Source organism: Budorcas taxicolor, chromosome 21 (assembly GCF_023091745.1).
Source record: "Budorcas taxicolor isolate Tak-1 chromosome 21, Takin1.1, whole genome shotgun sequence".
NCBI classification, from domain to species: domain Eukaryota; kingdom Metazoa; phylum Chordata; class Mammalia; order Artiodactyla; family Bovidae; genus Budorcas; species Budorcas taxicolor.
In genome coordinates, this window is record NC_068930.1 from 4,629,572 (window position 1) to 4,773,750 (window position 144,179).

The following is a 144,179-nucleotide window of genomic DNA, read 5'->3' on the forward strand; positions in this document are numbered from 1 at the left end:
AAGTTCTCCTGGTTGAAAATTTGCATTTGTAAAAACATACAGCTTTCCCAGTCTTTGTAAACTGTTTTGTTGCCAGAGCAGTCTGCCACTGACTAGCTGGGCATGCTCTGAATCTAGGAATCAGCTGAGATAAAAGCTTAAGATCTTCTTGGAGCATGCATCTTGCTTACATACTTTCGCAATTCTCTTGTTTTAATTTCTCAAGAGTTTCACCTCAGCTTCTCCCTGTGATTTTAAATGGTCTATTGTGTGTCTCCACAAATAATATCTTGCTCTGGAGGTCTGCACATCAGTAGTATCATTGCAAATTTCACCATCAGTGACCGCCACTTTTCCCAATCTGAGATCTGTTGGGTGAGACAAAGCCCAGTCCTTCAAGTAGCCCCCAGGCAGGTTAGAAGGTTGCAAATAAGGTCTGTTCTGCTACCTCTAGTTTAAAGGAGGGAATTAAGAACTGAGTTTTCACCTTATCCAAAGCAAGAACATACCAAACCAGGAGTTGGTGGGGCACCTTGGAGTAAAACACCAGTAAAACCTTCTATAATACCATTTTGAATGTGTTTTTATCCTTGACTGAGCATTTGCTTGGTTGCTATAGACTTCTGTATGCCTTCCAAGGTTCCTGCAAGCTTATTTTAGCCAGTTTTCTGGTTCTTCTCTTATGTCTCTATGGGAGAACAACAGTTCTGAGCTTCCTGGTTCACCATTTTGCTATTGATACTTATTTTATGACCCAGAATATGGTCTACCTTGGTGAATATTCTATTCGCTTGAAATTATGTGCATTCTGCTGCTATTGTGCAGAGTGTTCTAGAAATGTCAGGTAAGTCAAGGTGATTAATAGTAGTGGTAAAGTCGTCTATAACTTTGCTTTCTGTCCGTTTATTCTATCAATAATAGAAAGATATGTATTAAAATATCTACTTTAATTGTGGATTTATCTATTTTTACTTGCATTTCTAACAACTTTTATTTGAAGTATTTTGAAGGCCTGTTATATCCTCTTCTTAAACTGATTTCTTTCTGATTATGAAGTAAAACTTTATTATCCCTGGTAATATATTTATTTGAGTCTTTTTTAAAATTCCAATCTGATATTTTCTACCTTTTCATTGCAGTTTTTATATGCTTTATATTTAATATGATTATTTTTATGGCTAATATTGTCTATCATCTTATTTGATTTGCGTTTGTCTTATCAGTGTTTTTTTTTCTTTCCCCCTTTTCTGCCTTCTTTTGGATTGAGTATTGTATTCATTTCCTAGGGCTACTGTACAAAGTACTACACATCAGGTTACTTAAAGTAATAGAATCTTTTGGTCTCAGTTTTGAAGTCTAGTCATCCAAAATCAAGGTGTCAGCAAGGTCATGTTCTTTATAAAATCTGTAGGAGAGAATCCTTGCATCTTCTCAGTTCAGTTCAGTTCAGTCACTCAGTCGTGTCCGACTCTTTATAACCCCATGAATCGCAGCACGCCAGGTCTCCCTGTCCATCACCAACTCCTGGAGTTCACTCAGACTCACGTCCATCGAGTCAGTGATGCCATCCAGCCATCTCATCCTCTGTCGTCCCCTTCTCCTCCTGCCCCCATCCCTCCCAGCATCAAAGTCTTTTCCAATGAGTCAACGCATGAGGTGGCCCAAGTACTGGAGTTTCAGCTTTAGCATCATTCCTTCCAAAGAAATCCCAGGGCTGATCTCCTTCAGAATGGACTGGTTGGATCTCCTTGCAGTCCAAGGGACTCTCAAGAGTCTTCTCCAACACCACAGTTCAAAAGCATCAATTCTTCGGTGCTCAGCTTTCTTCACAGTCCAACTCTCACATCCATACATGACCACTGGAAAAACCATAGCCTTGACTAGATGGACCTTAGTCAGCAAAGTAATGTCTCTGCTTTTGAATATGCTATCTAGGTTGGTCATAACTTTTCTTCCAAGGAGTAAGCGTCTTTTAATTTCATGGCTGCAGTCATCATCTGCAGTGATTTTGGAGCCCAAAAAAATAAAGTCTGATGCTGTTTCCACTGTTTCCCCATCTATTTCCCATGAAGCGATGGGACCAGATGCCATGATCTTCGTTTTCTGAATGCTGAGCTTTAAGCCAACTTTTTCACTCTCCACTTTCACTTTTATCAATGGGCTTTTTAGTGTCTCTTCACTTTCTGCCACAAGGGTGGTGTCATCTGCATATCTGAGGTTATTGATATTTCTCTCAGCAATCTTGATTCCAGCTTGTTTTTCTTCCAGCCCAGCGTTTCTCATGATGTACGCTGCATAGAAGTTAAATAAGCAGGGTGACAATATATAGCCTTGATGTACTCCATTTCCTATTTGGAACCAGTCTGTTGTTCCATGTCCAGTTCTAACTGTTGCTTCCTGACCTGCATACAGATTTCTCAAGAGGAAGGTCAGGTGGTCTGGTATTCCCATCTCTTTCAGAATTTTCCATAGTTTATTGTGATCCTCACAGTCAAAGGCTTTGGCATAGTCAATAAAGCAGAAATAGATGTTTTTCTGGAACTCTCTTGCTTTTTTGATGATCCAGCGGATGTTGGCAATTTGATCTCTGGTTCCTCTGCCTTGTCTAAAACCAGCTTGAACACCTGGTAGTTCACAGTTCACGTACTGCGGAAGCCTGCCTGGAGAGTTTTGAGCATTCCTTTACTAGCGTGCTGATATTTTTCAGCAATCCTTGGCTTTTAGATTCATTTCACCAATCTCTGCCTCTACCATCACATGGTCATCTTCACCCTGTGTGTCCTGTTCTTTTCCTCAAATAAGGACATCTGTAATATTGAATGAGGTCTCATCCTAATAATCTGAGCTTCAGTTGATTACATCTGAAAGATCTTATTTCCAAATATGGTCACATTCACAGATATCAGGGGTTAGGATTTCAACATATCCTTTTGGGGACACTATTCACCCATAAGAAGTATTTTATATGACTCTCTCTCCTTTGTTGGCTTATTGATTACAACTATGCTTTATTAATTTACTGGTTGCTTTAGGATTTATTGTATACCTCTTTATTACAGTCTGCCTTCAAAAGCCTTATAATACTTTATACTGCTTATAAAACATTTATAATTAAAGGCAGTAGTGTATCAGGTACAGATGGGTTCTCAGCTTCAACAGTTGTTTACAGCTGGCACCTATTCCAGTTGGTTGGTGCTGCATTGTTAAATATTTGAAGATTATCCCTGGATGTGCTCTGTTGACTGTAAAATAAGCACTTCTAACTCACAGGGACTCGGGCTAGGGGAGACAACCTTGAAGGAGAAGGAAAAGACAGTCAATAAATGAATAACTGGGTAAATTTAGTCCCTTCACCAGTTGCAATAAACAATCCAACTACCCAAACCACTGTATGGCTGTTCTGCTATTTAAGATCAGTGACGTGAAAGAGGGACAATCCTGTACAGTGTGCCATGGGTCATCATTCTCACAAAGCCATGTCCTCCTACAGAGGCGTGAAGTACAATTTTCTCATGTCATTTAAGATGCTGTTAGCTGAAGACTTCTGGAATGATTTGATGAAACAGCTCAGCCATGCGACTTACAATCTGAGTGTTTTCCCTCCGTGCAACTATCCATGGGTCAGCAACATCTCAAGGCTGCATGTGCATGGTGGTAGGGAGGCTGATGACAGGACCTGGAATCAACAGCACCTGGAAAAACATTCTTCCTTGTTCAGGTAGCCTTTTGCATCTTAAAACTCACATAAGAGAAGCATGCTTTTTTCCTCAAGCCATAGCAAACATTCTGTCATATCTCATAGGCCCTTAGTGGTTTTGGCCAGGCCACAACCCAAGCCAGTCACTGTGCAAGGCAGGTGGCATTATCTCAACTGGCTTAGATGTATCCATCTCCACCTGTTGCTGGGCCTGCCCTCCAAACTGAATGATAGCCATTCAGCTGGAGAAGGATGGCCTGGATATTTGGGGGGGAAACCTGAATTCATGAAAACTCCTTTAGATTTATGTAGTATTTTCTCATTTAGAAACCACTTTTACAGAATTTAATTTTACTAGTAAAAATAACACTTTTACCCTAAATGTTAGGAAAAGATAAGGTCCGGGTAGGTGAGGAGTTATCAAAGCTATGTGCTTTTACACAGCAGAGTTTAGCAAAACAGTAAGTCTTTTAAGGGATACAAACACAGAGGAAGTCTAAGATTTTGAGACAGTTTGGTGTGCTGAAGGAAGGCTCAGCATTATTTCAGGAATACAATGTCTACATAAAAGAGGTTATCGTCTGCTGCTCTTGAGGAGAGTTGAAGAAGACTGGGAAGCAGGAGGAAGAAGGACAGGAGAAGAGGCAGAGAACAGATGATTTACACACTATTTGGGCAACAGTCAATGGACCCTAAGGGGAGGAAGATTATAGCTGTTACCAAAAACAGACATAACAAGTAACATTCTGAGTTGCAAAGTGGCTGGGTCACTAACACACTACATTCTTGGTTGAACAAATGCAGCAGTTTATTTGAAGGTGTTTGTATAAATGGAGCTGCAGTTTGAGGAATATCAGAGCCGTGGTTAGGAATTTGGGACTTCTGCAGGCTGCGCACCTGCTAGCAGGCTGTGTAACCCACCCTGCTGTGACCTGTCTGTGGCTCTCTAGAGAGGTCTACAGTTAGGGCCATATTTCTTGAGCTCACAATCCAGAGACAGTCTGTCAACAACTAATGTACTCTCAGCAAAGGTGTCCTCATTTATTATCTTCTCTTTTTCCCCTTTCTAACCCCTTCTCCCAAATGCCACCCTTTTAAAAAAACTTTTGGGAAGTCTCATTTTTGAACAAAATTCTTATATAACACAGTTAAAGAAAGGGCCCAACTTTAAACCAGTTGACCAACTCCATCCTAGAGAGGTTCATACAGTAAAACTGTAAAAAGCATAAATGCTCTCCTACTAGATTATACTCCTAAATCTCATAGCTCTGTTATTAATCTTATTAAATACTTCCCCATTACCATCTACCAGGGAGATAGAAGGAACCAGATTTAAGAAATCCCCAAACACCTATAAATGATTGAAAAGTAATCACACGGACCTTTCATCACTACCCTAGCTAATTCAGCTTTTATTACTGAGAGATCAGGGGGATGACCTTCAAGCCTCTTTCCCCCTGGATTGGGGACAGTTTCCAGGTGGCAGCTGGGTCTGTGGTAAACAGGCCAGTGAATAAGCCTCCCAGGACCTCAGTCTTTGATGATCCATAGAGTTCCTAACAACAAACACTGGAGCCTGGAATAGAACCTTCTTGTCATAGTGCCCACACACATCACTAAGCACCCTCACAGGTCTGCTGACGGAACACAAGCTGCCAGGTCTCTGGTGGGCAGAGAAATGTCAGATCCCCAGATCCACCTGGGCAGCTCCTGGAAAAGCCACCAACAGAGTGACCGTAAGAGCTTACTGGGCAACACCAAAAATAAGGGAAACAGGTGCTATTCCATATTTGGAGAGAACATAAAGCTTATGGAAACAGAGAAGTCCTACTCAATTCTGTCCTTCAACTGGAAAGAAGAGAATTTGCTGAAAAAGAAACTAAGTTTTCTAGACTCCATTAAGAAATATGAAGCTAATGCCTGGCTAATGGAGCAGAAAGCCTTTTATAAACGATGCCACTCAAAGCTCCGAAAGTCAGAACTGGCGCATGCTCGGTTGCTAGGCAACAAGGACTTGGTCAACCGGCTTACCTCCAAGAATATGTTGTCCAACTACACCACCACCTTTGTGGATGAGAGCGAGGCTGCTGTGAAGGCGATAATCCAGAACAGAAGAGAAGGGGAGAAGAACAAAATGCCCTTCAGACTTAGCCTAGACAGGGACAGACTCTACCCAACCACAGCTTCCAGGGCAACCTTAAAGGCAGACTCCAAGGATGAAAGTGAGAGGGCAACTGTAAACATAAGAGGGTCTCTCTCCAGAGGGGAGGGGAAACCAGCTCTGGTTTTATCTTTAGAGTCTTTGGATAATCCAGAGCAGGTAGAAAAACAGAGAAAGCTCCCTGTTGACAGCAGGCCATCAGTAGGGGGAGAAGGGATCGTAAGAGATGTCCCTAGTCGGCCATCGAGCACTGGGCAGAGTCATCTCCAGGATCCAACCATCGGCAGGAAATCAAAAGGCAAGTTTCTTAAATACATAATCTATGGAGACAGGAGTGGAGAGCACCCCAAGAAGAAAAGATCACGGCCCAGGAAGAACCCACCTGTCCCGGACGGTGTGCAAATGGACCAGGCACTGCCGACCCAGGTTCAAGTCAACCTAAGGCAGGAGTTTCTCACGAGTGAAAGAGCCAAGTATCTGGAGGCCAGAATCCAAAGTCTACCACAGCCCACATATTTTCAAGGTCACTCTTCTAACAGACTCTGGGCTAAAGGAACTGAAGGAGTAGTGCATGCTCCAGGAATCAGAACAGAGGGTGCAGGAAGAGGGCTGAAAATCATTCCCGACGAGATCAGAAAACAAACTGGAAGCATCACCAAGAACAAAAAGCTTTTTTCCTAAGGCACCCTTCCCCTTTCTACCCCTCTGCCATTCAGCAACTTCTACTTAATATTTACGAAGAAAACTCTTACCCCTGACCTCAAGACTGCTCCGGAACTCACGGAGAAAATGTTTCTCCTCTTATATAAAACTGGGACAACCAAAGCAGGATCTAACAGTAAGAATGTGGACTTGGGTGACGCCTGGTCCTGCAGCCCTTCACGCGGAGACACCGAGACGCGCGCAGAGGAAGGGCAAGGGGGCTGCGTCCAGGAGCAGTATCTAGGGGGCACATGCTGCTGGGAAACTTTCTGCGAGTAATACTCTTACTGTAAAAAAAAAAAAAGAAAAAAAAGAGTGAAAGACAATGATTTGCGGAAAGTTAGCAAATCTGTTTCTTCGGTAGCTTGGGGAGGGAAAGGGAATAGGAACCTTGGTCTGACTTTTGACCTTCTTCAATAAAATCAAACCAGTGTAAACTAGTCGACTTGAAAACTAGGAGAGATCTCTCTCTCACTCTTCCTTGGCGCCCCATTCCCCAGCAGGCAGGCCCTACTGGGAGACTCCCTACATTTAGTGAACCAAAAAATGTTGAAACAAGAAAGAGGACTGAAGGTGTGATAAGAACACCAAGTGGGAGACACGAGGTTCTGTTTTCTAGCTTCATGAATTCATATGAATGCAATGATCAGAGTAATCTTGGGCAAAATGCTTCACAGCTTGAGACCTTAGTTTCCTCATCTATAAAATGAGGGTTGGAGAAGATGATCTTTCAGGTCATATTTACACCTATACCTCTACAATAAAATTCTTCTAACTTGTCACAAAAGCAGATGTTGGATGGCTGCCCTTGAGTAAAATAAAACATCTTCAGTCTTTTGTCCTTCCAGTGGTCAGTCCAGTGGTTGGTTAACATTTCAAACTTCTCTGAGGTAATATAAGGAAGTTAAAGTCTTCATTATCAGTTAGATGGTCATGAGGCAAATGTATAGAGAAGGGGCACTTTTACATTTAAATGAATAATGGTAAATATTTTTAAAACATTTTTTCTCTGTATTTCATAGTTCATATTCTTTAAATATTTTCTCTGTATTTCATAAGTAGTTAAATCCCATTATGACAGCAACCTAAGTAAGTGGAATTCATGTTGTACAGCATGTGGCTAAATAATTGCAGGCTTAATGTCTCTGAAATCAGATCTGCAGTCAGAGGGATCACTGCAGTGATCTGCACTGTCCCAAATGATTGCAACCACTTCATGTGGATTCAATATGAATTTTACTAATTTCCTCTATTGGTTACTGGCATAGAAATACTGAAAGCACATAGATGGTTGTGGTGATGAGAAAAAAAAAAAGCCACCCTTATATGAATTATGAGATTATAAGTGTAATTTTAGAGTGGGGGCGGGGATGAGGTCCTACAGTGGAGAGAGAGGTTCTCTTAAAACTAAAGGTGCTTAGGAAAACGTGATTGTTTACTCACCACTTCTTAGGGATACATGGCAAACTGGTTTCCCTCAACTGTTTTCCAAAACTAGTTCCATTCATAAGAGCAGCATAAGGTGGTACTGTTGCTGAACAGTGGGAAGGTGTGAGGAGTATATGAATGTCAGAAAAGCTCTTCACATGCAGGAACAACTGTTATACTACTTTTACTGGTAGCTTCTGTGGAGATTTGGAAGTCCAATTGATAAATCAGGCTCTTTGGTTTTATAAGCATAATTTCATTCATACATTCATTTGAAAAACATGTTCTGAACACCAGGGTGAGTAAAACAGATATATTTCTACTCTCATGGAATAGAATTTAAGGAATGAGTTAGGCAATAGTGAAGTAAGCAAAACAATACCCTGTGAAAAGCGTTTTGGAAGTATGATTATTTTGGAGACTACAGTTTAAATTCGAAAAACACTTCAATCTTGTTAAAAATACATATTTAAGGCAATTGGTATTTTCTTTGGGTTTGGGTACAAGAGGCAAGCACATAGGGACAATTCTGAAATGCATTTTTAGGTCATGGGCTAACTCCCACTTGACAGTCCCAAGAATCCACTTGTAGTTATGATGAGCTGGGATTCTCCTGCTCAGTCTCGGCTGGAAGCATCTGAGGTTATTTCCTGCCCTTGGTGATTACTTCCAGGGCAAGGCTGCCTTCTCAGTTGCCTCAGGAAGCAGATCTGATCGCACTTACTGTGAACTTCTTGATTCACTGGTAAGGGGACCAAACCCAGCAGTGCTAGGCAGATTTGCAAGTTAATATATATCACATCTCAATAGTTTTGAAATACTTTCACTCAGCTGATATATCTTCCTGAGATGACAGTAAATAAACACACACACAATGTGGGCCTTTAAAAACTGTGGTAAGAATTAAGGTGGGGGAGGGTGTCAGCAAGGTGCAAAGGATAGCAGGGAAGAGGATGGGAAGGAGTTTCTGAGACACCCTGGCTTGTTGTGCAGCTTAATGAACTTTGTTCACATTCCGCTCTTGGTACTAGGGGCACAGCCATGAGTAAGACAAAGTTCCTGCCCTCATCAGGCTTGGTTTCTAGTGAAGCACAGATAAAAATGAGCAAATTAGGGAATTGCTTTTCATTTTTCTTTACTTCATGCTGAAATGCTACTGTCCATGTTTTTTCTTCCTCCCTTTATTACCTTTCCCTGGTGACTACCTCCATCTATGCTGAAAAACCATACATTTAAATCTTCTTTGTAGGCTTTTCTTTAAATTTGTATTTTTTTAACTGCCTCTGTACAATTCCACTTGTATATTTCTTGAACACTTCAACTGAAACATGCCCAAAATCTGTTTCCCTGTAGATCCCACACCACCACACCACCAACCCAGTCATGCAAATCAGAAATGTGGGTTGACTCCTCTCTCTCCCTGGAATCAGTCACCCAGTCCCAGTCCCAAACATGTCTTAGAACGTCCCCTCCCTTCTATCCTCAGGCTTATATATCTGAGGATATAACTAGAATTATGGCAGTCATCTCCTAACTGGGCTTCCCTGGTGGCTCAGACAGTAAAGAAGCCACCTCCAGTGTTCTTGCCTGGAGAATCTCATGGACAGAGCCTGGTGGGCTACAGTTCATGGTGTCACGAGTCAGATATGACTGAATGACTTGGCAAAATCTCCTAAGTACAAAGATTGCATGACACTTATGTTTCTCCAATTCCATGTTATAAGATGCCAAAAAAATGTAAAATGAATTATCTTTGTATTTCAATATGTGCAAAACAAAGTTCAAAGTTCCTGGTACGGTCTACAAGGCCTTTCATGCTCTGACCTGCCTTCCATTCCAATCCAATCTTGATCCCTTTGAATCTGACACTCAGGCATACTGAACACCGTCTTGTCTGCCTGTCAACTAATCTTTCACCTCCTATTTGGACAATTTTTGGATCTGAATTCTCTGTCCAAATTGTATTTTTATGTACTTCTATAACCCTTAGTGGTTTCTACGTATATCTGGTCCACTAGATTCAGCCTCCCCATAAAAAGACTCCTTGATTGAACAAAGTGGCTGCGAAACCAACCTGAAACCTCCAGCAAACCTGCAGCATGATTAGCATTCAGTTGGTATGTTCAGTTCAGTTTAGTCGCTCAGTCGTGTCCGACTCTTTGTGACCCCATGGACCACAGCACGCCAGGCCTCCCTGTCCATCACCAACTCCTGGAGTTTACCCAAACTCTTGTCCATCGTGTTGGTGATGCCCTCCAACCATCTCATCCTCTGTCGTCCCCTTCTCCTCCTGCCCTCAATCTTTTGCAGCATCAGGGTCTTTTCCAAACAGTCAGTTCTTCGCATCATGTGGCCAAAGTATTGGAGTTTCAGCCTCAACATCAGTCCTTCCAATGAACACTCAGGACTGCTTAGCATTCAGTTTTCAATTGGTATTGAATTAGCATTCAATTTGTATTGAATTCTATTTACCTGGTAAATGTTAGTAAACAGAAAATCTTCACACTTCAGTTGGAATAGGACTAGAAGCAGGTTTGAGATCTCCCTTGGAGATCTTTCCATAGCACCATCCAAAGAGTACCTAAGTCCTTCCTATTGATCTACTAATTTAGTAATGAGATTTACTAAATAATAAGGCACGTGTGACAGGAAGGAAGCGAGTAAGGGTGATGGTGAAGCTGAACACAACTTTTTCTTTTTGCTGGTCTGCTCTGGCTCTGGATTTGTTTTTCCAGGAATGAAACCTCAGGTATGTAGTTTTTCTGGTCACTTTCAGATAATAAGCAAAGCATCTATTTTCTGGGTATTAGTGAAACATCAAAAATGCCACTCTCTCTCCTAACTGAAAATGCAACTCTTGCTCAGAGCTGCTTCTGGGTGGGAGGCCTGAAGATAGGCTCTTCGTCACGTTACCTTCTTTCTCACGCAAAAGCTGTTTCTGGCCCTTTTGGAAGGGAGGAAATCTAAAGAAAAATATCCTGCCTCATCCAGCTGGTGCAACTGTCATAAGATATTGAGCCTTCAGAGAAGTGGGAGTTAATGGCTTTCTTTCACGAAGTAAACTCTTCAGGGAACCCCAGATGAGAGCCTCTGGCTTGGCTGGTCCCTTCCAGTTTCTCCTCTTCTCACAGCTTCCGTCTGAGGGTATTCAGATATCAGGTGTCTGGCTCCAGAACAGGAAGCCCACTTGTGCAGGGTCAGATGGCCCATGACCTATCTCTTACAGTGACCACATGTGGCCTACGGGAAATATACATTTCAGCCTCATCACTGGTAGATGCGCCCTTTATTCAGCAATATTCTAAACAGAATTCTAGCAAACCAAACTCAGTAGCATATTAAAAGGTTTGTGTACCATGAACCTGTAGAACCACCCCAGGAACAGAGGGTTGGTAGAGCATACCAAAATCCATCGATACAGCCCTACTAATAGAATAAAGGACAAAAACTCACAACCATCTTAATAGAAGCAGATTAAGATTCTACATTGCAGGTGGATTCTTTACCAGCTGAGTCACCAGGGAAGCCCAAGAATACTGGAGTGGGTAGCCTATCCCTTCTTCAGGGGATCTTCCTGACCTAGGAATTGGACCAGGGTCTCCTGCATTGAAGACGGATTCTTTACCAACTGAGCCCCAATAGAAGCAGAAGCATCTGACAAAATCCAATATCCTTTCCTGATAAAAACACTCAGACTAGGAATAGAAGGAAATTTTCCTCAACCTGAAGCATCTATGAAGAACTTACTGTTAGCATGACACTCAATGGTGAAAAATTAAATGCCTTCCTTATAAATCAGTACTAAGATAAAAATGTATGTTCTTGCCGCTTCTATTCAATATTGTGCTAGAGGTGCACTCAGGAAAGAAAAAAAGTATCCAGAACAAAAGGGAAAAAGTAAAACTTTCTATTTGCAGATGTGTGATCTTGTATATAGAAAATACAAAAGAATCAAAAGTAAAACACATTTAGTTAGGAAAAGCCACATAAGATCAATATAAAAAAACTTTTCATTGCATTTTTTTTCCATTGCATTTCTATATGCTAGCAATGAATGATCCAAAAATGAAATTAAGAAAACAACTATGTTTATAATAGCATCAAAAAAAGAATAAAATACTTGGGAAAATATTTAACCGAAGAAATCAAGACTTGTACACTGAAATCTAAAATAACAATAAAAAAATTAAAGTCCTGAATAAATCCAGACATCCACGTTCATCACTTGGAAAACTCTATATTGTCAAATTAGTGATATTCTCCAAATTGATTTATAGATTCAACACAATGCCTGTCAAAATTCTAGATGCCTATTTTGAAGAAAATGATAAGCTGACTCTAATATTCACATAGAACTGCAAGGGACCCTCAATAGCCAAAATGACCTTGAAAAAGAACAAAGCTGGAAGACTCAACATCCCTAATTCAAAAGTTGTATTTCAAAGGACACCATCTATAAAGTGAAAATACTATCCAAAGAATGGAATAAACTATTTGCAAATGACTTATCTGGTAACAGATTTGTATCAGAATAAGGAACTGAATAATAAGGACAAATAACTCAATCAAAATATAGGGAAAGTTTCTGGATAAATGTCTCTAAAGATGGCCAAATGGCCAAAAGCACATGAAAAGATATTCAACATCATTAGTCATTAGGAAAATGCAAATCAAAACCATGAGATACTACTTCACTCCCAATAGGAAGGCTAGACTCAAAATGTTGGCCAGGATGTGGAGAAATTAGAATTCACAAGATGCTTGCAAGAAAGTGCAACCACTTCAGAAAACAGTTGGCAGGTCCTTGAAAAGCCTGGGCATATGACCCAGGAATTCACTATGTACATTACCAAAAGAAATGAAAGCTTATGTGCACATAAAAACTTGTACACAGTGTTCATGGTAGTAGTATTTATAATAGAAAGTGAAAACAATACAACCATCTATCAAATGAATAAAAATATGGTAATTGATATACTGAAATATTATTCATAAAATGAAGTATTGATACATGCTACAACACAGATGCACCTTGTATGTGATTCTATTTATATGGATTGTCCAAAATAGGGAAATCTACAGACGAGTAAGGAGATTAGTGGTTAGGTATTGGAAGGTGGGGAAAGATAATCACTTCTAATGGATACAAGCGTTTTTCTTTTTTTGCAGTTGTGAAGATGCCCTGGAATTATATAATGTGACACACAATTTTGTGGCTATTCTAAAAGCCACTAATTGTACACTTTAAAGGAGTGAATTTCGTTACATGAATTATCCTAATTAAAAAAAAAATCAAAGAAAGCATCCCTCCGGCATTTTTAGATAGATGAGGGTCAAATTCTGCAAAAGAAATCATTACAAACATCTTCAACCTCTCAATGAATTCCTTCTGTCTTGCAACAGGTAGCACCTGTGTCTCAACTTCACTGAGTCTTGATAACCATCAGTGACATACACAGGCTTGGATATGCTAATCCAAGCCAAAGGATGGGCAGGGCCAGACAGAACTGAGACCATCACCCAACTCTGAAGGCTGTGCCCTCAGTCACCGTGCACTGCTCACTGACACATGCCCATTGCATTTTCTGTGGTTTTCTGAAGACTGAAAGATAGCCAGAATAATCACTCCTGTCCTATGGTCCTGTTCAGCTCAATCTAAGAATCCCAACTTAAGGGTTGATTTGTAGCAGTAATTACAAGGTTCTGGCAAACCAGGCATTCATCATGGTGAGTGCTTCATTCACTACAGAAAACACAGCATTCAGGAAAATCCCATGGACGGAGGAGCCTAGTAGGCGGCAGTCCATAGGGTCGCTAAGAGTCAGACACGACTAAGCGACTTCACTTTCACTTTTCACTTTCATGCACTGGAGAAGGAAATGGCAACCTACTCCAGTGTTCCTGCCTGGAGAATCCCAGGGACAGGGGAGCCTGGCGGGCTGCTGTCTCTGGGGTCGCACAGAGTCGGACACGACTGAAGTGACTTTTAGCAGCAGCTCCTTGACACGTGAGGGTTTGGCATCAGCAGGATGACTTAAGACACCTGCTCCCATCTCCAGGAGAGGAGTGTAGCCAGAGGCTGACCACGCAGAGGTTACAGATTGCCAGAGCACATCCCAAAAAGGACTGGGGAAGTCACACAGAAATCTTGCTTCCAAGGACTTGGTCCGTTTCATCCTTTCCCTTTTAGTAATTTTCTTTTCACAGGCTGAAATGACAGAACCAGTTACTCACTTCCTCCAGGAACAAGTTCTTTAGCCACTAAATACTCAAATATTTTAAAATAAAACGTTTTGGGGGTAGGATAAGGAGATAGGAGTACAGAGGCTATCTTTGGTGAAAACAGATGCTTCATTGAATGGCAAGCTGTCATTTTCAATCATTCAGGTGGTGACTGAGGTACTGGAAAAACTAGTGCTCGTCCTTTCAACAGTTATTATGCAACTACTATATGGGACAGGAACAAAGATAAACAATCTTCCCCATGAACCTGCCCACAAAAATGGTTATGGGAAAAAACCAAAAATCCCAGTGACTCCTCATTGCTCAATGTGCATGTACTACCATGAAGTTGCTATTAGGTTACAGAGACATTTTGAAGGTTGATGAATTCATGGGTGAGTGGCTTTTTTAAAGTTTTGGCCTTTTAGGTTACTTGAGAAATATGAAATGATGAAGCACAGCATGATGATGTGGGTCAGGATGCAGGGAAAGATGCCTGTAACTGATGGTAGAATTGGAAAAGTAGGTGGGACTGAGCCTACGGAGGGCTGCGGATACCATGCTTGCAGATTTCCCCAAAGGGGAACAAGTTTTGAAGCAAAGGATATTTAAATTAACAAAACTGTGTTCTAGAAGAATGAGAAAGATTGGCAAATACTGCCAAGGTGAGTTAGGGGATCAGAGGCCGAAAGGAAGTTATGACAGAGAGGGAAAAACAATTGATACAAGCTGTGACAATTGAAAGGTGAGGGATTCTGAAGACTGGGTCGAAAGGGATGTTTTTAAGGAACAAACAATAAATGATAGGTAGAGACAAAAGCTCCATTTTGAAGTATATTGATTTTAAGATACCAGAAAGATATTCTGGGGGTAGAGTCTGAGCAGAAGACACAGATTTGGAGAACCACCTTTTTGAGTGGTTGAGGTTTACCAGACAGAACTGGGCAAGTACAGGTCAGAATTTCAGAATTACAGTAGTATCCACCCTACTGAAAAAGGAACAGGGTAGCAGCTGAACCAAGTTCAGGGTGCTGCCAAGGTTAGAATTCTCACTGGCAACAGAGAAGGCTCTAAGAATCTTCCAGGAGAGCTATTTTAGTGGCATAGCAAAAGTTTTAAGCAGCATTTCTCATGGGCACATCTGCACCAAAATCATCCTGCAATTGGTTAACAAATGCCAACTACTGGATACGAACAGTAAAGAAGTAGAAGACTGAGACTCTGCACTTCTCTAGACTCCCCCAGGAAATTCTCCACACACTAACACTGTGGGTAAAAGAAAACAGAAAGTAGAAGTTGCATTTTGAATCCTCTATTGGCTCAGGGAAGAGGCAGGAGTTTAAGAGAAGGTCCTTAGAGGCTGGCGGAAGGTCAAAAAAAGATACTTGAGGTCAACCGGTTAAGGGGATCATGACTACAGATGGAGTAGCCTTAGGAACACTGGCGTTTCCCCGGTGGCTCAGAGGTTAAAGCGTCTGCCTGGAATGCGGGAGACCAGGGTTCGATCCCTGGGTCGGGAAGATCCCCTGGAGAAGGAAATGGCAACCCACTCCAGTACTCTTGCCTGGAGAATCCCATGGAGGGAGGAGCCTGGTAGGCTACTAGTCCATGGGGTCGCAGAGTCGGACACGACTGAGCGACTTCACTTTCACTTAGGAAGACTACCCTTCCTGAGTCTGCATGAGTCTTGAGAAAAGCCCTTGAAAGAGCCTGAAATCCCAGCGGAGTCACGCTCTTACAGTGAGCGATGGTGCCAGGTCACACTAACCCTTCCTCTCTAATACGATGGACGTGTGCCGACAGGGGAATGAACACCATCAGCAAGGTTCGTTTGAAGCTTGATTTCACGTATCTCCCTCCTTAGTTAGTATGTATCCCAAAGTAAAGCTACAGAAATTGTCGTTGGATTTTATCACACAATTAAGCAGAGCCCAGTAAAGTTGTATAGGGTAGGAAATCCAATTCATTGGCCAAAGCTACCAGGCTCCATAAAAGTTTGGTCACAGTCCCTGTCGTTACTGTATGCTTGAGATATTCTGTAACAATGATATGTAGGAGAAACTGTGTATTTCAACTGGAAGACCAATTAGTTTTCAGTTTTTTATTTCCTCCAGAGTTTCCTGGTCATCTGGCAGAAAAGAGTACTTTATAACACGACGTCTGGGATAGAGGGAGTAACCACTACAGCCAAAATTTCTATTTGTTCCCTCTAAAGGTACTGTTCAGGGAACATTTTGTAGACAGTAGGGGAAAGGAGGCAATGAGAAAAGAAGTGGTAAAATGCCCAGGACAAACAGATACTGAGCAAGTGAGAGCAAGTAGTCTGGACAACCAATGAACTTTTCTCTTAGAATATTTTCAAGGGTAGGTTTATTTTTAACTGTTTGTTAGAAGTCTATTTGATATGAATTCTATACCTGATGATCTGTACTCAATGACCATTCAAAAACTTCACACAGATGTGATTACAATTGGATAACTTCAATACTGTAGTGATAATAAAACTTGAGAACTGAAGAACACAAATTTCTTCACGAATTTATTATACAAAAAGACCCCAGAGTATTTGATTTCTCGTATTCTCACTTTCATTATACACAAGAAGCACAGGAATGAGAGGCCTTTTAAGGTGACTGTAGTAGCATGAGGGTCCCTTGAATCAAGGTAGTGTACATATTTTTAACAGTGTTCTCAAGGCTGGCCCAGAAAAACCCCATGTTACCTTATCACAATATGGAAAGTAATGTTTTCTTTTCCCACTAAATTATGGTGAAAAATGTCACTGTTTTATTTAGCATTATGGTACATAACAGTTAAGTCTCAATTACTAAAAGAACTAAAATAATTCTGAAAGACATCCTCTTTCCCCTTCCAATGATTGAAAGCTGTATTTTTCCTGCCAATTTCAAACAAATCATCAAACTAATCTGTCATGGTCAGTTAAAACAATCGAGGTACAAGCTCAGCACGTGAGCTGTAACTTGTAGTAAAATGATATATCAATATGTCTCTCCTCAGTTAAAAATACATAATCCTTTTATTTTATATCGCAGTAAAAGAAATAAACATCACAGACACAGAAGACTAGAAAGGGGAAACTACTTACTTCTGAAGGTCTAGTAATTTAAATCTACCTGTACTTTTCCACAGTACGTGAAAGTAGTATTTAACACTTTTTGAAATAAACTTTAATCTTTGGGGACAGACGATGTAAATAGGACTTAAAAGACAGTTCCATTCATTTCCAAGTCTCTGCTTACTGTATGATTAAGTAAAACAAGGCACAATAGCCATTCTTTCCACTATGTTCCAACACTGATCATGTGCCTTGATAAAATGGCTGACTGGATAAGATGATGGCGACAAGAAGGGAAGACTTTGGATTGTCTAAAATGTGGTTAATAAGCAAAGAATAAAAAATTTAAGTGCACTTTCACATGCTTTACGCTTATAATAAACAACAAACTTATCTTTCTTGCAAAGGGTTTGACTATCATTTCTTTTGGCCAAATGCACTTTTCCCCAATAAACTTAAAACAACAACAACAACAAATCCCTGTCCTTCCATATACTAAGAAGGAGGATTAGCTACTGAAACAGTTCATTGCAAGACACGTGAAGACAACATACTGTGGCATGAGTTGTTTTTAATTTGTTGTGCTGTTACTAAAGTAAAGTTCTGAGGGCTGCAGTTAAACATTCCAAGTTCTCCCTTCCATCTTTATTGATTTTAAGATTTTTGCACAGAAGACTCTTTGGGGACTAGAACAGCAGCAATTGCATCACACTGTTTTCAAGACTTCCAAGTTTCAAAAGCAAATTGTTTAAAAAAAAAAAAAATACAGCTCCTGATTTGAGTTAGATACAGGGACCAAAAAAAATAGCACATACTTGAAGGTTACATGGTCTACAAATGGTGGCAATATTTTCCTTGGGAGGGTAGTTTGTTGGTATATATTTTTAAATATGCAAAAAGGCTCAACCTCAAGCAGTAATAAACACAAGCAAAAGTGATTTAACCCTTAAAATAAATATTCAGAAAAACCTCTCTGTACATACAAGTGAAAGAATAAGTAACACTTTCACGCAAAAAAAATAATAATAATAATAAAGGATTTGTTCATATAAGTAGCTGAAATCTGCTGTTCCAGCCCATATATCCCCAATAAAGAAGGGAGGCACAGACATAGGTGACTACTGTGGTTCACTATAACAGCCTTTTTGTACTGGGACACTATCACCACCAATTTTATCCCTCTTGTTATATTTATTAAAATTTTAAATTTCTTTTTCTTTTCTTTTTCTTTCCATTTTTTGTTTTTTTTACAGCATGCCAAATCCTTTGGCATAAGTGATGGCCTTCAACAATCTCTCTTTAAGTTTTTCTTTGCTTGAATATTCCGGAAGTAAAAGGACATTAAAGCAAGTATGAGATGTAGGTAACCTATATAGAGAGAAAGGGGAAAAATAGGAAAATAAGTCATGGGAAATACGCTCAGTACTAAATGATCCTACTTTAGATGGTATATACATTGAGATGGTTTGCAAAGCACACTACACATTAATGCAAGTCATAAACTTTGATTTTGCCATACAGCTAACAAACAGCAGTTTGTCTTTACCTCATAAATTACTCAGTGCTAATAATGATGATGGTTGACGATAACATATTCCATCCACAAAGTTATTACCACATACCAGATACTGTTTTAATAGGTTCTTAATCCAGAGAGCTCATTTAACTAAACTTTCTCACAGTAAACCTACAGATGGTCAGTTTCCCCACTGTAGAGTTGAAATCACTAAGTAGTAACATTAAGTGGAGACAATATTCAAATCTCAGTTCTAAAATTTCAGTCTGGGCTCTTTAGTGCTTACTTGAAATATTCCTGGATGACTATGTAATTGATTTGATAATAAATAAATTTACATTAATATCAAATCATGTAGAACACTAAAAGAAATGTTTCTATACATTTAAATTATTAAATATACTACTGCGCATATATGGCCACTACACACCAAATGTTAACTCACACAATAGAGGAAACGCGACTAATGTAAGGACACTGAAACTGGTGGTACTAGCATAATCTAGGGCTGAACAATCTTGTGAACTTCAACTTGACTATTCTAAATACATGACATAATATGGCTTTCAATTAAAAAATTCTCAACCGAAAACTTTCTAAGAATCATACCAATTTATAAAATTTCAAATCAAGTGAACTCTGTAATTTTTAACCTGCCCAGTGTGTAAAGATTTTCTTGAACATTAGCAGCAAAGCACTGGCTAAACTAACATTTTATGTGACTTGGAAATTTCTATTAAAAACTGCAAATGTGCTCAGAAGCTTCTGGATAGATCACACATGTGTAATAATATGGAAGCCAAGGTTTTCAGTATATAGTCACAATTTAATAATTACCTTTCTGTGTCTGGACCATTTTTGGCTATTATCATCTTCAATTTTCCTAGTCCGCCCACAGGTGCCCTGTCTGTGCCTGTTGTAAACTGCAAGAAGAGTCTTTTCTGCTCATCTGTAAATGAATGAACAATTTCCCAGAACTCCCTAATGAGAAAAGATAAAAATACCGATTTTAGTTTGGCATTCATTATTGCTAGCACTAATTTAAATCTGTGATTTTCATTAAAACCATAATAGGAGATAACTTGGAGGTCAGTATCAAGAGCCTGAAGGTTCTTTTCTGGGGATCTAGGACTTCCACTCATGCAAATTTAAGAAAACTATTTTCAAAAATATAAAAGCTTTTGTTCATTGCTACATTATCTGCAACAGTAAAAACTGGCAACAACAGAAGGAAACAATTACATCAACTGTAAATATAGTCAGTAACAAACAAAAGGCAAAACCAAAGTCCTGTGAACTGAAGATGACAGCTATGTCCCTGTCTACTCATGCCTTATGTAATAACTTCAAGGGGAGGTCAAGGCACAGAGTAGGGACAAAAGAAAACACAAATACCCTCATACCTAAAATACTAACACAGAAGGACAGTGTTTATATAAACGAGGATACTTTTATCAATAGTATGTGTGCTGTGGAAGGGGAGTTGGGAGTTATTCTGATATATGTATCATATGCAATTATACTGAGAATAATTTAATCCCTGGCATTCCTAAAACCTATGTGATAGAAGTCACATTATGATGCTTGTTAAATTTACTCTAAAAACAAAATGCAAGTTCATTAAAAGCAATCTTGAAAAAGAACAACTGAAATCTATACTTTCAATAATAAAGTATCCATAAATTTAACATATAGTTTCAGGTGTACATACGCATATATCCATCTTTTCTCAGATTCTTTTCTCATGATACTATGAAATACTGAGTGGAGTTCCCTGTGTCATATGGTAGGTCCCTGTTGATTCTCTTTAATATATAGTTTGTGTATGTTAATCCCAAACTCCTAAATTATCCCTTCCCCACCTTTCCTCCTTGGTAACCATTAAGTTTGTTTCAGTTGGTATGTTTCTGTTTTGTAAATAAGTTCATTTGTATCATTTTATTTTTTAGATTCCATATATAAATGATATATGATGTATCTTTCTCTGATTTACTTCACTTGGTGTGATCATCTCCAGGTCCATCCATGTTGCTGCTAATGACATTATTTCATCCTTTCTACGGCTGAGTAATATTCTTTTGTATTGTATCTTCTTTATCCATTTCCTCTCTCAATGGACATAAAGGTTGCTTCTATTTCTTGGCTATTGTAAATAGTGCTGCAAAGAACACTGTGGTGCACACATCCTTTTGAATTATGGTTCTCTCTGGATATATGCCCAGGAGTGTGATTGCTGGATCATATGGTAGCTCTACTTTTAGTTTTTTAAGGAACCTCCATGCTGTCCTCCAAAGGGGCTATAACTGTTTACATTCCTATTAATAGTGTAGGAGGGTTCCTTTTTCTCCACATACTCTCCTAGCATTTATCTTCTGTAGATTTTTTGATGACTGCCATTCTAATCTGTATGATGTGATACCTTATTGTAGTTCCGATTTGCACTTCTCTAATTAGTGATGTTGACCATTTGTCATGTGATTTTTGCCCATCTGTATGTCTTCTTCGGAAAAATGTCTATTCAGGTTCTGTCCATTTTCTGATTAGACTGTTTGCTTTTTTGATATTGAGCTGCATGAGCTGTGTGGATATTCTGGAGATTAAACCTTTATTAGTCTTCTCTATTTGCAAATATTGTCTCCCATTATGTGGGTTGTATTTTTGTTTTGCTTATGGTTTCCTTTGCTGAGGAAAGGGGTTTTTTTAGGTTTAATTAGGTCTCATTTGCTCCTTTTTGGCTTTATTTTCATTATCTCAAAAAGATACTGCTGAAAGTTATGTCAAAGAGTGTTCTGCTTATGGTTTCCTCTCAGATTTTTATAGTACATAGCTTAAGTCTTTAATCCACTTTGAGTTTATTTTTGTGTATAGTTAGAGAATATTTTAACTTCATTCTTTTACATGTAGCCGTCCCATTCTCCCAGTACCACTTATTGAAGAGATCGTCTTTTCTGCATTACACTCCTGCCCCCTGACACAGATTAACCGACCGCAGGTGTCTGTCTCTGGGCTTTCTGCTTCATTGACCTGTATTTCTGTTTCTGTCCCAATACCAACTGTTTTGATTACTAAAGCTTTAGAGTATAGTCTGAGATCAGGAAGCCTGATTCCTTCAGCTGCAGTTTTGTTTCTCAGGACTGCTTTGGCTATTCAGGGTCTCTGTGTTTCCATACAAAGTTAAAAATTTTTGTTCTAGTTCTGTGAAAAATGCCACTAGTAATCTGATAGGTAGGACTGCATTGAATCTGTAGATTACCTTGGGTAGTATAGTTATTTTGACAACACTGAATCTTTCAGTCTAAGAGTGTAATATTCCTACCTGTTTGTGTCATCTTCAATTTCTTTCATCAGGATCTTACAGTTTTTAGAGTACAGGTGCCTCCTTAGATAGGTTTAGTACTAGGCATGTTACTCTTTCTGATGCAACAGTAAAAGCGATTATTTCATTAATCTGTCTTTCTTGTCTTTGTTTATATATAAAAATGCAGATTTTTGTATATTAATTTTGTATCCCGCAACTCTACCAAATTCACTGATGAACTCTAGTAGATTTTGGAGGAATGCATTTTAATATTTTTTAATATTTATTTGAAAGTGCTTTCCAGAATCTGACAGAAAATGTCACACTTCCTACACACAGTTACAATTCTAGTTTTTGATACCCTAGTATTCCAGTATACAATTTCTCTTACCAAAATGTTGGTATTTCTGTTGGTGCAATGCCATTATTTCTAACATAGATTAGCAGCTTTATTAGAATCCTTGGCTCTCTTCAAAGTCTTGCCATTTCTCTTCCCTGACATTCTAATATCCTCCCCATCCTTTAGTTCTTAAGAACCTCCCACCCATCTAGAGAAAACAAAAAATACAACAGGAAACTGAACATGGATCATACAAGCACATCTTTCCGTCAGGAAGGGAACAAACCATACCACAGTTTTAGGCTATTCCTTTTTGGGTGGCTGGCAAGGAAACGCAACTACGCAGTAAGCCAGAGCCCTCTGTCAGGGCAAAAAAATCTCCTCACTCCTCAGGAGTGTTCTAAAGCCTAAATGAATCAGCCACATCTGAAGAGGCAGACCAACAGGTGCCCTTAAATAGAGGAGGCAGATCCTAAAGGCAGTAGCAGACCAGCAGTGGTCGTTGAGACAAATTCAGCTGTTCCTTTGGTTCTTTCTAAAAAATTAGAACTTAAAACATTAGGGTTACTATCAGTTTTTATAATGAAAATACTGAGCAAAATTCTCTTCCTATTAAGTGTCATGTTCTACATTAAAACTGTTTATATACACCTGAGCCCACACTAGCAGAGTCCAGGAAGAGCTATGTGGAAAAGTGGGGTATGCACAACAACATGGGCTGAGGGTCACCCCAAAAGGGCAGGTAAGAGCACTGGCAACAGGACAGCCTCTTGGACCAAAAATGGCAATCTCACAAAGACTTCATGCCTGACAGGGGCAGGAGGCACCCTGGGAGACTGAAGTATCCCTTGAAATTAGCCTCTGGCTGTAAAGGGATGAAAGCAGCTGACAAAAAAATGGCCCGAGTTAAATATTCTGCTAAATATTGCCAAGTTCTCCACAGAAATTGTGACATTTTCTATGTCACAATGCCATTTCTCAACTAACATGCAAACAGCTGAACTGAAGAACACACTGGGTTGGGAAAATTGTAGGAAATGAGATATGCATGTATATTACTGGTGGGAGTGCAAAATGTCACAATTTCTGTGGAGAATTTGGCAATACTTGGCAAGATTACATACATATCTACCATTTAGTTCAACAATCCCACTTTTAGCAGCAATTCCCAATTTGATGATGTTTGCTGTTATGTATGGAATACTCCGTTAGTGAAATCATCCACTGTGACTTCTAACAGCAAAGAGCTGGAAGTAACTACTGTGTCTATCTACACAACACGACAGTATTGACCCATACATTTTTTACTACTAAAGTAAAAGATGTAAATAGGACCCAGGGTCTCCTAATAAAACAGCCAAAATATCCAGCATACAATCCAAAACCACTTGTCAAGCCAAGAACTATGAAAATTACATGAAAGAAATAAAATCAACCAATGTCTAAATAACATACTGCAACTGACAAGGATTTTAATGAGATCATCATAAAAATTATTCTATAAGCAATTATAAGTTCTAGTGTTTCAAAACTGAAACATCAGAAACTAAGTCTTAGCAAAATGTTTAAGTTACAATTTAAAAAAGAGCCAAATGCAAACTACAGAACTGAAAAACACAGTAAGAGAAAACTACTAGATGGATTCAATAGTAGAGTCAAGATGACCGAGGATCAAAACCTGAGCAAGTGAGAAAACAGACTGAAAGGACTAAGAGCCTTAGGTGCACACGGGACAGTGACAAATGACTGAACACTGGTGTCAGCAGAGGTGGAGAAAGAAAGGAAAAAGAGAGTGTGACTGAGAAAGCATTTCAAGAAATAATGTCAAAGAACACTCCAAGAGAAAGCATTTCAAGAAATAATGACAAAGAACACTCCAAGAAAGACAGAAGCACACAGATTTAAGAAGGTAAGAACCTTCAAACAGTATATACAAAACTGTTCAGAAATAAAGTGAAAATCACCCTGACGAAGGAAAACTAAAAGAATCAGTCATTCGCAGATCTGCCTGTGCATGCTAACGAAAGGGAGTGATAAAAGATGGGTTCTGAGGCAGACGGAGCAGGAAAGGCAGAAACGAAGGGAGAGGCAGCAGACTGTGACTCTCCTCGTGACTTTTGTGAGTCAGACTTGATGGCTGGCACAAGAATCACAACATCACTAACACTCAGGACAACTGTATCTAAATGTGGGGAAAGTAAGAGACTCAAATGGAGACAAGGTTTCCATACCTCACTGGAAGAAACGTTGATACAAATACAAACAGCAACCATGAAGAACACCATACTAAGCAACACACACAAAGCAGAACACCAAAATCAAGAAGAAATTCTTAAAAACGTTCAAGTAACTAAGTAACTCACAGAAGGCAAAAAGACAACAAGGAACCATGAGGAACAAAGAAACAGAAAACAAATAAAATAGCAAACTTGAGTCCTACCATATCAATAATTACCCTCAATACAAATGGTCTAAATACAACAATTAAAGGCAAAGACTGACAGAGTGAAAAAACATGACTCAGCTATTTGTAGGAAACTCATTTCAAATTCAGAACATCGATAGGTTGAAAGAAAAAAGGAAAAGATATATCATGCGAACAAAGAGCAAAGCAAAACAAATCAAGAATGGTTACATCATATCATATTCAGAGCAAAGAAAACTACAAGACATAGAGACCTTATATAATGGTGGAGGGATAGGGAAGGGGAGCCAAATTAGGAGTATGGGATTAACTACAAACAACTACATGTAAACTAGATAAGCAACAAGGATTTACTGTACTGCACAAGGAATTACACCCAATCTTATAATAACATATAATGAAATATAATCTGCAAAAAAACAACATGCTGTATACCTGAAACTAACACAGTACTGCAAATCAACTATAATTCAATTAAAAACATTTAAAAAACATTCACATATGATGTTAAGATATCAAGTAGGAATTATGTTATTCTAAAAGAATAACATAACACCTTAACTTAAAAAGCAATTTCTCCATAAAGAGCAGCACAAGATACCTTCAGCTATTCTCAGAGAAACATTAAGACACCACAAAGTCATAACTATCTGTGATCAATACTATCACTAACAGAGATAGTGCTGTGATAATACTCACAAGTGAGGCAACCCTTTGTTGTTGTTATCCATGCTATTTCAACTCTTTTATGGGTCACCTTTGAACTTCAAGTAAATAGCAGAACAGTAATGGCGAAAAGTAAATAACCACCACTGCCACTAGGAATGACCAAAGGTATGCCCAACAGAGGAAACATCAACAACCTCACACAAACCAAAGTGAAGAATAAAACCAAGGAAAATAATAGAACATAAAATATTCATTTCTCGATACAAGTGATACTCATTACAGACTTCCTATGCTTGATTCTTAGAGTGATAACCTTCAGAGACAACCTCCAGGAATGCTTCCCCACCGCACTCTACCAGTGACAGCCAAAGGGGCATTTGTCTCTTTTCACCCCATCTCAGCAGGAGAGGAAGAAGCCTGTGTCTCTCAGGACTGGACGGGAGCAAAGGGAAGCAGACGGTACATAACAAGGGCAACTCCTTGAGAACAGTTAAGACTACGTACCTCTCCTTGCTGTGAGCATTTGGAGCCAAGGTCTTCAAAGTAAAATAAAATTCTAGTATGTACCTTGCTATGTAATAAGGATTAAATCAAAGAATATACCATTTCACACAAAAGGTGCCTCATATAGGGTAGGTAGGTAACATTCCCCAGAGTTCAAAAGAAAGCAGAAATATTCAGAAGAGGTAGTTCTATTTTCATCATCATCTAACTGGCACTAAGCACACTGTAACCAGAATTACTAGGAATATTAGATACTTTATACCCCCCGTGCAGAAGAAAACATGCCACTTACATAAAACATTATTCAGGAAATAAATCACAAGATTAACAATAGGAACTGGTGCTTATATTACAAATATACTTTAAATTTTATACATTGAGAATTTGTGAGTTTACTTATTTGGGAAATAAAACCTAGAGGCAAAAGTCTAAAGCATAAAGCCTACACCCCTTTGGTGAATTTTAATTCTTCCTTTTAAGAATTAAGAACCTCACCTAATCACAACAGAGTCCCTGGTATAGCCACCGTCATATTCTGTAGTTTCTTCTAGTGCTTGGAAATCTAGATTCTGCAAATTCAAGAAAACACGTCTTAACATCTACACCACACCATTACAAACAAAAGATCAACAGAAGATTTTTCTGGAAACCCTTGCTTTCTTACCCGGCTTCCACATATAAGCAATTCAATTTCCTCTGGTCTGAATAAGTACTTTAAAGGAGATTCATTGGTCACCATATGAAAACCTCTCCGAAACGCCTTGAACTGTTTTTCTACTGATTTATTGAGAATGTAGTCAGAATACAGATTGACAAATTCCTGCAGAAAACATTAACCACAAGAAGGCCTTACGATGCGTAATACAACAAAATACAAGCTACTGGACTGCAGGATATTTTTATTTTCCCAAAGAAAACACAATCAAGAACATTTTAAAAAATACTTTACGCACACAAAGGAAAATACCTTTAGCGATTTCACAGCTCTCTATGATAGACAAAGTGTTAGTTACTCAGTCATGTTCAACTCTGTGATCCCATGGGCTGTATCTGGCCAGGCTCCTCTGTCCATGGGATTCTCCAGCAGGAATACTGAAGTGGGTCACCATTCCCTTCTCCAGGGGATCTTCCTGACCCAGAAACTGAACCTAGGTCTCCCGCAATGCAGGCAGACTCTTTACACTCTGAGCCGCCAAAGAGGCCACATACATGTAAGTTTCAACTTCGATATTAAACAAAACTGAATATAAAAGCTGGGCCTTGATACAATTTTAAAGTTCTCTCAATTAGGTTATGCAAACGCAAAAACATTTAAACCATTGATACATCAATTTATAAAAGCTGGCGTTTTTAACAGAGTGCAAGGTACTGAAAATGAGCAAATAAGGAAGCCTTTCATGTTTCCTGTCCTAGAATTTTTGGGAAGCTGCCTACCATTACGTTTCAACAAAAATATCAGTGTTCCACTTGGTAAGCAAGCTACTGTACCAAATAAAAAAAGGAAGATAAACTCTGAATCCCAGCTTAATTAATATATTTTGTCAACAACTGTATAAGTATAAACATTGTTTGTAAAGATTTTATATATATAATTCCTGTTTCCAGATGCATACTTTTCTAGTCAACAGAAAACACAAAACTGATTTCTTTAAAATATTTATTCTTTAGTACTTTTCAGATGTTTATTTAAGGCACGTGTATTTGTGTGTGCATTCGAAGCAATTAATGACCATTTGGTTATAAGGACCTTCCTTGTTTCCTACCCCTCTACAGCTTAGTATGAGAGACAGCCTTCTTCCTGCTTTACCCACAGCCACCCACATCCGTGCACTATCGCCCACTCGGGGCCTCTCTCTCTAGGAGGAGTTCAGTGCCCAACCACATGCTCTCATACCAGCCTTTAGTCAAGGTTTAAACAACTGTGGCTATTTCATTTAATGAAAAAGAACTTAGTTACTTGATTTCTTTGTAGAGCTGACATTAGAAACTTCCTTAAAAACTACAAGGGTATGTGCTTTCCCTAGAGGAGGGTATGGCAACCCACTCCAGTATTCTTGCTTGGAGAATCCCATGGACAGAGGAGCCTGGTGGGCTGCAGTCCATAGGGTCTCACAGAGTGGGACACAACTGAAGCAGTGCACGCACAAACGCATACATATATGCTTTAAAATTCTGTTATTAAAGAGACAAAGACAAGGATGACATAAAAACGTTTATTACCTTTCTGTTTTCATTGGTAATTGGAATTTTATCACCATTTTCCTTTAGATCATACATCATCGGATTACCAAAAAGATCTGTCTGAGATATCTGGAAAGTGATCATCATATCATCTTCCACATTCCCTTCATACTCCAGTAAGTCTTTTAAACTCTGATACAGAACCTACCAATCAGAAAAGGAAAAATTAAGGTTACCACAGAACTATAAAATACAACAATCTGCATCACTCTTCTTGGGAAAAGATTCAAAAAACAAACTAACAGTAAGAATTAAAGCACAAACAGTACCCCTCTTCTAGTAGTTTCTATGCAGACATAAAGAAAGACAGTCAGTCAGTGGTTAACGCCTCCCTCTGCTGAGAAATCCCACACCAGCTACTTAGCTATGGGTCTCACACTGTGCTCTACCGAGACCCTTAGAGGCATCTCAAGGGTAAGGGGGGCTAGCTGCAGCCACCAGAGCCCCTGACTAAGGGCAGCTCTGACTCAACCCAGCAATCTCATGATTCCATTAAAAAAAAAAAATTAGAAACACTTCTCTACAGAATCAACCTTGTAAAGCTGACTTGCTTGTAACAAGTTCTCCTTCAAGTTTTTAAGTGTTTATGGCATTTCAGATAGATAATAAAACAAGTTTATCTTACTAGGTATAAATATTAACAAAGATTTCAAACCGAAGCTTTAAAAAATTTATATAAATTAAATTCTGTATTTGCTTTTAAATAAAATCTAAAAGAATAAAAAATAACAAGACTTACAGGATGAGAGTCTCCCAAGTCAAGAAAAGTTCCTTTTTTCCCCATTAGCTTCCTGTAGACAACCATGGGAAAATGTACATCCAGTATACAGTTATTGTAAATAGCCAAACCCAGTACTATGCCAATCAGAGTGAACTGACCCTCAGTTTCAAAAGAGGATGGATTAAACCAAAACAACTTTGTAGATTCATCATATGTGAACATACCTGTAAGAAATGATTTTTTTAAATGCATTACTTTCATATTTTATTAGACAGATGAACAAATAATTATACATATAAAATACAAAAATAAATATAAAATAATTACACATGTAAACTTGTTGGCATTAGGGCTTTTTTCTGTTATATCAGGACTTACGAAAACAAAGTTCCAGTACATATGAATGCTACAAATTGTATAGCATATATTTAAAGTAATAAGCCATTCTGTTGGCATTTTCTAAGTTAGGAAAACTGTTCATTAAATTCAAGTTCTCTAATCTTCTATTAACACAAATCAGAAGTTAACTTGCATTCATATTTTTACCACTGAATGGTTGAAAAATGAAAAAGAAAAAAAGAATCATATTTTGAAAATGTTTCACTTATTAAAACATATTTAATCCACATGTATTGCTTTACAAAACAATTTTGAATTTCATTAAGAAAAAGTCTTTTTCCTCCAAATTGCATAATGGTTCCATGAAGTTTTTCAAGCACCTTTTAAACAAAGATACCAAGTACTTAAACTCAGGCAAACTTAATAAACTTAAGATTACGTCCAAAACCAAAGCCATTTAATATACACATTAACTGTGAGGCAAAAAGTAGAACAAAACTAATTTGTAGTCTTCTTTTAATTTCACATGGTCTTCACTATTTATATCACTCATTTTAAAATAGTAATCTAAATAGCCATTACCATGGTAGACTTATCTCTTTCCTTGTAAAGAAATATCTAAGATAAATGTAAAATGATACTTTAATTGACTTAACAACTTCATTTTACTATAAAATGTTTCAGTTGCTACTGTGAAACTAAATGAAAATATTTCGAGAATTAGATCTAGGAAAGAGAGGGAAGTTCCAATAGAATAAACTTTAAAAATCAACATTTTTTAAAGAAATCAACCAGTTTTTAAGTTTTTTAAACAGTTTTAAAAATGTTTCATAATTTTCACATTTAGTTGAATTTAAACATAAAGGGAAATTTAAAGGGTCCCCTTGATCCTAAGAACATGAATTTAAGACATTTTTCTAATGCAACTTAATGTTCACAAAATAAAATTTTATAAATTACCTAATTTATACTTGAATCTCAGTTTATATCCAACTTTTTTTTACAGGCTGAAATTACAAATCTAGTGAAGTGCTAAAAACTTCATTTAATTATAAATATGGTATTAACTGGATCAGAACAGTTAAGAAAAGCTCCATAAATGGTGGCTCTTCTAAAATATTCCTTTTTGGTTATTTCTATTGTCATCATTTTAACTGATTTACTATCAAGCAGAACTGTTTAATGTATGTTTTTTCTTAAAAGTATTTCTGCATATAAATATACTTTATAACTAATGTTTAACATTTTTAGATACATAAAGACCTAGAGCTAAAGTTCACCAAAGATAGAAAATTAATTTAAAAGCTTCATATCTCAAAAACACCATGGTTTTTAATGAAGCTTATAAATTAATTTTCTATCTCAAAAACAGCACAGATTTACACATCTAAGTTTACTTTGAGCAAATTATATATAAATGACATAGTCTTCAGATTATTAAAAAACATTAGCTAAAATACTAAGTCTTACCTTAACTATTTTTATGTCATGAAGTCAAAATGTCTACTTCCATTTATAAGCAGACTAACAACAAATATAGAAAAGTCAATTCAGTGTACACACTGAGAATCAACAGGAAATGATGTGCATTATTCTATGCCACGTTCTTCACAACTATGATGGTACCTTTAGAGGACTTCTTTTCCTCTAATTGTCATGCATTCGATTTTAAAAGTAAGCAACCCCAGTAACCAAGGTTTATACTGTAGAAATTAAATCAGATCAGAATTATCCAAATTATTTTGTCTATCAGTGAAACCCAAATTCATTTTCAGACTGACATACTATAGATCAATCTCTCCCAAATCATGTTCAATGAAAACTCTTCTGGAAAGCAAAAGCTACTAGATGTGGGATGGAAAAAGGGTTCTGGAGTTCCGTGTGGGAAAATATTATAATATTAAACCCAAGAAATGCTGTAGGAAATAAACCAAATTAATCTATCAATCAGTACACCCAAATTTTGAGCACGATACACTTGTGAGACATTCTCAAGTCTTCAGACCATTATTCTATAAAACTCTTGTCTCAGAAATGCTATGGGTGATGAGTATTTTAGACTGCAAAAGAGCAAAACATTTCTTCAACTGTTCTAATGTATCATTCTAAAATGTCTTCAATTTCTTTAAGAGATAATTTCCTATATTAAAATATGTTACTAAGTAATCTAAATAAGAACTTGAATGAATGAGTGATGCAGGATCAATCCCAAAAGCCCACAAATTCAGTCATTATCTGTGATTCTAGTTACTTCATACCAAAGTCTTCTGTTGCTCTTCGTAACTGAGAATATTTGTAAACCTAGTAAATAAATTCTTAATTCAAAAAGATATGACACCATGATCACATCACTAAAATATTTACCAATATCTGGATTGAAGATTTCCTCCACAACCAGCTGAAAAAATTCTTTGGAAACACCTCCCTCATCAACTCCTTGTTCTCCTTCAAATTCCACATACAACTGTTTCTTCAAGTCTGCAGGATTTTCCATAGCGATCATCTCTAGCTAGTGAGTGGAAAAAGTGGAAAGAAGATGAAAGCCAGTATCAGGATGAAAACAAAATAAACTGTAGGGGCAGGAGCAAATACAAGATAATGCTTTTGATATATTTTAAATGGAAACAGGAAGCAAACTGGTAAAAAGCCAGTAAGGCAAAGATTTAGTCTCATAGATAATGGAAAAATAGCATACAAAAGAAACTGGCATAGAATTCTAAAAGGGTTACTTTTTAACTAGTGATCTGATATGAAATTAGAATTAGATTTCCTGTTAATTATGTATATAACAAACCTGGGTTGTAAGATTAGGAAATGGGGAAAGAAGTCAAGATAGCAAAAATGCCTCAAATTATTTCAGGAGAAACAAAGGCGCGTAGAAGTTGACTTCAAAACTGTTGACTTTTAATTCTTTATTAGAATAGAAACTCAAGAATTAAGTCTATCTATTAAATCATAAATAAAATAATCTCAATCAAGAAAAATACATCTAGGGAAGCAGTTTATGGTCTCTTAATAATACTTTAGTATAAACTACCATTTTAATGGATTAGAAACATTTTATATTCACTTTTTTGAAAGCAGATGAGGCATATTTTTGCTGATATCCTTACTCTTAACTTCTTACTAACAGTTATCAAATCCTAGTTTCAACATTTCTTCAACTATAAATCTTTACCAAATGCCTTTTGTATCTATCAAATAATAGTGATTGCTCTCAGTTATTATGAAGTTAATCATAAAATCAACACCATATTCTAATGTGAAACATTTACACTGCAATTTGTCTTATGTATCTGTAATTTACTAACAGCATGCCTGACTCATCATCCATCTTATTTGCCAAAGTGATTTTAAATTTGTCAAAACAGAATAAGGGTATTCAGATTTTTGCAACTATTACAACAAGATTCTTTAAAATGGTTTTGAGCAATGCAAACATCATCAGAGTAAGTATACTACAGTCAGTCCTAAAGTAATTAGTTTAGATAACATCACTATTTGGGACATTCTAATGTGTCTATAAAAAATAAAATCTCATAAATTCAAGATTCAGGTCAGCTGCCCTAGGTCAATGTTTTTCAAGCTGCCTACTGCAATTCATTAGTGGGTAGCTCAATCCATTCAATGCAAACCAAATAAGTGAAAAAAATCAGAATGCATTACACAGTACTGGCATCTACTGTTCTGTGAAACTTCTGTTTCAATTATACATACAGGCAAATATGCACAGGAGTGAAATGTATCTTAGGGGTTGCAATCAAAAACATCTGAACAAAGGCCAAAATGATCTCCTGGAAATCTTCAACTGCAGGATTCTAATTTCTGTGAACTCAGAATCTTTAAGGAATGTCTATCCTGTACAACAGTGGTTTATAACACTTGCAAAATCATTTTTATGCCAAGTTGCATTAAGATAATTTTTGAGACAGTGTTGCTGTGGAAAGATTAAGTTACATACTCTGTATTAGTCCCAACTGTCACTTAATGTTAAGTTTTAACCTTTAAACTTTCACAAAGAACTCAGCCAAGCCTGTTTCCTCATCTGCAAAGAAAAAAAATAACAGGCTAGTACTATTCCTACTGCAAAGCTGTGAAGGCTTAATAAGAAACAATGCATGAGAAAGAGTTCTAGAGTGGGTGATATTTTTAAGATAATGTACATGTTGTTAACTTTTAAAACAATTTTACTCTTTTAACAAAAGATTCTCAACTTCATTTTATAGCCGTAGTCTCAAATTTTGAAAATAACTTCGGGGAAAAAAATAGCTCCAGTTGGAAATCTGTTTCAAGTTACTGGCTATAAAGAATTCCAAGGACTAAGTTAGAATTATCATTTTAGCTTAAATGTGGATTACCCACCAGGCCAATATTCCATACTGCCATGAAATCCACTGCTCATCTCCACCTGCCTACGTTATAGAAATCTCTATCAACGTTTATGTACACCTTTAATACAAAGACAAACGGGCTTCTATCAATTATAAGGTATTTCAACGTGGAAAAATATAATTACCTGTTATTTAATTATGTGTCCTCTGTCTCTTCCTCACTAGCATTTGTGACTGAGAGGTAACTCCATAATCAATGTGACTGATACTTGAGGTCCCTATTTTCCAGTCTTAGCTCTACCCAAGACACTTCATATAGACAAGTGAAGCAATAAACTTCACTCTTAATAACATATTACACGTCTCTCCATTTCCACCAATCATCACTCTCCATCCCCCACCCTGAATGCCAAAAGAATTTAATGCAATATGTTGTATTATTATGGTAATTTTAAAGTAAGGTCACTTTATCTGTTTCAGTTTTATTTGTAAAAATAAGCATACAAATATACTAATATGTAAGTAAATGTATATGAAACACTTGTATGAATTCCCTGTAAAATTAGTACTTGTATTTTATTAGTTCTCAGATTTTTTTTCAGGCTTGGCTGAAAACTTAACAACTCAGCCATTAAAGAACAAAACTATTATGGCTTTAACAACAAAATGACATAGAGCACTTAATATGTCAGCATGCTTTACATGTATCAACTTACTTAATTTTCACAAGAACCTTATCAGGTTGCTAATGTTATTAACCCCATTTTACAGGTGCATAACCTGAAGAAATGAGATTCATAAGCTTGCTCGTTAGTCAGTAAGTGGTAGAACAGAGATTCTAGTTGAGGCAGCAAGCTCTTTACTATGCTCTATTCCTCAATGATTAGCAACAACCTTTTTAAAAATATTGAGTGATTTTCTCTCCCTTATGCACTTCTGTATTTCTCTTTAAGTATATATCACAATAAATATATATTATGAATCGATATATTCAAATGCAAATATTCCTAAAAAGAAGGACTTGAAAAATAGATGGCAACTGAATTTAGTGGTGAAAATTTCCTACTATTATTTAGATTATCAGATATCTAACGTGGTCCTGTAAAATATGGTATCATTTATGACACGAAGTCTATCTTTTACAAAAACTATGTTTGATTGTGGTAACAAACACAAAGCATAAAATTCAGCAATAACTATTTTGACAAAGGTCATTATTAAGGGACTGCATTTATGTTTATTTCTCTTAAAATAAGCACTTCTAGTTCATTATTCAATTGCAAAAGACTTAAGAACTAAATGGCAAAGATAAATTACTTAATGTAGAAGACACATACCATTTAAAATTGAATTTTTTAAATCAAATGCTATCTTGAAGTAGGATATCTGGAAATTGGAAGAATATGTCAATGAATATTCTGAGAAGGAGAATTTATATGCATCCTTCACTTATTTTTATATACAGGTTTTCTTGTTGTCTAGTTACTAAGTTGTGTCCAACTCTTTTGCAACCCCATGAACTGTAGCCCACCTGGCTCCTCTGTCCGTGGGATTTCCCAAGCAAGAATATTAGAGTGGGTAGCCATTTCCTTTTCTAGAAGATCTTCCTGACTCAGGGATCAAACCTGCGTCTCTTGTATTAGATTCTTTACCACATCAAATTATTGACTGGAATAAGATTTTTAGATTATCCAGACACATTTAGTTTTTTCATTTCTCTATAAATTATAGAGATGAAGTTGCTTTATCTTAACTATAAATGTCTGGGTAAGAGCCAAATATATAATCACATCTCCCTGAGACCAGGAATCGTTAGTTCTACTTATAATTCTGCCATTAATTTCTGTAAGTCAGAATCTGAGTCTCATTTTCCTCACATGTAAACTCTAAGGAGTCTGATAAGTTTCACTGCTTTAAACTATTGTTTGGTGCTGAGAATCTACGTAGATCTACTTCATTCTCTTGTTCTACTTAAAGGACATAAACCAAGCATAAAGTTCTTCAACTAGAATCAATCTTAAGAAACTAGAATGGCCACTGCACTAAGCACAATACAGTGAATGTAGAAGATATACTCAAGCATACCAAAGGGCCACAGATTAATCTTACTCCTAAAGAACTACCTAAAAGTAGGTCAGTTGACAAGTAAAGAATCAAGTTTTGTTTCAATGACTAAGGGTTTCTAACAAGGAAAATGCTGGGGACTAGATTAGATAGTACCAGCAAAGTCAAAAGAAAAAAAAAAAAAAAACGGGTGAGTGATTTTTAGAAGAGATTGAGCATGATCTCTTGGCAGTCCAGTCATTTGTCCTCATCAACTTTCATCTTTTTTGGACTCTCCTGTCCAATTCTGTATCTCCTGTTCAGATGTGAGGCGCACAAAGAGGTAAATAACCTCATCACATTAGAAATGTTCTCATTCAGACTGAAAGCTGACTTCTGAGCCTATCTGTCACTGTACTAGGACTTCCCTGGTGGCCCAGTGGTAAAGAATCTGCCTGCAATGCAGGAGACGCTGAGTTCGATCATGGGTTAGGAAGATGCCCTGGAGAAGAAAATGATAACCCACTCCATTCTTGTCTGGGAAATCCCAGGGACTGTGGAGCCTGGCGGGGTACAGTCCATGGGGTCCCAGAAGGGTTAGACAAGACTTGGCAACTAAGCAACATCAACACTGTACTCTTTCCTAAGGAACAAAAAATAGTGAAAGTAAGTTCCAGGGAGAAATATTCCACTAATTTAAGGGTGTAGGGGTAGTTCTTAAAGAATCCTGATATTTGTGGAAAGACAACTGATACATTATCTTTCATTGATTCTTAAAATCTGCTTTTCTGTTTTTACACTTTTATTTATCTGAAATCAGGATATAACATAAAACTGACAGCATCTCAAAACTAAACTGGCATTTCTTTTTAATGGTAATAACAAGTGTGCCCTACAACCAGTGAATGATATGTTAAGTTTGATAAAAATACTGTAAACACTAATAATACTCCTATTGTCATCGAAAACATTCCTCCAAAAACTCCAGTTAGGGAACAATCTGCTACTCTGCTTTGAATTACATAGCACATGAAACCACTGAATACTATTTTTCTTTTAAAATAAAAAGTCTGTAATCAGTAAGTGAAGTTACTAACTCTCCCTTCAAGTTAGTCAGTCTTACAATTAATAAGATTCAACAGAAAACATACTCAAGAGTGCCATATATGTGTAATTTCCAGGACTCATTTATAAACTAATGAGTAGACAGGTTTTAAGGCTTCTTTTAGCTCTTAAAAGACTAAGACTCTATAACCTTAATTATTTAATTACTAATATTGAACCCACCACAAAGTTTCTCATCTCTTCTTCTTTCCCTGGCCGTACTCTGTAGTTCAAAATTAGCAGGTCGTAAGAAAGTGGTTGGGCTTCCAAGGTGGTGCTAGTAGTGGTAAAGTGTCTCCTACCAATGCAGGAGACATAAGAGACACAGGTTCAATTCCTGGGTCAGGAGGATCCCCCGTAGGGCATGGCAGCCCACTCCAGTATTCTAGCCTGGAGAGTCCCATGGACAGAGGAGCTTGGTGGGCTATAGTCCATAGGGTCACAAAGAGTCAGACACAACTGAAGCAACTTAGCATACATGCACACAAGACAGTGGTCAATAGGTTTATTTTGCTTATCAAATTGTGATATAAAAAGATGAGGCTTAAATAAGGCAAAGTAGATCTTTGGGGAACGAGATGTTGGAAATCCATCAGTATTTTCTACAGTGTACCCTGAGAGCGTCACCTTACGCTACTTGTTGTTACATCACCTGCTATGAATGTTCCCTCAACATTTGCAGATTATCAATTTGACTTCCATGATCTATTTTGATGCTTTAAAAAAAAAAATCTTTTCACACTGTTACAAAAGATGGAAAGAAGGGAGGGGGAGTAGTGAAGAGTGGAAGACAATGAGACCAAATCTGTTTAATGTGTGCCCCTAAGCTCCTCAGCAATCATGATTCATCTTTACATCTCTACTGCTTAGCAAAGTGCCTCACATAAAGGGTTTCTGAAGTGGTAATATTCAAGTACAGATGTTACCCAGTGAACACTAATTAGCTTTGATATAATAAGCCAAACATATGGGGGAAAAAAAAATTTGCTAGCATAATTTAAAAGCTCACAGTTAGCTTTACCCTAACACTTGCTCAGAGGAAGTCCTTATAAACCAAAACGGTTATTTGCTCAATATTCTGGAGGTTAATTTTTTAAATAGAATACAATAATTATACAATAAGCATCTAAACTTTTGTAGGTTCTTCATCTTGCTTTACTGGCTTATCGAGGGAATGGGACAGGGGCAGAGGGAGAGAGTAAGGCTCTCAGAAATCTCAGAGGAGAAGGCAATTGGTAAGGGAGAAAATTTTTTGAAACTCTGAATTGAGTCTTACAGAGTTAATTTCATTGCTTTTAAAGGTCAGGTATAGCTTTTGCTGGAAACAGATGAAAGGATCCCAAACTCCAAAAAGACAAAGGTAAAACGTGTAGTTTAAGGATTTGCTCTTCTGTTCTAACAATGCAAATTCACAGAAAGACCTCAACATGCTTTCTATAAAACATCATCACTTCCTTATACAATATCCTATCATTCTGCTAAACTATAGAAAATAAGTTACTAGTTGCCTGAAGATCAGTTATTAAGTGTAGTACATTATTAGTTATTCATGTAGCTCAAAACCACTGAAATAAAACGAAAAGGGCACCAGAAAGCAGCAATGGTAATTACTTCAAGCAACCACTGCCCTTTCTTGTCTCCTGTGAAAAACTGCCTGAGTTTCTTAAATAATGTAGAATCTTCAACACTACAAATATATTTCGTATTAAAAAACACACACACACAAACAGTAACAGAGAAGTACAGAATTCCACACCTTTTAAATTTCCAAGATATCCAACAACTTTCCCCAATGATTTAGTTTTATAAATTCTCAGTTTTAGACAAATCTAATTCTAAAACTAAAGTACATTTTGAAATAAGTATCATTACTTTCTAGTTATCTGTGCCATGGGCTCTTTTCCTTTATAAGTATATAAGACTGACTATATCTTCATTTTAGTTGCCATTAAATTTTAGTTGAAGTTGATGAAATACAACTAGCAATACCAGGTTTACCTAATATTATAAATACAACACCACTCTGTGATCAAGAACCCTCTGACAAAAGTAAATGTTGGTACATGTGATTGGCAACTGGATTCTGTCTTCTAGTCAGGCTTATATTCTTAAATGAGGACAGTAAATTTTTACTTTCTGTGGAGGTAAAGAATGAACAAAAAGCAACATTATCTGAAAGACGGTACATGTATTCTCAGCATTCTCCTAGTTTAATCTCTCTAGACTGGAATGATTATACAGGTACCATTAATTATAAGATTCCTGGAATAGTTGTTTTCCCACAAGTTCCAACCGACTCTAAGGCCCTGCATAGTCCGTATGTATGCTGAAGTGGGAGGAAACCCACAGCCCAGCAGTGCTTTACAGAGACAGAGGGTGACCCAGCGGGACGCTCACTAGCAGAGTGCTCCAGGCTGGGTCACTTCATCTACCTCACAAACTGTACACGATGGAGTTTTTAGACACCACTTCTATTTTATGGTGTGGTATTATCCTACCACTTCTCCCCATTAAGACTTAACATTCACACTTCTTATTGGCTATCTCCCAAGTCCCCTTGTTCTGTGCTCTAAAACATCCACTTCTCTTCTGAATGAAAAAACTTTGGGGGTTAGTTGTCAAATTTAGAAAATTTATTCTTTTCAAAGAGAGAGTTAACCATGATACAAGACAATCAATATTTTGTGGAACATTTATAAACTTGGATGGGGCAACAACATAAGTATAGTACTTACAATAAAAAAGTCAATGCGTTCCTATACTATATAGTATCATATACATTCACCCACCTCCCCAAAAAGTCACTTATAAAATGAATTCACTGAACTGTATTACAGCATGCCCATCATTAGGTACTGGATCTAGAACTAATTTTTAAACAGTAGCCCAACTTACCCGGACAAGTGCGTCATCTATGATATGGTCACGTCTGACTTTGAGTCTCAAATATGGATTCAACTGCTGTCCTTGAACTAAGCTGTAGAGAACAGTAATTCTTCGTTCACTGTACATGCGAATTCTATTGTCATAATATAATCCCAAATTCTTTGTGACAGCATTCAGTATAAAGGGACATGTCATAAAAGAGAACTTGTTCTCGGTTTCTACTTTGAAAAAAGTATAATCTTTATCCATTTCTAGAACATCATTCAGTGGTTCATTAATAAACTCTTCAAAAGGGATAAGTGGTTTTCGACAATCCAGAGTTTTAACAGCAAGTTCAGTTTCCAGTGGGTCCACTCGAGGACCTTTCTTGTTCCTTCTTTCTTCTCCCAATAACTCCTGAAGTGTCAATTCACTGGACTCAGGAAGGGGCTCTTCATCATCTTCTTCATTATGGTTTGTGTCTACCTCCCCTCCTACTACATTTGCATAGTAAACCATTTTCAAGCACTTGGAAGCAGCAACAATAGCATCATCGTCGTTCACTAGATTTCGATTGTTAAAGTCAGTGCTTATGACTTTGTATGTAATAAGCTGCTGAAATGTTTCCATCATTCTCCGAATCTGGTCTGCACTGTATTTAGACCACAGTCTGACCAGTTTTCCTTGGGCTGCAAGGGGTAGCTTACTCATTGCTTTGCAAAACAGAGGCAAAGCCATTTCCAGATATTCAGGACTGTGGAGATTTCTATTCTCCATGACAATAATGAATAAATTCAGATAATTAGGATCTCGGGAGTATACATTGTGATACGTCAAGTCACATTCCACATTAGGTGACAAATACACAAGTGCGTTGAGAAAAGCAGTTTCTATTTTTTCATTAGAGAGCAATCTGGTGTAGACCCTTCTAATAGCCTCAATATCCACAGACACATCATCAGGGCCTAACTTTTGTAAGTTGTTATCTCCTTGTGAGCTATCACTTATCCTTGAGGAAGATGCTTCTGAATCCTCCTCCATAGCTGCTGCAGAACATGCAGCCTTTTCCTTTTCATCTTCATCTTTATCTTCGTCCTTTCCTTGAAGAGATTTCAGTTCTTCCTTGGTATGTTGCTTGACTTTCCGAAAGCTTTGTACCAATGCTTCAGCACTAGAAAAAACTCTTCCAATAACACGAATTAAAGGGGAATAATCCTCTCTCTCTCTACATAATTCAAGAATTTCATACACCATCTCTTCGGTTAGGTAAGTCACATCTAGAAAATCAGGAGAAGAGAGAACATTTATTTTCATAACATACACGCACATTTGCTTTAATAAATTCCAGTGAAAAACAAAATAGCCAAATATTTTACACTAAATACCACTTGTGATTTACAACTATTTTTAAAAAGTGTCTTTGTTTCAACAAACAAAACATGCTTATCTTTTCTCCCCAATGTACTAGTAATAGCAGTACAACCTTACTCATTTTTTCATATTCTATATACATTCTTATACACAGCTTTTAATGAGCTCAAACTCTTTTCACAATGATGGCATATATTAACATGCACCATTAACTGTAAATATGAATCAAGGATATCATGTGCTGATTCATCACATTTCTCACTGTAGACCAGAAACAACAGCTATTTCTGAGAGGTTTCTCATTTCACTACTATTTTCAAAAGACTAGGACTGAGGCAATGTTTTCAGAAAGGTTTCTTCAGAGTCTTCTTTTGGAAACATCCCATGTCCTAAAACCAAACCAGTTCCTTTCTGAGTCTTCCTTTATAGTTTTGTTTTGTTTTTTTTCCCAGGGTGATCATTCTGTGGGTGACGGAGAAGAATTAATATATCACTAACCATACACTCTGAAGTTGACAGATACTGCCATATCCAGCCAAGCAATAGGCTGGAATAAATCTTACACAGGAACAGGAAATAGTTACATAGTAATTAAAAAATAGAGTGGGAAGAAGACAACTTACAAACAGACAAGAGAAACACCGCTGCTGCTGCTGCTGCTGCTAAGTTGCTTCAGCCGTGTCCGACTCTGTGCGACCCCATGGATAGCAAGCAGCCCACCAGGCTCCTCCATCCACAGGATTCTCTAGGCAAGAACACTGGAGTGGGTTGCCATTTCCTTCTCCAAAACATACCACTAGTAGTCACCAAAATTTACTTCCTCTCCTTTCTGGGTACAGAGTTGGACACATTCTCCTTCCTTCCCAGCTTTCTGAGATAAGTGCTACTTTCAAGCCAAGGTTTTTCTCCTTCTGGCTAATGGGATGACACTCCTAAGATGGTTCTGAAAATCGTGTTGAGGATAACAGTTGCCAATAAAGCTCCATCTCTGAATGACTGCGAGAATCAGAACTCTCTGCCAATCCAGGATATTATGATTGGTGGACAAGCTAGAAATAAATTTCCACTGTTTGTAATAAGACAGCATTCTTTCTGGAGTCTACTTAATATTGCAGTCTAGCTGATCCTTACAAGCCACCTTTCATTTCCCCCACCTTGACTTCAGAGTCTTAAAAATACAAGTAATGATTATCTCCCCTAAACTGATGTTACCACTGTTCCTTCAGCTTGTAATATTTAAATCCATAGGAGTTTATTAAGATTTTCTATTATATCCACTCTTCCGTATCAAGAAATAATATCCTAAGGCAAAAATGACAGGAGGTCATGAATGGCCAGACTGAATTCAACTTACTACACATTTTCACAGTTACAATAATGCTAACAAGGTGAAATGCTAATGAAATCACAAAAGAAATAAAAAAGAAGAGAACACTTCAAGGATTTTTTGAGACAAAAATATCTGGAGCAATGGATTGTTACAGACATGAAAAAGTTTGTTGCAGTTTGCTGGAATTCATTTTACTTCCCTCTCATATCTGTCTTTAAACAATGTAGCTTAGGCCTACTTATCAGCTTTCGCTATCAGACTTTTTTGTATCTGCCATTATCCTCTTTCAGAAAAAACAGACAACGCTACGACTCTCGTTATCTTTAATGACAAAATTTAAATCTATATGTATATTCCCTTGAGAGGAACAGAGTCAACATGGAAGGTTATGGAATGCATGAGTACCTAAGAGGAGTGCCACTGCATGAGATACGTTAGAAAAAGAAAACCTCCATGCGTTCCTTCTCTCACACTTTGCTTACTCAAGAAAAAAACACAAGCCCACTCACAAAAATGAATCTTAACACACTATTTTCTAAAACTCCGAGTTCTCATCTTACTCAAATGTTGGTTTATCTTGTGCAACTTAATCTGAGCTTTTATAGTGTTTGACCTTTTCAAAGAAGGTACTGAGTGACTGAAGTGGAAAACAACGTAAAACATTCAAACTCAAAAGTTCCCAATGCTTGGGAACATCATACAGTAAGCAACGTGTTGACTTAACACCTCATAAAACTCCCATGAAGTTCAACTAAGAAAAAAAAAAAACAACTTTAAAATTAAAATTAACTATAATGCACTCATTCCATAATCGATTATCAACTAAGAAAAAAAAATCAGAAAAATCCATCCTATTATCTGAAATAAGCCTATATAATTACAAATTTTCACTACCAAAGCTGAGAAATATACCTCAGTAACAGCACGTTTTCTGTTATGACCTGCATGAATATCAAACAGTGTGTGCTCAGTCATGTCTGACTCTTTGTGATCCCATGGGCTGTAGGCCATCAGCCTCTGTCCATGGAATTTCCCAGGCAAGAAAACTGGAGTGGTTTGCCACTGCCTACTCCAGAAATTCTCCCTGACCCAGGGATTGAACCCACATCTCCTGCACTGGCAGGCAGATTCTTTACTACTGTGCCACTGGGAAAGCCCCAAGGTATAAAAGAAAATGTTTTAATAGTCAACAATTTATTGCATATTATAAGTACTTCAATAAAATAAAACTTAAATAAGAACAAATTATGGGGTACAATAATAAATGTATTTTAAATGAAAGTACAATAAGCAAAAGTGTTTCAATGCCATAGTCAAATAACTACATTAAATAAAAAGGAGTGAGTGAAAATAGCCTTTACAACAGTAAAAAACCAAATTTCACTTTACAAATCAATAGCAAAGAGAAGAATAAATACTCTGGGAAAAGATAATCAAAAAATCTAAGGTTCCATGTATTTGTGTGTGTGTACTCTGATCCTTAATTATTATCAAACATGTCTGGCATTACTCAAAGTACTCAAATGTTTGACAGGTAAGATTAACCAATTACTAAAAGGATATGAAATATTTAATGACCAAACACAATATCTCATTCTAAACTAACAGAAGAAGGTCTATGTTTAATGCTGGCTAATACCCCAAGACTTTTGTGTCTTGAGACATATCAATTTAGTTTGCAGGGCTATATTAACTTACATTTTCTACTGTAATTACCTCTTAACTCCAAAAGAAGGACTAAAATCACTTCATATCTGAAATGTGATCCTCTGAAACTGCTCTCTTCTCTCCAGTTCTCTAATACATCCGGGCAGATACTTTATGTTGGCTAACTCCAAATTCATTCACCAATCTTTATCATGACATGCCATTATGAAAGAAACTGCAAAAACTAAACACTAGTATTCCAATCCTCACTTGCACTTGGGGGACCGATTTATGAAACACGTATGCAGACCTCAGTGGAAGTCTATCAGTAGACTTCTGAGGGTTTGCTTTCCTGATAAATGAAGCAAACATGACTAATTCATATTTTGAGTACAAAAAAAATCATTTATTTTTTATTAGTAGATAAAATAAGCTAACTAGTATCACCATTTCAAATTATGAAAACAAAGATTATAGAGGTATCTGCACATCATGAAACTGTTCTTTAACAAATTTAAAAACCAATGTGCTGTGCTCAGTCGTGTCCAACTCTTTGGGACCCATGGACAGTAGCCCATCAGGCTCCTCTGTCCATGAAACTTTCCAGGCAAGAATACTGGAATAGATTGCCATTTCCTACTCCAGGGGATCTTCTGACCCAGGGATCCAACCCATGTCTCTTAAGTCTTCTGCATTGGCAGGCAGATACTCTACCATTGCACCACCTGGGAACATTTCAAGACCACTTTTCATATTGGCTAGTAAAAATTATCAAACTGTGGAAGAAATAAAAATGACGCACTCCAAATAGTTTTCATAATTTTGAATAAATTATTCAGATATGTTTATTGGAAAGAGAACAAGTGATATATTTTGTCTATTAACTTTAAGAAGATATATTGGTAAAACAATGTTATTGACAAAAATCTTAATATATCCCTTTAATCAAAAGAATGACAGCTTTGTCATCAAATACTTAGAGCATAATTTTAGTGATGTAGATAATTATCGTCATTATGACAAATGGACCCTTGTACTGTCCAACAAATAAAATTTCTTAATATGATTCCTACCTCTACTTTTATATTTGCTTTAGAGTAAAAGACATTTTAAAATGCAAATAATTCGTGAATGAACAGTCCAAATGCTGAACCACCAAAATACGAGATTTTATCACACCACAAATCTAATCTTCGGTCCTTGATATCAGACTGGCAACACAATTCTTCTACGGCCACAATCCTTTAAGAAAAAATCCTTAGGTTTGTTCTATTAAAAACACATAGGCATCTTCTTCTAAACTTCAGTAATCTCTTCCTGGAAAGTGCGAAACTGCTAACTGGAGCGTATTTCCCATTATTTTAATGGGAAAAAAATTACAACAGGTTCTTTAAAGATAATGCAAAAAAACCCTAATTTCTTAATATGCAACCAATCCATGGTAAGTAGCTATTATAAATGACTATCCAGTGAAGACATAGGACACTGTGCTTCCTAATCATCAAATCATAAAGTTGTTAACACTTTGCATGCCGTAAACATGGCTTATGTTATGGACAGCAACGTTCTAGACCCACACACCCTTTTGGTAACACGTCATGCCCTTCAGAACATCTTCAAGTGTTTCTGACATTCTACTAATTCTACATAAAAAGTACCAATATTTTATCCACATAGTGTTTTGCTTAAAATGTTAAGCTGAATCTTTCAGACATAAGTATAAATTAGCTAAAAAGACACTGCATTTTGAGATATAAACATTCTAACATTTGGGTATCCATAAAATGAGGCATTCTACTGAGAAAACAATAATTGAGACATTTTTGTATGATATACCTATATATTTTATGATATATGTATATGTGAATAATACTCTTTAATCTATACCATTTTATACTTAAATTCTCATGCAAAATCAGAGTTTAGGGCAGACTATTCAATATCCAAAACTGAAACTAGAGCCAGCAAATATAATTAGCACTCAAAAGTACTAGTGGCATTGATACATTCAAGATTCCTAGTGGAAACATACGACAGTGAATACAGATGCTACCAGAAAAAGGGGGCGGGAAGAGGAGTGCTGCAGACTGGAAGAACAAACTGTTAAATTATACAGATTTGAGCTTAAATAGTACACGAAGACTGGGACGAACCACTCAGTAAGTACCTCTAATCCAGAAAAAGAACACAGCCAAAAAGAAGATGGGTACACCCATCCTGTATTATAACCCCCAATGGCTTGCTGCATTCAACTGTGACAGCACACCCTACGTTCACAGTAACTGTTGTTCTCGTGATACACGCTTACTGGGAAAATGCACATAATGTGCTGGTGGTTCAGTCGCTCAGTCGTGTCTGACTCTTGCAACCCCAGAGACTATAACCCGCCAGGCTGCTCTGTCCATGGGATTCTCCAGGCAAGAATACTGGAGTGGGTAGCCATTTCCTTCTCCAGGGGATCTTCCCCACCCAGGAATCAAATCCGGGTCTCCTGCATTGCAGGCAGATTCTTTACTGACTGAGCTATGTGGGAAGCCCTACTTTTACATTATACATATTAATAACATTCCCTTATTTATCTAGGGTGTGTGCTAATTCATAGAATTAGAAATATTCACACAATAAAGTTGTATAAAGTTATAAGAATTACTTTATTGTGGAAACAGAGGCTATAACACAACTACATTTCACTAATTAATTTAAACTTGATTCAAATGACGGACGGTACTAAAAATTTTATAGAGATTTAACTTATATACATCTTAAACAAAAAGCTTTCTCTTTAAAACAGAATTACCTCTGGGCAGGGCTGTCATTCATTCAGAAATTCAATTAGCTTGTTTCTAATACTGATTTGCCTTCACTGGGAGAAAGAAAGCTTGGGTGATTAAAAGAAAAAAAAATTTAACAGTTTCGGAATACAGGATTATTTAGACAGCCAAGTAAGGCTTGGGTAGAGTCTACCATTGTTAGGTAATGATTCTTGGCAGTATGAGTGTGCTAAATGCCTGGGAGAAGGTGAGCATGATACTGAAAGAATAGATCAGAAGGAAAACCAGTATTCTTCAGGTAACTGTTACAACATTTGCTGTGTCTTCAGAAATAGAAGCTCCTCTTTCTGCTCCATCTGCTATATAGTGCTCAGGTTCCAAAATAAATTCCAGATACTTAAGCCAGCTAGTCTAAGCTAATTGATTTCATGGCCAGTCTGTGTGATTAACTACTATGTAATACATTTTTCCTAGTGGGAAACATTTAATATTTCTAATCAATCCATTAAGAAAGGAACTTTTGGAAATATAATCTGCTTCTAATTAGAGACCATAAGAATAGTGAAAGAGTTAAATCATTAACTCAATTATTATTTAGGTCTGCCCTTTTCAACATAAAAATCAATTCCACTATAAACATGTCCTAAGCAAATGACAACAGTTAACACCTCACACATTTTGAAAATCTCTAATTTGGTTTTCAGTCAAAAATTCTCAATTAAAAATAGAACAGCTTACCTTTAAAATCATCTCTTGCTCCTTGCCCGTCCTTCTTGTTCATTTTTATGTCAGAGCAGTTGTTAGAGGCACCTTTAGAGTTTTCAAGGTAAGCTGAGCTGGCTCCTTTCTTGGAGGGATGAGGATCACAGAGTTTTGCATTAATCTTATAAAGCTCGAGGGCTTTAATAGCTGCTGCATTGTTATCCATACGACGAAAAGTTGGACAGGAAGCACAAAACTCATTCGTGCAGGCCTCATTTCCACAGCCCTCAGTTAACTGGTGGTAGTAGCGTTCTATTAGATGTTTTGCAGCTGCTCGCTTCCTGTACCAGACATTCAAACAATAAGCACAGTGATTAGTACAGCTCTCAGGTACAAAGCTCAACAGATCATCAGCAAGGCGAAGGCTAGTCAGGCACTGAAGTAATAACTTGCACATTAAGATGAAGTATAGAAAATGGAGATGCACTACTTACACAAAACCTTTATCTGGAGAAATATTTGATAGCTATTTCTTAAGACCTATGAATATCAATGCTTGTCAAAATACTGTTTTCATAGACTGTGCTTTCCTTTGGCTTGGTGAGTGGGGCTTGTTTAATGTGTTTTAATTGTTTAGCACAACAGCTGAAAAGTTTTGTGGGTAAGAGTTTTAGTATGTTATCACTTTAAAATTAACACTAAGAAAATGAAGAGTCTAAAGTACCATTCCAGCTTTCTTTTATATAATCCCCATTTTGTTTCAACATCTGTAAATACTTGATTGATAGGTAACACAGAACTTCTATGTGGAACAAAAAAGACTCCCCCCTTTCACTATATGGAGAATTTAAAAAGATATTTATAAATAAAATATTCCAAGCTTGTTATTATATTGCAAGAAAGTGGCTCAAAACATACTACCCTGAACCCAAAAGGTGTCATTAAACCTTACCATAATACCATTAATACCTCATTAATACCATGTCATGGGAATATCAAATATTTTAAATTCTCTTTAGAGCAAAATCTTATATCCCTCTTACGTTGTGAGCTTAATGTATGTGAATGAATGTTTCATTACTGCTGTTCCAGAAGACCTAGCAAGGTCAGTGAAAGTGAAAGTGTTAGTCCCTTAGTAATGTCTGACTCGTTGCAACTCATCGACTCGTTGCAGGCTGACTCACTGTAGGCTGCAGAACCGACTCATTGGAAAAGACCCCAGTGCTTGGAAAGATTGAAGGCAGGAGAAGGGGACGACAGAGGATGAGATGGTTGGATGGCATCACCAACTTGACAGACGTGAGTTTGAGCAGCTCTGGGAACTGGTGATGGACAGGGAGGCCTGGCATGCTGCAGTCCATGGAGTCACCAAACATTGAACCCAACTGAGCAACTGAACTGAACTAACTGAACTGAGACTGTAGCCCACCAGGCTTCTCTGTCCATGGAATTCTCCAGGCAAGAAAACTGGAATGGGTTGCCATTTCCTTTTCCAGGGGATACTTCCGATCTAGGGATTTAACCTGGGTCTCCTGTATTACAGGCAAACTTTACCATTTGAGCCACCCAGGGAAGCCCAGCAAGAATACTGAAGAAGGGGTTATTCGTCAAGTAAGAAGCTGGACTAGATTTCTATCTTTACAGTTTATTCAAATCTTAAGATCTATATACTTCTACTACTATTGATGTGATAAGATGACCATAACTTTGAGTAGTCTACTGATTAAAAAAACCCATAATTTATAGCTATTCCTTTTGGTTCCAAATACACATGTAGGAATAAAAACATCAAATAATCATAACTAGAAAAAATAATTTACCTAATTTAATTCTTAAGATGTTCTTACAATTATCTCACAAACATGTAGGACTAAATGGCAAACAGTATTAGAGTTTACATCTTGTTAATCGTGAGATACATCTTGTTAATCATGAGAAACGGAACAACTCACAAGAAGACAATTAAGGGACACATTAGTAAGTTCAATTTTGTCTCAAAAGTAGGACTTTGTCTCTAAACTATCAAGGTAAGTGACAAACAATAATAAACACATTCAATTCATTCTGCCGCTCTGTTTTTCAGATGTTCCATGCAAATTTACCACTCACTACATGCAAATAGAGGAAAAAAGAAAAACCCACAAAATGCTCTTAAAAACTGCATGAACATGACTTGAGATATCTTATTATATGCAGTTATAAATAATTCCACTCCTGAAAATTAAAATATATTATTCCAAGTATATCATTGTGCAAAGTATTAAAATGACAACATGTAGAGAGATATAAAGGATCTATAAGATTTATGCCACACATTGCTGCTTCTTCAAAAATGCAATAGCTTTCCCTAGTGAGAAGATAAATATGAATTTTATTTCTGGCGGAAAATTATTAACATGCATCAAAAGTCTTAAAAATGAATTCGAGGATCAACCATATGAACCAAAGATCCCATTTTTGGTGAAATAGGGCAGTTTTGCAAAATACGATGTTTCTACAAAGCCTGGGAAAAAACTGACATGCCATAAAAACAGGAGATTACTAAAAGGAACTGATAACCATTCACACAATGGAACAAATAAAAATTATCATGATCTGAATTTAGCATAGACCATTAGTTGATCTTTTAATTGTAAAAGTCAGTTACAAAGTACTGTCATAATTAGCCTTTTTTATTTCAAAGTGTTAATAGCCATTTCTCTGAATGTGATTGGATGGGTTTTTAAAATTATTCTATCATGTTGCTTGTAAGTTATTTTTTCTGTAACAGTACTTTATTAAAATTAATGAATATGAAAGAGGAAATGTTAGTGGTTTTAAAACTTCATATATGTGATTTGAATGGCTTCCAGGTTTACTAAATTATCAATGTGATTTTTAAAAGATTAGTTTCAAAGTTCAAAATACCAAAAATATTTTAGCTATTTGGGCTTTGTTCTTTAAAAAAAGAAGTCATATACATAACGCTTTTGAATGCAATGCATAAACAAGTGTGAACACCAAAAGCAGAACAAGACTGAGAAATCAGAAAACTGGCTCTAAGTCTCACAGTAACTGCACTATCGGGCCTCAGTTTCCAATCTTTAAGGCTCCTTTCAGTTCTAAATCTGTAACAGGGAGGTGAGCAAAGTACTAGCATTTATGGAGTAGCTGGTAACATACTGGACATACTGCTAGGCACCATAACACAGGTTATCTCATCTGAGTTCCATGACTCTGAGGATTATTGTCAGTCTACAGCCAAAAAGGGACACAGAGTCAAACCATGTATCCAAGGTCACACAAAGGTAACTGCAGAACAACTCGGATAAAAACAGGAGTCCAAGAGGCCTTCCAGCTTCAGAGTCTAAGTCGACTATGCTGTCTTACAGAAGGTGATACATTTCAATTCCAATTCTTACTAAAAAACTTTTATGGAAAAAAATATCCCATAAATAGTATGTAACTGAAAAAAGTAAAATGCATTCTGAAAAACCATAATTTGAATCTCATTTATGGAATATCTGGCATCACACAAGAACACAAGCTTCTTGAGGAACAGGTAGCACTCTATTCAGCAAAGTAAACATATCTATTTTTTGAAGACCTAATAGGCATTTTACAGATACTCTCACTTTGGAAGATGGTAAACCCTGTAAGTTAAAAGCTCACACTCGGGCCAGAATGTCCAAGTTCACATGCTGGCTCTGCCACTTAGTAACTATGTGACCCTGAATACCTTTACTTAAATCTCCTGTGTCTCAGTTTCCTCATCTTAAAAATGACGGTATATAGGATTATTATGGCTGTGAGAGAACTGAATGAGCTACTATACATATAGAAAGTCCTTAGAACACTGCGCAGCACGCAGCGTAAGCTCGCGTTGGCCACCGTCCTTGTCGTAATTGTTGCTACCACCCTAAAAGTCTGCATTATGCTCAGAGGAGTCACAACTAACCACACACCTTGCAAGAGGTCTGAGCCCAGGTCTGACCCCAAACCTTGGGCCTTTAATACCGTTAAGAATAGATTTAAGAGTAGGCCCCTCTATTTGATTCACTTCTACCCCAAGACTTAGAAACAGCAGCTAGACTGATGAGACAAGACTGAACGGCCAAGCCAGAATCTCCATGTTATCAGTGGGATCAACCATACCAAATATTTTTCTTCTTCCCTCACTTCACAGACACCTGGAATTACCTGTGCACAATTCTGTATCCCCATCTAATTAAGAGCATATTAAAAGGTCTAGACATTGGGAAATGTGTATGTTAATAATGACATTTTGGTAAATAACCTGTACAAGATTAATCCCTGTACACTAAGAGTTACCAACTCAAAGATTATGGACCAATCTGTTATCTGTTTTTTTAAAAGCTTTGTAGGCTAAGAATTGTTCTTAAATTTTAAATGGTTGAGAAAGTCAGTTTAGAAAAGTAGTATATCTTGCAACACGTAAAAATTACATGAAATTCAAATTTTAGCATCCACAGTCTTACTTAGAACATAACCATGCTCATTCATTTACATGCTGCCGACTGCTGTTTTCACACTAAAGTAGCATAGTTGAGTAGTTTTCAGAGACTGTACAGTCTAGCCTGCAGAGCCTAAAATAAATACCACCAGGCCGTGACAGAAACAATTTCCCAACTCTTAATTTAGACACTGTGCCCTCCGCCCTCCAGTGATGCTTCCATCCAATCACGTGGCCTCCTCACTCTTTTCAATCAGCAAATCAGTGCAATAAAATGTGTAACTCCCTCAAATGTGAAGAAAGAAGGGAAGGAGGAAAGGAAAGGTAAAGAAGGGACAAGGAGAGACAAAGAGGAGGAAGAAAATGAGAAAACAGGGAAGATATGAAGAAAGGTCTTTTCCCTACTGGTTCCTTCAGTGACATATTATGGGTCATTCAAAACTATCCCAAGATGGGTTCTGGCTTACTTTCCATAATTTCCTTACATCTTACTTTTATTCTACGTGAAAAACAAACCAAGTACTTTATAACATACTGACTTTTTATAAAAGGTACTTTTTCTTATCAAATCCTGTGAAACCATCTAGTGAGAGTGCTCTCAATGATCGTGACTCTTGACATTACTTACACATTTAAAACGAACAGTACTTTCCACTGACTTATTTTATTTCTATGAATCATTAAGACATGGAATAAATCATATGTTCTATGGAATAAATCATATGTGGAGGGCAAGTTACTCTAGAAAACTTGGCAGAAATCTTTTTAAGAATGGTTTCACCTTCAGGGAAAGGGATGTCAGTGACTCTGAAATGTATCGGGATAAAAAAGATGGATTGATGAATAAAAGAAGGGTAGATATGTGACAAAGCAATGTAAATAATAAAAGCAGGATCTAGATGACAAATGAGATGAAAAAATCTAGTAGAGGTGATGGAATTCCAGCTGAGTTACTTCAAATCCTAAAAGATGATGCTGTGAAAGTGCTGCACTCAACATGCCAGCAAATTTGAAAAACTCAGCAGTGGCCACGGGACTGGAAAAGGTCAGTTTCCATTCCAAATTGCAAAGAAAGGCAAAACCAAAGAATGTTCAAACTACCACACAACTGCACTCATCTCACATGCTAGCAAAGCAGTGCTCAAAATGCTCCAAGCAAGGCTTCAACAGTACATGAACCAAGAACTTGCAGATGTTCAAGCTGGATTTAGAAAAGGCAGAGGAACCAGAGATCCAATTGCCAGCATCTGTTGGATCACAGAAAAAGCAACAGAGTTCCAGAAAAACATCTACTTCTGCTTCACTGACTATGCTAAAGCCTTTGACTATGTGGATCACAGCAAACTGTGGAAAATTCTTCAAGAGATGGGAATAGCAGATCACCTTACCTGCCTCCTGAGAAACCTGTATGCACGTCAAGAAGCAACAGTTAGAACCAGACAGGGAACAACAGATTGGTTACAAATAGGCAAAGAAGTACATCAAGACTGTATATTGTTACCATGTTTATTTAACTTGTATGCAGAGTACATCATGCGAAATGCTGAGCTGGATGAAGCACAAGCAGGAAACAAGATTGCAGGAAGAAATATCAATAACCTCAGATAAGCAGATGACACCACCCTTATGCAAGAAAGCAAAGAGGAACTAAAGAGCCTCTTGATGAAAGTGAAAGAGGAGAGTGAAAAAGTTGGCTTAAAGTTCAACATTCCAAACACTAAGATCATGGCATCTGGTCCCATCACTTCATGGCAAATAGATGGGGAAACAGTGGAAACAGTGGCTTTATTTTTCTGGGCTCCAAAATCACTGTAGATGATGACTGCAGCCATGAAATTAAAAGACTCTTGCTCCTTGGAAGGAAAGCTATAACCAACCTAGACAGCATATTAAAAAGCAAAGATATTACTTTGCCAACAAAGGTCCATATGGTCAAAGCTATGGTTTTTCCAGCAGTCATGTATGGATGTGAGAGTTGGACTATAAAGAAACCTGAGCACCAAAGAATTGATGCTTTTGAACTGTGGTGTTGGAGAAAGGACTGCAAGGAGATCCAACCAGTCAATCCTAAAGGAAATCAGTCTTGAATATTCATTGCAAAGACTGATGCTGAAGCTCCAATACTTTGGCCACCTGATGTGAAGAACTGACTCACTGGAAAAGACCCTGATGCTGGGAAAGACTGAAGGCAGGAGGAGAAGGGGACGACACAGGATGAGATGGTTGGATGGCATCACTGACTCAATGGACATGAATTTGAACAACCTCTGGGAAATGGTAAAGGACAGGGACACCTGGCATGCTGCAGTTCATGGGGTTGCAAAGAGTCAGCCATGGTGGAGCAACAAAAAGATGACAGGCACATGGCATCAACTTATCTGCTTGTTTGTAAATTTTTAAAATAAATCATGTGGGGAAAATACTGTTGTCATATTGCAACTTTTTTAGAGAACAGATCAAATAAATGGCAGAGGGAAGGAAAAGGAAAACCATCATCATCAATGACACAAATACCACATTTGCTGACCCAGTTTCTGGAACAGTCCAGTACTTATCAGAAACAAAAAAACTCAAAAAAACCCTGTAATAATAAGAGTTATACTCTGATCACATTAGGTACCACAACTTAATTTGTCTATTAAGGAAACAAATACGAGAAAAGTATGCTAACGTTCCTGTACCAACAGCAAACCACTGAAGTCAGAACCACTGAAACAACTGTCAGCAATATAGCATGGAAGTTGAAAATGATCTTAAACTGAACTTAATAGGAAGCTGGAAAATAAACAATAAATACAAGAACAAAGAAGATGAAATAAACAGCAACTATCAGAGGACGTCCCTGAGTGGTTAAGACTCCACACTCCCAATGCAGGGGGCATGTATTTGATCCCTGGTTGTGGAACTAAGATTCAGCATGCTGCATGGTGTGACCGGAGAAAAAAAAAAAAAAGCAACTGTCAGAAAGTGAAGATGTATCAGTGAACAATGAGCAAACAAGACTGGAATTAAAATTAAAAAGAATGACAGAATTTAAAAGAATCAGAAACTGTGACTGCAATGTAAAAACTACTGGTGGACAAAGTATAGAATAATGGAAGGAGATAAAAAAGGCAAAGATCAAAAGAACATGTGACTGTTAAGTATAAGGACTTTGAAAATAAAGTCAAATGATGATGTGAGGAATCAAGATGTCAGAGATAAAACACAAAGGGCCCAAGACTTGTATCATCAGTCTATAAAGCTAATAACCACTGCTTACTAGCCTCAAAGTAAGCAGAACACCTTTGTTTCTTTTAGGATGTTACCTCTGTAAATGTGCCATCCCCTTTCCCAAAGTTTTACTTAACATAAAAAAATTTTAAGAATTACCAATGTTATCCTAGATATTAGTAGGCCTTATAGAAACAGATCCAATGAAAAAACATCTGTGACACAGCTATGATCAGATTTAAGGTAGTATCTGTTACAATGGACCAAAATGAATTATTAAATTATCTGAATTGTGAACTCATTATTACCATGATCCAAACAATGAACCATTAACTGCAGAATACAATATAGTTTCCACCAAAAGGTTTTTACTTAAATTGGTACATTTTACTTTAGAAATATGTTTAACAATAACTCCTGAGTACTCTTTTACTGAGGTTTATAATCTCACTGCCTAAATAGTTTCTTACACAGTATACACAGAAACTGTAGAAAAAACTTATATAAAATTACTCATCTTAAAAAATTGCAAATAGAACTCCCTTATGACCCAACAATCCCACTGCTGGGCATACACACCGAGGAAACCAGAATTGAAAGAGACACATGTACCCCAATGTTCATCGTAGCACTGTTTATAATAGCCAGGACATGGAAACAACCTAGATGTCCATCAGCAGATGAATGGATAAGAAAGCTGTGGTACATATACACAATGGAGTATTACTCAGCCGTTAAAAAGAATTCATTTGAATCGGTTCTGATGAGATGGATGAAACTGGAGCCGATTATACAGAGTGAAGTAAGCCAGAAAGAAAAACACCAATACAGTATACTAACACATATATATGGAATTTAGAAAGATGGCAATGACGACCCTGTATGCAAGACAGGAAAAAAGACGCAGCTGTGTATAACGGACTTTTGGACTCAGAGGGAGACGGAGAGGGTGGGATGATATGGGAGAATGGCATTCTATCATGTATACTATCATGTAAGAATTGAATCGCTAGTCTATGTCTGACGCAGGATACAGCATGCTTGGGGCTGGTGCATGGGGATGACCCACAGAGATGTTATGGGGAGGGAGGTGGGAGGGGGGTTCATGTTTGGGAACACATGTAAGAATTAAAGATTTTAAAATTAAAAAAATAAAAAACTATTAAAAAAAAAAACCTTTTGGTTTTTTAAACAGCGTGACATTTTAGAGTGAAGTATAATAAACAAACAATAAAATATATCCATCCATCTCCCTCCAATTAAGATCTGAAAGGGAAAGGAATACAAAGCACATGTTGACATTACTGTAGAGCAACTACTAATTCTCTGTGATGATCATGAAATATGGTCTTTGATTTCTGTTTCTGATTCAAAGACAATCAAGACAAAACTTGTCCCATGACTAATTATACACTTGAATGTCTACCATGGATCAGGCAATATGCTGTAATTTCTGTGATAAAGATCTGGCTGGCTGGCTATTTTGCAATTCTAGATAGCTGGATCACCTATAAAATAATCTTTTTGTTAGGGAGCTCAGAAAAACTTGGATTTAAAAACTTAATAGATTTAATATACACTGCTGAGAAAACACCTAGAGTTCTTTCAAAGAACAAGACAGATCTTTTAATTTATACTAAAGATTATTTAATATATATCAAAGTTAGTTTTGTATAGATGATAAATGAACCCATAGGTATATTCCTCCATTAACTGAACTGTACAATGACTAAATTATTTGAGAAAAGATAAAAAACTAACCAGCTAACCAGAACTGAGTCAGCAGGATGGAGAAAAAGGAAGCACCAGACAGATTAGTAGTTTGTCGCTCAGTCGTGTCCGACTTTTTGCCACCCCGTGGGCCCACCAGGCTCCTCCCTCCATGGGATTCTCCAGGCAAGAGTACTGGAGTGGGTTGCCATTTCCTTCTCCAGACAGATTCTTCCACAGAAACTCTGACTTAAATGTGATGCCAAAACTTTTTTGAGAGCTCCAAAACCTGCAGAAAGCTGCAGGTACCCCCAGCAAACTCAAAGACTAAACCAGTCAGAAATGTGTAAGAAAAGTTATTCCATATCAACTGCCTCAACCTCTCCCCAAGTAGCACAGTTCACAATAGTGATGAAAAGCCTAATTTGCAGCATCACCCTTGATAAGGGGAAAAAAAAGAGACAGAGAGAAGAATTACGTCCAACATTCCAGTTTTTCAAGGGGCTGCACAAGGGACTAGTTTCTGTCTAGCCTAACCCAGAGAACTGGACCCAGAATACACTGGATGCCAAGGGAAGACAAAAGGCAGGTCTCTGGCTTGCTGTAGACCCAGAGAACCGTAAGTGAGACAGAAAGACACAAGAGAGGGCAAAAGACTATACACTCTTGAAAAAAACAACCAATAATAAACCCTTTCAATTGGGAAATTACAAGGACAAATCCAGAGAAGATGCACCCCCTGAAAGATTTTAGAGGTACCAAGATTCTCTAGCTACGCTGAATGATGTGATCCTCCCCTCTATGAAGCGAGTCCATGAAGAATGGAAGAGAAAGTGTTTTCCAAATGCAAAATCCACAACAAGAAGATACATAAAAAACAGAATCACAATCCAGTCAAATGAACAAAATAAAGTTCTAGAAAATGACCTTAAACAAATAAGGGTTCTACAAATTAAAATGACAAAAAAAAAAACAACAACAACAAACCAATAAAATTGCCATAAGGAAACAAAGTACAACAGAACATAAATAAACAACTGGATGAAATCATGAGGCATGAACAAAATGAGAACATCAACAAAAAGAAGAGACAAAAAAGGAACCAAACAAAAATTCTAGAGCTGAAGTATACAATAACTGAATTGAAAAATTCACAAGAAGGGATCAATGTCAGATTTGATCAAGCAGAAGTAAAAAAAAAAAAAAAGTCAATGAACTTGATGGGTGAGTCTTTGAAATTCTTGAGTCAGAATGGAAAAAAGCAAAAAAAAAAAAAAAAAAAAAGAAGAAGAAGAAAAGTGAAGAAAGTCAAAGGGACTTCCGGGATGAAATACCATCAAGCTGACCAACATATGCGTTGGGGAATACCAGCTAGAGAAGATAGAATGAAGCAAGCTAAATGAAAAATTAATAGCCAAATGCGTCCCAAATCTGAGGAAGAAAACGGACATCTAATTTTAAGAGGCTCAAAGGACTCCAATTAGGATGAAGAGTCAGGCACAACTGAGCGATTTCACTTTCACGCACTGGAGAAGGAAATGGCAACCCACTCCAGTGTTCTTGCCTAGAGAATCCCAGGGACGGGGGAGCCTGGTGGGTGGCCATCTATGCGGTCGCACAGAGTCGGGCACGACTGAAGCGACTTAGCAGCAGCAGCAAAGAGACACATAGTAAGATGCAAAAGAGAGAATCCTGAAAGCAGCCAAACAGAAACAACTGGTCACATACAAGGAAGCTATCATAAGACTATAAACAGACTTATCAGCAGAAATCTTGCAGGCCAGAAAAGAGTAGGATGACATTCACAGTGCTGGAAATAAGTAACTTCCAACCAAACGCAATATTATTTGGCAAAACTGACTTTAAATGCAAAGGAGATATAAAGACCTCCTAGCATTAAAAAAAAGCTGAGCTAGTTCATCACCATTAAACCTGCCTTACAAGAAATGCAAAAGGATACACAACAAAACAGCATCTGAAAATATAAAGCCTTCTGGTAAAGGTAAATTTATAGACAAACATAGAATCCTGTAATACTGCAATGGTGATGAGTATATCACTTTATATTCAGGTAGAGTTAAAACAGAGCAACATTTAAAAAAAACCAACTCAACTATAAGGACTTCTCTGGCGGTCCAATGGTTAGGAAACCACCTGACAAGACAGAGGACGCAGGTTCAACCCTGGTTAGGAAACTAAGATTCCAGCTGTTGCGAAGCAACTAAGTTCTTGTGCTGCAACTACTAAGCCCACGCATCACAACTAGAGAGTCCATGAACCACAAGAAAAGATCCGATACGATGCAACAAACATTCTGAGTGCTGCAGCTAGCACCTGACACAGTCAAATAAATTAAGTATTTTTTAAAACCTCTGCTATATGTTAATGGATATGAAACACAAAAAGGCGCGATTTATGTCATAACAAAAAGGAGAAACCTGTAAAGTTTTTGTATGCAACTGAAATAATTATTTGTTTAAAATACATCACTAGTATTGTAAGATTTTATGTAATCACCATGGTGAACACAATGGTAAACACCAGCTTCCCCAGTGACTCAGTTATAAAGAAGCTGCCTGTAATAGCAGCCACAGGAAACACAGGTTCAATCCCTGGGTTGGGAAGATCCCCTGGAGAAAGGAATGGCTACCCACTCCAGTATTCTTGCCTGGAGAATTCCATGCAGAGGAGCCTAGCGGGCTACAGTCCACAGGGTCACAAAGAGTCAGACACGACCAAAATGACTTAGCACATAAACACAAAGAAAATACTTATAAAAGATGCACAAAGAAAGGAATCAAAGCATGTCACTATAAGAAAAGAAAAAAAGAACACAAAGGAAGACATCTCACAGGAAAAAAGGGAAAAAAATAATTATAAGATATACAAAAAACAATTAGCAAGATGGCAATAGTAAATCCTTTCCCATCAGCACTTACTTTAAATATTAATGAGTTAAACTCCTAATCAAAAGATACAGAATGGCTAAATGGGATAATGAATTTAAAAAAAAGAAAAACCCAACCATGGGGAAGAGAGTAAATGAGCCAAGACGGCATGTTCAGGCTCTCTTGCCCCAGGTTTTGTAAACAGTGAGCATGCAGCAGCTGAGATCACTGATCACACTATGCATGTGTGCCATGAGGCACTGCTTGGTCACAGGCTACTCTGTGCTGTTGGCACCTGTGAGCTCCACCTAGAAAGCGGCAGCATTACTGCTGCATCATGGCTGTGCCCGTGAGGCCAGCCATGAGGGGAGAGAGTACAGCAGTTCTGCTGCTATGGCTGCTGTGCCAGCCAAATAAGAATAAAGAATAAATGGGTCTGCAATTCCCACGGCTCCTTGAGTTTTCTTCCAGCTTCCCCACTTGTGCCTTGTCTACCATGGGTTCAATGAGCAGTGTGCAGTGAGATACAGTGGGACAACTGGCGTCAAGAGCAGGATCAGCAAGACACTAACTAAATGCTGTATACAAAAGAGTTCCTTTACAGATACAAGGACATACATACACAAGTTGAACGTGAAATAAAGAAAAAAACATACTATGCAAGTGATAACTGAAAGAAGGCAGATAATATATGAGAAAATACAGACCTATAAGTTAAAAATTGTCATTAAGAAACAACAAACATAACATATAATTTTTAAAAAATGATCCATTCACCAGAAAGATACAACTAAAAATATATGTGCAGAGCACTGAAATAAATTAAGGAAACATTGACCGATGGAAGAAAGAAACAGACAGTAACAATTATGGTACAACATTTTAGTACCTCACTTCCCATAGCATATGTATCTACCTGACAAAATCATTTGGGAGACAAAGGACTTGAACACTATAATAGAACAAATGGACCTAACAATCGAATAAAAAACATTGCACAAAACAACAGCAGAACCTACATTTCCTCAACTGCACATGAGACGTTTTCCAGGGAAGAGCACATGCCACGCCACAAAACAATCTTAGCAAAATTTCAGAAGATGGTGATCATACTGTGTCCTTCCCAACTGCAACAGAATGAAATGAAAAAATCACAATTAAAAGGAAAACTTGAAACTAGCCACTATGAAAATTAAAAAACATAGTCTGAACAACCAATGGGTCAAAGAAGAAATCAGAAAAAAAAAAAATTACAGAATTCCTTGAAAGACAACTATGAAATACAGCATACCAAAATGTATGGGATGCAGAGGAAGCATGGGAAGTTCACAGAGGTAAACACCCACATTAAAAACGAGAAAAGACCTCAAATCAAAAACTTAATTTTAGACCTCAAGTAACCAAAAAAACAAACTAATTCAAAGTTAGAAGGAAGGAAACAATAAAGATTACAAAGATATGAAATAGAGCACAGACAAAGAGAAAAACTAACCAATGACAGTTGTTTGGGGGGATTTCAAGAAAATCATCAAATCATTTGTTAAACCAAGAAAAAACTCAAATTTTCAAAATCAGAAATAAAAGAAGATAAATTATAATGATGCCACAAAAATAGAAAACATCATAAGAGACCACTAACAACAAGATACACCAATGAGCTGAATAACCTTAAAAAAATAAGTATATATTTCTACAAAAGTCCAGGACAAGAAAGTTTCACTGGAGAATTCTACCAAAGATTTAAAGAAGAATTAACACCAATCCTTCTCAAACTCGTCCCCAAAAATGGAGAGAAGGATACCCTTCCAAATTTACCTATGAGGCCAGCATAATCCTGATGCCAAAACGAGAGACATGTAAGACAAGAAAAATACACACCAATAACCCTGATGAATATGGATGCAAAAATCAATAAATTACTAGGAAGTAAAATCTGACAACACTTTCAAGTTATACACCACCACCAAGTGGGATTTCTGGAATGTTAAGATGTTTCATCATATGAAAATCAGTCAATGTCATATACCAAACTGCCCAAATGAAGGACAACAATAACATGATCATCTCAACTGATACAGAAAAAGCATTTGACAAACACCCTATCATAACAAAAAGTCAAACTAGACACAAAAGGAATTACCTCAACATAATAAAGGCCATATAAAAAGTCCACAGTCAGTATCATGCCCAATGGTGAAAAACTGACAGCTTTCCCTCTAAGATCACGCACAAGGCAAAGACGCCTATGCTCATCATTTGTTTTCAACACAGGATTCCTGGCAATCCTAGTCAGCGCATTCAGGTAAGTAAAATCAGTGAAAGCATCCAAATAGGAAAGAAGAAACAAAATTATCTCTGCCCAAAGGAAACCATAAAGATCACACACACACACAGACACACAAACTGTTAGAATAAATTAATTTGGTAAAGTTGCAGGATGCAAAAATCAGTTTTGTTTCTATGAACTAACAATGATCAACTTGAAAAGGAAATTAAGAGAATATTCCCCTCCATATCAGCATCAAAAATAAAATTCTTATGGACAGACTTACTGAAGGAGGCAAAAGACTAGTACACTGAAAATGACAATACACTGCTGCAAGAAACTAGAGACACAAATATCCCGTGATCATCAACCGCAACACTGTGAGTGCTGTTCAAAGGTCCATACTACCCAAAGAAATCTAAAAATTCAGTTCAATTCCTATCAAAATCTCAATGATAGTTTCTCAGAAATGGGAAAAAACAATCCTAAAATTCATATGGAAGCTCAAAGTATGCCAAATAGCAAAAATAATCTTGAGAAAGAAAACAATGCCAGAGGCTCCCAATTCCTGATTTCAAAACATCTTTACAAAGCTACAGTAACCACAACAGCATGGTTCTGATATACAGACAAGACATACAAACCAATGGAACATAACAGAGAATCCAGAAATAAACCCTTAAAACTAACAGTCAAATGATCTTCAACAAAGGTACCAAAGGTGTGCAATGTGGAAAGAATAGTCTCTTCAAGTGGTGCTGGGAAAACTGAATATCCCCACACAAAGAATGAAGCTGGACCCTTAGTTTATACCATTTAATATACAAGTTAACTCAAAATGGATTAACCTAAATATACAAGCTGAAACTACAAAACTCCTAAAAGAAAACATAAGGGAATAGTTAAAGGACATGAGATTTGGACAATGAATTCTTTGATATGACACCAAAGGTATAGGCAACAAAAGCAACAATAGCCAAATGGGGCTATATCAAACTTAAAATTGTGTATAAAATTTATGTAACCTTGCTAAGAAATGTAGGTCTTTTGGAATTTACTAACTATGGGCTTTCAGGACACTATTTCCTACTTCCTTTCTCTCTGGCTGTTCTTCAGATACTTCCCTTCCTAATCTAGAAATGCTTCCCTGGTGGTGCAGAGGTTAAAGCGTCTGCCTGCAATGTGGGAGACCTGGGTTCAATCCCTGGGTCGGGAAGATCCCCTGGAGAAGGAAACGGCAACCCACTCCAGTATTCTTGCCTAGAGAATCCCATGGACAGAGGAGCTTGGTGGGCTACAGTCCACGGGTCGCAAAGAGTTGGACACGACTGAGCAACTTCACTTTCACTATGCTCCCCAGGGACAAGCCATTAGACATTTTCTCTTTTCTATTTCTCTTTGGAGACTTTCATCTTTCAAGGTTTTAGCAATACCTGATGACTTCGAAATGTCTTCTTCAGTATATTTCAAACTCTGCCTGAGAAAACAGAACTTCTATTTCAGGTCTTATGGCTATTTTTTATGAGCTCTTTCTTCAGGGAACTGTTTAAAGGGTAGGGGGTGGGGGGGAACCCAGGAGATTTTTAACATCACAGGGACTCAGGAGGTATGGCAATATAAAAAGAGGCAATTTAGCCGAGACGAATTGCAAAGGATGACTGGGGAACAGATGACAAAGAGGGTGGGAAGATTGTTTCCGATAAGAGAGAAATGAGTGAGTGAAGGCAGAAGAGCCTGAGAACATGGTCTTAAGACCACAGGATGCAGTTCAATAGCGTAAAGTTCAAGGAGGGACTCAAGGACTAAGCAAAGGCAGGGAGAGGCCAGATTATGGGAGAATTTTTAAGAGATGGTAAGGAATTCAGATTTTAGCCAGCAGAGGAATAAGCTGACAAAAGTCAGTAACTTTCCTCCCATAAAGATACATATATACTTCATCTGGCAAGAAGTTCCAAAATATTCACACACTTTTCATAAACCACTAGATAAGAATATCTGCAGCAGGAGTCATTAAAGGGCTTTAAGTAAGTCAATGACTAAGTCAAATCTGTCTTTATGATAATTCCATGTTTTAAACTAGGACCAAAACTGGCAAAGTTGGAGGCAGGCAGTCTAGTTGGGTAATGACTACTGTTAGAGACCAGACAGAGAGTGAAGAAGTAGCAGAAAAGAAAAGGGAACCGATGCAAGAAGCATTTAAGAGAGGCATACACAGAGGTGATGAGCAGAAAAGGCTGAATGTCTAGGCTTTCTGGGATGGGTACCGGAGTAGAAGGTGCTGTTACGAGCTGAAATAACAAAAACAATAAAAATTCATTAATATAGTGAGTGGTTTTGCATGTTATGGCCTTTAATCCTCACCAAGTATTCTAGGAGGACTGTAAACTATTCCCACTAACACTTCTTAAAATCTTTTAAGGACATGTACAATATAATAAATAAAACACAAATTTGCACTGATGCTAGAAACTGCTTTGCTGGAGTACTTCAACAAAATAGCAGGGCTGTGCTCACTCTGCCTTCTGAGAAGACTCAGTCAGAGGCATTCATCCCTACCATGAACCAGAAGCATATCTCCTTCTATTTAAAGATTCAGCTTAGTATCATTTCAGGATCATGACTGCTGTTCCCACAGTAACCTGTACCTATTTTCAGTACACTTTATAATAAGTGCCTATTAATTACATGGTAAGCTCCCTGAGACACATGATCTGACCATTTATCTACAATTACGTTCTCAGAACCTAGCAAATTTCAGAACCTCAGTGAGGATTCTTCATTTTCTCTCCTGATACTGGCTAGAAAGCAGTGTCAATTAACTATTTTTTCTAGTACTTAACCATAAAGGGAAGCAGGTATCAGGATATCTCCCAGTTCCTTAGGCATATCAGACGCACACAAAGGTGCACACAAAGGCTCAATCTGGAGAGCAAGAACACGGTGTCAGAACCCAGGAGGGAATCCTGGAAACAGAATAGCCACCTTTATTTTGTATCTTTTACTTCAGAATGTATTTCAAGACATTATTTAATCCAAAAATGTTTTTATACACATATATTTAATTTGGAGTTGTATATAAATATTTTCTTCCACTCCACAGACAAAAGAGCATCTAAGCTACATCTCAACTTCTGATTTCTGGTTCCACAAGCTAGAAAGTAATTACTCCAATCCAGTAACAAACAAAAAGATGAAGAGACAAAAGGACTCCATAACTCTTCTTGGATTCCTAAATGAGGGAAGAACTTAACACCAAGGCAAATATAGGGAGTCATAGTTTACTGAAGCAGAGGTCCACAAGCAGGAACCTGTGACAGGACAGAAAAACCTTAACTGTAACTGACAAATTCCTAGAGGCTCAGCCTTAAGAAAATCTGGAGTTAAAAACTCCGTAGAGGGAGGGGCCAGTCATAGGGGAGCCCCCAGAATTTTTATGAGAATTACCCCAAGGAGCTTGAGCAGGTTCTCAGAGCCAGTACTGACAAAACTCCTCTCATGCTTCTAGCAGGTGGGCACAGAAAGGAACCATTTTGAGATATACCAGTGGAGATCCAACCAGTCCATTCTAAACAAGATCGGTCCTGGGTGTTCTTTGGAAGGAATGATGCTAAAGCTGAAACTCCAGTACTTTGGCCACCTCATGCGAAGACTTAACTCATTGGAAGACTCTGATACTGGGAGGGATTGGGTGCAGGAGGAGAAGGGGACAACGGAGGATGAGATGGCTGGATGGTATCACTGACTCGATGGACAAGAGTTTGAGTGAACTCCGAGAGTTGGTGATAGACAGGGAGGCCTGGCGTGCTGCAATTCATGGGGTCACAAAGAGTCAGACACAGCTGAGCAACTGAACTGAACTGAACTGAAGCGGCCTCTTTTCTTATCAAGGCCTGTCCTCAGGCAAAAATACTTTACCCTGATGGGATATTATCAAATGCTTCCTTTCCGCTTACATCTTACTATCACAATACTGACGGCCTATTACAGCAATTCCTTTTACTTGGGAAATCATGTCCAGCTATCAAGAAAAAATTACAAAGCGTACTAAAAGGCAAAAAACACTATTTGCAACCACAGAGCAAGCGTTAAGAATTAGAAATGGCAGAGATGTTGGAATTATCATACCAGGAATTTAAACCAACTAGTTAATATATAATTTACTAAGCTTTAATGAATAAAGCAGGGCTTCTCTGGTGTCTCAGACAGTAAAGAATCTGCCTGCAATGCAGAATACCCAGCTTCAAGCCCTGAGTGGGGAAGATCCCCTGGAGAAGGAACAGCAATCCACTCCAGTGTTCTTGCCGGGAGAATTTCACAGACAGGAGCCTGGCAGGCTACAATTCACGGGAGTCACAAAGAATCTGACCCAACTGACTGAGTGACTAACACACAAATTGGATTATCACAGGACTGCTGGCTTGGTAATTCACCCTATCAATAGACTAAAAAGGAAAAACCATATGATCTTTTCAATGAATAAGGTAGACACATTTAAATGTAAGCAGAGATGGATATCCTAAGAAATAACCAAAACAAACAAACCTAGAGATCAAAAACACTGTAACAGAATTTTTAAATGTCTTTTGAGGGCTTAATAGTAGACTGGAAACAACTAAGAAAAGAATCTCTGAACTTAGCACAGAATCTTCGAAAACTGAAAAGCAAGGAGAACAAAGACTAACAACTGTGGGACACTATAAAAAGTATAACACACACATAATGGGAATACTAGAAAAAGAAGAAAGGACCATCAGAAATATCTGAAACAATCACTAAGAAATGTCTCTAAATTAGTATCAGACACCAAGCTACAGATCCAGGAAGCTCAAAAAACACCAACCAGGAAAAATTCCCACTCTAAAACCCTACACTTAGGGATATCATTTTCAAACTACAGATAATCAAAGATAAAGAAAAAAAAATCTGAAAGAAGACAGAGGAGGAAAATTCCTTACCTACAAAATATCAAAAATAGGAATTACATCTGACTTCTCCTCAGAAACCATGAGAGTGAAATGAAATATATTAAGTACTAAGGGGGATGGGGGGAATGGAGAAAGAAAAAAATACCAACCTAGAATTCTATACCCTGTGAAATTCCTCTTCAAGAGTGAGGCAGAAATAAAGACTCGGACAAATAAAACTTGAGGGAATTTGTTGTCAGCACACTTGCCTTCCAAGAATGTTAGAAGAAATTCTCTTAAAGAGAAGGAAAATGATACAAACTGGAACCTCAAATTTACATAAATGATGAGTACTGATAAAGAAATATGTGAAAAGTATACAGACTGTGACCTCAAATTTACATAAAGGACAAGCACTGATAAATAAATAAGTGAAAAGTAAAAGAAAACCTTTTATTTTCCTTAATCTTAACTAATCTAAGACAAACAAGTTGTTTAAAATAATATCAACTATGTATCTGGTTTATGAATACTTTTGTATATGTACATATGTGTGTGTGTATCTACTCAGGTATGTGTATATGTTGTTGTTGTTTAGTCACGAAGTTGTATCTGACCCTTTTGCAACCCCATGGACTGAAGTCTGCCAGGATCCTCTGTCCATGGGATTTCCCGGGCAAGAATACTGGAAGGTGTTGCCACTTCCTTCTCTAGGGCATCTTCCTGACTAAGGGATCGAACCTATGTCTTCTGCACTGAAAGGTGGATTCTTCACCACTGATTGTCAGAGTGGATCAAAAAACAAGACCCAATTATACATTATCTGTACTTTATATATAAAGACACATATAAATTAAATCGGAAAAATATATACCATGCTAGTAATATCAAAAGAAAGCAGGAGTAGCTATATTAATTTCAGCCAGAGTAGACTCCAAAGAAAAGTTATCAGGGTCACACCTCCTTGAATATAATGGAAATGAAAACAAAAATAAACAAATGGAACCTAATTAAAAGTTTTGGCACAGCAAAGGAAACCACAAACAAGATGAAAAGACAACCTTCAGAACAGGAGAAAATAACTGCAAATGAAATAACTGACAAAGGATTAATCTCCAAAATATACAAGCAGTTCATGTACCTCAACAGCAGAAGAACAAATAACCCAAATCAAAAAATGCGCAGATCTAAATAGACACTTTTCCAATGAAGGTGAACAGACGGCCAATAAACACATGAAAAAATGCTCAACATCACTCATTAGAGTAATGCACCTCACAGCGGTCAGAATGGCCATCTTCAAACAATCAACGCTGGAGAGGCTGTAGAGAAAAGGGAACCCTCTTGCACAATTAGCAGGAATTTAAACTGATACAGCTACTATGAAGAATAGGATTTCTTAATAAACTAGGACTAAAACTACCATGATTCAGCAATCCCACTACTGCACATATACCCTGAGAAAATCATAATTAAAAAAGATACATGCACGCCAATGTTCATTCCAACAGTATTTATAATAGGTAGCACATGGAAGAAATCGAGATGTCCATCAACAGATGAATGGATAAAGAAGTTGTGGTACACATACAATAGATTACTACTCAAATATAGGAATGAATTTCCGTCAGTTATAGTGAAGTGGATGAACCTAGAACCTGTTATACAGAGTAAAGTCATTAAGAGAAAGTCAAATAGACATTAGGTCATCGAGAGGAAAACAAGTGTGCATTAAAGCATATATATGAAAACCTAGCAGCATGTTGTTAACGAGCCTCTTTGCAGGGCAGGAATGGAGATGCAGATCTGTGGACACAGCAAGGGGGAGAGGGTAGGACAAACTGAGAGAGCGGCACTGAAACATACGTGTTGTCATATGCACAAGGGAGCTAGTGGGAAGCTGCTGCCTAACACAGTGAGCTCAACTCTGAGCTGCTCCACGACAACTCAGCGAGGTGGGGTCGGGTGGGGCTGGGGAGGTTCAAGAGGGAGGGGACTCATACGTACTTAGGGCTGATTCACCTTGTATGGCAGAAACCAATACAACAATGTAAAGCAATCATCTTCCAATTAAAAATAAAACAAAGTAAGTTATCAGGGCTAAAAGGGGGTATTACACAAGGAGAAATGGGTCAGTTTTCCAAGATAATATCACAATCCTTGTGTACGCACCAGACAACAGAGCATCAAATAACTTCAGGCAAAAAGTGACAGAACTGCAAAGAAAGCTAGAGCAATCCACTACTGCAGTCAAAGACTTCAATACCTCTCTATCAGGAATGGGCAGATGGAGCAGGCAGAAAATCATTAAGGGCACAGCTGAACTCAAGAGCACCATCGATCAACTGGATACAACTGACATCTCTTGACTATTTCATCCAACAACAACAGATTACGCATTCTTCTCAAACTCACATGGAACAGACCACATTCTGGGCCAAAAAACACACCATAACACATTTAAAGAACATTAGACTTCCATGCTGGTATTAAATGAGCCAGACAACAAAGAAATCAGTCAAATGACATTAAATCCCATGAAGATAAATACAGCATGGGAGAAGGAATAGGGAAAACAGGACATGACCATTCTTTGAAGAAAGTTGGTCAAGGAAGGTCTCTCTGATAAGAATCATTAGAGAGCTCTAAAGCAAATGAGAAAGGAAGCCATGTGGTTATCAGAGAGAAGGATCATAGGAAACAGGCACACATCTTAAGAACACCAAATCATTAAGGGCAAGAGCATAAAGCAAGTGAAGATAAAACTGGGCAAAAGAAAATACAAAGGTCACAAAAGTGAAAGGAAGCACATACAGCCTTGTAGATCCTTGGACTTTACTCTGAGAAAGAGACCTCTGAAAGGTTTTGAGCATAAGTAACAGGGTTTAATAACTTCAATCTTTGATCCAATAACAATCAGCTATTTCCATTTACATTGTGGTTGGTGTACTACGTGCTGAGTTGCTCAGTGGTGTCCGACTCTTTGTGACTCCATGGACTGTGGCCTGCCAGGCTCCTCCATCCATGGGGATTCTCCAGACAAGAATACTGGAGTGGGTTGTCATGCCCTCCTCCAGGGGATCCTCCCAGCTCAGGTCTCCTGTATTACAGGCAGATTCTTTACTGTCTGAGCCACCAGGGAGGCCCAAGAATACTGGAGTGAGTAGCCAATCCCTTTTCCAGGGGAACTTCCTGACTCAGGAAATCAAACCAGGGTCTCCTGCATTGCAGGTGGATACTTTACCAGGTGAGCTACCAGGGAAGCCCTATGAAGTTCTTACCTATAGATAATAGATAATAATGGCCTGAGGACTAAGACCTTGGTCATGCCAACATTTAGAAAAAAAATAGCATTTCCAAATACTGAACCATAAATCACTTGATACACTTACCCCTGGTTCCCTTTACAGTCTTAATTATATACCTAAAAACATAGCCGAAGTGTTAAGAGTTAAGGTTGCGGAGTAACTACCGAAGACAAGAAGTTACTAGAATTGCTTTGAAATCATTTAGAAAATTAAAGAGTCTAAATTAGTATGTGAAAAAAGACTACTACATGGTATGCAGATTTTAAACAAAATCCAAGTATATTATATAATTGAATAAAAAGATCTGGGTTATTGTGTCAGTTCTATTTTGAGGCTAAACTATAAATTAGCATGCAGCTGTTAAAAACTATGTTTTTCTGTGCTCTAGGAAATGGGTGACAGTAGGAATTTCTAAAAACAAGGATATTCTTTAATTTTATGTAGTTATTTACAATGTACTCTAGGTGTTCCCTAAAGGATATCAAATGCAAATATATCTCAAAGTGGTAAAAAGAATCATGCTTTAATAAATATAAGATGTTGCCATTAATAAAACACACTAGTTAATTCTTGGATAAAAACAAGACTCCTTCATCACCTATTTTGTAAATCAAGACACATAAGCTTAAGGTAGAAGAAATCTTACTGAACTACTGCCTAGTTATGGTTTCTACAGTTGTAGAAATTTGAGAAACTGTGGCAGACATGAAAACTTAGAGCTATAGTCTCACAATTATGGCCAGAAGCTTAGAAATCTTTGGTAGATCTAATTTGTAGTTACTCTACCTTACAATGGGCAACAGCATGACACCTTGCTAAACTCAACCAGAACTTAACACCGGAGTCTCACCTGGAACCTCACGATAAACATCCTACCACACCTCACATTCTTGCCATACTACAAAACACAAGCCTCATCTTTCCTTTTCATTCTTTACTCTTGATGCATCCATCCAACCTCTTCCATCAAGATTGCCAGAAACACATTCACAATATCTTCAATTGCTTTACATGTTTTCTCAATCTCTTAGCTTTCACTGAAACCTAACTTGCCCCCAAATGCACTTCTTATATTTCTTTTAAGTGAGGTTTCCACAGACAACTCAAATCCCTAAATGTACCGTTATCCTTCGTACCGTTATCCTTCTTATTCACTGTATTAAAAATAATGCCCATCCCCCGTTTAAAAAAAAAAAAACACACACAAACATAACTTATACTTAGAAACTTTCTGGTAAATCGCACCCATATACTAAAGCCTCTATTTTGCCCCAGTTATATCACTGGCATTGTGACCTCAATGCCTGTATGCATGATCTATCCCAACCCTTGAGCCCCCAAAATACTTGACTTTCTTAACTTGAGGGTCCCTCATCTCCTCTCAGTTTCACCCAATCACTACCTTAGGCTCTGATCATCATCATCTATGCTTGCAAGAGTTTCACTTAAACTGAAACTATCTTTTTGACCCATCATGCGTTTTGTAACCAACCCAACATCTTCATCTGGCACCACAACCTTTCCAACAGTGGCCATCACGATAACATGTAAATTCAACTACTCCAATGTTAACACTCTACACACATGCCACTCCCATCTGCTCTAATAGCCAATGGTGAAATACCATGCATCTTCTTCTGGCTATTACAGAAAAGTCACCAAACTGCAAGTATGGATAAGTTAATCTTAGCTGGGTACTCTGTTAGCATGAGACTCTCAACATCTGGTCCACTTCACCCATTTTCCCCAAGAACTTTCCAAGTTTTCAGTCTTTTCAAACCCCCTAACCAAACTCCACAAAAACTACTTTAAAATATTTCTTAAAAAGCTACATGGTTAAAAAACTATAGAGATATACCCATGCTCTCATTAGGATGGCTTACAGTGAAGGGAAAAAAAAAACAAGTAATTACAAATGTTGAGAATGTATGGAATTATAACCTTTGTGCATTATGTGGTCAAAATGTTAAAGTGATACAGCCACTCTAGAAAACAGTATGAATGTTCCTTGTGCAAAAAACTAAAAATAGGACTATCGTATGATCCAGCAATCTGGCTTCTGCGCATATACCCAAAGAAATAAAAGCAGGGTCTCGAAGAGGTATTCATACATTGCAGCATTATTCACAGTAGCTAAAACAAAAGCAACCGGTGCCCATCAGCAGATAAATGGATAAATGAAACGTTACATACATACAACAGATTATTCAGTTCCTAGAAGGGAAGAAAATTCTGACATACTATAACATGGATGAACCTTGATATCATGCTATGTATGTAAAATAAGCCAATCACAAAAAGACAAATACTGTGGGCACTCAAGAGTATATGAGGTATTGTTGTCCATACCAAAGAAAGTAGAATGGTGATTGCCAGGGTCTGGGGGGAAGAGTGAACGGGGAGTGATTTTTTTTAACTGACAACAGTTTCAGTTTTGCAAGATGAAAAGAGTTACAGAGATGATGGTGGCAATCACTGCACAACAATATAGGTGTAACTAATTACCACTAAATTGGACATTTTGTAATGTGTATTTTACCACACAAAAAAATTTTAAGTTACATGGACACATATGTTTGAAAAATACATTTTATAATTCCTTCTTGGAGATGCACAATGTATATCATTCTAAAGGATTTTTCACAATTTTAAGGAAAGAAATCTGCTGTTTAAGTCTGTATGTCCCAAGCTTAATCAACAATGAAACCACTTCTTCCAGAAGCACACAGTGGTGTAGCTGACCTAATTTACTAAGAAAATTGACAGTTTAGGTACAATGGCTTTGACTTCCCCATTCCTACCTACCAATACATTTAATATCACATATTCATCCTTACCTCCCTCTTCTAGATTCATAAGGGTCGTTGCTCTTATTCAAGAGAAATTCCTATACCTATATTTTTTCATTCCAACCATTACTACCTTAAAGCCCTGCTTCAATAATCACCATCTCTAGTTATTTTAAACTTATATTCTCACAACTAATCACTGAAGTCTTACGTACTTCACTTTTCTAAATACTTTTCTTTAAACCAGAAAACTTTATCTTTAATTCCTAATATACTACTGCCCTTATTTAGGTTTTCACTGACTAAAACTTGGTCATCCTACCATATGATTTCTCTTCAATCCCGTTTCCTTGCCAGCAAAGTTACTAAAAATATATATATTTAACAAGGTTACCCTACTTAGCAAATTCTTTACTAACTCCCAAATACCTATGAGAGACAGGTCAAGGCGGTTCACATAGCATACAAGCACCTAGTCCTTTTTATCCAGTCTCATCTCCTTTAATTTCCCACCTTTCAGTTAGTCTATAATCTAAAAATCCTCAACTGCCTACTGTTTCCTATGTTTACTATGCGGCTTTGTTAAGTGCTCATGCTTCTGCCTAGAATGTGCTAGCTAACTCCCAGTCTCACTTTAAGACTTAACTTAGCCTTCCCTGATCACCCCTGTTTTCTGCCATGTGGATTAGGTCCCTATTGCATCAAGGTTCCTGAGTACACTGGTACTTCTTTATGTTCATGTTCTATCCTGGGATCCTTCTACCACCATGAATGAAATGATGTGCTTCTATGTCTTTCACACTGAACAGAGTAAAACTTCTAGGGGAGCAAAAATATGTAAGAATCCAGGGGTATGCAATTATCTGTCTAGAAGTAGAAATCAATGTTACCAAGATTTAGAGGTATTTATTTGGTAGGGAAAATGAGACATGTGTATTCCTATCTTCCAATTTACTTTCTAAAGTATTACTCTCTTTAACTGGAAATTGTTTTCAAAAAATGTGATACCATTTAAAGCAATCTAGAGCAACTCAGACACCACAACCTCAACCAAGTTACACTTACATTCGGCTAGCTTCAATGTCGTCAGATTGAGGTTCTCCTGATGATCTGTAAAATGCAATTGAGAAAAGTTAAGCAAAATATTCCATATTTCTAAAAAGGAGCAAACATTTTATTTTGGAAGACAAATTTGAAACCAAGATTTAATGGGTTAACAATTTTAAAAGTTCAACATGAGAAAAAAGTGGTCAGATCAGATTGCCATACAACATATTTATCGTAAAGGCTAGACTAATAAAAACTCAGTTCATTTTTTTAAGGAAAGGAAATTAAACACTATTTAGGTACCAATGTACAAACCAATGTAACAAATCATAATTATTTACAAAGTCAAATATTTATAATAAAAACATACAACTCTGAAACCGTCTATAGCCAAGTATCAGTTATTCACAATATCAAAGGTATTCACTGGTATTCGTGGTCCCAAACTTTAGATAAAGTATCAGCAAACTACTGCCTGGGATGACAAACTAAGGCCTGGGTCAGCCGCCTATTTTTGTGAACTTGCTCTGGCACAGAGGCATGCTCATTTATTTACATACTGTCTATGGCTGCTTTTATACTACAAGAGCAGAGCTGAGAAACAGAGACACGCGGCCCACAAAGCCTAAAATACTTATTACCTGGCCCTTAAAAAAAAAGTCTGCCAATCTCTGCTGTAGATAATACAAACTTAAACCTAACAGCCTCATGAATTTTGAAACACTAAAGTCTGATTTACCATTCTGATCATGATTACTTTATTTCAATGAAAGTAGCTTTCCCTGAAAATACACTGGCAGCGTGTGTACCTGTCAACTGTATTCCAGGGCATTAAAAATCTTGCTGTGGATAACTATGAATGACTTCAGCTATGAACAGTTGCCAGTTTTTTTCTACTTTTTCCAATATACTGCTGCTATTTTAAGTAGAAATATTCAAAATTCTAAGACAGTAAGAAATATTTTATTTTCATTCTGGGGCATGAACCAATTCTGCCTACCATTCCCAACATGTTAAAAAAAATAAATTCCTATTACTCTATTCACTTTTATAACCATCATCAGTCAACATATATTAAGGTGAATCAGCATAATACTGATTTCAACACTTTCAATTCACAATATAGGTAAAATATTTTTTAGAGGTCAAAAGCTAAATTTTCAAACTGATATTACAAGGACTTGATTTGTAAATTTATCACTGACTTGAGGCTTCAAATTCCAAACAACTTTTAACAAAAGAATCTTAAACTCAAGAGCCACCAGAAAAGAAATAATCTGTCTCCCATATTTCTCAGTTTTAAAAAACTCACGTCTTTATCACTTTCAGAATTATTTTTTATTGCAGTGGTCCAAGGGAAAGAATGCAAAAAAAATATAAGAGTCCAGCAGCTCAAATATTTATTTTAGATCTTCTTTGCAGTATATTCACATTTTCAATTATGCACAAAATGATATTAGAACTAAAACCTGGGGCATGCTGGAGGTGGCAGTGACTTGGCAGTGACACAAATGCAAAAATTTCACTCCACCCTCTCCCCCAGGGAGCAAACAAATCACCTTTGTGACACACCTGGTTTCCACCAGCCTTGTGGGTAAGTACCCCAAGATTGCTTCCAAACTTGTATCTCTCAGACAGAAGAGCTAAAAAGTGATGATAACCCCATGTACCAGCTGACTCATTTTTGAAAGTGCGACCGACCCTCCAGCATCAGATGTCATACTGTAAGGAGGCAGAGCAGGCTTGCAAAACAAAAAACAAAACCTGCTGGCTCTAAGGGAAGAGAGGCAGATTAGAAGCTTTTAAACACGCAGGCGGCAAAATTTTCAAAATTAACAGGGAAAGAGAGGGGGGGAAAAACTGAGGACACATTGACAGGGAAATTAAACTACTACTACAAAAAGGTAAGATGCAAGCAAGAGGAAACACAAATCCAAGTCTCAGAAGCACAATTTGTAATTATTGTAAAATTTTGAGATTCTGAAATGGAATAGAGATTAAATACATCAAATGGTATCTACACTCTTAATTTCCAAAGTCTGCTCCCTAAACAAGAGAATATGTAAATATTAGCATCATTTAATATTAACATATACTAATGTAACTACCAGACCACTTTAAAGTCAAACCAAGTAATTTAAACCAATTCAAGAAGAAAAAAATAATATAAATTGAAGATTACCTTAAAACAATCTACCCTAAGACTCTTAAACATAGTGCATTTGTTTTTCACTCAAAACGGAAATTGTTTTTAATCAAGAAAAAGGTTAAGAATAAACACTGAACTAAAAGAAGCACTTTTTTTTTAAATGAGTAATAAGTAATAGTACCTGCCTGTATAAATTTCTAGTCATTCTGCTTATTGTATTCTGTCTGTAATATTCTAAATGATTTACCAAAGAGTATCCTAAAGTTAGGATCCAAACACTCAAAATCATACAGTACTAAGATCTGGGGGGAGAACAGATATATGTCTATGTATGGCTAAGCCCTTTCGATGTTCACCTGAAACTCCCACCACACTGTTAACTGGCTACACCCAAATACAAAATAAGTTTAAAGTTTGGGGGAAAAAAAATTCTAAAACTCCAATAAATAAATAAAATACCTAAGATCTAACAATAGTTTCCAAGCTTTAATTTGGCCCTGAAGAGTCTTTATTCTTTACTGTCAAATGATGGGGAGCAAGGATCTGGTTGTCCAGCTGCTCAGTCGTGTCCAACTCTTTGCAACCCCATGGACTGCATGCAGCACACCAGGCTTCCCTTCCATCATCTTCTGGAGCTTGCTCAAGCTCATATCCATTGAGTCAGCTGTAATTTTACCAAATTGAGGACACAAATCAAATGAAAAAGACCCCAGAAGTACTGACTTAGGTTAACCTAAAGTTTGTCAAAAAACAAATCAGAAGAGAGATTTTTATGAGGTGCAGCTTCTGGGGACTGCAAGCCCCTCCTTTAACTTCCACTGTAACTCTCTGGGACAGAACAGTATACCAGTGTTATTAAAACTCTCACCACGTGAAAAGCATACCTTAAAATGTATATTAAGACTTTTTTCATAGTTTTTTTTAAAATCTTCATAATAAAATCTTTATTTAAAAACTTGGAAATTTTTAGGAATACTTTCCTATTTATTCATACAGATAAGTCTGGGGAAAAGGCAGAAAGTATTTTAGGAAGATTAAATGGAGAAGCAGGTCAACTCGTAGGTTCACTATTCTTAGCAGTCAGTATCCCTGTCAACTATACATTTTCTTCCTTTTTTTTTAACAGCATGTATTTTACAATGGCAGCCTTTTAAAGGCTGTAAAATAACATTCAAAATTACCTTTTACAAGCTGTGGCCATTCGGTGACATCAGGGTGATCACAGCTTTGAGTCACTGATTAAAAACAGGTTGTCACACCAGTCTAGCTGCTAACTTGATCTGAGCGTAGGTTTAATAACTCTAATAAATTAAACAAATCTTTAGTTAGAACACTTTATAAACTCAATTCATTGTTCAAAAAAAAAAATCTTCACAGGTTCAAATTAGGTGCCAATGTAACATTCATCAGAAGAATAATTATAGAAATGCTTTCAAGGACTATTTTCCAGCATTTTTCCCTTAAATTATTTCTTCACTTGAGAAAACAATGACAATAATCTTGTACTTTTATGAAGTGACACAGTTTACAAAAGCACTTTGGTCAACATCTTAAATCTCAAAACAACTCTGGCTCTAACCTATAACGAGTAGGCAGGATAGAAAGAATTTTAAAAAACAGAAAAACAAAGCAGCCTTAGAGTGATTAATTGACTTGCCCAAGATTTTAGTATTAGTGTTGAAGCCAGGCCTAGGACTAAAACCTAGCTATACTGACTTCCTAACCAGAATTAGTATTTTGTGATTTTGTTTAGTTTTGCTCTAGAGTCTCAAGATTTAAATATATGTAAGCAAGCAAAGATTTAAAATATAAATTGAGAATCCACAATTACAATAGTTTAAATGGGACTAATAGTAATAGAGTTTTCCAGGCAGTCAAATGCCTAATGAAATAGTTATACACAAACATACACACACACATACACACATACACATCAAGTCTATTCCTACTTATTCCATAGGATAATCTAACAGTAGCAAAAACTCCTTGGGTATTTCACGAATATTATATTTTCCTTATCAGTCATAAATCCACTAACATTCAATTTCATGTCCTGCAACTAGTTTTTCCTCCAGATGATTTCCCTACCAAACTAAATATCCAGGCCAAATCTGAAAAGCGATCTAAGGAAAGATGAGAAAATTAGGAGACAGAAACAAAAGACCCTTGACATTTATATAATAGGAAGCTATCTGAGAAGACTACGGGATGAAACATCAATGCTTGAACCCATAACTCTGCAGCCTATGAACTTGGGCTTCAAATTCAGATACGGGTAAGAGTTGGCCAAAGAATACATAAGTAACTTTCGTGGACTCCAATACAGACATACTTCATCTTATTGCACTTTACAAATAATGTGCGTCGTCTTTGACAACCTGAAGGTTTGTGGCAGCCTGCCTCTAGCAAGTGTACAGGTGCCATCTTTCCAACAGCATTTGCTCACTTCATGTCTCTGTGTCACATTTTGGTTAATTCTTGCAATATTTCACATTTTTTCCTCATTATTATATTTGCCATGGTGATTTATTATCAGTAACTTTTGATATTACTATAACAACTTGCTGAAGGCTCAGATGATGTTTAGCACTTTTTTTAATCAACAAAATATTTTTAAATTAAGGTATGTACACTATTTTTTAGACATAATGTTATAGCACACTTAATAGACTGTAGTAAGCATCTGTCAATGTAACTTTCACAGGCACCAGAAAGCCAGAAACTTCACTCATTGATTAGCTTTATTTGCCTTACTGCATAGTCTAGAAGTAAACCTGAAATACCTCTGGGGTATGCCAAAATATGTGGGATCTATAATCCCTGGAAGATATCAAATTTCCTAGATTTTCCTGTCATGTTACATGCTTCCTAATAACAACCTAGAAGATTCTTGAGGTCATTTGGAAAAGAGGTAATGCGCCCCCTGAAACAAACAGTATTTCCTCTGGAGTCTTCATAAGACTAATAGTGTATGTGGATTTAAAAGATCCAAGTCTAACTTTCCAACCTGTAAAACATAAAAATGAAAAAGTCAAAATACCTTTTAATTGATTAACTGAGATGAATTAATTCATTACAGAGCTACATGTTCTATGAAAAATATTGAGGCAACTTTTCTCTTCTAGACTTCCTTTTTCATAGTCCAGTGCTCAACAGAGCAAACAGCTCCCAGAGTCAGTCTGGATACAAGGCCTTGTTTGGTCCCTTACTCAATGGAAAATCTTGGGCAAGTTTCTTAACCTCTCCAAGCCCGTTTCCCAATATACTAAGGTAACAGTAGTACCTATTTCAGAAGTGTGTCATGAGGATGAACAAACATGTATTTTGTTCAAAACAGTGTCTGGCACATAGAAAAAACCCAATAAATGGAAGCTATTATTAACTCATAACCTAACAGCCAAACTCGCCCCCTCAATCTTCTTAAACAATTATTTTACCCCTGATAGCACACTAACCTCTTCTAAATTTCTTTCTGAATCCCACTTGGAGCCCTCACACAGTCTACCTGGCAGCATAGTGATTTAGCACCTAGCAGAATAATCCTTTAAAAAATGGCAGTCATCCAAATCTGCTGAATACATCACTATTCTAATCATGACATTAAGATATTCATGCAATTTTGACTTTCAAAAAATAAAACAGAAACATACCATATTTCGCCAAACTTCTGAGGAGCTGGTGAATTCTAAAATCAGGCTCTTACAGATTTTTAACCTAAAACATAAAACACCTCACTCAATTCTTTTTACATAGACAACTGAATAGACAACTTTCAAAGAAAAACAATTGCTCAAAAATTACAGAAGCAAACTCATTTGTAATATCTGTGAATATTCAAAACATATCAAGAGACAAATGCCCCTAAGAGCTGCTGCCAGGATGTATGGACAGGTCGTGAGGCAGGCCCTGTGGCCTGAGTGCTTCCAGCGGGCAGAACCATGATGCCCATTTTCAGCCACAGAGTTTACTGCTCTCCATTTCCTTACTCCTATCTCTCTCCAACACGGCTGAAAATACATGACAACTGTTTAAGTACGTGTCTCGAATTCCTTCAGATACCTACACAGTTAAGCTTTAACTAAATTCTATATGCTGAGCATCTGCTATGTTAGGTACATACAGGAGCATCTGCCCAGCCACCTCCCAGAGCAGCAGCTTGGGAGTGTCCTGTAAGTCTTAGGTGTCAGATTGTTGTATTAGCGAAAATATTTTTTAAGTATGTAAGACAATGTTGTCGGGAGCATAATAGGGCCTCAATGTATGGTAGCAATTATTATTTTTTAAATCAAACATTTAATCTATCAAAACTTCTCTCTTATAAAAAAAAATTTTTTTGAAGCCTTTAAGTTTCAGCATGGATCCAAATAATCACTGTAAATTCTTATCTCATTTGTACACCATCAGAGCACATCTCAGTTGAACAGAACTGAAGTTTTTTTTTTAATACATTTCCTCTTACTACATATGAAGAAACCAAGTTCCCCACCAAGTCAGGAAACCCACTCAGCATCCTAAAGGTTGTTGTCAGAAAATGAATATACTGCATATAATTGGAGAAGGAAATGGCAACCCACTCCAGTGTCCTTGCCTGGAGAATCCCAGGGACAGAGAAGCCTGGTGGGCTACAGTCCATGGGGTCGCACAGAGTCAGATACCACTGAAGTGACTTAGCAGCAGCAGCAGCAGCATATAATTACTGTTTTTAAAATTAATCAAATGTTAAGATCTTAACAGACTGAGTCTCAAAACTCTCTTCTATAATACAATCACCTAAAGAATCTGTAAAAAAAAAATGCAGATACTTACTTGATCTCAACCTCCAGAGACTGTGATTCAGTATATAAAATGGGGATATGGGGATCTGTATTTTAAACACACATTTCATGTGATATGCATACCCCAATTTGAGATACTTTGCCTTAGAGGATTAGGAACACATAATCATCAAAGAAATATACCAAATCTATGAAGATACAGGATAAGTAACAGAAACTGTAAGCACCAAAAATGCTAGTTGCACTCTGTACATTTAACCATTAGCACTCTTACACCATACCTAGTGCCTTTATTTTCTTTATATTCAACAGAGGGCTCAGTATTAATCAAAGAATAAGAAATGAATGTAAAAATAAGAAACGTCAATATGAATCTATATCCACCTGTCCTGCTATCATTTTCATTTATCCTTAAAACAGTCCATCTGCCTATTCTCACTTCTGTCATGTCTTTTATCTCCTCTCCAATAGCCTATTTCCTTCACCTCCATGTAACCCTGGGACAAACTAAATTTCCAGACTACTTTTTCTATCACTTTTTCATTATGTCCACTTAGCAATCCTGTTCTCATTTATGCCATGTTTACAGTGTCTTGAATTTATGGGAAAGCTACTTGTTGACAAACTCATTCATTTTAAATTTCTCAACAAAAGCATGTTCCCAATAATTTTCTTGCATAAATCTTCCTGCCTTTAGGTTCTCCTCATTCTAGTTCACTCTGCAGGTAAACTAAAATTTTTAAATATTACTTTCTTATAGTACTTCCATCATAATTCCCTCAACTCCATTAACACTTTACAGTACCATTACCTTCCTTTAACCACCAAGATCATTACCTCAGATGCTAACATACAAAACTTCACATACTGAAAGTTTTCTTATAAAAGTCATCATCATTCTTATATGTCCTACATCTTATGACCTCTTAATCCTACTTTTTCTCTGCAGTATTTCACAATGCTAACCATTTCTCAACCCTCCTGGCTTCCGTAACGCTGTACCTGTCAGTGCTCTACCTCTGACTGGAGCTAAGTCTTCTGCTAGTTCATCTTCCTACTCCCCAACCACAGCCTCTAAGTTTCCATCAGTAGCCCTTTGCCTAACGTAAGAAAAGGCGCTATTTAATTTAGGTTAAATTAATTTTCTGGACAAGGTCAGCACCTGTTCCTCCATCACCTCTCTATATATTTAGGATCCCTAATATCTTTTACAGAGAAGGCAATGGCAATCCACTACAGTACTCTTGCCTGCCAAATCCCATGGACGGAGGAGCCTGTAGGCTGCAGTCCATGGGGTCGCTAAGGACTGAGTGACTTCACTTTCGCTTTTTACTTTCATGCACTGGAGAAGGAAATGGCAATCCACTCCAGTATTCTTGCGTGGAGAATCCCAGGGACAGCGGAGCCTGGTGGGCTGCTGTCTATGGGGTCGTAGAGAGTCGGATACAACTGAAGCGACTTAGCAGCAGCTGCAACATCTTTTAAGATCCCTTACATCTTAAGAGCCCTTACACCTTTTAAGCCTTGATCTCTTGAGTCATAAGCCTGCTACTCTCAGTTACCAATGGTACACATGCACTTGGGATGTTTCATTAGCATATAAAATCAAACTCAATTATTTAAAAAAAAACCTCACTCCATCTTGATATGCCTACTCTTCCTACTCTTGTTGTCCTACTAATTACAGATAAGAAAAATGGTTAAAAAAAAAAAGGTGAAAAACGAGAAAAAATGGTGCCATTATTTTCCTCCTCATTTTTATTTAGCCCAACCACTGTACAGTTTGATACTAAAGATCACTCAAAGAATGTCTACTACCTAAAGCTAATACAATGCTATATGTCAATTATAGCCTGAATTTAAAAATATGTTTGAAGGTCTACAAGTGGATGAAGACATACTGGTAAGGAAACTAGACATGCTCTTACACAGATATAAAGAACAGACTTTTGGACTCTGTGGGAGAAGGCAAGGGTGGGATGGTTTTGAGAAAAGCATTGAAACATGTATATTACCAAATGTGAAATAGATTGCCAGTCCAAGTTCAACGCATGAAGTGGGGCACTCAAAGCCGGTGCACTAGGACAACCCTGAGGGATGATACGGGGGGGGGGGGGGGGGGGGGGCGGTTCACGATGGGGACACATGTACACTCAGGGCTGATTCCTGTCAATGTATGGCAAAAACCACTATGAGTATTGTAAAGTAATTAGCCTCCAATTAAAATTAAGTAATTTTAAAAATTAAAATAAATTCAAAACTCAGTCTATAAATAAAGTTTTAGTGACCCTCTCCCCAGAATTGGAAACTAGACTTGCTCTTCTTCCCATGTAATGGGGGAAATGGGCACAAACAATAAAAACCACAATAAAGTAGGTAACTGCAATGCACAGTTAAGTGTTGTGAAGAAGAAACCACAACATTAAGTGCACAGATAAAAGTATTCTGACTTAAGTCTGGGAAAAAATGTAAAGATGTTCTTTATAAAGTAACATATAAACTGAGCGCTGAGGCATGAAATAAACTGAGCACTGAGGCATGAATAATGTTTATCCCAGACATATTAAGAAAAACCAGGGGAAGTAATGATACCACTACCACTCCAGTCATCCAAATTAGAAAACTGAGTCATATTCTAAAGAGAAGCCCTTTCCAGTACAACAAACTTACCCACTGCTATCAATTCTATCTCAGAAATTCCCCCACACTCCAACACTTCCCCCAATTATTCTGTTGTTGGTTTTGTTCCAGAGTAGCATTTCAGATGAAACTGTACACGATTCGGAAAAAATCTGCCAGTCCAGCCTCTTCTCTCAGACTAGACCACACTTTTAGAGAACACACATATAATTTGTTTTTATACTTCCACTGCTTGAAAATGTTCACAAAATATACTTCTCAGGATAAACATCTTACAAAAGAGGAATATTTCCTTTTAGGTGACTTGCTTTAGGTCACTTAACTAGTAAGTATAAGGTTCAGATCAAGTTGTCTGATTCTAAAGAACATGTTTTTTCCTTCCATTGTTGTTCAGTCACTAAGTTGTGTCCAACTCTTTGTGCCCCACCCACACGAGGCTTCCCTGTCCCTCATATCTCCTGGAGCTTGCTCAAGCTCATGTCCATTGAGTAAGTGATGCCATCCAACCACCTCATTCTCTGTTGCCCCCTTGCCCTCAATCTTTCCCAGCATCAGGGTCCTCGCCAATGATTCGGCTCTTCTCATCAGGTGGCCAAAGTACTGCAGCTTTAGCTTCAGCACCAATAAATATTCGTGATTGATTTCCTTCAGGATTGACTGTTCTGATGTCTTTGCAGTCCAAGGGACTCTTAAGAGTCTTCTCCAACACCACAGTTCAAAAGCATCAATTCTTCAGAGCTCAGCTTTCTTTATGGTCCAATTCTCACATCCATACATGACCACAGGAAAAACCATAGCCTTGACTAGATGGATCTCTGTTGGCAAAGTAATGTCTCTGCTTTTGAATATGCTATCTAGGTTGGTCATAACTTTTCTTACAAGGAGTAAGCGTCTTTTAATTTCATGGCTGCAGTCACCATCTGCAGTGATTTTGGAGCCCCAAAAATAAAGTCTGACACTGTTTCCTCTGTTTCCCCATCTATTTTCCATGAAGTGATGGGACCAGATGCCATGATCTTCGTTTTCTGAATGTTGAGCTTTAAGCCAACTTTTTCACTCTCCTCTTTCACTTTCATCAAGAGGCTCTTTGGTTCCTCTTCACTTTCTGCCATAAGGGTGGCGTCATCTGCCTATCTGCAGTTATTGATATTTCTCCCGGCAATCTTGATTCCAGCTTGTGTTTCTTCCAGCCCAGCATTTCTCATGATGTACTCTGCATATAAGTTAAATAAGCAGGGTGACAATACACAGCCCTGACGTACTCCTTTCCCTATTTGGAACCAGTCTGTTGTTCCATGTCCAGTTCTAACTGTTGCTTACTAGTCATCTGTATTTCTGACTTCAATGCTTTTGTTTCTCACAACACTTTACCCCGAAATACTTCTCTTTTACTAACCTTTATCTCCCACCCACCTATTATGCCCTGTTAAAAAATACTCATTTTAAATACTGTACCACACAATTCTCTAATCTCTTCTGTAATCATTTACTATATATTCCTAATACTATATTAATTTCTATCTTAAGTTTATTATTTTATATATTATAGCTAACTGTACACATTTCACAGTGCTTCTAATTGTAAGCTGGCTGAGGGGAAGGCGCATATCCTTTATGTTTACTTTCATCATATTGGGGACTGTTTTCTTGCCTCCACACCTCCTGTGTACAAGGAGGGGGGGCGGGGAAGAGTAAAGCTCATGGCCTGACAAAGGATTCTGAACTAGTTCTGAATGCAATTCATGGACGAATAAACAAGAGTATCCCTTAATTCCAAAATAACACAAATTTACCCCAAGTCAATTTAACGAAAGTATATTCTGAAGCTCAAAGATGTAAGAATCACCAAGAAAATTTCATTTTCTAAAAGAAACATCTCTCTTTCCAAAGAACTTGTTCTACCAGGGACTAAAGCGTAGGATATTAAATAGTATAATTAAAATTGATACAACCCCTTCAAAAAAATGACAGTTATCTACTAAAACTAAATGTATACATATCCTATAACTTAAAAATTCCACTAGGTACATCAAACAGAAATGAGAACACACGTTCACCAGAAGACATTTAGTGGAAAATTAAGAGTAACAAGTCTTAGTCACCCTAAACCAAAAATGACTAAAATGTCCATCAGCAGCAGAATGAAAAACAAAATACAGCTGATCCTTGAACAACCCAAGTTTGAACTATGCAGGTCCACTTAGATGTGGATTTTTCTTCAGAAAATACACTAATATAGTAACACTATTTACAGGTGGTTGGAATCACTGAAGTGTCAAGTCTGCAAGGCCTACTGTAAGGCCATACATGCAGCTTTCTGACTGTGCAGGGGATGGGCACCCCAAGCCCTAAACTTTCTTAAGGGTCAACTGTACCATACAGACATGATGAGCAACCAGCGACAACCAACAGTGTGGATGAACCACACAAATATGATGTGTGAGATAAGTCAGATACAACTACATGTGACTGTTTCTAGTTACATAAAATATAAAAACAGGAAAATCTCATCTATGCCAGTAGAAGTCAGGATACTGGTTACTCTTGAGGAAAGAGAATTAATGACAAAGAGAGCACAAGGGGCTTCAGAGGAACTGATCTTATTCCTTGATCTGAATGCAGGCTACGTCTGTGCGCTCAGTGTGTGAAAGTTCAACAACCTATGTGCATACTCATATCCTTTTGTATGTGTATCATACTTGAATCATTATAATTTATTTTAAAAAGCACAGTATGCTATAAATACTGTGCACTTGATAAATAAACGTAGATGAAACAGAAAGTAAGTCCAGAGAAAGATCCAAAAAGTATCTAACAGTTACTTCTTATCAAAAACAAGAAAACTGGACAACATACACGAAAAAATGTTTTCAGACCCTGGGTACGAGGCAGTGTGAGACTGTGATCCATAAGAATAAACAGAGTTAAGGTGAACCCTTTGAATGCTTGAATTTCTGCCCAAAGGCAACTTTCTGCTAGAGTCAATGGAGGGAAACCCAGACAGAAGACAGTAGTCGCACTGGGGTGTGAAGCAAGAGATCAGAGTTGAGTAGGCTAAAATGGCTAGAATATGTAGTAAGACTGAGTGCCAGAGAGGGGAGCTAAGCAGAGAAAAGTTTCCATAAGCCTGCCACTCGAGGGTCCTTTTAAGTCTGTCACTATATACTAAACTGGGCATGAATAAAGTGAAAGACTCCATGAAGCTGAAGAAAGAGGAGCTGTGAGCTGAAATATTCCCAATGCTCATACAAGACTGGGAGATCCCTAAGTTCCTCCCAATCAGAATGATGAGAACATGTTGACACTCAAAATATTTCATAGACATTTACGGGACATTTAGCAGGAAACTAAGAAAGGCCATGCCGTTCTAGTAGCTACCAGCCCAAAAGTAAAGCCTTTTCTAGATACACTCTAACAGAGCCTTGAAGGAATCAAGCTGAGCAACAAGTTAATTCGATGGCTGCCAAAACAAAATTTAACATTTGAAAAGACAACAAAATCCAGCCACTCAACAACAAAATACTACAATATTCAGTATCCAGTAGTAAACTACTAAATTTACAAACAGGAAAACAAGACCAATAACCAACAGAAAAACCAGTCAAAAGACCCTGAAGTGAATCAGTAGATGAGAACTTTTAAAATAGATATTATAAATATGATCAAGGATTCAAAAGGATATATGAAAATGAAACTTTTAGAAATACAAAATAATGTATATAAATATATAATATTTACTTAAATATATAAATCATCTCAAAGTATTTGACACTGCAGGGGGAAAAAAACAAGACAAAGTAAATGGAAGCAGAGAGAGACAAAAAAAGAACTAAAAATGTTAATGATCAAACATTATACATGTTACCAGAGTCCCTGGAAAACAATGCAGAAGGAAGAGAAGTGACTTCAAAAAAATACTTGTGAAGAAATAATGACTGACACTTCCAAATCTGATGAAAGCATAAGCACACAGACCAAAACAAACAAACAAAAAACACACATATACCCAAAGTCAATAAATCTTAAGCAAGATAAACACAAAGAAAATCAGGGATAAAGAGAAAATCTTAAAAGAGACGCCAGAGGGGGTGGAAAACACTTTATGAACAGGGGAAGAAACTTAAGTCTAACCACAGACTTCTCATCAGAAACAAATGCGGAAAAAATAATGTCAAACTAGAGTTATGTATCAAGTGATAAATATTCTTCAAAATGTTAAGATAAACCATTATATATAGACTAGAATGGCTACATCAAAAAGACTGAGAGTCCCAAATGCTGATAAGAATGTAGAGCAACTGGAAATTTGTAATGGTTGGTAAGAGTGTAAAACAAAACAACCAATTTGGGGAAGCCAAGACAAGCTATCCTGGCCAATCTCTGCCCCAAAGTACAGCTTCATAAGCAAAATAAATAACTGCAGATGTTTGAAGTACACTAAGTTTGGGGTGATCTGTTACGTACCAACAATAACCAGAAAAATATACTAAATTTAGTTAAGTGCAATACACTAAATTAATAATTATACATTTTATAAGTTCTAGTTAACTGTATATTATGAAATTAAGGATGAGATATTCTAAACAACTTATTGAGTTAGCAAAAAAGTTCTTTTGGAGTTTTCTATAAAATGTTATGGAAAATCCCTAACTTTTTGGCCAAAACAAAACTTTGAAAAGCATCCACAAAAAAAAAAAAAAAGAAGAAATAAAACAAGTTAACAGATAGATAGATATGAGACATTAAATAAAGTAAAATATTAAGTATAGAACTACATTCTACAATTATTTCATACCTGTGTAAGTTTGAAAATTTTCCTAATAAAATTTTTACAAGTGAAATAAAAACATTTTCATACAAATAGAAGCTGAAAGGTTTTTTCTGGCCAACAGACTTAGTGCTCTAGAAATTTTTTTTTATTTTTTCAAGTAGAAGGAAAATAATATCAGATAGTAATTTGGGTTCATGAAAAAAATCTACGCAAAAGAAATGAAATGAAAACATGAACAAAACATCAAAGAATATTGCTCCTGGTTTTTAAACTTCTTTATGTATCAGCTGACTATTTAAAGAAATAATCAGAAATTCTACTGTGGAAATTTATAGCTTGCATTAAAGCAAAACAGAAGATTAAAATGGCAAAAAAGGATGAAGAAAGGCAAACGAATTTATCATGTTCTCGAATTCCTCTACTCTAAGAGGTCTTATTTTAATGGCAGACTGAGATAAACTAAGGTGCATACTGTAAATACTAGTGCAACCAACTGGGGAAAAAACAGAGATACAAGCTAATAGTGGAGATAAAACAGACTTCTAAATAATGCTTAATCCAAAAGAAAGCAGGAAGTGGGGGAGGGAAGTAGTATAAATAACACAACTAAAAAACAAACAGTAACCTGATACTCTTAAACTCAACCATATTGACAATTACAATAAATACAAATGGATCAAAAACTCAAAAAGCAGAGATTGTAAACAATCAAAAAGGATGTAACTGCAAACTATAAAAGACATATTAAATATAATGGCATATAAATTGAAAGTAAATAAACAGAAACATGTAAACACGAATCATAAGAAAGGAGGAGTAGCTATATTAACACCAGACAAAGCAGACTTCAGGCCAAGGAACATTACCAAGAGAAGAGACATCTCTTAGTGATAAAGAATCAGTCCGTCAAGGAGAGGTAACAGTCCTCAATGTGAATGCACCGAACAACAGAACTTCAAAACAGATGGAACAAAAAGGAACAGAACTGGAAGAAAACATAGCAGGTTCACAATCACAGTTAAACATTTCAACACTACTCTCTTCTTAATTAGGGCTTCCCTGAGAGCTCAGTTGGTAAAGAATCTGCCTGCAATGCAGGAGACCTGGGTTCAACCCCTGGATTGGGAAGATCCCCTGGATAAGGGAACGGCTACCCGCTCCAGCATTCTGGCCTGGAGAATTCCATGGACTACAGTCCACGGGGTCACAAAGACTGGGACACGACTGAGCGACTTCATTTTCACTAATTTAATAAAATAAGTACCCTGCCCCCAAATCAGTAATGATATAGAACACATGCCTGTCTAAAAAAGAACTTGTAGCCTGAAAAGAAAAAGAATGAAAATAGTTGGATATTCACAAAAAGACATACACATGGCCAATAAATATATGAAAACTTCAATATCATTAATCAGGGAAATGCAAATTAAAATAACAATGACACTTCACACCCATTATATGACAATTACTTTTTAAAAATAACATTAGCAAGGTATTAGCAAAGATGTGAAGAAGTTGGAATCCTTGTGGGAAGGTAAACAGTACAACCGCTATGGAAAATGGTATATTGGTTTTCAAAATAATTAAACATAGAATTACCATATGACGCAGCAATTCCATTCCTAGCTATATAACCAAAAGAAACGAAAGCAGGGACTTTGAAGAGATTTTTACACCCCATGTTTATAGTAGCACTATTCACAATAGCCAAAGGAAGGAAGGAACTCAAGCCTCAATGAATGAATGATTAAACAAAATGCAGTATATAGACACAATGGATATCATTCAGCTTTGAAACAGAAATTCTGATATATGATGTAACATGGGTCAACCTTGAGAACGTCATGCTAACTGGAATAAACCAAAAGCAAAAAAAAGAACATCGTATGATTCCACTTACACGAGTACCTACAACAGCCAAATTCAGTCTGACAGAAGAAGAGAGGCTGGAGGGAGGGGAAGAAATTAGCTGGTTACTGTTTAAAGGGGGCAGAGTTTCAGTTTGGAATGACAAACAAGTTTCAAAAATGGGTTAAGAGTGATGGTCGCCCAATGTGAGTGTACTTTATGCCACTGAGCTGCACAATTAAAATGGTTAAAATGATAAATTTTATGTTATGCATATTTTATTACAGTTAAAGAGAAATTGCAATGGGATACCACTACACACCCATCAGTGTCTGCAATTTGAGAATATCAAATATTGACAAGGATTTGGAAGAAACGGAACTCTAGTATGCTGCTGGTGAGGATGCATAATGGTATAACCATCTGGAAAAGTTCATCAGTTCTTTATAAATTTAAACATAAAACTAACATGTGCATACTAAGTTGCTTCAGTCATGTCCAACTCTTTGCGATCTTATGGATTGTAGCCTACCAGGCTCCTCTGTCCATGCGATTCCCCAGGCAAGAATACCTGAGTGGACTGCCATACCTCCTCCAGGGGATCTTCCCAACCCAGCTATCGAACCCACATCTCTTATATCTCCTGCACTGGCAGGCAGGTTACCACCAGCACCACCTAGGAAGCACATGACCCAGTAATTCCAGTTTAAGGCCTTAAAATCTGAGGAATGAAAACATGTTCACATACCAAAAGACACACATGTGCAAAGAGGACCTTTATTCACAACAGCCTAAAACTGGAAAATATGCAAATATTCACTAAATAAATAAATACACTTTGTACAGCCATTTTGTATTTAACAAAAAAAATCAGTGATAAAATACAAAGTAGAGAAATCTCAATTATCTGTAGTTATGTGGGTATGTGATAGCATACACAGATTTGCTGCAATAATTAAAAAGTACTGTTCAACTCCATTCTGTCAGTTGTTCTAGCCAAAACCTCAGTGTCACCTTTTACTTCTCCCTTTATTCCACACTTAAATCTGACTCATCACCAAATCCTACAGACTAGAGCTTCAACACGTATCAGTGATTCAACCTCTTCTTACCAACCTCATCAGCCTCAGCCTGTCCAAGCCCCCATCATCACCTCTTAACGTGTATTCCTGTAGTAGCCTATCAACTGGCCTCCTGATTCTGCCCTTCTCTTTCAATCTACACTAACCATGGCAGCCAGAGGGATCTTCTGACGTAAGTCAGAACTTTCCACTCTACTCAAAAACTTTCAAGGGCTTCCCATCTCACTCAAAAGTAAACTTCAGACCCCTTATTATGACCAAATGCCATGCACCCTACATTCCCCTTTCTGACTTGATCGCCACCTTTCACCTTTCTACAGCCACACCGGCCACCTTGCAGTTTCTCAAACCAGGCACTCTCCCACCTCACTGTTCCCTTATGCACTACCCTCTGTGTCTGAAATGCTCTTCCCTCAGTTATCCATCAGTTCTTTACTCAAATCACTATCTCACTGAGATTTTCTCCGGTCATACTAAAGTTTGCATTGCCCCCTGCATGCTCAAATATTTCATCTCCCACTCCTTTTTCTCCTCAGAAGTACAATATACTGCAACTGCATACAAACTGCAACATACAATATATTCTACGTATCTTGTTTTTGCTGTTTCCCTACTAAGCAAAAGTCCATCAAAACAGGAGCTTTGGTGGGTTTTGTACACTGCTGTCTCTACTAGCATCTAGAAAAATGCCCATGACACAATAGGTGCTTAAAAAATATTTGCTAAATGAATGAGGTAGAGATGCACATGTAACCATTCACAGGGAAAAGATTTCTATAATAAATTGCTAAGAAGCAGGGGAGGAACCAAGTTGTACAGAAAACAAATACACAAGCAATGAACAATTTGAAAATAAAATTTTAGAACTTTCATTAGTAATTCAATATCAAAAAGAATGAGTCTTAGAAATATAAACAAAATACATTTCTTTCTGAACAGAAGTGTCAAATGGGTACAACGAAAACTACAAAACACAAAAAAATTAAAGACCTAAATAAACAGAAAGACATTCCATGTTCATGAATTGAAAAATATTAATGCAAGAAAACTCCTTAAAGACATCAAGAGATTCAACACAAATTTTATCAAAATCCTGGCTCCCCTTTTAGCAGAAATTGACAACCTAACTCTAAAATTCACACAGAAATTTAGAGAATGCAGATAGCCAAGAGAGAAGCCAAGTGTGAATATTCACATTTTTCAACTTTAAAATTTACTACAAATCTACAGCAATCAAGAATGTGTGTGAATGGCTTAAGAACAGACATAATGGATGGAAGACAATTCAGAGTCTAGAAATACACTCTTATATTTATGGCCAACTGATTTTCAACAAGGGTGCCAAGACAATTCAATGGGAAAGAACAGGTTTTTCAACAAATGGTTTTGGGACAACAGGATATCTACATGGAAAAAAATATAGTTGGACTCTTACTTCATATAACATCATACACAAAAATTAACTCAAAACAGATGACAAACAAAAATGTAAGAACTAAGACTACAAAACTCTCAGAAGCAAACAGGTATAAATCTGCGTGGCCTTGGTTAGGCAATGGTTTCTTAAATAACACCAAAGACATCAAAAGAAAAACAGTAAACTGGACTTAACTTGTATGCCTTAGAGGAAAAAAAAACCATGAAACTGAAAACACAACTTTTGGGGGGGGGGGGGTGGAAATACTTAGAAATCATGTATCTGATAAGGGACATGCATCCAGAACAATAAAAAGAAAAATGACCCAGTTTTAAAATAGCGAAGGATCTAAATAGATCTCCAGAGATGGATGATCGGTACAAATGTTAGTTATCTGAGCGTGCACGCGTGCTAAGTCACTTCAGTCGGGTGCAACTCTTTGTGACCCTATGGACCATATCCCACCAGGCTCCTCTGACATGGGGTTTTCCAGGCAAGAATACTGGAGTGGGTTGCCATGCCCTGCTCCAGGTGGCGTTCCGATCCAGGGGTTGAACCTGTGTCTCGTACATCTCTTACACTGACAGGCAGATGCCTTACTACTAGTGTCACTTGGTAGGCTCTGTTAGTCATTTAGCAAATGCAAATCAAAATCACAGATACCTTCACATCCACAAGACAACTGGTTTGGCAGGGAAGTAATTAGAAATGAACTCTCATGCATTACTAATGCAACTGTAAAATAGTGCAGCCACTTTGGAAAAAGAGTTTGGCAGTTCCTTGAAATGTTAAACACAGTTAAGACCAAAGAGTTTCACTCCTAGTTATGTACTCAAGAAAATGAATATGTATGTCCACATAAAAGCTTATATGTGAATATTCATAACATGATTCATAATAAAAAAATGGAAACAATCCAAACTTATAGATGACTGAATAACCATGACTATGTGTATACTCATACAATGCAGTATAATGAACCTTCAGAATATCATTTAAGTAAAGGAAGCCATACACAAACATATGCACACTTTACAATTCCATTTATATGAAATATCCAGAAAAGGGAACCCACAAAGAAAGAAAGACAACTCGTGGCTGCCAGGGGCTGGTGGAAAGAATGGCGAATGACAGCTATAGGGCTTCTCTTGGGGACGATTAGAATGTTTAAAACTTATAGATGACGGTGACGGCTGCCAATTGAATATTCTAAAACCCACTATAAAGGGTAGATTTTATGGCACATGAATTATATCTCAAAAGTTGGAAATTACATAAGGTATATGGAATTATTTTTATAAACCACTACAAATACCTGTACTTACAGTTACATTTGTTTGGTATTCACCAGGTGTTGTGATGCTTTTCTACACTTAAATTTAACAACTGTTCAGTTTTGGAATTGGCTAATAAGAAAGGAAGAGGAAACTAACTGTTTTATACTTTAAAAAATACATATTACTTTTTGTATTTCCTTATTCTCAAAAATAATTCTGTACACCAATATTTGACGGGATGCACAACCAACCATGAAATATTAAAGAGCTCTCTAGAAATGTTACAGTGCTAGAAGTTCTGATTTTATTATTTACAGGAATAACCTACTATTTAGAACTGAGGCCATGCTGGCAAATCCAAGTTTTATAGAGTGACTTTTATATATACAGGAGTAGAATTTCAGATCAAAATCACAGAACTGGAAGAGAACTGAACTCTCTAATGTGACCCCTGACCCTCCCCACCATCTGGGTTCTGTGAACATTTCCAAAAGTAAATAAACTATGCTTATTTACCTGGCTGAATAACTATAAAAAGTGAACAAAACTCATGATCTGCCAACATTAAAATGCCATCTCACCAATGTTTCATTTCAGTTCAGGTGCTCAGACATGTCCGACTCTGCGACCCCATGAATTGCAGCACGCCAGGCCTCCCTGTCCATCACCAACTCCATCACCATGGAGTTCGCTCAAACTCACGTCCATTGAGTTGGTGATGCCATCCAGCCATCTCATCCTCTGTCGTCCCCTTCTCCTCCTGCCCCCGATCCCTCCCAGCATTAGTCTTTTCCCGAAGTGTTTATTATGTGACTTATTAGCAGTGAGAGAATCTTATCTTAGTGTAGATCTCAAATGTTATTTACAGAGACCCTTAAGAAATTACCAAAATTATTTCAATTTCCTAGCTTTTAATGATAAATCACTTATTCCAGTCAAAAATTCCATATTCTGAAAACAGAAGCAAATGTGCCACACACATAGTGCAAATGACTTATTATTTTGAAATTTTCATCTGCACAACTGAGTTCAATGTTATGTAGAATGTAATCTAAAATAAAACCAAAAATCACATTAGTATTCAGCACACAGACAAAAAATATTCATAATGCAATATACCAGAAGAACTAAAGGTAGGTGGGTTTTCCCTGAAATTATCATGAACACGTATTTTCAGTTTATTACATTTCACCTATCAAATGTAGCAACTAAACTCCTAAAATCTAAATTAAGAATAACAAAAGACCATTAGCTTCTAATTTAACTTCAAAATGCTTTCAAAATTTCACGAAATATAATTTTAAGTGAACTAGACTGTATCTATTTAAAAAACAGAAAATTGTATTTCTAAAGACCATCTCTACTTGAAGGACGTAAGATTAAACACTGAGCACATTTAATCATCTATTAATGTAGGGTAAAATACTTGACTGTAGCCTAATTACAAATTTTCTTTTGAGCAGTTATTGTAATACTTCTCTAATTGGAGGGGGAAAAATGCAATTTTGATCAATCAGTATACGAACATTCATTCATCCAACACTCACAAATGCCTGAATTTGCAATTTTAAAAAAAACTGATTTTTCTCATTGACTCTTCAATTCAAAAGAATTATTCAGTATCAGATGAGTTAAGTACTTACTGAGGAAAAGCAGAATTCAATCACCGTACCATACAAGAAAGCCCTATACTAGTAAATACAACAAGATTCTCAAGGAAGGTTCCCTGAGTAATATTTAAGCTGAGCACGAATGGATGGATAAAAATTGCTGCTGCTCTGCTGCTAAGCTGCTTCAGTTTTGTACGACTCTGTGTGACCCCATAGATGGCAGCCCACCAGGCTCCCCCGGCCCTGGGATTTTCAAGGCAAAAACACTGGAGTGGGTTGCCATTTCCTTCTCCAATGCAGGAAAGTGAAAAGTGAAAGTGAAGTCACTCAGTCGCGTCCGACTCTTAGCAACCCCATGGACTGCAGCCTACCAGGCTCCTCCATCCATGGGATTTTCCAGGTAAGAGTACTGGAGTGGGGTGCCATTGCCTAGCTAACTGTATACTCAGTTCATTCAGTCGCTCAGTCATGTGCGACTCTTTGTAACCCCATGTACTGCAACACGCCAGGCTTCCCTGTCCAGCACCAACTCCCAGAGCTTGTTCAAACTCACATCCATCGAGTCAATGATGCCATGCAACCATCTCATCCTCTATCGTCCCTTTCTCCTGCTGCCTTCAGTCTTTCCCAGCATCAAGATCTTTGCCAATGAGTCAGTTCTTTGCATCAGGTGGATAAAATATTGAAGCTTCAATTTCAGCATCAGACTTTCCAATGAATATTCAGGACTGATTTACTATAGGATGGGCTGGTTTGATCTTCTTGCTGTGCAAGGGACTCTCAAGAGTCTTCTCCAACACTACGGTTCAAAGCATCAATTCTTCAGCGCTCAGGTATCTTCATGGTCCAACTCTCACATCCACACATGACTACTGGAAAAACCACAGCTTATATGAACCTTTGTCGGTAAAGTAATGTCTGCTTTTTAATATGCTGTCTAGGTTGGTCATAGCTTTTCTTCCAAAGAGCAAGCATCTTTTAATTTTATGGCTGCAGTCACCATCTGCAGTGATTCTAGAGCCCAAGAAAATAAAGTCTGTAATTGTTTCCCTTCTTTCCCCATCTATGAGCTATGAAATGATGGGACCAGATGCCATGATCTTCATTTTTGAATGCTGAGTTTTAAACCAGCTTTTTCACGCTCCTATTCTTTCATCAAGAGGCTCTTTAGTTCTTCTTCACTTTCTGCCATAAGGGTGGTGTCATCTGCGTATCTGAGTTTATTAATATTTCTCCCTGCAATCTTGATTCCAGCTTGTGCATCATCCACACCAGCATTCCACACGATGTACTCTGCATATAAGTTAAATAAGCAGGGCGACAATATACAGCCTTGACGTACTCCTTTTCCTATTTGGAACCAGGCTGTTGTTCCATGTCCAGTTCTAACTGTTGCTTCTTGACCTGCATACAGGTTTCTCAGGAAGCAGGTAAGATGGTGAGGTATCCCCATCTCTTGAAGAATTTTCCAGTTTGCTGTGATCCAAAGAGTCAAAGGCTTTATCATAGTAAATGAAGCAGAAGTGGATGTTTTTCTGAAACTCTCTTGCTTTTTCAATGATCTAACTGATATTGGCAATTGGATCTGGTTCCTCTGCCTTTTCTAAATCCAGCTTGAACATCTGGAAGTTCTCAGTTCATGTATTGTTGAAGCCTGGCTTGGAGAATTTTGAGCATTACTTTGCTATCATGTGAGATGAGTGCAACTATGCAGTAGTTTGAACATTCTTTGGCATTGCCTTTCTTTGGGATTGGAATGAAAACTGACCTTTTCCAGTTCTGTGGCCACTGCTGAGTTTTCCAAATTTGCTGGCATATTGAGTGCAGAGCTTTCACAGCATTATCTTTGAGGATTTGAAATAGCTCAGCTAGTATTTCATCACCTCCACTACCTTTGTTCGTAGTGATGCTTCCTAAGGCCAACTTTACTTTGCATTCCACGATGTGTGGCTCTAGGTGAGATCAGAACATTGTCATTATCTGGGTCATGAAGATCTTTTTTGTACAGTTCTTCTGTGTATTCTTGCCACCTCTTCTTAATATCTTCTGCTTCTGTTAGATCCATAGCATTTCTGTCCTTTATTGTGCCCATCTTTGCATGAAATGTTCCCTTGGTATCTCTAATTTTCTTGAAGAGATCTCTAGTCTTTCCCATTCTATTGTTTTCCTCTATTTCTTCGCACTGATCACTGAGGAAGGCGCTCATATCTCTCCTTGCTATTCTTTGGAAATTTGCATTCAGATTGGTATATCTTTCTTTTTCTCCTTTGCCTTTCCCTTCTCTTTTCTCAGCTAGTTGTAAGGCCTCCTTGGACAACCATTTCGCCTTTTAGCATTTCTTCTCGGGAATGATTTTGATCACCACCTCCGGTACAAATCACTAACCTTCGTCCACAGTTCTTCAGGCACTTTATCTATCAGATATAATAGCTTGAATCTATTTGTCATTTCTGCTGTATAATCATAAGGGATCTGATTTAGGTCATATCTGAATGGTCTAGTGGTCTTCCCTACTTTTTTCAATTGAAATCTGAATTTTCCAATAAGGAATTCATGATCTGAGCCAGTCAGCTCCTCGTCTTGTTTTGGTGACTGTATAGAGCTTCTCCATCTTTGGCTGCAAAAAATATAATCAATCTGATTTCAGTGTTGTCCATCTGTTGATGTCCATGTGTTGAGCTCCTCTTGTGTTGTTTGAAGAGAGTGTTTGCTATAACCAATGCGTTCTCTTGGCAAAACTGTTAGCCTTTGCCCTGCTTCATTTTGTACTCCAAGGCCAAGCTTGCTTGTTACTCCAGGTGTCTTTTGACGTCTTAATTTTTCATTCCAGTTAGTTCTAGAAGGTCTTGTAGGTTTTCATAGAACCATTCAACTTTAGCTTCTTTGGCATTAGTGGTTGGGGCATAGAGTTGGATTACTATGAAAGTGAATGATTTGCCTTGGAAATGAACAGAGATCATTCTGTCGTTTTTGAGACTGCACCTAAGTACTGCCTTTCACACTCTTTTTGTTGACTATGAGAGCTACTCTACTTCTTCTCAGGGATTCTTGCCCACAGTCTAAGCAGACTGAAATGCACTGGGCAAAAGGTTTGCAACAAGGAGATTGGATAGCTCAAAAAACTGAATACAGGCCAATACTGTTAGATGGTTCTAAAAAAGGAGAATGTGAGTCAAACCTGAGGAAGCAGAGAGAATTCAGATCTCATGGGACCTTGTAGATCAATTAAGGATTCCCATTTTATTCTAAAAGCAGCAGAAAGTCACAAAATAATTTTAAACAGTAACAAAATAAGACTTGTATTTTTAAAAGATCACTGGAGAAAGAATCAGTTGCTTACAATAATCTAAAAGAGTTACAACTATTAGTAGTGATGAGAGGTCCCCCCAGTTAATGGCTACAAAATCAACACCACCAATGATCAAATGTAATAAAAGAAAAAAATCCTAAATATGCATAGACCAAATGTCTAGGAATAAATTCAATAAAGTATAAAAAGAATTTATAAAGAAAACCGTAAAACTCACAACAAATAAATGGCAATGTATACTATGTCAATTCTCAAGTTAATACTCAATGCATTTCCCAATAATATCCCCAAAGAAAATTGATACACTGGTTTTAAATACTTATGGAATATTTTATTCCAAATATATTCCACCTATATATTTCATATATATTATTCCATATATATATTTCATATATATTATTCCATATATATTTCATATATATTATTCCATATATATTTCATATGTATTATTCCATATGTATTTCATATGTATTATTCCATATGTATTTCATATATATTATATGTTATGGATTATGAAAGAATGAAAGTCTAAGAAAAATAATTCTGAAAATAAAAGAGTAAGTTCTGACTCACAGATTTCAAAGCTTAATATAAAGTTATTTGAAACAAAGTAATACAGTAACAGTGCTTAAAGAAAATAAAATAAAGAAATTAAAACCAAACCCAAACCTCTGGTAGCTGATACAGGTGATACTAAAGAAAATAATGAGGAAAGGATCCAATGCTTAATGCTGATGCTAGTTTTTCATACAAAAAAAAACCCCCAATTCCTAACTTCCCCCCAGACTGACCTAAATGCAAAAAGATAAATAACAGAAACCTCTCAATGATTAGCAGACATTAAAATTAAAATTTTAAATTAAATTTAAAAATTAAAATCCAATAAAAACAGAAATCATAAAAGACTCATGAGCTTCAATTGAAAAGCTGAAATATTATATCCCAGAAGAGAATATCACAATGGAGAGTAAGTACCATTTTCTGTTATTATTATTCTAATGACTAACCTTAACTCTCTTGGCTGCATTATAAATTAAGAATGCTGGATGAGATGATCTCCAAGATCCTTTATAACATAAGTGTTGCATAACAGTATCTTTTTTCCTTTTAAAACATTAATTCAGGAAACATTTAAAACACATATTAATAAACTTCATATCCATATATCCAGCACCCAGAATTAATAACTCAGGCAAATGAAAATTAAAATGAGATATCATTTCACACCCTTCAAATCTGCAAAAATGTTAAAATCTGACAATTTCAAGTATAGGCTAGGACATTAGAAAAAGTAATGTCCATATACTGCTGATAAGCATATACTGACATTTTAGAGAATTTAGCAACATGTAGTAAAGTTAAAGATATTCACAATCTATTTCCCAGCAGTTTCACTTCCATGAATCTTTCTATAAAGAAATACATGCAAAGAAATGTGTACAAATGATCACTGCAGCATTGCAACAGAAAAGGAAACAACTCAAATATCCATTAACCGAGAGACACACATATTTGATATATTGTACAACGGAGTACTATACAGCACTTAAACTAAACTAGAGCTACATGGATCAACATACATGTGCCAAAAAATAGTAAAAAGAAAAAAAGCTGAAAGATACACACTATCACTTCACAAAAATTTTAAAACACAAAATCCAATACCACATATATCATTCACAGATACAAGTACATATATACAGTAAAAGTATAAACAAGGGTATGAAATTCAAGAACCCCAGAATCATTATTACCTTAGGTAAAGAGAGAATTAATAGGACTTGGGCATGAGGCGGCTACAAGTGAATATGTAAGACTGCATTTGTTTCTCAAAGGATCAAAATTTGCTTAATTTATAGTTCTGAGTGGTGACTAACTGAGTATTTGCTATATTATTTACTCTGTTTTAAATGTTTTTAATTAAAATATACATACATATTTTAAAAAGAAGAAAGTGAACATATAATATCCAAGCTGAAAATTACCTGGGAGATCACCTAATCCAACCTGTTTCCTTTATAAAAAAGAACTAAGGAAAGATGTCAGAGTAAGAAAACGAAATGAATACTATTGTAAATTATTGCCATTTTAAACACAGTAGGTAGCTAAACAAGCACATACAGGAATCGGATCTTAACTGTTTGAAAGAAAACCTTAGTAGGCTAAAGAGTGATCAGCTCCAATTTGTCAAAATCTGGTGCACGCGCACACACACCCCTTCCTAGAAATGCCTTGTCAATTCAGGGCATGCATAGGCAGTGAAGTGGGTCTCTGGCCCAAGCCCAGGCTGACTTCTAGCTCATCTTTATTTAAAAGTATTAAAAGTTCTGAAGCCTAGAGTTCATTAGTCCCAAGAGCTATCTAAAAGTAGTCCTGAACTAACTATAAGGCAGTTCATTTATGCAATACTTACAAATATCTAAAAGATTACATGAAGAAAAAAGAGACAGCAAGTATTTACTGCTCATATCGAATTTTAAATCCGTAAGTAAATAAATCATTTAATTTTAGCTGAAATATGTGACCTACCTATTTTCCAACTGAGAACCATCTATTTTTAAATTCACCCCTCCCTACCTTTCATCTATCCAAAAGATCAAAGAGGAATTCTGAGAGGGAGGGAGTAGACTGGCTCTTCATTGAGTTAAGTGAAACCTAAGATTTCGCTTTTTCATTTTGAAGATAATCTGAAATATACTACACTGGGTAATAGTTAAATTTAAAGACACAGAAGACTTTAAATGCAGAAATCTAGTTTTATGTATAAAGAAGTCTAACATCAGTTCAGCTTTTCTATTACACTTAAGTGTTCTCAATTTCAACATTATATCAACTTTTAAGAAGCAGTTCCATTTTAACAAGCACACTATACCCCTATGTTAGCTACCAATTTTATCCATTTAATTTTCTATTTTCCTTTTCTATCCTTTAAACATGTTTAATATGCCCTAGTCCATTTCGGCTGCTTATTTAACAAAATATCATAGACTAGATGGTGTATAAACAACAGAAATTTATTTCTCACAGTTCTGGAGCCAGGAAGTCCAAGTTAAAGCACCAACAGATTTGATATCTGGCGAGAATCAGCTTCCTGCTTCATAGATGATGGTCTTCTGGCTATATCCTCACACAACAGAAAAAGGGAAGGAGCTCTTTGGAGTTTTTCAAAGGGCACTAATTCCATCAGAAGGGCTTCATTCTGAAAACCTTATCACCTCCCAAAGGCCTCCACCACCACTTAATGCCATCACAATGGCAGCAGGTTAGGAGGGGTGTTAGGATTTCCATATATGAATGGGGGGTGGGGGGCGCTACAGAAACTCTCTCATAACCACAGCAAAATGTATGAAAAATTTAATATGAATCAGACAGCTTCACTAATTAGGAAAGCATCTCATTTCTAAAGAGCACTACATTTGGATTATCTTTAACAGCATAGTTTTCCATCATCAACACAGAATACAACTCACCTCAGAAAACTAGGAAAGAAAAATTTTATCTAATTACTCTTTGTATGAAATAGGGTTTATCAATCAGTAAACATGTCAAATATAACAGCTGCTCAAAAGACACCTTTTGTTTTTAATTCTCAAAACAAAAACTTATTAGCAAAGGTAAATATTTAGTATCCTTATTCATGGCACACCATAAGGTTATCAATATTGACAAAAACACACAAGGCACAATAAACAGAATTCCTAAAAAAAAATACTAAGGTAATAAGCTGGAAATTAACCTGTATTTCTCCCTGTGACCTATTAGCTCTATATCGAAAACAATGCTGAGCATCTCATCCTTTCCCTTCTGAAGAACAGAACTATGCTTTACATATAAGAGATTAAGAAAGTATTTTTTGGAAAGTATGAAGAAATTGCTGTAGTGGTATCTGCAGTGCTAGAGCAATCATCTGAGAAGAAAATAACATCACTTTTAGAAAGGGTGCTAGAGAGTACAAAGAAGTGACAAAATGTGACACTTGTCCATACAGAGTGGTACACACATAGTCATTATTATTATTCTCTGTACTGTCTGTATGTTTAATTTGGAAGGAAAATTCAGAATTTACTCTGCATCACGAAGAATATAAAATAAATGAGTTAGCATAATGGCTAGATCTCACAAGGGCAATTTTTTTTTAACTGAGAAAGAGTTGCTTTACTGTATTGCATTGGTTTCTATCAAACATCAACATGAATCAGCCATAGGTTGACCCATGCCCCTCCTACTTAAATGTTTTAAAACAGGATAAAAACTCATCTGCATGGGATACATACATATACCTCCCCATTCCAGCCCTGTAGGTTGTTACAGAGCTCCTTTAGAGTTCCCTGAGTAACACAGCAAATTCCCATTGACTATGTACATATGGTAATAACGTTTCCACCTTACTCTCTCAGCCACACCTCCCACCCTTTCCTTCCCCACCCTATCCTCAAGCCCCGTGGTAAGTCTGTTCTCAACATCTGTGTTTCCATTGCTGCTCTGCAAACAGGGTCATCAGTACCATCTTTCTAGATTTCAAATACATGCTTTAGTATACACTAACTGTTTTTCTCTTTCTGACTTACTTCACTCTGTATAATAGGCTCTAGGTTCATCTACCTCATTAGAACTGACTCAAATGTGTGCCTTTTTATGGCTGAGTAATGCAGGTCAGGAAGCAACAGCTGGAACTGGACAAGGAACAACAGACTGGTTTCAAACAGGAAAACGACTACATAAGGGCTGTATATTGTCACCCTGCTTATTTAACTTCTATGCAGAGTACATCATGAGAAACGCTGGACTGGAAGAAACACAAGCTGGAATCAAGATTGCCAGGAGAAATATCAAGAACCTCAGATATGCAGATGACACCACCCTTATGGCAGAAAGTGAAGAGGAACTCAAAAGCCTCTTGATGAAAGTGAAAGAGGAGAGCGAAAAGTTGGCTTAAAGCTCAGCATTCAGAAAACGAAGATCATGGCATCTGGTCCCATCACTTCATGGGAAATAGATGGGGAAACAGTGGAAACAGTGTCAGACTTTATTTTTGGGGCTCCAAAATCACTGCAGATGGTGATTGCAGCCATGAAATTAAAAGACACTTATTCCTTGGAAGAAAAGTTATGACCAACCTAGATAGCATATTCAAAAGCAGAGACATAACTTTGCCAACAAAGGTCCATCTAGTCAAGGCTATGGTTTTGCCAGTGGTCATGTATGGATGTGAGAGTTGGACTGTGAAGAAAGCTGAGCTCTGAAGAATTGATGCTTTTGAACTGTGGTGTTGAAGACTCTTGAGAGTCCCTTGGACTGCAAGGAGATCCAACCAGTCCATTCTAAAGGAGACCAGCTCTGGGATTTCTTTGGAAGGAATGAAGCTAAAGCTGAAACTTCGGTACTTTGGCCACCTCATGTGAAGAGTTGACTCACTGGAAAAGACTGATGCTGGGAGGGATTGGGGGCAGGAGGAGAAGAGGACGACAGAGGATGAGATGGCTGGATGGCATCACTGACTCGATGGACGTGAGTCTGAGTGAACTCTGGGAGCTGGTGATGGACAGGGAGGCCTGGCGTGCTGGGATTCATGGGGTGGCAGAGTCGGAACCGACTGAGCGACTGAACTGAACTAAATATTCCATTGTATATATGCACCACAGCTTCTTTATCCATTTATCTGTTGATGGCCATCTAGGTTGCTTCCACGTCCTAGCTACTGTAAATAGGGCTGCAATGAACACTGGGTCACATGTGTCTTTTTCTAATTTTAGTTTCCTCAGCGTATATACCTAGTAGTGGGATTGCTGGGTCATACGGTTTTATTCCTAGTGTTTTAAGGAATCTCCACACTGTTCCCCACAGTGCAAGTTTTCTCCATACCCACTGTAGCATTTACTGTTTGTAGATTTCTTGATGAGAGCCATTCTGACAGGTCACAGGGGCAATTCTAAGAGTACCTTCTCATATTCAAGAGGGAGGCTGCTGTCCATGTGCCACAATTACTGAGCCTGCACACTCCAGAGCCCACACATTGTAACGAGAGAAGCCACACAGCAATGAAGACCCAACACAATCAAACCAGAAACAAAAAAAGAGGGAAGCTGCTGAGGTCGAAGTCTATTAGAAACTAGAAATGGATAACTTGTTCCTTTTGATACAGGAGACAAAAGTTATCAAATGAAAAATTACAGGTAAAGTACTGGCAGCATCTTCATTCAGCCTCTAGCTACATAATTCATGTGCAGCACTACTTTTCTTAAAGGTGAAATTCTGAATTACTGAACTTATGTAAAATGGCACCACCTATTAAGAACTAAAAAAGAGCTACAAGCCTACACACCACAAAGAGGTCAAAAAAAGTTTCATGTTTTATTTCTGTAACATAAAGGGATCTGTGCTTGACTAACCTCAACTGATAGCAAAGGGTACAGAAGATCAGCTTCTGGAACACAGTGAGAGAAAAGTCACCACAGTATTCTCCACATTGGCTAGCCACGAGTTTCACTGAAAGCAGAGTTTTATGCTACTTGTGTAAGTGTTTAGAGCTCCTATACCGCCACCTTCGTGCTTTATTTGCGGCACAGATGCTGACTTTAATTAATGAAGTCTTACATAGGATTATCTTCTACAATCCACATATGACAGAAGATTCTAGCAGATTTCCTAAAACTGAACTTCAGGAATAATCTTATCTAGTAAGATTCTAGGAAGATTGGAATAGGAAATGGCAACCCACTCCAGGATTCTTGCCTGGAAAATTCCATGGACAGAGAAACCTTGCAGGCTTCAGTCCAAAGGGTCGCTGAGAGGAAGGAGGACAGAACCATTGAGCAAAGCACAGTTAAGAGTCTGTCTCCAAAACTTTTTCTTTCAGGTCAACCTTATAATTCACTTGCTATTGTCACATCAACAAGAGAGGTCAAAAATAAAGCAAATTACAGAAGTGATTTGACTTTGGACTAACAATACTATTAAGATCTGCTGTTTATTTCTAATGTATTACCAAATATAAAATAAATTCACATACTACTTCCCCAAATAATATTTCTATGGAAAGGTTAAAAATTTAAGTAGAGAAAACATGAAAATATACCAAGGTTCCAATAACCTGTCCATTACTAATCATCTTGTTTTCTCGGGCAAAACACTAACTCAGTTATAAGGTCAGTTTGTAGTTATGAATCTACTTTTTCGAGAATGATCTCATTTGAAAATCATAACCCTCAGAGACAAAGAAAGTAACACCTTTACTTGATAGGAGAGCCAAGCCTTTGAATGCTAAATGGCTTGTTCGTACCCACTAGGAAATTAGAGAATGAACCACGATCTTCTGACACCAAACTTAGTGTTTCTTCCTCCACATCAATGGTTCTCCACGGCTTCCGTTCATTGAACCTGTGGAGACTCTGAAGCACTTAGAATTTCATATATAATTTTACGATGTTCACAGTCACAAGACTTAGAATCAAGCAGTAATAACTGTCAGCTAAATTTCATGTGCAAAATGTAGTGGTCAAAAAAGAAAATACTAGCCTTATTTCTTTTTCAAATAGACCTATACTTAATGATCTTCTTTTAACTTCCTATCCATAATGCTATTTACATGTTAAAGATAAGAGATAACTTAGATCAAAGAACTTTAAATGACATTTCTGAGATTAAATGAAAAGTTAGCAAAGAAATTTATCATGTATTTATTAATAAGTCATCTCATTAAAAATCTGTTTAAATAGAATCTTTAAGTATTTCAAACATCACACATTTTGAACATAGGATATAGGCTTGTATATTAACACTACTTCCACTTACTATAATTTTTCTTTATTTCCTATATTAGAAGAAAAAGTCCCATTTCCTCCAGTAACTGCTATGGTCAGAAAAGGCATCTTGTTAAAGGTTGTTTTCTACTAATATCATGTGTGTGTGCTGTCATATTGTCAACCCCATGGACTGTAGACAGCCAGCCTCCTCTGTCCATGGAATTTTCCAAGCAAGAATACTGGAGTGGGTGGCCATTTCCTATTCCAGGGCATCTTCCCAACCCCTGTTTCTTGGGTCTCCTGCACTGGCAGGCAGATTCTTTACCACTGTGCCACTTGGGCAGTGATATTCTACTAATGGTATGATATTCTACTAATATTATAGAAAGCATGTAATTGCAAAAAGGTGGGTGAGTATTCTCAAAGCAAAGTTTAACACTCCTCCCAACAGATAGGACAAAATAGTACCATTGTGTGCCGAGTCCTAACTAGGGTCCAGAGGCTCAAAATGTGCCCTGGCTCTGCCACCTGAGGAATTTAAGAAAATCATTTTAAAGGTCTGCAATTCAATTTCCTCACGTATGAAGCAAGAATAGCCCCACTTAGGCCTACAATGGGCTTCCCTGATAGCTCAGTTGGTAAAGAATCCGCCTGCAATGCAGGAGACCCCAGTTCGATTCCTTGGTCGGGAAGATCCCCTAGAGAAGGGATAGGCTACCCACTTCAGTATTCTTGGGTTTCCCTTGTGGCTCAGCTGGTAAAGAATCCACCTGCAATGGGGGAGACCTGGGTTCAATCCCTGGGTTGGGAAGATCCCCTAGAGAAAGGAAAGGCTACTCTACTCACTCCAGTATTCTGGCCTGGAGAACTCCATGGACTGTATATGTCCATGGGGTCGCAAAAAGTCGAATACAACTTAGTGACTTTCACTTTCAGGCCTACAACTCCTATGAATTTATAACCAGATGACAGAATGCCAATCATCTCAGAAAAATACCAGAGTATATACAGGCCAAAGTAAGTTTATTTTCTTTATACATATATACACACACACACTCACACACTATGTGCCAGACTGGAGTGGAGGATTGCCACTGAAATATGAAGAATCTAACATGTGACAGACAGTATATAAAGGGAGGAGTGCAGCAATATTCTTTAGAATAAGAGCTGGGAGTAGGAGGCGTTGAGTCCACAGACCCGCCGAAGGATTAGAAAGGCACCAGGAGAATGTAGTTCCATTGTGTGACAAACTTTCACAAAACATGGTGTTATGTGGAGGATGTCACTAGGACCGCGCACTTTCAAAAAACAGAGACATAAGTCTTGTCTTTGTAGTCCTTACACCTAGCTCAGCTCAGAGTAGGCACATAAATGCCTAATAAATGTTAGCTAACTATTACTGATAACTAAGTCACCCACACTCTGGTAACACACGCTCTGGTAAACAACAGGAGTCCTTGCCCTTAAAGACTGAGTTCAAAACCAGTGAGCAAGAAAAACAATGTAGAGGATAATATGCTAGAGTCCACTATAGATAAGGTCATTTAAAAACATTTAGAAAACTGAGTAGGAAGACGTCAAAGGATAATATTTCAATGTGCCTATGTGATGGGCATTTCACATACTTTAATCCTCACAACTCTAAGCTTCACCACCCCATTTTACAGATGACAAAACTTGCAGCTCAAAATTAAGTCACTTGTCAAGTGTCAGACAACTAGGGAAAGCCAGAATCAGAAGTAGGATCTAATTCCAAAGCTATTTTCACTGTCCACACCATAAGGTCTTTGGTTTTTATACTTTACATTTGTAGTGGAGAGCACGGACTGCCAAAATCAGCCAAAGCTTTGTTGTCCTGAATCATCATGAAGAGCATCTAAGACTTTACCCAAGCATTTTAACTGAAAAAAATCACTTCTGAAAATTTGTCTTCATAAAAATGAGAAAATTAATTTTTTAATAGCTGCATATGTACTTAACATCATGTTTCTACATTTTGACCTATACAAGTATAGGTCTAAACAAAAGGGCAAAACATGACTGAAGAACATTACAAGTAATCATTTAGGAAAACAGAAACTTACTTGTAAGTACCATTTCAAATACTCAGGTTGAAAAAAATTTAGGTTTTGATCCAAAGTTTTGGATTATTCCACTGATTGCATATTGAAACAATAAATTATTCCAAATATTTAAGGGGAGAGAGGACTGTTTTTGGAGGGGAGAGTAGAGGAGTCATTTAGAAATGATCTATAGTGTGGGGAATAAAACTGATTTAATGTTACATGTCAGAGACACCAGTTAGGTACCAAACAAATCCTGTTAAATGGGCTGTGCAAGTGGGATAACAAAATATCTTCTTTTCACTTCTAACTACATAAGTTATTTTTTAAAACATGGGGGAAAAAAACCCTGCAAATTTAAGAAATATGAAAGAAAAGCAGCTCATAAAACTTCTGAAAAAGAATTACAATATTGTAATTTGTATCTCTGTGTAAAGCTAAAACTCCTCAGTAACCCAGCAATGTCAGAGGATGGTGTACATACTACTGACCACATTAACGCTAGTTAGCAAATACTGACACAGTAAGACTTTCATACTTTACATTATAATTTTATAAACAGACATCATTATTTCTTGAAGCCACCTCTTGTTTCTGTTCTGTCATGATTACCAGCTTAACGGGGTTCTAGTCATTCTTAGGGCTTTATCAGCACCATCATTAATATTCATTTCATTAAAAATGTGATAAGTAGCTCAGACTTACAAGCAGGATCTAATTCTAAAGTTATTTCCACTTCTTTTTATCTTCCTAAATTCTAAACTTTTTCACGTGGTTTACAAAACAACCTCTTAGGTAAGGGTACTTACTAGTCAAGAGGTGTGAGATAAACACTTCTCATCCTTCTTGTCCAATTCATTTGACATGATTTACTGGGTACTTCAAGTGCATTTCACCGGTAACTTTTTAAAAGATGCACTTCTGAAGTTTAGGTCATTTCCATTTCAACCTCCCTTCTCCACGCACCCCCCCCCCCCCCCCCCCCGCCAAAAATCTGGAGTAATTTCCTTTTTTCAATACTGCAGACAGTGGAATGATCCGAAATTATGGGTCATACCCGAATTCCCTTCTGACTGATGGAAGGTAACTTTGGACTATAAATCCCGTATGACATTAATTTACCTTTTCAGCAGCACCCTAACCACTTAATAAACATAATACCAAACAGGCTTTGTAATTATTTTTTAACATTTTCACAGGATTTAAAAAAAATTCGGACTAAATTATCTTTCAAGGATCCTAAAACTAACCAAACAGCGTCCATATTAAAATTACTTTTAACAATTTTATGGACTAAAACTAAAACGTCTGTCGCATTAACAGCAAAACCCTCCAACACCATTACGAGTCCCTTTTATTTTCACAACTGGAAAAAAAAGCGGGGGGGTGGTGGTGGGGGGACTTGCAGGTTTGCATTTAATGTCTCCAGCAAACCCAGTAGCTCAGGTTTAATTTCAGAATCGGATGAGTTCTGTGGACACAATTCTTGGGCTTGATTTACCACTTCATTCGCCCTCCCTCCCCAAGAGTCCACCCCCCAAAAAAACCCAACCCGCCAAAGCACACGTCTAAACATTTCTTCACCCGTAAGGCCCAAAACCCCGAAAACGGCGAGAATTAGAGCTCCCCTAGGGCGGACGCGGCCAGCGGGGCGAGCCCGCTCGGAGGAGGGCCACCTACCGACTGCCCGCACGCCCCGCCCCGGGCCCGCTCGCGTCCTCTCGGGCGACGAAACCCTCCCTCCGGCGGCGCCTAGCCAGGACTGACAGTCACGGCGGCCGCCGCGGCGGACAGAGGCCTAGTCCTGGCACCGGCCTCTCCAGACCGCGCGCCCCGCGCACCCGCCCCGGAGGCGGCGGGTGTCCCTGCCCTCGCCGAGGCCGGCCCCGCAGGGCACTCGGGCGGCCGCGGGGACAAAGGGGGCGCCGCCGGCCCGGGCCCGTCCTCCCCGGCGCAGGCCGTCCTCGGCCGCACTGACCTGTCGTCGCCCCCGCGCCTGGGCCGCGGCCCCAGCAGCAGCGGCCGCCTCGCTGGTCGTCGTCGCCCTCGCCCGCCGCCTCCGCCCGCCACCGCCTCGTTCCCTGTCGCTGCCGCCACCGCCGGCGCTCATGCGGGACCCGCGCTTCGTTCTCCGAAGTCCGAGACCGGGAAAGGGGGCGCAGCGGCCACAGGAAGCCCCGCGCCCGTCGCCCGCCGCCGCTCCGCCGCTGTCCGTCCGCAGCGGGGGTCACAGGGCCCGCCTGCGGGGCTCGGAGGAGCCGAGGGAGGCGCCGCCGCCCGGGGGTTCAGCGCCCGTCGGGATAAGCGAAGCGCAAGTCGGCGCGGCGGCTGATGGCGAGCGCCCGAGCCGGCGGAGGGCTACGCAGAGGCGGGGTGCGCGAGCGAGCCGAGGGCGCTGTGTCGATGCTCCCGAGAAGGCGAGTCGGGCTCTATCGTCTCCTGCAGTCACCCCGAGCCGAGCGCCACCATCTTGGAAAAAACGCGGATCTCGCGGCCGCGGCGCAAGCCGGGAGGACTGGCTGGGCGGGCCGAGTATCCCGGCAGGCAGCGCGCACCGCCTGGCCCGGCGAGGGCTCCCTGCCTGGACGCAGGGGCGCGGGGCGTGGCCGGGGCGCGCGCGGGAGGGCGCCGCGCTCTGCTCCGCCCAGGTCGTCGGCTCCGCCCCCCTCCTGCTTGCCGTCCTCGCAGCGCAAAGGCGGCTGGGAAAGGGAAGTGGCTCTCTGGCTGCTCCTCGCAGTCCTACCGGGGTCGGTCGCCATCTTTGCAGCGGGGAGAGGGCCCAGGTCCTCTTTTAAGCCCCTGCGGTCTGTTCCCTGACAGAAAGCAGGCGGTACACTTGGGACATCCCCTGGAGCCCTCTGGAGTGTTGGAGAGCCCTGTGGGCTATCTAACCAGGGAACGTGCCCGAAGTTGGACGTTCCCGATTTTGTTGGGAAATCGCTTCCGAAATTTCGCCAAGCGGTTTTGGTAGCTGCCAAGCTCGCAGTGGGACAGAGCCCTTCATATTCTAGGTCGCCGACCCCGAGCCCTTTGTGCTCTGAGCTGCTTTTGTAAACATTGCAGTAATAGGCCGAGAGTGCGGACCAGCTTTCTTTCAAGGGACCAAGGTCATCTGCTTAGGACTTTTGCCTGCAAACGGTGTGTCACTAGCTTACGGGAAGGTAAAAGCCTGTCTCTTGCAATTTTGACATTTCGTAGGTTGTTGATAAAGAGAAAGTGGCCCCTTGATTGACCCTAGCTGGATACAGGCTAATTCTGATCTATTTGACTGAATCCATGTAAAGCCGTGCGTCTTGATTTAGGGCTCTGAAACACTAGCAAAGCTATAATGGGGTCACTAACAATTCAGTCTTAAGGTTTGCAGCTTTTGCTGCTAAGTCCATAAAACACTATGACATCCATTTTATCTAGTATTCAAACTTTGTATATCAACAGCCGTACATAGTAGTGAATTTAACTGTCATTCTTAGACCATGTGTTTTATATAGTCATATATATATGTACACACACAGACACACACACACACATACTGCTTCCCAACAAAAATAGAAAAATAATCTGGTGGAATTTTACATTATTAAGGGATAATTCACCAGGGAAGCCCATTCTGAAACAACTAATGATAAATGACAGTGTTAAGGCATGTCCAATTTTAACGTCATTCCTTATTTTTTCATTTCTTTCCATTACAGATTCGCATTTGGGAACTTTCAGTTATGTTTTATGGGCGAGACTAGTTAAAATTAGTGTCAAGGGTTTATCTTTGCATGTTACCAAAATAGGCAAATGAAAAATTTTAAAGATGTTACTAAAATGTTACTACAATATCTAGCATGTGAAGATTCTTTTAGCAATTCTATTTCCTGTTAAGTAAAAAATAAGTGAAATGTAAGTAAAAAATAATATCAAACATGGCAGAAAACCCTGAGTTCCAAGAAAACTAAAGAGAAACCTGCTCTTAGTTAAATGTCTTAAATGCTGATTCTTTACTAAGATCAAAAAGGATCCCAATTCCTCCTTGGAATCTGGAGAAATATAGCCCTTTTATCTTGTTAATATTAAATAGGCATTCTTACCTGTATCAGACTTATTTCAAAAACCCACTGTGCTGTTTGCCTCGTTCATTTTCAGATTTCAAAAATTTTGCTGGTAGAAATTAGCAATGTGAACTTTGTCAGGAATCCTTAGAATCTTAATAGTGTTCCATCTCCATATATATCAGTTTTTATGAATAAATTTTTTCCCAAGTAAGACCCATATTTTCCTTCAGGTACGTTTTCCCAAGAAAATAAGTTATTACCTACTAAGTTAAGTAATAAATTTGTTTGACTATTCTATGCAAAATGAGACCCAGTAGTTTCTAAGTTTCCCATTTCAGTGTAAAGTTAAAGGAGCAGTTTAATTTTTTTTCACATAGCTCATTAATTCCTTTAACAAACTTTGAACTTCTACTGTTTACCAAGCTCTGTGCCAGGCTTTTGAAAACAATAAAAGATCAACAATCCCTATCCTTGCCCTCAAGAACTGTGAGTGAGTACTCACAGTCCAAGAGGAAATCACACCAGTAAAATGACATACTTTTCAAAATAACCCAACAGTTTTTATGAAACAGTTTGCTCTAGATTGCTGATGAAGTTTTTTGTTTTTTTGTGTGTGTGTGTTTTTTGTTTGTTTTTGTTTTTAAATGGCTGTTTTGGTGCTCAGAATTTCTTTTTGATGTGAGTCACAACAGATGAATCAAAATGCATAGACAATTTTTATTTCCTAGCATGCCTTTGGGATCAGGAGAAAGCTGAAAGAATGGAACAAAAAATGGTCAGATACAGTGGGATGAAAGTTACTGTTGGTATATTTAGGTTACATCAAAATGTTACACACACAACTGTAGAAAAAGACTAGGCTTTCGGTGTATGAGTAGCTCTCCATATTTAAGAAACACTGTTGTAGCAAAATTCTGTGAAGACCATTGCCTGACAGGACAAGTGCTCAGCAAATTGTAGTGCTTAGTACTAGCAGTAGTGATCGTTTATCATTACAGACTCCAGGCATAAACTCCTTCACTCCTTCACCTTTGTTCCTACAGATTACCCAAATTTGCACTCCCCTTGATCTTCTGTCTTAAAGTATGAGCCATTCTTCTTCCTTCTAGAGCTAATGTATATGGGAGTTAGGTGCGTCTCAGGACTTAATCCCTCTCCTATTAATTCCTTCTCCTATTCATTAATTCTCCTCTTAACTTTGTTCATTTTGGAAGACCTATGAGATTATCGTTTGCTTCCAAGTCCCTCTTCAACTACTGAAATGTAGTATTTGCTCCCATTTTACTATATATATTGCTTGTATTTATGTCAGTATGGCATAATAACCAAATTTAAAAGTAGCTTTTCAATTTTCATGGTATCTGACCTCTTTGCAGCCTTCCACATTGCTAATCTACTGGAAACTGCTCCCTTGATTCCATCATGCTGAGACCTCCATCCTCTTCTCCTGTGTCTTAGATCACTCCTCAAATCTTTACAGAATGCTAGTCTTCTCTGCTTTTGATTCTCTTGACCCAACATTTTTACACAGTTGCTCACAAAACTTGTTCATGTATATTCTGTGTGCGAGCATGAGTGCTTGCTCAGTTGTGTCCAACTCTGTGCAACCCCATGGATTGTAGCCCACCAGACTCCTCTGTCCATGGAATTCTCCAGGCAAGAATACTGGAGTGGGTTGCCATTCCTTTCTCCAGGGATCTTCCTGACCCAGGGATCAAACCCAGGTCTTCTGCATTGCAGGCAGATTCTTGACTGAATGAGCCACCAGGGATCACTTGTGTCAGTCAGAAATCCGAGTCTGAATCTTGGACACTGACCTCACTCAGAAACTTCAGATATGTATCTTCAACAGCTTATTGGAAATTTGTACTGAATGTCCTACATTCACCTCAAATTCATTCACATCTGAAATCAAACTGCTGACTGTGCCCTATTTTCCATCATTCACTGAGATGTGGATAATTGTGTAGGAAAGAGGGTTTTGGAAGAATAAGCAGGAATTGGTTTTTTAAAATGTTAAATTTGAGATGCCTATATGTCTGTAGTACAGAGTGATTGCTAGTCGGCCTCTAAAGTGCATTCTCTTCTTCATCCATGATAGTAGAACACCTGGCCAGATCCATGGTTTCCTATAATAAACTCTCTAGGTGTAGCCATGTCACTGTTCTGGCTAATGGGATGTGAGCAGAAATGATGTGAGCCACTTCAAGATCATACTGTAAAAGAAATGAGATGCTCCTTTCTCTCTGTCCATTTCTGATGGAGTGTGGTAGGGTTGTGAGCTCAAGCAATAGGATGGCCCCCAAGGATTTTCTGAGTCACAGCTTGTATACCAGTGTGAACTTTGGTGTGAGACAGTTCCTCACCCTGTAATAAGACATGGTTACTCTAAATACCTTTCACTGCAGCTGACTTTGTATCCTTATATCCAAATGAAGAAATCAAGGAAGCAGCTGAATATAGGCATCTGTACTTAGGGTTGAATGAAACCAAATCATCCTACATTCCCTGACTTGACTGATGACTCCAACATCTGTGGTAGTCCCCAATCATAATATTACTAATCTTAGACTTCCTCTTCCTCACTCTGCAGGCAATTAGCAGGCAAAGTTATATGTGCCTTAATGCATTGGTTTTAGAATTAGCATAGCAAAGTGGTTAAGAGTATAGGCTCACAATTTATTAATAACTGCAAAATAGCTGACTGCAATCATAAAACCCTCTCTGATTTGGGCCTCTCATCTGTAAGATGGGGTTGTAATGACGATTAAATGTTAATATACAGAAAAGCACCTAGAATGAGTGGGTACGTAGTATAAGTTAAGTTCAGTTCAGTTGCTCAGTCGGTTCCGACTCTGCCACCCCATGAATCCCAGCACGCCAGGCCTCCCTGTCCATCACCAACTCCCGGAGTTCACTCAGACTCACATCCATCAAGTCAGTGATGCCATCCAGCCATCTCATCCTCTGTCGTCCTCTTCTCCTCCTGCCCCCAATCCCTCCCAGCATCAGAGTTTTCTCCAATGAGTCAACTCTTCACATGAGGTGGCCAAAGTGCTGGAGTTTCAGCTTTAGCATCATTCCTTCCAAAGAAATCCCAGGGCTGATCTCCTTCAGAATGGATTGGTTGGATCTCCTTGCAGTCCAAGGGACTCTCAAGAGTCTTCTCCAACACCACAGTTCAAAAGCGTCAATTCTTCGGCGCTCAGCCTTCTTCACAGTCCAACTCTCACATCCATACATGACCACTGGAAAAACCATAGCCTTGACTAGACAAACCTTAGTCGGCAAAGTAATGTCTCTACTTTTGAATATGCTATCTAGGTTGTTCATAACTTTTCTTCCAAGGAGTAAGCATCTTTTAATTTCATGGCTGCAATCACCATCTGCAGTGATTTTGGAACCCACAAAAATAAAGTCTGACACGGTTTCCACTGTTTCCCTGTCTATTTCCCATGAAGTGATGGGACCAGATGCCATGATCTTCGTTTTCTGAATGTTGAGCTTTAAGCCAACTTTTTCACTCTCCTCTTTCGCTTTCATCAAGAGGCTTTTGCGTTCCTCTTCACTTTCTGCCATAAGGGTGGTATCATCTGCATATCTGCAGTTATTGATATTTCTCCTGGCAATCTTAATTCCAGCTTGTGCTTCTTCCAGGTCGTGAAGATCTTTTTCGTACAGTTCTTCTGTGTATTCTTGCCACCTCTTCTTAATATCTTCTGCTTCTGTTAGGTCCGTACCATTTCTGTCCTTTATTGAGCCCATCTTTGCATGAAATGTTCCTTGCTATCTGTAATTTTCTTGAAGAGATCTCTAGTCTTTCCCATTCTGTTCTTTTCCTCTATTTATTTACATTGATTGCTGAAGAAGGCTTTCTTATCTCTTCTTGCTATTCTCTGGAACTCTGTATTCAGATGGTTATATCTTTGCTTTTCTCCTTTGTTTTTTGCCTCTCTTCTTTTCACAGCTATTTGTAAGGCCTCCCAGACAGTCATTTTGCTTTTTTGCATTTCTTTTCCATGGGGATGGTCTTGATCCCTGTTTCCTCTACAATGTCACGAACCTCATTCCATAGTTCGTCAGGCACTCTATCTGTCAGATCTAGGTCCTTAAATCTATTTCTCACTTCCACTGTATAATCATAAGGGATTTGATTTAGGTCATACCTGAATGGTCTAGCAGTTTTCCCTACTTTCTTCAATTTAAGTCTGAATCTGGTAATAAGGAGTTCATGATCTGAGCCACAGTTTGCTCCTAGTTTTGTTTTTGTTGACTGTATAGAGCTTCTCCATCTTTGGCTGCAAAGAATAGAATCAATCTGATTTCAGTGTTGACCGTCTGGTGATGTCCATGTGTAGAGTCTTCTCTTGTGTTGTTGGAAGAGGGTGTTTGCTATGACCAGTGCATTTTCTTGGCAAAACTCTAATAGTCTTTGTTCTGCTTCATTCCACATTCCAAGGCCAAATTTGCCTGTTACTCCAGGTGTTTCTTGACTTCCTACTTTTGCATTCAAGTCCCCTATAATGAAAAGGACATCTTTTGGGGGTATTAGCTCTAAAAGGTCTTGTAGGTCTTCATAGAACTGTTCAACTTCAGCTTCTTCAGCATTACTGGTTGGGGCATAGACTTGGATTACTGTGATATTGAATGGTTTGCCTTGGAAATGAACAGAGGTCATTCTGTGGTTTTTGAGATTGGATCCAAGTACTGCATTTTGGACTCTTTTGTTGACCATGATGGCTACTCCATTTCTTCTGAGGGATTCCTGCCCACAGTAGTAGATATAATGGTCATCTGAGTTAAATTCACCCATTCCAGTCCATTTTAGTTTGCTAATTCCTAGAATGTTGACGTTCACTCTTGCCATCTCTTGTTTGAACACTTCCAATTTCCTTGATTCATGGACCTGACATTCCAGGTTCCTATGAAATATTGCTCTTTACAGCATTGGATCTTGCTTCTATCACCAGTCACATCCACAGCTGGGTATTGTTTTTGCTTTGGCTCCATGCCTTCATTCTCTCTGGAGTTATTTCTCTAGTGATCTCCAGTAGCATGTTGGGCACCTACTGACCTGGGGAGTTCCTCTCTCAGTATCCTTCGTTTTGCCTTTTCATACTGTTCATGGGGTTCTCAAGGCAAGAATTCTGAAGTGGTTTGCCATTCCCTTGTCCAGTGGACCACATTCTGTCTGACCTCTTCACCATGACCTGCCCGTCTTGGGTTGCCCTGCGGGCATGGCTTAGTTTCACTGAGTTAGACAAGGCAGTGGTCCTAGTGTGATTAGATTGACTAGCTTTCTGTGAGTATGGTTTCAGTGTGTCTGCCCTCTGATGCCCTCTTGCAACACCTACCATCTTACTTGGGTTTCTCTTACCTTGGGCATGGCGTATCGCTTCATGGCTGCCCCAGCAAAGCGCAGCCGGTGCTCCTTACCTTGGAGGAGGGGTATCTCCTCACCACCGCCCTTCCTGACCTTCAATGTGGGATAGCTCCTCTAGGCCCTCCTGCACCCAGCAGCCACCACTCCTTGGATGTGGGGTTGCTCCTCCCGGCCGCCACCCCTTACTTTGCATGCGGGGTGGCTCCTCCCAGCTGCCCCTGACCTCGGAGGCGGAGTAGCTCCTCTTGGCCGCCGCCCCGACCTTGGACTTGTGTAGCTCCTCTTGGCCTTCCTGCACCGTCGCAGCCTGGCACTCTCGGCTGCTGCCCCTGACCTCGAACGTGGGGTAACTCCTCTTGGCCGCCACCTTTCAGGCATGGGGTCCTCCCAGCTTCTGCCCCTGATCTCACGTGAGGTAGCTCCTCTCTGCCGCTCTTTGTGCGCTGGTCGCAGCCGGCCGTGCTTAGTAAGCTCAGTAAAGTTGAGCTTTTTGTTATTCCGTGGAAATCCCAGTACTGTCACCTACCAAATATAAAGACTTTAATTAAGTATTCAATTAATCTCTCTGTTTCCTTATCAGTGAAGCAAGAAAAATGATAGTAGCCTCACCAAGCTACTGTGGAAAGTGAACAGGGACAGTACCTGTGAAGTGTTCATGCCTAGCATATGGGAAGTACTCAATAAATGGTAGCAGTCACTATTATTGTTATTCATTATTCATTCAGTAATAATATCATTATTATTATTATAACATCCAATTCCTTCGGCGGCTGCTACCATAATTTAGAACCTTAGTGTTTCTTACTTGAACCAGGATATAAGCTTCAAAAGGGTTAGAAGGGTAGGGACATATTATCTTACTATTATTGTAGCCCTAACACAATGCTGATACAGAACTTGCCTGGATGGGAAAAAAGCTCCTCATCATGGAATTTTTTTTTAACTTTTATTTTATATTGAAGTATAGCCAATTAGCTATACATAGCACACAATGTGTGATAGTTTCAGATGGATAGCAAAGGGGTTCAGCCATACATATACATGTAGATAGAATGTTGTTTTAAAGAAACGTGAATCTTATTGCTCCCTTGCTTGAATATATCAGTGGCTCTTCATAGCCTTCTGAAAAGTGTTCAGACTCCAAAAACAAGGCCTACTGGAGACAGGGCCTGCCTCCTAGTCCTATTTCCTTCCACTCCCCTCATGGATACTTCCTAAAGTGATACAAACTAGAAAATCATTTGGAGCCATTTTGCCTGCAGTTTGTTCTTGTAGACAAGTCCAAGAACCTCCTCTGAGAAGCCTCTCTACCTTTTCCGGTGGGACTGGTACTCACACCAGTTCTTCCTGTCATGTCATTTTTCACATCCGTGCTGTGTTATCTCCACTCAAATTCCTTGAGAGAGGAGAGTGCCTTTGGCTTCCTTTTTGTTCCCAGTGTCTATCTCAGTAGCTGAAACTTGGCACGTCCTCAAAAAGAGTTTGAATGAATGAGCTAATATATGGTAAAGTAGTGTATCTTTGCATATTTTACTTTCCGTTGTGTCAAGCACAGATACAAGCTGTCGGACTGTACAACTTAGTTCAGTTCAGTTCCATCACTCAGTCGTGTCCGACTCTTTGTGACCCGATGAATCACAGCACGCCAGGCCTCCCTGTCCATCAGCAACTCCCAGAGTTTGCTCCGACTCACATCCAATCAAGACAGTGATGCCATCCAGCCATCTCATCCTCTGTAGTCCCCTTCTCCTCCTGCCCCCAATCCCTCCCAGCATCAAAGTCTTTTCCAATGAGTCAACTCTTCACATGAGGTGGCCAAAGTACTGGAGTTTCAGCTTTAGCATCATTCCTTCCAAAGAAATCCCAGGGCTGATCTCCTTGCAGTCCAAGGGACTCTCAAGAGTCTTCTCCAACACCACAGTTCAAAAGCGTCAATTCTTCGGCGCTCAGCCTTCTTCACAGTCCAATTCTCACATCCATACATGACCACTGGAAAAACTATAGCCTTGACTAGACAGACCTTAGTCAGCAAAGTAATGTCTCTACTTTTGAATATGCTATCTAGGTTGGTCATAACTTTTCTTCCAAGGAGTAAGCATCTTTTAATTTCATGGCTGCAATCACCATCTGCAGTGATTTTGAAGCCCCAAAAATAAACTGACACTCTTTCCACTGTTTCCCCATCTATTCCCATGAAGTGATGGGACCAGATGCCATGATCTTCGTCTTCTGGATGTTGAGCTTTAAGCCAACTTTTTCACTCTCCACTTTCACTTTCATCAAGAGGCTTTTGAGTTCCTCTTCACTTTCTGCCATAAGGGTGGTGTCATCTGCATGTCTGCAGTTATTCATATTTCTCCCAACAATCTTGATTCCAGCTTGTGTTTCTTCCAGTCCAGCATTTCTCATGATGTACTCTGCATATAAGTTAAATAAGCAGGGTGACAAGATACAGCCTTGACATACCCCTTTTCTTATTTGAAACCAGTCTGTTGTTCCATGTCTAGTTCTAACTGTTGCTTCCTGACCTGCATACAGATTTCTCAAGAGGCAGGTCAGGTGGTCTGGTATTGCCATCTCTTTCAGAATTTTCCACAGTTTATTGTGATCCACACAGTCAAAGGCTTTGGCATAGTCAATAAAGCAGAAATAGATATTTTTCTGGAACTCTCTTGCTTTTTCCATGATCCAGCGGATGTTGGCAATTTGATTTCTAGGTCCTCTGCCTTTTCTAAAACCAGCTTGAACATCAGGAAATACACGGTTCACGTATTGCTGAACCCTGGCTTGGAGAATTTTGAGCATTACTTTACTAGCGTGTGAGATGAGTGCAATTGTGCGGTGGTTTGAGCATTCTTTTGCATTGCCTTTCTTTGGGATTGGAATGAAAACTGACCTCTTCCAGTCCTGTGGCCACTGCTGAGTTTTCCAAATTTGATGGCATATTGAGTGCAGCACTTTCACAGCATCATCTTTCAGGATTTGAAATAGCTCAACTGGAATTCCATCACCTCCACTAGCTTTGTTCGTAGTGATGCTTTCTAAGGCCCACTTGACTTCACATTCCAGGATGTCTGGCTCTAGATGAGTGATCACACCATCGTGATTATCTGGGTCGTGAAGATCTTTTTTGTACAGTTCTTCTGTGTATTCTTGCCACCTCTTCTTAATATCTTCTGCTTCTGTTAGGTCCATACCATTTCTGTCCTTTATTGAGCCCATCTTTGCATGAAATCTTCCCTTGGTATCTCTAATTTTCTTGGAGAGATTTCTAGTCTTTCCCATTCTATTGTTTTTCTCTATTTCTTTGCATTGATTGCTGAAGAAGGCTTTCTTATCTCTTCTTGCTATTCTTTGGAACTCTGCATTCAGATGCTTATATCTTTCCTTTTCTCCTTTGCTTTTTGCTTTTCTTCTTTTCACAGCTATTTGTAAGGCCTCCCAGACAGCCATTTTGCTTTTTTGCATTTCTTTTCCATGGGGATGGTCTTGATCCCTGACTCTTGTACAGTGTCACAAACCTCATTCCATAGTCCATCAGGCACTCTTTCAGATCTAGTCCCTTAAATCTATTTCTCACTTCCACTGTATAATCATAAGGGATTTGATTTAGGTCATACCTGAATGGTCTAGCAGTTTTCCCTACTTTCTTCAATTTAAGTCTGAATCTGGTAATAAGGAGTTCATGATCTGAGCCACAGTTTGCTCCAGGTTTTTTTTTTTTTGTTGACTGTATAGAGCTTCTTCATCTTTGGCTGCAAAGAATAGAATCAATCTGATTTCAGTGTTGACCATCTGGTGATATCCATGTGTAGAGTCTTCTCTTGTATTGTTGGAAGAGGGTGTTTGCTATGACCAGTGCATTTTCTTGGCAAAACTCTAATAGTCTTTGTTCTGCTTCATTCCACATTCCAAGGCCAAATTTGCCTGTTACTCCAGGTGTTTCTTGACTTCCTACTTTTGCATTCAAGTCCCCTGTAATGAAAAGGACATCTTTTGGGGGTATTAGCTCTAAAAAGTCTTGTAGGTCTTCATAGAACTGTTCAACTTCAGCTTCTTCAGCGTTACTGTTTGGGTCATAGACTACAATATAGCAGGGACAGAAAAATCAGGCAAATTTATTGTAAGATGTTTTAACTTGTGAACTCCAGCAACTAAGTAAGCAAAAATATATATCTTTAAACTTTCAGAACCTTAATATTACGTACAAAAATAAGATAGTGAACAAGATAACCTACAACATTCTTTTTTAAATTTATCTGATGATATCAGGTCTTACTTGCAGCTCTCAACTCTTCCATCTTCAGTTGCTGCATGCAGGGTCTCTGTGGCCGTATGTGCGTTCCCTGACCAGGGCAGCCTGCATTGAGAGCTCAGATTCCCAGCCACTAGACCACCAGGGACATCCCAACTTACACAATTCTCTTAAATCTGTAAGTTAATCAGCCACTAATTTTCCCTAACTGCAGATATAGCTAAGACTACTTAAGAAGTCATTCAGGCAAGGACCTGGAAGTCATTAAATCATGCTTTGAGTGTCATCATTTCAGTCTTTTTACTGCCTCACCCAACTGGAGAGTAGCTGGAAAAGAGTTTGATCGAATGGTGATTGCTGCATTCACACTGAATTTTATCTCTAATGCCATTTGTAAGATATATCATACTGATTCTTAAAGTTCAGTTCAGTTGCTCAGTCATGTCTGACTCTTTGTGACCCCATGAATCGCAGCACTCCAGGTCTCCCTGTCCATCACCAACTCCCGGAGTTCACTCAGACTCACGTCCATCGAGTCAGTGATGCCATCCAGCCATCTCATCCTCAGTCATCCCCTTCTCCTCCTATCCCCAATCCCTCCCAGCATCAGAGTCTTTTCCAATGAGTCAACGCTTTGCATGAGGTGGCCAAAGTATTGGAGTTTCAGCTTTAGCATCATTCCTTCCAAAGAAATCCCAGGGCTGGTCTCCTTTAGAATGGACTGGCTGGATCTCCTTGCAGTCCAAGGGACTCTCAAGAGTCTTCTCCAACACCACAGTTCAAAAGCATCAATTCTTCGGTGCTCAGCCTTCTTCACAGTCCAACTGTCACATCCATACATAACCACTGGAAAAACCATAGCCTTGACTAAATGGACCTTTATTGGCAAAGTTATGTCTCTGCTTTTGAATATGCTATCTAGGTTGTTCATAACTTTTCTTCCAAGGAGTAAGCGTCTTTTAATTTCATGGCTGCAGTCACCATCTGCAGTGATTTTGGAGCCCCCAAAAATAAAGTCTGACACTGTTTCCACCGTATCCCCATCTATTTCCCATGAAGTGATGGGACCAGATGCCATGATCTTCGTTTTCTGAATGTTGAGCTTTAAGCCAACTTTTTCAGTCTCCACTTTCACTTTCATCAAGAGGCTTTTGAGTTCCTCTTCACTTTCTGCCATATGGGTGGTGTCATCTGCATATCTGCAGTTATTGATATTTCTCCCAGCAATCTTGTTTCCAGCTTGTGTTTCTTCCAGTCCAGCATTTCTCATGATGTACTCTGCATATAAGTTAAATAAGCAGGGTGACAATATATAGCCTTGACATACTGCTTTTCCTATTTGGAACCAGTCTGTTGTTCCATGTCCAGATTTAAGGGACCAGATCTGATAGATAGAGTGCCTGATGAACTATGGAGGGAGGTTTGTGACATTGTACAGGAGACAGGGATCAAGACCATCCCCATGAAAAAGAAATGCAAAAAAGCAAAATGGCTGTCTGGGGAAGCCTTACAAATAGCTGTGAAAAGAAGAGAAGCAAAAAGCAAAGGAGTAAAGGAAAGATATAAGCATCTGAATGCAGAGTTCCAAAGAATAGCAAGAAGAGATAAGAAAGCCTTCCTCAGCAATCAATGCAAAGAAATAGAGGAAAACAACAGAATGGGAAAGACTAGAAATCTCTTCAAGAAAATTAGAGATACCAAGGGAAGATTTCATGCAAAGATGGGCTCGATAAAGGACAGAAATAGTATGGACCTAACAAAAGCGGAAATGCACTGGTTTGAGCATTCTTTGACATTGCCTTTCTTTGGGATTGGAATGAAAACTGACCTTTTCCAGTCCTGTGGGGACTGGAAAAAGTTATTAATAAAAAAAAGATGTCCTTTTCATTATAGGGGACTGGGATGCAAAAGTAGGAAGTCAAGAAAAACCTGGAGTAACAGGCAAATTTGACCTTGGAATATGGAATGAAGCAGGGCAAAGACTAATAGAGTTTTGCTAAGAAAATGCACTGGTCATAGCAAACACCCTCTTCGAACAACACAATGTCCATAGCGCTGGTGGCTGCAACTGGCGCCCATAGCGTGGCCGAGAGGAGCTACTCCACCCGAGGTCACGGGCAGAAGCGGAGAGGACCCCCTCTCCGAGGGGCAGCGGCCAAGAGGAATTACCCCACGTCCGCGGTCAGGGGCAGAAGCCAAGAGGAGCTACCCCACATCCAAGGTCAGGAGTGGTGGCCGAGAGTGCCAGGCTGTGACAGCGCCGAAGCAGCTGAGAGGAGCTACCCCACGTCAGAGGCCAGGGACAGCAGCTGGGAGGAGCGACCCTGCATCCAAGGAGTGGTGGCTGCGCAGGCGCAGGAGGGCCTAGAGGACCTATTCCACGTTCAAGGTCAGGAGGGGTGGCGGTGAGGAGATACCCTTCGTCCAAGGGAAGGAACAGCGGCTGCGCTTTGCTGGAGCAGCCGTGAAGAGATACACCATGTCCAAGGTAAGAGAAACCCAAGTAAGACAGTAGGTGTTGCAAGAGGGCATCAGAGGGCAGACACATTGAAACCATAATCACAGAAAACTAGTCAATCTAATCACACTAGGACCACTGCCTTGTCTAATGCAATGAAACTAAGCCATGCCTGTGGGACCACCCAAGACAGGCGGGTCATGGTGAAGAGGTCTGAAAGAATGTGGTCCACTGGAGAAGAAAATGGCAAACCACTTCAGAATTCTTGCCTTGAGAACCCCATGAACAGTATGAAAAGGCAAAACGAAGGATACTGAGAGAGGAACTCCCCAGGTCAGTAGGTGCCCAACACACTACTGGAGATCACTAGAGAAATAACTCCAGAGAGAATGAAGGCATGGAGTCAAAGCAAAAACAATACCCAGCTGTGGATGTGACTGGTGATAGAAGCAAGGTCCAATGCTGTAAAGAGCAATATTTCATAGGAACCTGGAATGTCAGGTCCATGAATCAAGGCAAATTGGAAGTGGTCAAACGAGATGGCAAGAGTGAACGTCAACATTCTAGGAATCAGCTAACTAAAATGGACTAGAATGGGTGAATTTAACTCAGATGACCATTATATCTACTACTGCGGGCAGGAATCCCTCAGAAGAAATGGAGTAGCCATCATGGTCAACAAAAGAGTCCAAAATGCAGTACTTGGATCCAATCTCATAAACCACAGAATGACCTCTGTTCGTTTCCAAGGCAAACCATTCAATATCACTGTAATCCAAGTCTATGCCCCAACCAGTAATGCTGAAGAAGCTGAAGTTGAACAGTTCTATGAAGACCTACAAGACCTTTTAGAACTAACACCCTCCCCCCAAAAAAGATTCTTACAGGAACTCTAATAATTTTTTATATCAAAGGAAAACACTGGTTAAAATCTTTGTTATTAAAAATAGTGCAGACAACTGTACTTACTGGTTTGGGGGAGAACCTCAACTAAAAATATCTAGCAAGGTAAGAATCATGAATATAGTTTGTAATTGATAAGCAATGTTTTTTTATTCTTGCTTGACTGTAACAACAGAACACAATATTACCAAAATGATAAAAATGATAAAATGGATTTTTTTTTTTGGTATTGCTTGAAACAAAACTTGCCTTCTTTTTGTTGTTTCTAGTTTTGTTTTGTGACAGTAAACCATCCTTATAAAAAGACAAAGTTTTATAAGATAGTAATATAGATATTATTCATGACATGAAATATTTTATATCACTTCTTTTTTATTAGATTAGTACAAACGTAATTGCAGTTTCAGTATGTAATTTAAATTATTGTAAATAGGCTCAAATGCATCTTTATTATAGTAATCAAAATAGCAACCATTACAATGAGGAACCACAACAAAATAGGAACCATTACAAACACTTTTGCCAACAAGAAATAAACTTATTTCTGTATCATAAAAATCCATGCTTTGAGAGTCAACAAACTCTTGGAAAGCATTTTTTTGCCTCCTGCTGGTTGTGGAAGCATTTTGCCTGCCAAAAGTTGTCAAGATGTTTGAAGAACTAGTCGGAGAGAGGTCAGGTGAATATAGAGGATGAGGCAAAATGTCATAGCCTGATTCATTCAAACTTTGAAATGTTGGTTGTGTGACATGCAGTTGGGCATTGGTCATGCAGAATTAGGCCTTTTCTGTTGACCAATGCTGGCTGCAGGCATTGCAGTATTCCATGCACCTCATTAATTTGCTGAGCATTCTTCTCAGGCCTAATGGCTTCACCAGGATTCAGAAAGATGTGGTTCATTAGACCAGCAGCAGACCACTAAGCGGTGACCATGACCATTTTGGGTTGCAAAAACCCCACATTTTTTTGGCATTAGAAAGTGCTTTGGAGCTTCTTCTCACTCCAACTACTGAGCTGGTCACCACTGTCATATAAAATCCACTTTTCATCGCACTTCACAATCCAATTGAGAAACTCTCGTTGCATAGAACAAGAGAAGACAACACTTCAAAAGGATGACTTTTTTTGATTTCCAGTCAGCTCATGAGACACCCATTTATCAAGCTTTTTCACCTTTTCAATTTACTTCAAATGCCGAATGACCTTAGAATGGTTGACATTGAGTTCTTCGGCAACTTCTCTTGTAGTTAGTTGTAAGAGGATCAGCTTTGATGATCCTCTCAACTGGTTGTTGTCAACTTCTGATGGCAGGCTGCTGTGCTCCTCATTTTTGAGGGCCTTACCTACTTTGCAAAACTTCTTGAACCACCACTGCACTGTATATTCGTTAGCAGTTTCTGGGCCACATGTGTTGTTGATGTTGCAAATTGTCTCTGCTGCTCTACAACCCATTTTGAACTCACATAAGAAAATTGCTCAAATTTGCTTTTTGTCTAACATTTCCCAAGTCTAAAATACATATATAATACACAACAAGTAATAAGTCATCAGCAAAAAAAGCATAAAGCAAGAAATGTGCATTAAAATGATCTAAGTATAACCACATTTATTTAAGAATGTATTCCAATATCAAACAGCAAAGTTCAACAAAGCATAACTTTTGCACCAACCTAATAATTCCTGCTAAGCATGATACTGATTGCAACTGTTATTTCAGTACTTAATGCAAAGTTGCTGAAATGAATTTATTTCCACAAATTTCATTTGTGCACCCATTAAATGCTAGTTTCTTAAATAAATCATAATAATTCTGATAATATTTGATATTATACATTTCATGGATTAGATAATTGAGCTTAAAATAAATAACATGTTGATGTTCCATGCCTAAAACCTCATAGAGCTAGGGTGTAAATCCAGGTGTGTGTGTGTGTGTGTCTGCTTTGCCAGAAGACAAATTTTTAGAATTTCAAGAATATGTTTCATTGAAATGTTTTCTCAATTTTCCAGCCATCACTTTTTATTCATTGCTTCCTAAAAGTATTATAAGAAGAATATTCTTAAATTGTTACCTGAACAGAAAGCTCCTTGTCCCTCCTTTTCCATACTGTTCAGTTCAAACAAGGCTTCTGAAAGCCTCAGCCGGCCTGCTCTGCCCCGTTCCCTTGCAGTACTTAGTCCTGGTTGTGTGATTTGGGGCCAGTTGCTTATCATCTTTACACTTCAAGTTTTCATCTATAAAACTGATGATATTGTAATGATTTAAGATACAGTGTGTTGCTCAGGACTTGGGTCAGTGCCTCATGCTTGTGCTAGGTTGCTTCGGTCATGTCCAGCTCTGTGCAATCCTATGGACTGTAGCCCACTGGGTTCCTCTGTCCATGGGATTATCCAGGCAAGAATACTGGAGTTGCCATGTCCTCCTCCAGGGGATCTTCCCAACCCCAGGAGCAATTCCACATCTCCTGTATTGGCAGGCAGGTTCTTTACCACTAGTACCACCCGAGCAGCTCAGTGTCACTTTAACCTCTGCACCACCAGGGAAACCCTAACAAAATATAAATGCTCAATAAATGCTTGTGAATGAGTGGGTGAATGGATGAAAATGTTTTAATTTGGGATTGTCCCAGAAACAGATCTTGACAAAATGATTTGGGTACAAGTAGTATCTTTGGGCGGAGAAGGCAATGGTAACCCACTCCAGTACTCTTGCCTGGAAACTCTCATGGACAGAGGAGCCTGGAAGGCTGCAGACCATGGAGTCGCAAAGAGTTGGACACCACTGAGCGACTTCACTTTCACTTTTCATTTTCATGCATTGGAGAAGGAAATGGCAACCCACTCCAGTGTTCTTGCCTGGAGAATCCCAGGGACGGGGGAGCCTGATGGGCTGCCATCTATGGGGTCGCACAGAGTCAGACACGAGTGAAGCGACTTAGCAGCAGCAGTATCTTTGGGAACTGATTCCCAAAAAAACAGTAGGGAAATAAGGAAGTAAGTTAGGGAAGGGAGACAATGAATAAAGTTGATAAACATACTATCAATCAAGCATCCCGTATAGGCAACTAGCAAGTATATATTATAATTAATAAATTAGTTGAGTGGTGGCATTTTGAAAATTAGACATTTCAATATTTTACCCACTAGTTTCAGCATCATTGCCTGAAAGAATTTTACACTGATGGCTATACAATCACAATTTTTCCTCCATTCCTTCTATGTATATTAGATGTTTTCTTCAGTAAAGAAGATCTTGTCCTCCTAACTACCACTTTTGTTTAGTATTAATGTGGATTCATAGTTTCTCTTTTTATTCCATGTGGCAGATTACATCATTATTCTTTTTGGTGCTCAGATTGTCCTCGATTTGGCCAATCCAGACCCCTGAAGCCAATTGTGTATACTTTTGACATGTCCTGATCAGTCTGACCATATCTTTGATTTTGGTTCAATGGGTCACTTTTTCTGTCCCAGACTTGGACTCAGTCATTTCTCAGAAACCTGGTTCCTGTTAGTAAAGTGGGTACTAGTCATTGCATCTCACTTGTCATTTCTTCAATGCCTATACTTATGGAATATATATGTGTTTGTATATATATATATAAATGATATTTCATATCCAACAATGCTGAGTTCTTTCACATCTTCTCTTGTTCCATATTCATTTCTCTTCTCCCACAATGAGAACCCAATATATTTATCACATTCTCTATCTTACGGTACACACACATGACCAATACCACTATCAACTACAAATGTACTAAGTTCCAGATTGCTTTGCAATGTTTCAGTCCTTAAACTAAATTTCCATAAAGATGTTCAGAGTGTTATGTTCAGAAGTTTCTTGAATTAATTATTATTACTGATACATCGGAGAAGGCAATGGCACCCCACTCCAGTACTCCTGCCTGGAAAATCCCATGGACGGAGGAGCCTGGAAGGCTGCAGTCCATGGGGTCACTAGGAGTCAGACATGACTGAGCGACTTCACTTTCACTTTTCACTTTCATGCGTTGGAGAAGGAAATGGCAATCCACTCCAGTGTTCTTGCCAGGAGGATCCCAGGGACAGGGGAGCCTGGTGGGCTGCCGTCTATGGGATCACACAGAGTCGGACATGACTGAAGTGACTTAGCAGCAGCAGCAGCAGTAATACATAGTTTTTTGTTTGTTTCTGTCTGTAGGAATTTTAGGGCTTGATTCTTTTATCTGTATTAGTTTTAAACACGTAAAACATTTTAATGTTTCAAATATCAAAACTGCATAAAAGACATACTTGGAGATGTTTCCCTCTAATTCCCACCCCTTCAGCCCCATTCCCAACCACTCCCAATAAGTAGCCACTTTTTTTTTTTAAGTGTATCTTTCCTGAGTTTCCTTTTATAGAAATTAAGCTACAACACATATATTTATATGCATATGTAATATATATATGTATATCCTTATTATTGTTCCTTATTTCTTTGTATTTACTGTTTATTTCTTAAGGTATTTAAGAAATATGAGTTATGATAGCAAGGATATCAAACCAATCAATCCTAAAGGGAATCAACCCTGAATATTCATTGGAAGGACTGATGCTGAAGCTGAAACTACAATACTTTGGCCTCCTAATGCAAGGAATTAACTCATTGGAAAAGACCCTGATAATGGGAAAAATTGAAGGCAGGAGGAGAAGGGGACAACAGAGGGTGAGATGATTGGATGGCATCACTGACTCAATGGACATGAGTTTGAGCAAGCTCCAGGAGATGGTGAAGAACAGGGAAGCCTGGTGTGCTGCAGTCCATGGGGTGCAGAGTTAGACACGACTGAGCAACTGAATGACAACAACAACAACAAAATTATGATAGAGAAAACCTTACACTGAGACTATATATAATCTCTTTGGGATCCTTTATTGAGATTTCTACTCTGATTCATCAGCTATGCAGAATCCTTTGAATTCTACCTATTGTCTATATTGCAATAAATGAGCATATTCTACTTTCCCTCTTCCTTCTCTCTTCCTTCTCTTCTTATTCTAAAAATGGTGTTAGTTCTACTTTGTAATAACATGTTTTTACATACTATTCTTACATCTACTCAGCAGTTTGTTTTAGGGTTAGAGCTATAATTAAATGTATTGAATCTTATAATGAGTCTTTTTACTGATGCTTCCTTAATTATATCTTGGTTTAGTAAATTTGTCCTTTAGTAAGGAGAAGGCAATGACAATCCACTCTAGTACTCTTGCCTGGCAAATCCCATGGACAGAGGAGCCTGGTAGGCTGCAGTCCATGGAGTTGCTAGAAGTCGTACATGACTGAGCGACTTCACTTTCACTTTTTACTTTCATGCATTGAAGAAGGAAAAGGCAACCCACTCCAGAATTCTTGCCTTGAGGATCCCAGGGCCGGGGGAGCCTGGTGGGCTGCCGTCTATGGGGTCACACAGAGTTGGACACGACTGAAGCAACTTAGCAGCAGCAGTCCTTTAGTAAATCCCTCAAGAAAAGATTGAGCATACAGTATTCCCTGAGTTTGCACATATTTTAAACTGTTTTCCTATAGCTTCGTGTTGAAAGGACAACTTGATAGGCTATAAAAAAGTTCCTTGGTTCACATTTTATTGTGGGTTTTTTTTTTACATTGTAAACTTTATTTAGGCTATTTATTTATGTGGCTGTGCCTGGTCTTAGTTGCAGAACAGGGGATCCTTGATGCGGCAGGTGGGATGCAGCTCCCTGAGCAGGTCTGGGACCTGGGACTCCTGCGCTGAGAGCATGGAGCCTTAGCCACTGCGCCACCAGGGACGTCCCCACATTTTATCCGTGATCTTCATGTGTGTGTCACTCCACTCTTTCTTCACTTTTGTTGCCTTAGAGAAGTCTCATGACAGCTGGATTTTCTGTCCTTTGTAAGAACTTTGACTTTTAGCATGGAGTCCAGATTTTTCTTTATTTTTAATGTCTAAAAGTTTTACTAAGACAGGATTTGGAGATGACCAGTTTTCCAAGTTCAGCACAGTGAGGTCCTTTTCAACATACAGATTCCTATCTTTTTTATTTCCATATTATCTTTTTGAAATACAGTCAGAAGACTGCAGCTAGGACTAGCATGAATTCATCCCAACAGTGGAGGGGATACATACATCCATAATCAGTCTGAAGCAGACCTAAAAACCTGAAAGAACATCTGTTTGTCACTCCTATGTTATTCACCACTGTTGCACTGTTCCTGCTCCCTTAGCTCACACCTTTGACCTGGTGGAGTGTTTCGTATGACCAGCTAACAAAGAAGAAAAAGATCTGAACTTGATTCACAACGGGTCACCTTGTGATGTTCATGTGATGAGAAAATGAAAACCAGTTTTGTAGGGTAGGGGAAAGCCTCTCAATAGGTAGAGCTTTGAGTGGTACATCATCCATTTTTCATGGAGAGAGAAGGTATGGATACACATGGACTCATGAGCAATAGTAAATAACTTAGCTAATTGGTCAGGAGGTACAGACAAAATTGTTCTAGATGGTAAGAGACTAAGAGCATTCCCTCAAGACCATGATTAAGACAAGGATTTTCACTTCATTTCTATTCAATGTTTTCTTGCAGGTCCTAGCCAGTGAAATAGGCAAGATGAAAAAATAGCATACAAATTAGAAAGGAAAAAGTAATACTACTATTATTCATAGGTGACAAAATTATATACTTTGCTATAATAAAGAGAATCCAAATGAATCTATAAGCCTACTTTAAGAATTAGTAAGGAATTTTGCAAGATTGTTTGAAACAAAGCCAACATATAAAAATTAATGCTTTTTCTATATGTTAACAATAAGAAACTAGAAAATAATTTAAACATTATTATAGCACTGACTAGAAAATCCCGTGGATGGAGGAGTCTGCAAGGCTGCAGTCCATGGGGTCGCTGAGGGTCAGACACGACCCTCACTTTTCACTTTCATGCATCAGAGAAGGAAATGGCAACCCACTCCAGCGTTCTGGCCGAGAGAATCCCAGGGACAGGGGAGCCTGGTGGGCTGCCGTCTATGGGGTCACACAGAGTCGGACATGACTGAAGCAACTTAGCAGCAGCAGCATAGCATTGAAAAAGCAACAAATACTTAGTAAGTGTAATAAGAGATATACTACTCCTCCATAAAAAATTACAAAATATTTCTTGGAGAAATTAAAGTTCTAAGTAAATAAAATTTATTGCATCTTTATGTATTAGTTGACTCATTTTTAAGATGTAATTATCTTTAAATCAATGTACATATTCAACGTAATTGTGATTCAAAAACACCAGCATTATTTTGTGTAAATTAGCCGGCTGGTTTTAAAATTCACATAGAATAAAGTATTTAAGATAAGTGTAACAAAAGGGGTGCAAGACATACACTGAAAACTACATTGCTAAAAGAAATTAAATGAGAATTAAATAAAGGGAGGGGTATACCATGTGCATAGATTGGAAGATTCAGTCTTCTTAAGATTTCAAGTCTCTCTCAAGTTAATCTGTGGATGCAATGAAACTTTATTTGTAGAAATAAAATTATCCTAAAATTTATGTGAATTAGTAGCCAAAATAATTTTTTGAAAAATGGTTCTTTTGTTTGTTCTTTTGTATACTACATGATTTTAAATTTCATGATAAAGCTAAAGTAAATAAGACATTTTGGTGTTAATATGAGGTTAGATTTATAGACAGATAATCAGGATAGAGAGTCTCCAAATAAATTTACTTTTATGGTCAACTGATCTCCAACTAAGTGCCAGAGAAAGTCAATGCGGTAAAGCATAGTCTAAATTAATGATGCTGGGACAACTGGATATTCGTGAACTATACTCTTATCTTATATCACAGGCAAAAATTAACTGAAAATGAATCAGAGACCTAAACATAAGAACTAAAATGATAAACTTTCTAGAAGAAAACATAGGAGAAAAAATTTTGTAAAGATTTCTTTGGTAGGACAACACCAAAAGGACAATCCATAAAAGAACACAATAAATTGAACATCATATATTTTTTTTTCAAAATCTTATCAAAACACAAATAGTAAAATGAAGATCCACAGACTGGAGACAATATTTGCAAATTATATATCTAATAAAGGAAATATTCAGAACATATAAGGAACTCTTACAAATCAATACTAAGAGGATAGACAATCCAATTTGAAGTTGGCCAAATATTTGAATAGTCCTTTCACCAAATATAATATTCAAATAATTAATGCAAGATATTGAACATAATTAGTATGGAGATTCAAATTAAAATCACAAAAAGATACCACATCATGTCTACTAGGATGACTTCAGTCACAAAAGTTGATAATATCAAGCATTGTCCAAGATGTGGAAAAATTTCTGGTGGGTATATAAAATGGTACAGCCACTTTGGAATGTAGTTTGGAATTTCCTTAAAAGTTAATCATGTACTTATCATATAACTCAGCAATTCTACTCCTAGATTTCTTTTCTTTTCTTTCTTTCTTTCTTTTTTTTTTTTTTGAGAAACAGAAGTTAATTAGTAACATGCATTGCACATACATGTGGGAGCACCAGTGATGGGTAACTCAAGGGGATGATTACAACTTAGTCTCTGTGGCATCTTAACAAAAGAACAACACACTTTGAGAAGTGGCAAAAAAAAAAAGAAAAATGACTTTAAATTTCTACACCAGCAAATTGTGGGAAGGCAAATACAGAGTGGGAACCTATGAAAGACAAAGTCTTGTTAGTAAAATTTGTTAGGTAGATTCCTCTGGTGCCATCTCTGAGCTGGTAAGGGTCTAGAGGTATTTTCAGTGATTAACTTCAGTCCTTTCTGGTAGAGAAGGGTAAAGGGACACCTTTCTGAACTTCGGTCCTACTTTTAGGTAAACACTGAGCGAACGGAGAGCTTTTCTTATATCCTCTTCTCAACTGCCTGCAGTTCAAAGTAATCTTTATGCCAAAGTGATATATTTTGGGGTGGCACACTCTGCTGCCCTTCATATATCTGGCATGCAGAAGGAATCTGTGAAGTGCGGCATTTTCCCATCTTTCCTGAAATTTAAGTTGTTTGCACTTGCTTCTGCCCCTCATATTTACTGGGCACAGATTTTGTTCCTAAGCCTGTGCCAGGGGCCATGAGACGCAGACACTCACAGTAGAGGGTGCCGTGACAGAACGAACTGGGAGGACAGGAGCTGGGGGCAACGTTGCATGGTGCAGGCAGCCCGCCAGTGTCCCCCACACCGAGGTCAGCAGGCTGAAGGGAAGCTGCCAGAAAGGCAAGCATATGGATCAGCGACTGCCTGGGATGAACAGGGGATCTAGCTGTGTAGACTTTCTGGGTTCTATTTAATAGGGCATTGATTCGCAAGCCAGCATCTAGGGAGAGGCTGCTGAGTGCCAGGCGCCGGGTCAGTAAGGAGCATGAGGCTGACTAAGCCAGCCCCTGCTCTCAGGAGACTTGTCCTCTGAATCAAGTCCTCCCCACACCGCAGTGGGGATAGGAAGCAGCGAGTTGAAATGCACACATAATTTGTGTCTGATCTACATCATGGACCACCTGCTAGTCCGCAGAGGTGAGGGCGGAGGTCTGGGGCGCTCTGACCATTCGGCTGCTGGACCTGGTTATGGTCTCTGACCGCAGAGGAAGTCAGCAGGCACATGATGGCCCAGTCCGACCGCCTCTGTCTCAAGTGACAGCATTTCTGAGGTTCTTCTTCTTGAAAGCCAGTTGCCAGGAAACCTTCATGAGCGGCAGAAATCAGACTCCACCCCTGGGGGGTCAGCAGTGTCTCTCCCCAGCTGTCTCTGGCAGAATCCAAAGGCCACCACGTCACATTGTCATAAATGCCACCTTTCCAAGAAAACTTACGCTGCCCTGTGAAACCGGGTCACCTCTGCAGGGCTGTGAGAAGGGTGTCACTCTCAGCGGCCTCCTGGTAACTGTTTACAGGGGCTGTCATCTCAGCAGGCGCCCTGCACAAGCAGCAGACCTGGTGTCTGACCAGTAGCTGGTGCTGGCAGAGCGCGTGCCGGGGCAGGGACTTGGCCCTGCGTTCCTGCACTCTGTGGACCGACCTGCCACGGCATTTGCCCTGCTCTGGTGACGATGGCTTTGCCCCTGTTAGGGTGTGGTGGCTCTGGGGCTGGTCTGTCAAACCCCACACGTGCTGCAGAAGACAGAGTCCAGTTCAAGACAAGCTGCTTCCACCTGCCAGGGCTCGAGTGCAAAGGGAGGCACCGCTTCCCTGAAGAGCAAATAAAGGAGCCAGTTGGGAAAGTGGGGAAAGGCTCTTGGGATCCCGCCACTGGTTCTGGCAACTACCCCAGCAGCAGCTGGGCCTACTCCTAGATCTCTATCCATGAGGAAGAAAAACATATATCCCCATCAAGACTTGTATGTGAATGTCTATATAGCATTATCCATAATAGCAAAAGCTGGAAGCTATGTAAGTCTCCACCAATTGGTATATCTGTACAACAGTATGCTAATCAACAATAAAAAAGGATCAAACTATTGCTGCATACAACATGGATAAATGTTGAAACATTGTGCTAAATTGGAAGAAGCCAGATAGAAAACACTGTATATTGTATAATTCCATTTGTATAAAATTTCTAGAAAAAGGAAAACTGAAGAGACCGAAGATGATCAGAGGCTGCCCAGAGCTGGGAGTGGGAGCAGGGATAAGTTGCAAATGGACATGAGAGAACTTCATGGAGTGATGCAGTTGTTTTGCAATTATATTGTGGTGATGTTTGCATAACTGTGTAATTTACTAAAAATTGTTTTAACTATACACTTACAATGAGTGAATTTCATAATATGTAGATTATAATTCAGTAAAGAGACATGAAAACAAAAAGTATTTCAGAATTATTAGATTACTTTTATTGGTAGGCAGAGTCACTGAATGTTAAAAGTTGTTTCTCTCTCCTTTTCTCTCTTTCTGTGTTTTGTTCCATTTGCCAGGGTATATACATTCGCTTGAGAATCCTCTGGAGTCCATGCCATCTCACTCTCAATATATGGTTGCTTTATGCTTTCTTGCTTGTAGCCTGACCAAACTGGTCCCAGGAGTTTAAATATAAAGGACAAAGCTTTGTTCTTTGATATAGCATTTGTTGGAACCTATACTGAGAGTTATTAGGAATATGCAGATATGTTAATAAAGACACACTATGATTTTTTTTTAGTTAGGATTTGACAGTTGATTACCACAGTAGGAGAGTAGTATTCAAGTAAGGGAGATTGGTAGGGCAGGACTTGGGCACGCCTGGGTTCCTAAGAGAAATACTCTGAGAAAGCACCATAATATTCTTCTTCACCACAATGCTGGGCTGAGAAGATATGTGCACAGGGACAGGCATTTGGAGACAAGTACTGGCTTCCCTGGCGGCTCAGATGGTAAAGAATTCACCTGCAACGTGGGAGACCTGGGTTCTATCACTGGATTGGGAAGATCCCCTGGAGGTGGGCATGGCAACCCACTCCAGTTTTCTTGCCTGGAGAATCCCCATGGACAGAAGAGCTTGGTGGGCTATAGTCCATGGGGTCACAAAGGGTCAATAGAATTGAGCAACTAAGCACAGCACAGCACCAGGAGGAGAATTTGAGGCTGCAAGCGTCATCAGCAGTACTTAATTAGGGTTAGGTTAGTAAGAAAGAACCCACTCCAGTGTTCTTGCCTGGAAAATCCCAGGGACGGGGGAGCCTGTTGGGCTGCCATCTATGGGGTCGCACAGAGTCGGACACGACTGAAACGACTTAGCAGTAGCAGCAGCAGCAGTAAGAAAGAATCTTCATTTTGACTATAGAGTGAGACTGTATTAATACCTCAATGGCTCAGGTCCTCAGCCTAGAACTATCTTTATCTGGATATATATATCCATATCTACATACATATATATCCATATATTACATACATATATGTATATCATGTATATTTTATATATATATATATATGAAACACTCCATTTCTTTTCCATATATATCAATTCAGTTCAGTCACTCAGTTGTGTCTGACTCTTTGCGACCCCATGGACTGCAGTACACCAGGCCTCCCTATCCATGACCAACTCCTGGAGTTTACCCAGCTCATGTCCATTGAGTTGGTGACACCATCTAGCCATATCATCCTCTGTTGTCCCCTCTCCTCCTGCCTTCAATCTTTCCCAGCATCAGGCTCTTTTCCAACGAGTCAGTTCTTCACATCAGGTGGCCAAAATGCTAGAGTTTCAGCTTCAGCATCAGTCCTTCCAATGAATATTCAGCACTGATTTCCTTTAGAATGGACTAGTTGGATCTCCTTGCAGTCCAAGGGACTCTCAAGAGTCATCTCCAACACCACAGTTCAAAAGCATCAATTCTTCAGTGCTCAGCTTTTTTTATAGTCCAACCCTAACATCCATACATGACTACTGGAAAAACCATAGCCTTGACTAGATGGACCTTTGTTGGCAAAGTAATGTCTCTGCTTTTTAATATGCTGTCTGGTTTGGTCCTAGCTTTTCTTCCAAAGAGTAAGCGTCTTTTAATTTCATGGCTGCATTCACCATCTGCAGTGATTTTGGAGCCCCCCAAAATAAAGTGTTACTGTTTCCACTGTTTCCCCATCTATTTGGCATGAAGTGATGGTACCAGATGCCATGATCTTCGTTTTCTGAATGTTGAGCTTTAAGCCAACTTTTTCACTCTTCTCTTTCACTTTCATCAAGAGGTTATTTAGTTCTTCACTTTCTGCCATAAAGGTTGTGTCATCTGCATATCTGAGGTTATTGATATTTTTCCTGGCAATCTTGATTCCAGCTTGTGCTTCATCCAGCAGGGTGACAATATACAGCCTTGACGTACTCCTTTTCTGATTTGGAAGCAGTCTGTTGTTCCATGTCCAGTTCTAACTGTTGCTTCCTGACCTGCATACAGATTTCTCAAGAGGCAGGTCAGGTGGTCTGGTATTGCCATCTCTTTCAGAATTTTCCACAGTTTATTGTGATCCACACAGTCAAAGGCTTTGGCATAGTCAATAAAGTAGAAAGAGATGTTTTTCTGGAACTCTCTTGCTTTTTCCATGATCCAGCGGATGTTGGCAATTTGATCTCTGGGTCCTCTGCCTTTTTAATACCAGCTTGAACATCTGGAAATTCATGGTTCACGTATTGCTGAAGCCTGGCTTGAAGAATTTTGAGCATTACTTTATGAGTGTGTGAGATGAGTGTAATTGTGCGGTAGTTTGAGCATTCTTTGGCATTGCCTTTCTTTGGGACTGGAATGAAAACTGACGTTTTCCAGTCTTGTGGCCACTGCTGAATTTTCCAAATTTGCTGGCATATTGAATGCAACATTTTAACAGCATCATCTTTTAAGACTTGAAATAGCTTAATTGGAATTCCATCACCTCCACTAGCTTTGTTCGTAGTGATGCTTCCTAAGGCCCACTTGACTTCACATTCCAGGATGTCTGGCTCTAGGCGAGTGATCACACCATCATGATTATCTGGGTCGTGAAGATCTTTTTGTACAATTCTTCTGTGTATTCTTGCCACCTCTTCTTAATATTTTCTCCTTCTGTTAGGTCCATACCATTTCTGTTCCTTTATTGAGCCCATCTTTGCATGAAATATTCCCTTGGTATCTCTAATTTTCTTGAAGAGATCTCTAGTCTTTCCCATTCTATTGTTTTCCTCTATTTCTTTGCACTGATCACTGAGGAAAGCTTTCTTATCTCTCTTTGCTATTCTTTGGAACTCTGCATTCAAATGGGTATATCTTTCCTTTTCTTTTACATATACATGTATATATATATATATATATATATATATATATATATATATACCTTTTTACACCAGTCAGCTGCTTAGGTTGCTATTTGTTTTACATGTAGCTGTCCAGTGTCCCCAAGCACCACTCCCTGAAGACACTGTCTTTTCTCCATTGTATATTCTGACCTCCTTTGTTATAGATTAGCTGGCAATAGGTGCATGAGTTTATTTCTGCGCTCTCTACTCTGTTCCCTTCTGTGTGTGTGTGTGTGTGTGTGTGTGTGTGTGTGTGTGTGTGAATGCCATACTGTTTTGATTACTGTAGCTTTTAGTATAGTCTGAAGTCTGGGAGAGTTTTTTTTTTTCCCCCTCAAGATTGCAATGGCAGGCAGCGCCACCTCACCTGCTTGCTTGTATCCCTTACTGCTGCTGCTGCTGCTAAGTCTCTTCAGTTGTTTCCAACTCTGTGTGGCCCTATAGATGGCAGCCCACCAGGTTCGCCCATTCCTGGTATTCTCCAGGCAAGAATTCTGGCAAGAGTGGATTGCCATTTCCTTCTCCCGTATCCCTTACTAGTATCCTGTATTAATAAATCTACTTCTTGCCTATCACTTTACCTCTCATTGAATTTCTTCTTTGCAAAAATAGTTGCTTTGGCAATTCAAGGTCTTTTGTGGTTCCAAATAAATTTTAGAATTATTTGTTCTAGATTTGTGAAAACTGTCATTTTAATAGGGATTGTATTAAATCTGTAGATCACCTTGGGTAGCATGTTCATTTTAACAATATTAATTTTTCCAGTCTTAGAGCACCATATATCTCCATTTCTATTAGACCTTTTGAAATTGCCCTTCATCTCTTTGAAACTCTGTCCTTTTTTTTTTTTTCCAATTTAGTCCATCTCTCTTCTTCATATTAGATAATTTCTACTGATTTATCTTCAGGTTCACTGATTCTTTACTCTGTTATCTCCATTCTGCTATTAAACCCATGTAGTTAATTTACTTCAGATACTTTTCAATTCTAAAGTTTTCTTTTTAAAGAAAAATTAATTAAAAAATTTTTTTTCATTCAATGCAAGTGTATTTTCCTTTGCTTCACTGAGCAAAGGTATGATAGCTGTTTTAAATTCTTGACTGATAACATCTGAGTCATTTCTGCTTGACATCCGTCAACTTCTTTTCCCCTGAGGCCAAATCATATTTTCCTGGTACTTTATGTATCAAATTGTTTTATATTATATCCTGGTCATTAGGAAGACATGTTGTGGAGACTCTGGCTTATGTAATACTGTTCTGAACTATGCAGACATTTAACTCGGGTTGACTCAACCTCAAAACTGCCATAACTGATGTGGGGAGCATGTGCACAATGTTTTCAGTTTGCTTCATCCATGTATGTTTAAGTGATCAGCAAGAAAGTTTGGCTGAGTTTAAAAATGGAATTTGGGATTCATCTTCTCTGATTCTATTATTCATAAGGATCCCCCTTATTCTCTGATGACCCTGATTAGTTTGGTCTCCTTTTATTGGTTCCTCTCCCCAGAAGATAGCAAGCTTTCTATCAAATCTTACCTGCCTCACATTGCCGTCTCCCTAACTGTGGCTGATCTCAGGGCAAAGTTGCAAAACATGGGAACTCTCCCTTCAGGTCCCTTGTTCCCAATTTTAGCTTTTTCCTCAAATCTACATGTGTTTGTTCAGTTTCCAGAGCCTTTAGGCATTTCAATGTTGTTGTTATTGTTTAGACTTCATAGCTATTATCTGCAGGAAGATTAATTTGTCAGGCTTCTGATTTTATGTAAACTGTTTCCTTTTTCTGATGGAGTGCAGCTGGGCATGGGCAACTTTATGACTTGATAGATCAAATAGTAGTCCACCATGGAAGTTTCAGTTCATGAAGTCACTTGAAGTCCCCTTATCAGGCATTTAGTCTTTTTCAGAGCCAAGTAGTTAAGATAATTGGAAAATTTCAGACTAGGATAAATATTATTTGCTGTTTACTCAAGAGTCACCATGGCTTACAGTTTTTAACTGAGAACATGCATTTTCCTCCCTACATGATAAATGTTAGGAAAGGTCTTCCTTTTCAAATGAAATCTCATTTATCTACTCTATTATCTCTATGGGCTTCCCTGGTGGCTCAGAGGGTAAAGCATCTGCCTGCAATGCGGGAGCCTTCCCTAGGCATCTTTGGTATCTGCCACTCCCAGTTTTCCAGTCTCTCTCAGTAAAATGTCATCAATGTAGCAGACAAGAATGATTTCCTGTAGAATGCTAAGATAAGCAAATACTTTGCAGATTGTTCTGGCAGAGTGGTAGAGGTTGTGTAGCCCTGAGGTAAGGGAATACAGAGTCTCACTGTTCTTGCCAGACACAGTGAATTCATTCAGATGTTTTCTGGTCATTGAGACAGAAAAATTATCATCTTCCAGATTCATCATTTTGTACCAGTAACCAAGAACTATATTTATTTGCTCTGGTTAAGAAAATATACCTGGGGCAGCAACTGTGATTGTAATCATTATTTGATTGCATTTATAGTAATATGATATCATTCTTTAAGACCTATATGATCTCTGGAGATATGATATGAATCACCAACTACTATATATTTCAAGCTTTTGAATGTGGTAAAATCTTTGAAATTTCACAGGGCTGTGTTTTTCTGTTTTGTTAAAGAGGTAGCTCCATAGTTTCCATTGGTCTTTCATCCAATAATATGTTTTGCTCCATTGACTAGGGAGCCAATTGAAGGTTCTGACAATTGCTAAGGATGGTTAGTCCAATCATATGCTCAAGACATAGGAGAATAACTTTAGCTTGTGTTTGTGAACCACTGACATAGGCTCAAAATCTTTATTTATTTTTTACCCTTTGTGTTTCCTCCCTGTTTAGTGAACCACAGAATTAGTTCTAAGTGTCCACAGAAGATCTGGGTTTTTCTCATTCTCCAGCACACAATTGGACTTCTAACTGGATATAACTCAGACTGGGAAATGTTAGGAAGAATAAATTCACTATTAGTACTCATGATATTATCAGAAACTGCTTCCTCAAGGTTCTCCATTTCATTCAAGGGGCTCTGGGTCTGTGAACTAACTACAACTTGGGACTTGGTACAGGATTTTGAATCTTCCTGGTATTTGTTCCCCAGCTAAGAATTCCTTTTTCAATACAGGTTAAGTGAAATTGCTGCATAGGACTTCTGTGGCTGTATAGTGGATAAGAATCTGCCTGCCAATGCAGAGGACACAGGTTTGATCCCTGGTCTGGGAAGATTCCACATGCCACAGAGCAACTAAAACCTATGTGTCACAACTACTGAGCCCAATGCTGTAACTACTGAAGTCCCTGTGCCTAGAGCTTATGCTCCACAGCAAGAGAAGCCACCACAATGAGAAGCCTATGTACTACAACAAAGAGAAGCTCGCATGCACCACAACTAGATAAAGTTCATGAGCAGCAACAGAGACCCAGTGCAACCAAAAGAAAATAAATTAAACAAATTAAAAAAAAATTTAAAAACTGCTTCATGGATTGCTCCTATATTTTTCTTTTATGTACCTTGTGATCTATTGGCTAACACCAAAATCCCCCTGGAAGGCAAGCCTCAATAATTATCATTCTGGCCTTGTTCCCTACTGTAGCCCCACACCCAGCTTGTCTCTGGCAGTAAGTTGCTGCTGCTCTGCCTCTGCTTAATCATTTTGCTCTAATAAGTATGTGAAAGAAAGCAGAGAATTTATGAAGTCAGAAATTCAAGCACTGTAGTACTAAACTAACAAAGGGAGCTTACTGAAATATTTGGGAATGCGGGAGCTTTAACATCATAGATTATGATTCAGCAGGTCTTAGTGGAGTAGTGGTAAAAAATTTCCCTGCCAATGCAGGAGATACAGGGAATGTGGTTTTGATCCCTGATCTGAGAAGATCCCCTGGAGGAGGAAGGGGCAACTCCCTCCGGAATTCTTGCCTGGGAAATCCCACGGACAGAGGAGCCTGGCAGCTACAGTCCATGGGGTTGCATAGAGTCAGACCTGACTTAGCAATGAAACATGCAAGTCGGTCTTCGATAATCTCAGGAATCTGAATTTTTTACCAAATGCTTTAGGTGGTTTCAATGGTATTTATCCAGACACACCCTCACCCTTGTCCCTTGTGTTCCCCTGCAACCACAACCCACTTCAAAGAATATCTACTATTAATTATTAATGGCTGCCCCCAGTTCTTTTGAATATCCTGCCATCACTTTTGATAGCTTCTCACATTCTGAATCCTACTTCCCCAAAGTGGAATTGAAACAGTCTTACATCTCTCAGGCTTTTGTCTTTCTGTGCAAGGGGACTTAGGCTCTATCTGTTCTATAGTAGTAACTTTCTATTTGTAACAAAAACAGTCTTGTATGGGACAGCAGGACAGTTCTATGATATGGTTCTGAGAAATGTTCACAGAAACAAAACCTAAGTAGAGGCTGGCCTTTCATCCCTTCTGATTTCACTGTGATCTTTGCAATATTTCTTTATAAACCTTTAATTACAGCATATTAAAAGGCAGAGACTTTGCCAACAAAGGTCTGTCTAGTCAAAGCTATGGTTTTCCCATAGTCATGTATGGATGTGAGAGTTGGACTATACAGAAAGCTGAGTGCTG

The 144,179-nt window shown here is 38.3% G+C and overlaps 1 protein-coding gene across 5 annotated transcripts; it reads right to left on the reverse strand.

The window, feature by feature from the left end:
- Positions 1-17,819: 17,819 nt before the first annotated feature.
- UBE3A (ubiquitin protein ligase E3A) lies at positions 17,820-110,810 on the reverse strand. Of its 5 annotated transcripts, none has more exons than XM_052659712.1 (13): positions 110,726-110,810; positions 79,860-79,923; positions 77,391-77,510; positions 74,079-74,123; positions 47,519-47,627; positions 39,692-40,938; positions 31,683-31,827; positions 28,998-29,203; positions 28,238-28,402; positions 26,682-26,837; positions 26,513-26,586; positions 19,619-19,762; positions 17,820-18,633 (listed from the first exon to the last, which is right to left on the reverse strand). In XM_052659712.1, exons 5-13 carry the CDS (start codon positions 47,559-47,561, stop codon positions 18,513-18,515), a joined length of 2,301 nt encoding a protein of 766 aa, XP_052515672.1. In that variant the 5' UTR covers positions 47,562-47,627; positions 74,079-74,123; positions 77,391-77,510; positions 79,860-79,923; positions 110,726-110,810; the 3' UTR covers positions 17,820-18,512. The 5 variants fall into 5 exon arrangements, with proteins under 5 accessions (XP_052515672.1, XP_052515669.1, XP_052515670.1 ...); XM_052659709.1 differs by having other exon boundaries at positions 47,519-47,823; XM_052659710.1 differs by lacking the exon at positions 79,860-79,923 and having other exon boundaries at positions 47,519-47,823; positions 110,726-110,792.
- Between the last annotated feature and the right edge of the window lie 33,369 nt (positions 110,811-144,179).

What these genes read in the sequence shown, in the direction of transcription:
- UBE3A (XM_052659709.1), bottom strand. Translation starts at nt 77,410, where the DNA reads ATGGCCACAGCTTGTAAAAG. An exon ending in ATGGCCACAGCTTGTAAAAG is followed by an intron (nt 74,124 to 77,390) that starts GTAATTTTGAAT and finishes TGCATTTTACAG; the next exon opens with ATCATCAGGAGAACCTCAAT. An exon ending in TTACCAATGAAAACAGAAAG is followed by an intron (nt 26,838 to 28,237) that starts GTAATAAACGTT and finishes TGTTTTCTGCAG; the next exon opens with GAATTTGTCAATCTGTATTC.